The sequence below is a fragment of the Lissotriton vulgaris genome, chromosome 3_1 (assembly GCF_964263255.1).
Source record: "Lissotriton vulgaris chromosome 3_1, aLisVul1.2, whole genome shotgun sequence".
Classification (NCBI taxonomy): domain Eukaryota; kingdom Metazoa; phylum Chordata; class Amphibia; order Caudata; family Salamandridae; genus Lissotriton; species Lissotriton vulgaris.
In genome coordinates this window covers 1,566,444,292-1,566,587,054 of record NC_141689.1, presented here as the reverse complement: position 1 = coordinate 1,566,587,054, position 142,763 = coordinate 1,566,444,292, and the positions used below count along the sequence as shown (strand labels likewise).

At 47.7% G+C, this 142,763-nt stretch overlaps 1 long non-coding RNA gene across 1 annotated transcript; it reads right to left on the bottom strand.

The window, feature by feature from the left end:
- Positions 1-21,419: 21,419 nt before the first annotated feature.
- LOC147728193 (uncharacterized) lies at positions 21,420-117,964 on the bottom strand. The gene is made up of 4 exons (XR_015309536.1): positions 117,910-117,964; positions 66,290-66,343; positions 22,018-22,098; positions 21,420-21,659 (listed from the first exon to the last, which is right to left on the bottom strand). It is a non-coding gene; the product is annotated as an uncharacterized LOC147728193 (long non-coding RNA).
- Between the last annotated feature and the right edge of the window lie 24,799 nt (positions 117,965-142,763).

The following is a 142,763-nucleotide window of genomic DNA, read 5'->3' as shown; positions in this document are numbered from 1 at the left end:
TGAATACAGAAAAGAAGGGCGAGATAATTTCATCACATATAAATACATTGCAGTAAAATGTGCTAGAGGCTGGTGTAAAGTTATTAAGTCTCTAGATGTATCTAAAAATAGAAGTATAAGCTTCTGTTCTCTATGAATAGTTCTACTTTTAAGCAAAGAATTTTTCGTGCCAGAAAAAGGTGAATATTAAAAAGTGTTCAATTCAAAAGAATTCTTGTAGAACGGGGAAATAGAGTTCCAAGCTTTTAGCAGTTTTTGTTGTTCAAAACTGAAGGCCGAATTCAGAGTTCATGGGAACGCTGTGTGTCGGAATGCTTCTCTAAAGTTATTGTTTCTGTTCGGGTGAGAACATCATATCAGACAGGCTCTCAAAGAATTGGTCTACAAAATCAGGTGACAGTTCGACCAAATTCGATAGTGCTGTAACTTGGCAGGTGTGAGAATGATTGCTGTCATCAAAGGCTGGATCAGCAATGTTCACAGAAGGTCGTACCTGGGTGATGTTGCTTTTGTCACTCGCTCCACTGTTACCACCTAGTCGTAGTACAGGAGTCTCAACGAATGCCGTCATCAGGATTGGTAGCCGCTGGGGACAACACAATGCGTGAGCCGTTATCGGACTTAGCAAAGTATCGATATTCATTGGTACTGCTGATGGAAGTGCAAGACAGGTGTCTAACACACACTCATCTCCGCATAGCATACATCGAAGTACAGGTAAGATGCAGTTTTGCCATATCGGTCTGAATGAAAGGAACCAGGTCATGTTTAGATCTCTCAGCCTGGCCAATCCAAGGACTCTAGTTATTCTGTCCCGGTAGCGCACTGCTAGGATTGTTTCTTCCATTCCCATAGGAGTCATGTCTGAGCTGTGGCTTGCCATATCGGAGCAGGAGGGTCAAAAATAAAATCCCTGCTACAAGTCCCAAAAATAGGGGTATGCCGCCAAAAACAGAGTGGACAAAATTTGGAACGATTCCCAGAATTGCTTGAAATGGTGTAAGCAGTCCCGTAAAAATCGTCTTAAATATGCCTGGGATGCCTGTGGCACTAGACATGTTAAGGAGTTGGCTCAACATTTCTACGAAATGCACGGGGAAATTTGTTGATAAAAGGTCATGAACCTCCGTAGCTGTCCTTGCAACTAGGAGATTATACGTCTCTTTTGATGACGTGATGGGCACTGTTGTCTGCAAAAGCACAGACTTCATTTTACTTAAAGTATCAATTCGTATAGAAGAGAAATGCAGACGAGGCCAGATGGGAGTTTCTATGTCTCCAGGGCCGCTCGGGAACAATGCTTGCATACAGCATTTGACCATGGAAGTTACGCTTACGAGATACGCTTTCCCTGGCAAAAGGCCACAACATCTGTGATCCGTTCTTAGAATGTAACTCTCATTCGCGAGTTGCATAAAGAAGGGCTCTATCTGCGTGCAGGTGTGCCAAGCTGGTGGCATGAAAGGTTGTTAGAGTTACCTTCACAGGCTCCGTGTAAATTAATACCCTGGCACAAAAGTATACCGCTTAGTGAACGTTTACAGTTTTCACCACTAAGAAATACATTTTTGTCGCTGTCACTATAGCATGAATGTGTGTATGGTAATTTCCATGCTGACTTAACATATCCTTTACCTAATCGTTCATACTGGCCAGTAGGTATGTATTCAAGGCACTTTTTAAATCGGAAAGTTGTTATCGGGATTGTGATAATTCCGTGTATTATCCTTTCAATGACAGGACTTTCTGACATTGTCAATGGTAATCTCTCAAGTTTTTCGATGCTCAGGCTTGTATAGTCTGCTCCTTTCTGTGCCAAGCTGATTTGTTTATCAGTAAGGTTAAAGATGAAAAACAATGACGTTGTGTTGATTAAACGCCAAGGCACATAGCCTGAACGAAGATTTTGCAGCGTCCAGCCTAATTATACAATAGAACGTAATTGTGACTGGCCATGCTGTAACATTAGCAAGTCTCTGTCTATTATATCAAAGGCAGAGGATTCAATATTGTCCAACGAATATATTCTGGAGGACAGAGTCATTAACCCATTGTCCACTACAGAAAGTGATTTCTCCAAATTAATACGACCAATTTCTCGTATTTTTTCAGCTGTTTCAATTTGTGTGACTTTCCAAGCCTCGTTGTATGCAGCATAGATGCTGGCCGCTATGAAACGCTTTTGACGCTGTTTGCGTGGTCCCATAATAAAATCGCGCAAATCAGCACCATCTTTAAGTAAAGACAAGTGTTGCTTAATTTCAGCCAGTGTGGATGATCCTAGCCATTCAAGGCAGAGTTTCCCTACACTGTATGTTGTTACTATCCCTGGATGTTGTCTCTGGGAGTATCTAGGGTCTTGTCTGGTCATTTTTAACCCCTGTGTTTTGTTCAGGAATCTATCTTGACAGTTGTTTGTGTCAGTAGGCCAGATTAACCACTTTTTCCAATCAGGATGTGTTCTGTTTAAATGTAAAATTTTAGTTACGTCTATCTCAATATCTGTTGTTGCATTCTCAGGTATTGGCTTTGGAATAGACGGTTTGTTAAGGTCTTTGATCTTAGCTAGGCCAAGACAGGATGTTTGGTGAATTGTGTCATTTAAAAACATCATTTGTTCTGGTATCATGCAGGTTCTGAATAATGCTTCTAGGCCTTGTACCTGCCAATCTTTCGTACCCCAAATGGTTTTTGTTTCAATGTTATTTTTCCAATAATCAAAACCAAATGTCATCATTTTTTCATAAAATGCTTCTGAATATATCAATTTAGTGTTTGTCAGCATTGTTTTCATTCCAGTTTGTAATAAAACGTTTCTGCATCACTGGTGTTAAACCCTGAGAAGTACTTGAATTTCTCAAAGAATGTTTTAGAACTGCTTTTAGGTGGTGTAGCACAATGTTCCCATTGATTAAACTTAAAAACATTTCTAGGCTGTGCAGATTTATGCAAATAATGATCGCCATAATGTGTAAAACAGAACAACTGTTCATAACTAGACGAACCTTGTAAATAATCATGTTCTGTGAATCTAGCTGACATTACTAAATCAGACATCATGTCATTAATACTGTTAAAGTCCCAATCATCAGAGAATGTACTAGGTTTTACAAAGTCACTTAAGGAAACCTTCAGTTGATGAGGATACTTCAGGATCTCGACCGGACCATAGATCTCATAGTCAGTTTTCTCCCATACGACCCCACCGGGTATTGGAATGGCTGTGACATTTACTGTTGACAGTTCTCTTTTCTTCACGTGGGATGATCTGTGTGGTTTTGAGGACTAAGTTGATGTTCTGACTTGCTGTGTCCATTGTACTATATTTTCCCTCAATGAATTTTCCCAAACAAAGTACCATGATGAGCCAAAGCAGGAGGAAAAATATACCTAGACCGAACCAGAACTCTAACCATGGAGAAATAAGGTAGATTTCCTTCAGTTGATGAAAGAGTTCCGTTGCTTTTTCTTTAAAAGTCTTATTTGTTTCCGGCATCACTTCGGGGTTACTTTGATCCTCGGAAAAGTTGTCGAAGTCGATGAAATAACCAGAGGCAGTTCTGTCAATTGTTGGGATTGTTCTTTCAATCTGTCTTTCGGTAGCACATTCAGATGCCACATCATTGTAGACTGGTGTTTCTTGTCGAACTGTTTCAATCTGTGTCTCAAGAGGCACGAGTTCCATGGCATTATTGCATAGTCCTTCTCTGTGCACTGCAGGCTGATCGAATGTAATTAGTCTTTCAGTTTGAACCTCTTGGATTGTTGCAAGTTTGGGTATTCTGTTGTTTCTTGGGAGTCCACTGGGCCTACTGTTGATTATAGGCCACATGCTTGTGGTTTTACCAGGTCGATTGATACAACTCTGTTCTCCTTTTTACCAGCAAGGGGCGGTAGTACTACTGATCTTGTTCCGGTGACTGCCAAGACAGGTACTGCTTTTCTGTAAGAAGGCCCAAATTCCTTCTTCACCGCTATTTTTTCTCTGACTAGATCCCCAATCTTTGGAATCCAGACAGGCCTTGCTGGGGCTGTTGCTTGTGGTGCCTCGTCAGTGGTAGCTGGCTGTTGCTTTAACTTTATGTTGCTTAAGGATTTCTTGTTTCATTCAAGTCCTGTAAAACAGCCAAACCATCTTTGATGTCAAAGTCTGTTTTCTTATCTTGTACCACTGATACTTGACTATCTAGGTCCTGAACTCTCATTCTAGTTCCGAACAATAGTTTGTATGGGCTGAAACCTTTAAGAGAATTTCTTGGCAAATTATTAAGACTGATCTGGACACTTATTAGATGTTTGACCCACCCAGCACCCAAACCTAATACCTTCGCTGTTATAGATTGCTTTATGTCCCGGTTTGTTCTTTCTACCACACTGTTCCCTTCGGGGTGTGACGGACAAGAATACCGCAACCCAACTCCCATGGTGGCCATGGCCTCCTTATAAGCTCGAGAGCTGAAAGCAGGACCCTGGTCAGAATGGAACATGGCAATTGCGTATGTGCCGATAAAGACTCGCAGATCTTTTATAACCGTTCTGGCGTCAGCCGAGCGCTGGGGCCACATTTTTTAAGTGGGTTTAGCCTTAATGATGTACAATGGGACGCGTTTTCTTTTTTGATAGAGCGGATAGATCGCCTTATGCTTTCTATTAGGGCTTCTGACACTACACTGGCCGGTTCTCCACTGCGATCTCTGTTTCAGTCTTCACAATTTTTTGCAAATTCATGAATACCTTCACTCATTTCCGGCCACCAGTACTCTGATTCTAATTCTCTCAGAGAGTCCCTGATTGTTTGGTGTCTCAGACCCAACCCCATATGTGCTTCCTGTGTGAGGAAGCCCCTCCGGTCCCTGTTTGGAATTACCCTATCCCCCACTCCAGGGATTCGAGCAAAAGGAACAGAGTTTGCATCGATTACGTATGCATAATTGAGTGGATAGTTCACGGGTAGTGCTGCACAGTCGCCTTTCACGGTCGTTTTGACTGCCAGCATGGTTTCCCCATCTATGTATTTTTCTGCACGCTTTTTTGTGGCTATGGAAGCCGGTTCAGTTGCTTCCGCTGTGGCTGTATTAGCCAATGAATTCCCTGCAACGTGAACGCCATCACGTTGAAGACTCTGTGCGTGTATCACGTGAGTCTTTTGTAGTTCTTTCTGTAAAAGAGCTACCTGTTTCCAGAGCAATTTATGCTTTATTGTGGCACCTGTGTCATCTTTGTAATCATTTTCAATCCAGCTCTGCAGTTTGTTATTGTAAGAGTTGACGCATAAATGAGAATCGCACACGATTAGTGTCGGGAATTCACGTTCTGCATTTTCAAGCGCCATCTTTAAAGATCTGATTTCAGCTCTCTGAGCCGAACAGTTTCTTACTGATTCAGTTTTTGTTATTTTCGGTCTGAATTTACCGCACAGCCAACGACCTTTAACAACCGCACAGGCTGCATCGTAGGATTTGCTCTCTACGTTGAAATGCTGCACAAATCTATCTGTATAGATTATACAGGCGTACTGTGGGAGAGGCAGAAGTTCGATTGGCAGAGGATATTCTTCTTCATATTCTAAATCATTCAGTTCTTCGAATTGAGGGGCGAAATAGTATTTCACATCTTCCGCTCCTAGAGAATCTACATACTGTATCCATTTCGGATTCAGTGACACTGTAGGCAGGTTTAATGGGCTGAATAGCGCCTCGAAGGCGGATTCCGCTGTGAGGATATTAATCCTTTTACCATGTGCTAATTCTCGTTCATTTGCTAATGCAATTTGCACTGCTTTCACAGTATTTTCTGTGGGACTGAATGTGCTTTCTGCTTGTGTGTACAAGTGAGATTTAATTGAAATTGGTACCTTTTCTCCCTCATTAGAGGTCAGGTACGTGAATTCGCATCTTCCTAGGATGACTCGGATTACAAGATCGCGTGTGTTGTCACATGTATCTAATTTTGTATTTGCTAACATGTCTGTTTGCAGTGATCTCAAAATTTCTGTGTGTTTTTGAGTCCAGGTGATTTGTTTAAAATTAGGTTTAATTAGTTCGTAGAGAGGTTTAACCCTCTCCGCGTAATTTAGAATGTAAGTTCTACCGAAATTCAGAAAGCCTAGAATCGATTGTAAGTTCTTCAGCGTTTTTGGAGCTTGGAGTACAGCGCACTTCTCTAAGAAGTTGTCCGCTAGGCTTTTTCCTTCACTTGATAATTCGTATCCTAAAAATAATACTGTCAGATGGGCAATTCAAGACTTTTTAAAGTTGAATTTGTAACCCTCTGCTGCGAACCCAAGTATAATGGTGTTCACTCTTTTCAAGTGAGTATCCAAGTCGTCGTCTGTGAGATAGATATCATCTACGTAAGATAATGCCTCATCATCATATATTTGTAGTAACTCTATTACTCTTGCTGAGAATAGTCCTGGGCTGTTCTTGAACCCCTGTGGGAGCCTACAGAAATTTTTCTGAGACCCCATTACGGAGAAAGCGGTCAAGTACCTGCTTTCTGGTGCAATGTTTTGACAAAAGAAACCATTAGATATGTCTAATGTCGTTTTATATTTTTTCCTAACTATGTTGTTCATTAGTGCAGCACTATGCGAATTTTGTACTGCAAATGTTTTGCAACATGCATTAAGGTGTCTGTAGTCCAAAACTAGACGATATGAATTGTCTGGCTTGGAGACAGGAAACAAAGGATTGTTCATTTGAGAGGTGCATGTTTCAATCACCCCCTGGTATTCAAGTTGATCTAAAATCTCCCTGACTTGTTTTTTAGCTTCTTGCTTAATGGGATACTGCCTTTGTGCAGTTGGTTGACTTTTTAATTGGATTTTGTGAGGAGGAGAGTCCTCATCCCATCCTACATGATTTTTATATAATGCAGGTGCCTGGGCCACTGCCCATTTCCTTGCATAAGTATATTTTTTGTGAATCGGAATGTGATTCGAGAAGGCAGGCATAATCATTTCTTCGCCACGAGGGCACTCCCTGACAAACTCTGGGGGCCAATCTTTTTCAGCTAACAGAATATCATAGCCTTTTGAGAGTTTATCCCAAAATAGACCCTTTATTTTCCTTGTCTTATCACCCTCTATACGCAATGTTATTTCGTATATCTTATGGGGCTCGCTAAGTCTGGTTTTGGCAGTTTCAACCTGAATGTATTCATTCGTGTCCACTGTCTCCAGATGACTCATCAAGATCTTACGGGCTATACTGATTTCTGCTGCACTGTCTAACATTGTCTGTGCCCACTCCCCGTTTTTCAACTGTGTCCTCAGTATTCTCGGCATGGTTGATTACTCTAATACTGGCTACCTTCTTTTTTGGAAATTGAGATTTTTTACTCTGAGCAGGTTCCTTATCTTTGGACTTGGTGTGCTCTCCTGGGTCTGACCGTCCTCTTCTTTCCAATTTCTGTGAAAAAGATCGAGAGGGACGTTTATCAATACTTTGATATCTATCAGGTTTTTTCAAATTATCCCTATTTCTAAAGTTATATCTTTTCTCAGAGGGCTCCCTCTGGGGAGACTGGTGTTCTCGAGTCGGAGTTCTTTCCCTCCGTCGAGGAGACCTTCCTCTGGACTGGAAAACTTTTTCTTTGGGAGTGGATTGTTTATTTCCATCCCAGCTCTTCTTAGGAGTGTTTGAATTATTTTTAATAAATAATTTTTCAGGATTTTCGAGCAGTTGGGGCTTAACTGGTTTTCCACCCAAGCTGTCTCTACCTAATTCTTCATAGCATTTCTCTATGATTCTGGCAAGCTCAATTGGTTGATCTGTTATATCTGTTTCCTTCAACTTCTGGCGGATCGCCACAGATGCTGCTTCTCCTTTTATGTTGGCTAATAATATAGCCGAGACCTGCTTGAAGTCTTTCAGTAATTTCATACCCAGAGTTAAAGCAGGTTCTGGACCGTATTCATTTTGAATTTGTCTTAGTACATCTGGTATTACCACCATTGACAGAACACCATGTGTTTTTGTGTAAATGGAAGTAAAGACTGTACCCCAAGTGTCACAGTCCTCCACGTGTGGTGCGATTCCCATAGGAAGGCAGATGGTCAAGATTCTGTGTTTCTCGATAGGGGTAGTATCCGGAAATACTGCCTCTATTTGAGTGATTTTTTGCGCTAACCAGTAAGGAATTTGTTCCCGTTTTATGGGTGTTTTACCAAGACATGACTGTATGTTCTGTGGTGTAATTTTATTAGTGTTCCCCTGATGAGGGGTCAGCTGTGGTACATTAACAGCTGGTTGGACTGTTGCAGTCCGCATTACATATTGGACTAATTGCCTATGTATTTTTATAAGGGTTTTTAGCTGTACTAACAGCTCTTCTTTTGACATTTTTTCAATGTCCGAATGTGGTGTGTAGCTGGCTAGAACCGGCCACGTTGCTCCTGGTCTACCTAGTGGACCGAGCCTGGTAATATGATCATTGTGTTTTAGGGCGCCTTTAAACCAAAGTAAATGTTCTTGGTATTTTAGTGGGATTTCAGTCTCCTCGAAAGGAGCGTACTCATCCGGTGGTTTCTCTATTTTGTAATAGTGAAACTCTTTTGTTCTAGCGTTTGCCAATGGAAAGTTTATCCATGAATAGAATACCTCTGTCTGCCGATATTCGTGTGCCTCTATCACGAAAATCACGGTACCACCTTGTGGTGTCAGTCCGTTTTCTATAAGTTTTAACGTTATAGACTTTCTTAAATTGATCGGGATGATTATTGCATCCGGTTCAGTCTGTAGGAGACTCGTGTCTTCCTCTATTAGTAGGGTTGCCAGTCTAGCTGCTTCCCTTTCTTCTTCACTGTCTGACATTTTATTGTCAGAAAGGTTTTTGCAGAGCAGGTCTCCAAGGAAACAAAGATTCGGTGCACAATATTTTGGAACACTGTATCCTTCAACGTTGAATAAACCAGAGCTTTACATAGGAATCTCTTCCTACTGAGTTTGGGCGGATTTTAACCTTTCACCCACTCCAGACGTCTATTGGAGTATTTACGGGAGAAAGGGGTCTGTGTGAAAAATGCACGACTGAGTTACTCTAACGTCTTGCGTTAGTTTATCGCCTTACCAAACGTTTGGGCGCCATGTAGTGTAGTTCCTATTTTCCCAATAGGCCCTGCGCATTGGAATAACATAAACAGTTGTATCGACGTAGAAGTGCGGATCTTCCAGGCCTCTACTGACTATGCTAAACTTAATTGGGTTTGTTACCAACTAGCTCAGAGGTCACTGGAAATTTTCTTGACTGAATAGGAAGTGATCAGCTTCCCTTGCACAGCCAGGAAGGGATTCAGTTTTCCAACAACCGTGCAACATGACAACTTTGCTCCTCAGATAAGAGTCAATCTCTAGAGTCGTGTGAACAATAGACAGTTATTTTACTCAGTCAGTTGTTGTGCAGATTACTTTCACAATATGTAGAGAATAGAGAGACGGGCGTTTTCAATAAAGGGTAACATTTATTGAACAGTCTTTCTTCTCGTACAAGATAAATGAATTGCCACAATTGCAAGACTTGTTATTATAAAAAGTACGTACAGTAAGATGAGTATTGCGAAATAATACTGTAAAAGCATTGATATGGTTTCTTAGCCATACAATGGTTTAAAATGAATAAAACATATATACATTCATATATACATTAGGCTAAAATACTTAACTGGTGCTTCTAACTACGCCTACCCCAGTGTACCTGACCTAAGCCTAATACTTGGGAGGGGAGTAAGTAAGTAGCTTTAAGTTAAGTTGGTTTTGCCAAGGTTTGCTTCAAGAATTCTCTCTAAGGGTTTAGTCAACACCATACCTCTGGAATAGAATGATGGAGGTCTGGTATCTCCTTCAGGGACTCGATATCCCAGTCACCCGCAAGGGTAGGCTGAAAACGCCGGGGCTGGATTTCTCTGCAGGAGAAAAGACAGCGTCTCTCTCAGCGCGTCGAGGAAGAGGAGGGGCAGCGTCCGCGGGCAGCTTGCATCTGCTGGGCTCTTGAAGGGGGACGGCTGTTCAGCTCCTAAGTTCACCACCCCATCGTTCGCTCGTTAGCAGCGATAGCAGCTATGGTATCATCAGCATAACAGTAGCAGCAGCTTCAGCATTTGCTTAAGGCAACGTTGGTAATATTTATACCTGAAAGGTGCCTGGTTTGACGTAAGTTTTTGGACATAAGACGTCAATAAAGATGTCACTAGGAAGTGATCGTCTATCAGTGCTCATTAGAGTTCTATTACTAATCAAAACATAGCAAGCGGGGCTTTCCCAGGTTGCTGAGTTTTTATCTTGTTGAAGAACTCGGAGTGTCAATCTAGGAATCTTAGATAGTAACTTCTGCTATGTCATTGCACTAATTAGTTGCAAAGGAAGTGGCAGAGGAAGCGATTCTGAAATGTGGCTCTGTTCGTGTGAGGCCAGAGACGAGTTTCTGAATATTGCATTTGATCGGTTATGCCAATATAGGGGTACAAGGGGATTATAGCCGTTTAGGGGCATAAGGTCACAGTATCGATCAGGGTCCTAGAGTAGCACGCAACAAACATTGTTAATGTTTAAATTCTTAAATAAAAACAATATCCTCCACCAGTTTCTGGTACGAATTGTGTATGTGTGGGTGTTGGTATAGTCCTATCTAGGGCTGACTATATTGGTCGCGCCGAGTTGAATACATAGTGAACCCCCTTTTTTCTTAATAGTATTTACAAATGAAGTGTTTGTTTAGGACAGTGGGGCATTAGAGACAATAAATACCTACTCAGAGAATTACGAAGAGGTATATCCAGAATTTTACCATAGAAAATTCTAGTGGAGACTGTTCTCATGCCCGCAAGATAATTGCTAACTCGAGTCCTGGGTACAGGGAATTTTTGGGATTGCCTTTCATTGAGTGGAGGGCTTTCCCTTTGTTTTCCCCCTAAGCTCCTCTTGTTATTATATCCGGTCCAGGGAAGACATGGCTTGGCAGTTCGGGCTGGACTGTTCCCATGAGGCACAGGGTCAGACTGATTTGCATATAGCCATGTCTGAACTGGGGTGGCAGATTGGGCTAAAGAACGGCGATGGATTAAACCCAGATCTTTTGACTGGGTGTGAGTGTTTGATTGATTCAGATGCTCAGTCCATCACCACCCCCTTTTGTACTGCTTTTGGCCGCCATAAGTGTGGCAGGGTATGCTCAGACGTGAGTCTCTTGCTCACTTTGCCACTGGATTCAAGCAAGCCGGGCTGAAGACGGCTGGAATGCCATGAAATAGGTCCTCGGAAGCTTGTTTCCGGTCCAGGGAAGACATGGCTTGGCAGTTCGGGCTGGACTGTTCCCATGAGGCACAGGGTCAGACTGATTTGCATATAGCCATGTCTGAACTGGGGTGGCAGATAGGGCTAAAGAACGGCGATGGATTAAACCCAGATCTTTTGACTGGGTGTGAGTGTTTGATTGATTCAGATGCTCAGTCCATCACCACCCCCTTTTGTACTGCTTTTGGCCGCCATAAGTGTGGCAGGGTATGCTCAGACGTGAGTCTCTTGCTCACTTTGCCACTGGATTCAAGCAAGCCGGGCTGAAGACGGCTGGAATGCCATGAAACAGGTCCTCGGAAGCTTGTTTCCGGTCCAGGGAAGACATGGCTTGGCAGTTCGGGCTGGACTGTTCCCATGAGGCACAGGGTCAGACTGATTTGCATATAGCCATGTCTGAACTGGGGTGGCAGATTGGGCTAAAGAACGGCGATGGATTAAACCCAGATCTTTTGACTGGGTGTGAGTGTTTGATTGATTCAGATGCTCAGTCCATCACCACCCCCTTTTGTACTGCTTTTGGCCGCCATAAGTGTGGCAGGGTATGCTCAGACGTGAGTCTCTTGCTCACTTTGCCACTGGATTCAAGCAAGCCGGGCTGAAGACGGCTGGAATGCCATGAAACAGGTCCTCGGAAGCTTGTTTCCGGTCCAGGGAAGACATGGCTTGGCAGTTCGGGCTGGACTGTTCCCATGAGGCACAGGGTCAGACTGATTTGCATATAGCCATGTCTGAACTGGGGTGGCAGAGTGGGCTAAAGAATGGTGATGGATTAAACCCAGATCTTTTGACTGGGTGTGAGTGTTTGATTGATTCAGATGCTCAGTCCATCACCACCCCCTTTTGTACTGCTTTTGGCTGCCATAAGTGTGGCAGGGTATGCTCAGACGTGAGTCCCTTGCTCACTTTGCCACTGGATTCAAGCAAGCCGGGCTGAAGACGGCTGGAATATCAGAAACCGGTCCTCGGAAGCTTGTTTCCGGTCCAGGAAAGACATGGCTTGGCAGTTCGGGCTGGACTGTTCCCATGAGGCACAGGGTCAGACTGATTTGCATATAGCCATGTCTGAACTGGGGTGGCAGAGTGGGCTAAAGAACGGTGATGGATTAAACCCAGATCTTTTGACTGGGTGTGAGTGTTTGATTGATTCAGATGCTCAGTCCATCACCACCCCCTTTTGTACTACATCTGCTAGTCTCCCGATCCCCGTAAACTGAATACTGGATTATATAATTTTATGCAGACACACGCCAACATTGACGCACCTGAAGCTCTGCACCAGGGGAGAGTACACCTCTCAGATCTGCCCACGAATGAACAATGGGTATTTTGCTGCTCCTAACTGAGACACCTTTCCCCTAACTACAAATGAAGACATACATTTTCAATGTCTACATCGGATATATTGCACTCCATTGCAACTACATAAATTAGGCCTACGTCAAGATGCTAGGTGTTGGAAATGCAAACAGGAGATTGCAGCTTTTTTGCATGTTGCATGGAGCTGCCAAAGTATAACTAGCTACTGGAGGGGAGTCTTTGATACCATACAGGAAATCACTGGGGTATATTGGAACATACACCGCTAGTGGCCCTACTGGGCTACATTGAGGGAACTCAGCCTGTGAAACGCCGATTAATAGCTATGATGCTATTATTGGCGAAACGTAGATTAGCTGTTCAGTGGGGTGCATCGGGGAGTCCCCAGATGAGCATTTGGTTGCGGGATGTGGCTTACTGTCAGGAACAGCTGACAGCATTCTGGGATCTTATGCCCACGGCGACACACCCCAGCGATATATGGGAACCCTTCACATTATGGCTTAGGGAGAGGCATGTGTTGACTGAGGCTACCATAGCGCAGGCCACAGATACTTAACAACTAATGTAATATTAGACACTGACCCGGCTCACACCACTCGTAGCTTACTGGGCGCTCACTCAAATACCAGTGGACACATTATACCCTACATCTTATAGATCACAGTCATAAAGGTAGCTCTTTACAAGTGATCCTACGGTCGCCTATCCATACTACATGAGCTGTATGCCACTCTGTTCGCACTGCAATATGTGGGTTCTTTTATGCTTATGGTGTGTACAAATCTTTATGCTGTCTACAATCAACTAGTGGCAACATATGTCAGATCTATACTTTGATTTAATGGGCACGATATATATGTTAATTGGTTTATCAATGGTGCAAATCGCTGCTGATTGTATGTCTGTCATACATGACTGATTGTATATTTTGTTTTTCATCAATAAAATTACCACCCAAAAAAAATGTCAAAGATTTTCCTTGTCTGGTTCGAAGCCTCAATTATGTGCTTAGTAAAGTGGGCCTTTTGTGCAATAGTCGTAGGGCTTGTGGACCACTAAGTAGAAAGTATTTTTTGGTGGCTGGATTGCAATTTCCTGTGTTCTCAAATAATTACGAACAGCACAGTATTTGCTATCAATTAGTGATTGCAGACAAAAATAATGGTGATGGAGATGCACTGATGCAATCTGGAACACCGGGACATCTCCTAGATGTGGAAGTGCTAGGAGAGGAGGTCAAAGAAAAGCTGTTAGTGGATGAGGTTTATTAAAGGTGACTCTCACCTTCGGTTGGTGTGAAGGCCTTTTATTCAATGCAACACTAGTGACGTGGGTGGGATATCTTCACACATTGATTGAGTATAAAGGACGATATGCAGAAGGGAAGGTCTATTTGGGGATCAAATTTGACAACATTCTGGGCTGGCCACACCACAGAGATCTGGGGGTGTTTCTTGATCCTAACACAGACAACTAAGTATGATATGACAAGTTGTTATGGATGTCAGCACCTCACAGTCCCCCACATTTCATTTTCTTTGTGGCACCACTCAGTAAGCCTACAAGAGAGCCACCTCAAGGGTTCAGCTACTGATTTGTGCCCCAGACTCATTCTAAGGTGGGAGCTGTGCTGACTAACCAGTGGGGTGTGTCTGCATTTAAAGAGCAGTGTTGTCCAAGAAGGCACTGTGGTCTTAAACATTTTGTGGCTCCATGTTCAGGGGCCAAGTTCTGCCCTTCTATGCTCCAGAGGAAGAAACTTCAGCAAGGAAGACATCTTAGGTGTGGCCAAGAGGGGCTCTCTGCCTTGCACTAGAGAAAGTGACTTCAACAAGGCAGGCTTGGCCTGGCTATAAAAGCAGACTGTAGTTATTAGGAGTCCGAGCCAGCGGTAGGTCTCTTACTTGTTCACCTGAGCCTGCTCTTGCATTCCTTTAGAAGAGTGAAAAGATAGGAGATCAGAAGCTTTATTTACAAGGAAAAGTGCTCTGGTAAAAGTGGTAAGTAGAATTTCATAGACTTTGTTTTATGGCATTTTCTAAAGGTTTGGCGGATCCTCCACACCCTCATCCCATGATAACTTTGGCTTCACCCATGGTTGTTAACTTTTGGGGACAGTTTCCTGAGGCAAATAAGTTGTTTTGAGCTAAAGGATTTAGCTTGTTCATGTTTCTTTATTTTGGAGAGAATTTTAAATTGCATTTTTGACTTTGATAGCCAGTGAAGGAAATGGCTGTTAGAATAGAAACCAAAGAGACTTTTGATGATCATATGCTTAATGCCCTGAACGTTTTGGGAAGTTGTTTAAAAGAGGTCACAGGTAAACACTGATGTCATTGTCATAAAGTAACACGTTTGAAGATTGCAAGTGTAATGATAAGAGTGTGTATTAACATTATTGTTGAATTATAGGGTCTCCACCCTGAACCCAACAACGTACCTCTCCTCTTCTCAGCATCCCTACTCAATGGCTCAGCTCTCCTCTCCCTCTCATCCAGTAGGCTAAAGATCTCAGCCGACCAAGGTAGGAGAGTTTACTTACCTTATTAGAGTTATTAAGTGTATACTGACTGCAATCTCGAATATCTAGGTTTACCCTCTCTCCAACAATTACAGGTTAAATTCCCAATAGTCACCTTCCTAACCCCATCCCCCTTCGTCTTGTGGTTTGCCTTCAAGTTCATCTATGTATACCACACCAAGGGAACTGCAGTGCGGTGTACCAATCTGTTCCCGCGTAAGTATAGCAGGGTCTTGACAACAGACTGAAGATTTTCCTAAACAGTATCCCAAAGTGTTTTGTCCTAAACTAGGATGTGTGAAGCACTATGTGCATACAATTAAAAATGTAAAAACATTGCCTTGGGCTCACTTATCCAGCCTGGTGATGAGGTTCCTGACTCTACCCCATTAGAAGATAGGCTCCTCACGGAGCACATGCCCAAAAAAGCGACCTCATTCGTTTATCGCAAACTCATTAATAACCTACCTGACCCAACTATGAAACTAAAGGACAATTGGACTAAGGAGGTGGGAGAGTTTGATGAGTCAGATTGGCAGACTGCACTTGCCTCCCCCCGGGAGGTTGCTATACCATCCAGACTTAGCATTGTGCAATTAAAAATATCACACATGCCCAAAAAAGCGACCCCATTCGTTTATCGTAAACTCATTAATAACCTACCAGACCCAACTTTGAAACTAAAGGACAATTGGACTAAGGAGGTGGGAGAGTTTGATGAGTCAGATTGGCAGACTGCACTTTCCTCACCCCGGGAGGTTGCTATACCATCCAGACTTAGCATTGTGCAATTAAAAATATTACACCGGGCTTCTACGAGGGCTTATACGCTAAAAATGAATTGGTGGCTGGGGACAAAATTCAGGAATATCTACAGGAGTGTGTTCTGCCAAAGCTAAAGCCTGAAGAACAACTCAGTCTTAATGAGCCGGTCTCGGCCGATGAAGTGGAAAAAGCGATCAGGGGGTTGAAATGTGGGAAAGCTCCAGGCCCGGATGGCTTTACAGCCAAATTCTATAAAAGTTTTACGTCAGATTTGGTTAAACCTCTTCTGAACCTCTTCCACGAATTCACGGAGTCAGGGGAGGTAAAGGGCACACTAGCAGAAGCGACCATTGCAGTTCTGCCTAAGGACGGCAAAGACCCATCGTTACCAAAGAATTATAGGCCGATTTCCCTGATCAATCTAGATTGTAAGATACTAGCCATGATTTTATCAGCCCGTTTACAGAAAGTCCTTCCTACCCTCGTACACCCATCCCAAGCGGGTTTCTTAAAACATAGATTGTCTAGTGATAACACCAGAGTACTAGCCCATGCCCTAGAAAAAGCAAAACTTCTGAATACTCCCACGGTAGCTGTCACACTGGATGCGGAAAAAGCCTTCGACAAGGTAGATTGGTCCTTCCTTGAGGCAGTTTTACACAACTTTAACCTAGGTGAAACGTTTACTAAACTTGTAATGGCTTTGTATGCCGGCCCTACTGCTAAGGTCAGAGCGGGTGGCTCCTTCTCGTCTTCTTTTTGCTTGAAACAGGGGACGAGACAAGGATGCCCATTATCACCATCTCTGTTCTTACTAGCAATAGAACCCTTTTTGTGGCATATTAGACATAATGAAGCCATTGCTGGTATCCCATTTGGTGACTGCACTGTAAAATTGACAGCATATGCCGACGATGTGCTGATCCTAACAGAAAAAGCCGATGAGGCTATCCCGGCCTTAATGGACACAATTGAGGGGTTCTCCAGAGTTTCAGGATATAAACTGAATAAGGACAAAACAGAAGTTAAGTTGCTAAATAACATCAGGGGTAAAGAAATTCTGGGCTCATCTGGCCTCACTTGGCAACCAAAAGCTTTTAAATATTTGGGCTTAGATTTTGAGAAGGACTTGATTACGACCCTGAAATTAAATGAAGACCTAACGTTAAAAAAGATATCCACGCTGCTAGATAGCTGGTCACCTAAATTTTTGTCCTGGTGGGGTAGGGTTGAGACCCTTAAAATGATGTGCACGCCTCTAGTTAACTACCTAGCTTGCATGCTCCCCATGACTTTCTCAGACGAATTCATCAAGAAGGTAGACAGGTTGTTTGGAGAGTTCCTGTGGCGAGGGAAAAAAGCCAGGATATCACTGAAAAAGCTGCAGCTAGCAAAAGAAAAGGGCGGCCTGGGCCTGCCCTCGTTCAGGAACTACCAAACAGCCTTCCTCTGTAAGCAAGGGGCCCTTTGGCTGGTCGATGCTACATCCTATACTCCAGTGTGGCTAACTATCGAAAAATCGTTAATGGCACAGGCACCCCTCTCGGCTCTCCTCACCATGGACTTGGCCCATGTACCTCACTCTAAATACATTCTATTAAATACCAGAAGAGCACTCCTCCGACTTGACCAGTCCCATAAAACGGCTTCGGTGATTAAGAGATCTACCCTACTCTCTTTATGGCATAACCCTATGTTCCGGATAGAGGGAAAGACCCTTTACTGGGAGGTGTGGGCTGCAAAGGGTATACATATAGTGAATGACCTTTATGAACATGGCAGGCCCCTACCCTTCTCGACACTACAAGAGAAATTTAATTTACCACCCATAGAATTCTACCAATTCCTGAAACTGAAAGCCGCTATCTCCAAATGTCCCCTCACTACAGACTTGCCTTGGCTGGTGACCCGTCTCCGGATACTATACCATGCTGACCATTTTGTATCCAGAATATATAAACTGCTCCTTCCCCTGCCCAAGAAGCCACACAGGTTGACCGAAAATAAGTGGGAATCAGAGCCTAACTCCACAGGTATAACGATAGATTGGGAGGTGATACACAATACCGCATTAACAAACAAGGTTTCCCCGATTCTATGTCAAACGAAGTATATGTTGTTGAACAGAGTGTTCTGGACCCCCCAGAAATTGTTTAAATGTAAACTGAGGGATACGCCTGACTGTTGGAACTGCCAAAAGGCACTTGGTGACTTGGCACACATGCTTTTTAATTGTCCCCTATTAAAACCATTCTGGAGTAAAATATTCACATATATTCAACAAGTATTTGGTATCACGCCTGTCCAGGAATTTATATATGTCATTTTGGGTCCTCTAGAACCACAATTGCCGGACATTCATGACAGACAACTGCTTGATATCATGTTGACATTGGCGTGCAAGGTCATACTTTATAAATGGAAAAACTTTGCTGAAGTCCACTTTAAAATGTGGCTAGAATGGCTTTCCTTCTTAAGAGGGGCGGACAATCCTGCGCTACAGTCAGCCACGTGGAAGCCTTCAAACAACAAACTCTGGTTATCCCTGGATGCGTCATCCTCCCATTTTGACTCTCCATGATGCACATCTCAATGGCCAGCTTGCTTACGTGGACTCTGTATAGAATTTGGTGTGTTTGCTGTGTTTGCATACTGTATATTTCCTGCTACGTGTACAAAGTACCAGGTCTGGGTAAACTGACTACTATTGCTCTACGGATACACCTGTCCTCTCTCTTCTCTTCTCTCGCTCTTCTTCTCTTGTTTCCTCTCTTTCTCTCCTCCCCTTTTTCTTCTCTTTTTTCTCTCTCTGACTTGACTTGATTATTGTAAGTGTCATTATGCCAACATTTTATCCATTTGTACCTTGGAAGATTTATTGTATTGTCTTTATTTTCATCTCTATTCCTCAATAAAAAAGATTTGAATTAAAAAAAAAAAATATTACACCGGGTATATTACACTAGGGTCACCCTGCACACGATTGGGAGAGCCGCACATAAATACTGTTTGCGAGGGTGCGGAGAGGAAAGGACGTTCTTTCACACTATCTGGGACTGCCCTCAAATTGCCGACTATTGGGCTAAGGTTATGGGGACTTTGTCACAGGTAGTTAAGGACTCAATAGTTCCGAACCCACGGTGTTGCCTATTAAACATTTGGGAACCCAATGATCTCACTCACTCCACACAGGACTGGATGACGTTAGGCATAACGTATGCAAAAAGAAACATAGCTAGATTTTGGGGATCCCCAGTGGTACCAGCAGTCAAAGATTGGTGCTCTGACCTTGACTTTGCAATGCTGGCTGAACGAACAGTGTAGTTGAATCGAAAATGTCCACAGAAATGGGTTAGGCTTTGGGGTGCATGGAATGAATATAGGGGATATTTGTGTGACCCTCCGACGCTAGGCAGTGAAAGTGATTCTGATTAAGATGGAATGGGGGGAAGGATTGCTGAGGGGCACAGGGTGTATCTGATTGCCATGACTGTAATGCTTCTTATCATGTGTTTTTGTATCTGGATCCTATATTTACTGCTCTCTATTTATGCACATTGTGATTTTTTTGTATGCCCTATGATTGTTTTGAATAACAATAACATTGTTTAAAAAAAATGTAAAAACAGTGAAAAACTTGGTAGTCAAAGTTAAAAGGATGGTCTTGAATGTGCAGAAAGATACTAAATAGGAATTGACAAGGCTGTGCGAGGAAGGAATAATAGCACCAGTAGAGGCAACACAGTGGTTAGCTCCTGTTGCAGTAGCTTATAAGGCAAGTGGGAATATAAGATTGTGTGAAATCTCAGTAGGCCAACTAGAGAGGTGGTAGTAGACAAGTTTTCCCTTCCAAATTTGTTAGAAAAGTTTATCTATGGTTTTGGAAGGTAGATGTTATATCAGTCTTGACCTAGCATCTGCATACCATGAGATTAGTTGACCGAAACCCATTGGCCCAATGGTTTTCTGTGACTCCTATGGAAAATGGCTTCATAATGAGCCTTCACTTCCATCATGAGGGTGGATGAGTTTCAAGCTGTGAACTATCAAATAGTATTATATCTTTCACAATGACAAGATTCTATGTTCTGTTTCTGATTTTGAAGTAGCACACTAACCTGATCCTCAGTCTAGTGATCTTACATCTTACCCTGAAAGATCTCAGGAGCATATTATCAAGCCCATTATCACCGCTTTAGCGGCCGTTTTCAGCTGAAAAGCGGCAATGATGACATTGCACTATTAGCAAGGACACGCTAGCGCGTGTTTCCTTGTCTTAGCACCGGTTTTCCTTACGCCTTGCATTGCATCTCTAATGAGATCCAAAGTAGGCGTTCCCTAACTAAACTACATTAAAAATATCGCTATCTGTCCTTCGCAGTATTTACAAGTCCACCCAGGACACCCATTGCGATATTGAAAGCTGCGCTAACCGCGGTTATAGCCAGTTATTTACGTCTGTATAAATCCTGATTAACCTATATTTTACATGGGAGGTGGATTGAACGGCTAAATCCACTTTTCCTGATCCCTAAGGATTCCTCTATCGCTGCAGTATTATCGCTGGATTCCTAGCAATAATCATGCATTTTGCGGCTATCGCCGGATTTTACATCGCTGTGGAGATAAGCGTTGTAAATAACGCGGTATCTCGGCTATCTAATCCAGCGAGAGCTGGCGTTAAACAAAACCGCGCTAAACGCTCTCTGCGATATTTATTGCAGTTCATTGCTGATGTGCCCCAAAATCTGTCAGAAACTGAGCCCATGTGTTTTAAACAATTTTTTTTTTCATTTGGCAGAACAAAGCAATATCTATTGGTCACTGAGCCTCAGAGAGATAAGTACACCCTCAAGTATTTTATGTTTTTTTCGTTTTGTTCTTTTTTTCTGCTACCTAATCCTCCTGTACTTCTCCCTTCTTAAGGCACTTGATAATGTTCATTAATGTTTTGAAGACTTATACAAAAGAAACAGAAAAATATTACTTGCGCAAACCCCAACTGGATCCAGCACGAGCCGGAACTCACAACGCTGCTATTTGCTCAAACCCCAACTGCATTCAGCAGCGGGCCGGAACTCACACCGCTGTTATTCTATTAGAAACAAATCAGCACTGCACCCCTATAATTGATAGCTGTCACATCTAATTAACAACGAACCAAATAGAGGTGTAGCTATCATCAGAGCAGCAGGTACAGTGGCACCAGGACCTAAAGATGTTGGAATCCCACCGTACCAGAATCCTATATGCCTTTTTCAAAGCAAAACAAAGGTCACATCAGCCTATTTTATCAGTTTTTCTGTTTAGGGCATCTTGACAACCTTGTTTCCCTCTGACAGTAAAATAACAGTGGCTCTTAGTACCAGACTTCACATGCCCCCATGTTGTGGCTTCAGCGGTTGGCAGCATAATCTATAGTACTAAAGGGTGGCTGTTTATTTTTATTAATATTTTATATGAAAATATTACAAGCACTTGTACATACTTTTCAAGGAATTGCACACGATCTCCTTCAAGAAAGTTCAAACGTCTTAAAATATTATAAATAGATACATAGGTTAACAAGAGTTGGTCTAAAGTGCACTACACAGTTGATATTGCGTTTATTTACATGCTGTGCAGTTCGGATTATGACAAAAACAGAATGAAGGGCAATGTTGTTTTCTAGAAATGGCCGTCGATGTTGAAGCACTTGGTAGCACAATTTCTGAAGCGTTGTACGCAGCACATCTCTGCGACTCCCCTTTTAATTACACCTGCACAATAAAGACAAAAAACACAGGTTTAACCTTACTCAACCGGATTCTGCTTGTGTCATCACAGAACAGAAGTGCCCAAATGTAGTAAACAATATTAAAACATGCCATGTTGCATGTAGCCAATTAAGTGTAACACCAGGCCTGTTAGAGATTTTTGCAGGCCTGAGTCAAAAACTTGATGCATGGTCTCAGTAGATGTTTCTTCCATTTTTGTTAGGTGACATGAGCATCTGACTCCAAATATAGAAAAACACAAGCCCTCCATGGAAAGACAAAACCAGGCAGCTCCAGAATTTGACACACTCTAGTAAAACAGGCAATTAAGCAGTGAAAGTAGAATATTTGCAGTTCTTACTTCCTCGATGAGAGCCAGTCTTAGTGATATGGATTTTCGTACATCCCTCCAATTCAGGAAAACATACTTTGCTTACACATTCTGTGAAAAGAAATCAGACTGATGCAATTATCTTTTAGATTTGTTGTATTTCGGGCTGTTCTCTTGAAAGGAATGGCAACCAGGTAACGATCTTGAGATTAAAAAAATCCTCATAGCCAAAACCAACCAAATACACCAAAATTATAAACCGGTCATGTGACATGCAACATTGAGCATTCAAAGTTAAGATAACTCTTTTAGAGGCATATTTACCAGGAATTAACGCCACCATAGCGTCCATTTTTTTAATGTTACAGCAGCATTTTTTACATCGATTTACAAGTGTCCGCAAAGTCCAGTTAGCAGCATTTTTTCAGCATTAATGGGAATTTTTCACAGCGCCACTTTTGTTAGCGTGACTTACCGAAAATTAGATGCAAGGTAGGGGTTCCCATGTAAAAACTCATGCAAAACTCACAACGCTATATTTACAAGGTTTTCCTGTATGTTGTTAAAAAAAACCACTGCTGCTAAATCCATAAGCAGTTTTTCAACGTCAGAAATTACTGGTCTTAAAAATGATTCAAACACCCTTGGGGCCTCATTTAAGAGGTTTTGGTGCAGGACAGCGCTGCTGCCCTGCGACAAAACAAAAGGGCAGGAACGCGCCCTATCAATAAGATAAGGCGCATTCTGTCTTTTTCCCCAACGTTGGGGCACAATGGTTGCCAGGCACCAACGCAGGCACCCGTGGCTATGGTGCAAGCGTACCCCGTTGCAGGTCTTATTGATTTTATGCAGGAAGGGACACCTTCCAGCACAAAATGAATCTAGAAAGGGTAATTGCCTCATTCAAGTGTGCTGCAGCACGGAAGTGCCCCAGGAGACATACATCCCAGGTACATGCCACTATCTGCCCAGTGCCGCCAGCTAAGTGTGCTGTGATGCTAAGCCAGTTATCAACGGCAGCCCCAGAGCATATGAATGAGATCTGTGTCAATCAGCTTACATTGGGGACAACAAGCATTTGTATCCCGGAAGTACCTATTGATCTTAGCTGGGGTCAAATAGGTTCTGTGCAATACATAGTACTGAATGAGATGGAATCTGGCATTTCTAGGAATATGGGTAGGTCCCTCAAGTATAGCCACCCATTTGCGGTCTGTGCACGGGTGAGTTAGGTTCGAGTCCCAGCGATGTCAAAGAGACGTCAACGGGTGTGCTGTGTGTGTGCGCAGTGAGCTGGCAAACCAGTTTGTGAGATGTCTCCCTGTGCCCATCACGTGTATGTATTGAATTGTGAGATGCGTGTCAGGCTACCGGGATACGTCGCCCCATAGGGTCCCCAGTGCTGTAACTAACGAGGTACGAAGTAAAAGCTGACCTTGCAGCAGTCCAGCATCCTCCTCTAAGGCGTTGAAGGGTGCCAGCAACCCATTTTGGTATAGGTCACCCAGGACCATATTACAGAAGGTGCCCCGGGGGCGCAACGGGCGTCTGCGCTCGCTTTGCGCGCCCCCCAGGGCACTTTGGGAATATAGAAGGGGGCGCAGACGCTTGTCTGTCCCCTTCTATAGGACCAATAGCAGTAGCGCACTTGAAGCACCAGCGCTACCTTCAGAGCGTGTTTCCTCATTTACATAGGGGCGTGCCCTATGCAAATCAGGAAAATCCTTTGACTCTGCACCAGCACCATATTATAGACGCGGGCGCAGAGTCAAAGAAGCCCTTAAGAGACGCAATGACAGTGCGCCATTTAAAAAGTGGCGCACTGTCAGTGCGCCCCCTGAGAGAAGCCCTCTGCAGGGGGTAAAGGGGGTCCCATGGACTCTCCAGACATCCCGTTGCAGGCGGGTGCAGTCATCTCTAATCCTCTTTGAAAGTGCAGGCGGCTGCCGCCTGCACTTTGAAAACACGGAGCAGCTGCTCCGTGCTTTCACATAAATGCGCTCCCCCAGGGTATCGTGAGGTTGCAGCTGCTCTGAATGCAGCGCATACACCATAATGGGGCACATTAGTATTGTTTGCGCCTGACGCAAACAAGGATAATGTGTAATAATGCCCCCAGTGTCTGTAGGTCAACCGCCTGCCAGGAAGAAAGTTCCACCCTAGTTGTGGCATGGCCACCCCTCGGCATGCCTTGCAGATGTAATGCCTGTACATACGGGATGGCAGAGCACGTGAAAATTAAGCAACAGTGAAAGCATTTATACACCACCTTCAGCATTATCTAGATGGGCACCCCACCTCTTCTTCCAGGATGAAAGAGCGCCAGAACTGACGAGTGCATCAACGCTGGTGAAAGCACAGCCGTGCTCTCAAAATTTAGTCCGCTGCCCCATCTGGACACCCACTGCAATTGCGCTGCCAGGTAATAGTGCTCCATATTATGTACTGTGATGCCTCCCTGACCAACTGGTAAATATAGCTTGGACAATGCAACCCCGCACTGCGATCCATTCCATATGAACTTGTGCATGACGCATTAGAAGGAGTGGAAAACAGGAGGTTGAATATACACTTGCAAGTTAGTGAAGAAATACACTAACCGTGGCAGCACCACCATTTTAAGTTGTGCTGTGCAGCCCATGATAGTCAGGGGCAGATTTCGCCAGAAGTGCATTTGCGACTTGACGGCTGCTATCACCCACAAGATGTTCCTCCTCTAATAGGTCCACTGACTGATAATATACACATACTCCAAAGTTCCGAAAGATAGTGGGCTGCCACTTCACAGGTATATTGTTAATGACCAGTGTGGGGCTGGGGCAAGCCTGGTTGAATGGGTACAAGCAAGATTTCGCCCAATTCACTCTGAGACCAGAGATGGATGCAAAATCATTGAGGATCTGGGCCAAGTCAACAGGCATTGCCCTTAGGTCCTGGATGAACAGGAGCAGGTCGTCCGTGTTCTGGGAGATCACATGCGTCCCATCACCCAAGGGGATACCCCATTCCATCCCATTCCACAAATGGCTTCCATGAGCAGCTCTATAGCCAGGGAGAAGATCAGAGATGACAGCAGGAACCCTTGCCTGGTACCATGACTGATGGGTACAGGGTCTGACACGATGGCACCCGTTTTGACTCTAGTAGAAGGAGAGGTGTATAACAGCTGTAGAAGGTAGAGAAAATTAGCCCAAGTCCGTAGCGGGACAAGTCGGCAAAATGAAACTCCCATTCCTTGATATCAAATGCCTTCTCCAAGAGCACCGGACATCCAGAGTAAGGCCAACATGAGACTGAATAGCTGGCCACCCGGAAAAATTGACTCCGGTTAAGGGACGTGTTCTCAGAAGACACAAATCGTTCTGGTCAGCATGCACCAGATTGGGCACCAGGGGGAGCAACAGATCCACTTGTATTTTGGCCAGGACTATATAGTCAGTGTTTAAAAGTGCCAGTGGCCGGTAGGAGACCAAGAGCGTTGGGTCTCTATCTGGCTTAGGCAAAGAAACAAGCAGAGCTTCACAGAGAGACACCAGGAGGATGGAGGCTTCAAACGAATCCACATACAGGGAGAGCAGGAGAGGGACCAACATAGGAGCGTATGTGTTATAATATTCTGCTTGCAGCCCATCCAGAAAGGGTGTCTAGCCGTGGCCAGAGCTCTGACAGCCTCCCCTACTTCAAATAGTGTGATCAACTCCTCCAGTTCTGCCCGCTGTTCCGGTGTAATGGTGTGCAAGTGAGTGGATGCAAATAAGGCCGCTAGATCAGCCAGACGAACACTGTAGCAGACGCATAAAGAGCAGTGTAGTGTCTGGTGAGCTCTCATGGCTCTTACGCTAAGTGTACAGCTGTCCCAAAACACACTGAAAAGATAGGGTACTGTGCCTGCTTCTGATGGACCAGCCTTGCGAGCAACTGTCCCACTCGGTCCGCAGCTGCATGAGTGTGGACGGAATGTACAGAATAATTCAGGCATTGAAATCGCTCCAGTAGGTCGGTATGCTCATGTTGCGCATCCACCAAACAACTAGTACCGCTTGAGTATGTTATTGAGGCAGACTCCAGCTTTAGGAGGAAGGGCTCAATATGTATGAGAGCACCATCAATTAGTTTGTGTGCACCCCAGCAGAGTCCCATGCAGTGCCCCCTGATTGCGACTTTGAACGCTTCCCATTCCATGCCTCTGGTGGCAGCAGAGCTGTCGTTTGTTTCCAAGAAGTCTGCCGTGGCCGTGCCTAGCGATGCCTGAAAAGGAGGATCCTCCGTCATTGCAGGTTGAAGGCGCAATGTATGCACCGCCTGTTTGGTGTCTTCCCATTCCAACTGGGGAAGCTGGTGGTTGTGATCTGAATGTGTGCGCCCCAGTTAGTCTACACGCCGACCAACCGTGAGCAGCTCTGACGAGCTCACAATGTGATCAGTGTGGAAAAGGAGGTCATGCGGTGAAGAATAAAATAATAGACACATGCATCCAAATTCAACACTCTCCCAACGCCAGCTAAGCGCCAGTGCTGCAGCTAATCTCCTAGTGCCCGGGCGTTTGAAATAGCGACTATACAGGAAAGCTGTGGAAAAGACCTGTCTAATGCCAGATCAGCATTGAAATTTCCCCCTATGAGCCAGGGGATGGTGCTCCAGCAGGCTAGTGTACGGTTTGTGTGTAAGAAGGCCGTCTGGTCCATGTTAGGTGTGTACACATTCCAGAGTAATAAACACCTCCCATGCAACCTGCCCATCCATCTCCGTCTCGTCCACTCTAAAGAAGACGCCCGGCAGTACCCAGATAAGCACCCCCCCTCGCATACGAGGAGTAATTCATTGCAAATACCAAACCACGCCATTGGCGCTGGAGCTTGTGGGTTTCAGGCAGTGTGATATGTGTTTTCCTGCAATAACGCAATGTAGGTTGACCAGCGCTTAAGGTAGGAATACATAGCATAGCTGCACGATGACATGCGCATGCCATACACATTCCAGGTGATTATGTTAGTAAGGACAACATTGCCTGTAATATGCACATGTTATACAATAAGGTGAGGGGCAAAATGGGAGTATTGTAACACTGAACACTGAACAGCATAAGAGCGGAGGGACAACATGTATCCGTCCAAACTGGCAATAACTCCCAGTGGTTGTCCAGCTATGAGGGCAGGCACTGAGCTTCTCAGACTACCTTCCATCTCTCAGTCAATGGCACCCAGCCAGTGCACCAAAGGCCCATGCTGAATGCATCAGATATCATTGCACTAGGCATTCCATTTGGTAGTCAATACCTTAAATTAGGTCTTCTGCTGTCTGAGAATTCACAACCGCGGGCCACTTGGACTTTGCACCGGATGGCCACGTCGCAGTGGAGCCATCGTCACTGGAACAAACCCCTCTGCTTCTGCACCCCAGGCTTAAGTCAGGGAAGAAAAGTACTGTGGCGTTATCCACTTTCACCTTCCCCAGCTTACGTACCTCCCTCAGGACAGCATCACGATCCCTGTAGGAGGCGGAAGAGAAAGGGTCTGGACCTGTCCTCGGCGGTGGATGGCTCACCGGCACTCGCTGGGCCCGCTCCATAACAAAGAATGGGGGAGAGTGCACCTGCTGGCAGTAGGTCACACAACCATGTCTCAGCATGTCTCAGCATATGCCATTGCATTAGCTCCTTCTGCTCCCTTGGGAAGCCCCACCACCGGCATGTTGTTTCGCCAGGAGTAGCCCTCCACATCCTCCGCTCTTCTTTCTAGTGACTTCACACGTGCCATTAGCTCCTGTACTTCCAACTCTGCGGTCCGGGTAATAGGGTGGACTTCAGCCAGATCTTGCTCAATGTTGCGTACCTTGTCAGTCAGCTTGCGATGATCTGCGCGCTCCAGGGTGAAGTTGACTGTGATTTTGTTGTTGCGGCTCTCAATGGAAGTGCGCTTTTGTTCGAGGGAGGTACCTATTTTTTCCACAGCCATGAGTAGAGAGTCTAGTTTGGAGTTAAGTTTGTCAGCTGTCACCTGCCTCCATGACCAGCGACCCCCAGCTGCTCGGTCAACCAACACGGAGGAGCAGGCAGGTGTTGACGCTGCGCTGTGCGCAGGCCGGACATTGTTGCACTGGACTCTCAGGCACTATGTATGACATGCGGTGCAGTTCAGTGTGGCCAGCTGGCCCCTTTCCTCTAGTTAGGTGTATGCTAGCCAGAAATCGTCGCTCTGGTGGCACCAATGGATATTCCCCTTATACCCAAGAGTGCACTAACAGGGGGCAAGGAAAGGAACCACCACCTCGTCGCCTCCTTTGATCTAACAGTAGCGACCTGATCCTGTGTTCTCCAGTGCCCCAGAGAGTAACGGCAGATCAAGCTGCGTGCCCAAGGGCCTGGACCTGAACCTGAACTGACTTACCTGTGCCCCTGGTACCTGCTGCCACCAATGGCCATTTCAGCAATCGAGCCAGTTAGTGGAGTCCCCCAGCAGTCTTGTGTGGTGCCCTTAGCAATGTGGGCCCGCTGCAGTGCAGGGATTGCTCAGGGTACGGTGTGAGCCACCTACAGGCGCTAAGCCTGAGCCCTGTACAACCCCCAGGCCTCCTCACTCCCCGGCTTCTCCTCACCTGGGCATCAGCACATCGGTGCGCAGGAGGGCCTCTACTGTTCACAGCTCCAAGTTGCACCTGGCGGTCTTCTCACACAGGTCAGCAACATGTCTTCATGCGACCTACCAGACTTCGCCACCAGGTAAGGGGGATTGCAGACGCCTCAATTTCTACCGTTGTGGCCCACAAGCTCAGGCCCAATGCAGCCTGCCTCCAGCGGCGCCGCCCACTCTCGGTCTCAGACGCAGACACAGCGAGGCCTTCAGGGCCTGGGGACTGTCCGCACTTCTAGACATCAGCCGCCATGGTGTCGAAAGGATGGTGCAATGAAAAGTGCTGCATCACTGGTTTTCCCCAGCGATGCTCCATTTTTCATAAATGAGGCCCTGATTTGGCATTTCCTCTTCCCCTGGGACTCTGGCTGGTCATCCTGGCTGTTGAGGGGCTTGGTGGGGTAGTTGATCTGTGCTGTTCCATTTTGCATTCCGTGGTTTTGTTTATTTTTTCCTTACAGGTGTATTTGTAAGCTCTTTTAGCCTCTAGTGCTGAAAAGTGATGTTGGACTAACTAACGTAAATTTCTTTGCCGCTAATTGACCGCCCATCACTTTTTTAACACTAACGTGTATTTTTCTATCACCTTAATGCTAGTGTTAGCAACAGTTTTCCCGGCCGCTAGCTGATCCTAACGCCATATTGCGATGTCTTGTAAATATCTAGCAAACGTAGCATTAGGATTTGGCTATCAACAGCAGTAAAAAAAAAAGCTGCTAAACAACGTCAAAACTGCCTAGCGGGAAGTCTTGTAAATATACCCCTTAGCCTCTGCTTATATCTCTGTGGCCACATATTTGTCATGGATAGCCCTTTCCCTGGATAAAGTAAAATAACAGCAGTTCAAAATGTAAAGGCTACTTTATTGATGTGTTGTAGATGTTGATGATGAAGATGTTTGCATGTACACATTATATATTTCCATGAATAATCTTGTTTTATAAGATTTGTGATGTGAAGTTTTATACAGAGTTTAGTAGAGGTGTGTGTGGTGTCACAGGCCCTAGTCCACAATGCTGATAAATGATTGACACAGACACCATTAGTAGGGTACGAAAACTGGCCATGAGCACATACACTAGGGCTCTTTTTATTGGCAAGGTCACCTGACCGGTGACGGCTGTGTTGGATGGGTGTGGGAGAGACTGCTAAAACACTAGACTGTGTCCAGCAGGACACAACATTCCTCCAAAACTTTATTAAAAGCAAGAACTAAGTCCAACCTGTGGGAAGGAAGGATAAACAACTAAAAAACAACTTAGGTCTCCCATCTTCAAGAGGCAATCCACAGGATAGAAGTGGGCAGGTGCATCTGGGAGCTCCCAGCATCTCAACAAGCATCCATGATTTAACCAGGTGCCTCTGGACACGAACACAGTGCTGATGAAGTCCGGATCCCACTGCATCACTTCAGTTGAGTGACAGTTCACCTATGTGATGTTGATCACTCCAGCGGGCTCTAGCTGCAATGCAGTTGGTGATTTACAGTTCAAACCTGGTGCATCAGGAGCGCCGGTGGAGTCTATTGTGAACGCTTGACAATAGTGTTACTTGATGCATTGAAGAAAGTCTTGGCATGCTGGAACCTGTTGAAGTCTCAGTTACATGGCCTGGCTACCTCTTGAAATCCACTGGTGGGGCAAAGTCAAGTCCCTCCCTCTCGCTGGGGCAGGCCCCTTGGTTGAGTTGCCACGGGACTGCCTGTGGGCTGCACTGGGGCTGCATACGTGTCTGCATCTGGACATCAGGGTCACTGCCTAGGCACTCGTGCAACGTGAGGGGCTGGATGTGTCTTGAATAAACAACAAAAAAATCCACAGGTCTAGTAGGCAGTGAAACTACAAACGAGCTAACAACTAGACTTATCTGACTTTTACAGAACAATAAAAGAAAACATCCTTTAAAAGGACGGATTCCCATCACTCACCAGTGGTGACATGCTTCATCATCTGGGTCTCCTCCTAATGCCACTCTAGTGGCACTAAGGGCCACAACCCTTGCTTAAGGAAAGGGGAGCTCACAGATGTTTTAACCTATTGCGATAAAACACGCTGTGTTTGGACCCCTTGATGTGGATCAAAAAATAAAAACAGTGCAAAACGACAGTTTTGAACAAATAACTGTCTAGGTGTAAAGGGTCAACATGTTTCGGCAATTGATGGATATATTATCCTATGCCTTCTTCAGGATATTTAAATATTGCTACTGCAAGTGAGTGTTATATATACAAAGTGTAACAGGTGTAAACAGTTGGAACTAATACAACCTCTTCACCTGTAAACAGGGTAACAATTCCTCTGTAAATGACGGTTGATAATTTTCCATCTTTTATGAGGCTAAGACCTCGCCTCACCTGGCCACGGCTCAGGACAAAGGTGGCACCGCTCTATGCGTCGGTACCTCTGGCGGTTCCAAGAGCAGTCACCTCCCCAGACGGCTCTTGGAACCGCCAGAGTGGCATTAGGAGGAGACGCAGATGATGAAGCATGTCACCACTGGTGAGTGATGGGAATCTGTCCTTTTAAAAGATTTTTTCTTTCATTGTTCTGTAAAAGTCAGATTAATCTAATTGTTAGCTCCTTTGTAGTTTCACTGCCTAATAGACCCGTGGATATTTTTGTTGTTTATTCATATATATTTTGGGAACATATCCATGCTAGGTCTATAAATTTCTCCCTCAGACCTTCCTTTATTTAGTAGTTGTTCTTGTTCTCGTGGATGTGTCCTGGTCAGAAGATACGCTGCCTACAGGTATCAGGATGTAAATAAGGTGAGCAGGTGGTCACTGTTTCTTCAGATCATCACTGGTGCTTCTTGTCAATGCGTATGGCAAAGGTGCAGGACTCCAGTCTTGTTACTTGACTCTCCAGGGGTGGTGGTGATGCACATGGCAAATGATGGAATGGTTTATTTATAAAGTTTTATATAGCGCGAACCTGACCCATTGGGGTATCAGAGCGCTTTACAATAAAAGAACATAAATGGTTGAGGTGGTATACAAACAATCAAATTTGTCAAATTGTGCAATAGCAATATAAAATATATACATAACAAACATAGAGGACCCAGATTCTGCAGGACGTTGTACAATAGACAGTTAATGAACGTTAGGAGATTGTGCTAGCAAACATACATATTATAACTTCTAATGATTCAAAGTTGATGTATACAATGTATAGATGACCAGGCGGACCCACAGCCAACTAAGCATTAGACAACATACAGTTAGAGAGCAAAAAGGGCTGTGATATAAGTCTTACATACGGTAGACTATACCAAACCATTTTAGATAGGTAGTGGTGATAGGATCTTAAAGATGACTCAGTGACCTCCTATAATTAAAATTTAGGAGATGAATTTGTTCATTAGTAGTCTTTTTACTTCCTTTTTTTATGCAGTAAAGGAAGTGATTCTATGTACTAGTGGAGGTAAAGTGTTCCAAATCTTTGGTGCAATCCCCGAGTAAGCTCTACAGCCTGTTCTCTTCTTTTGGAAGGATTGAGGTTTCAGAAGGAAAGTGCTCGCACTTCGTAGTTGTCTGCATCCTCCAGACTTTTCAAGCTTTAGCGCCAAGTTACTGGGTGTATTGTTGTGAATTGCTTTGTGCGTCATGCACGCCACTTTAAGGTGTATTCTTGCCTCAAAAGGCAACCAATTCAAGTGCTTTCAATGTTGGTGAGATGTGACTGTTTCTTTTGGTTCCAGATACCATTCTAGCAGCCGCATTCAGTGCTGCTCTCAGCGGGGCCAACTTGTATTTAGTGCGACCACAGAGAGTGGGGCTTCCATAGTCTAATCTTGGCAGTACTAGGGTTTGTACTGCAGTTTTTATATCTGCCTGAGGGAGGAAGGGTTTGAGTTTCCTTAAAATACTCATCTTGTGATTAGCTCCCTTGGTGGCCATAGAGATGTGCAACTGCATATTCAAATGTTTGTCAATAGAGATACCTAGGGATTTTGCTGAGTCAATGATGAAGGGGACACAGTCAAAGGAAGTTAGATGTTTTAACGAGAGGTCTAGCTTTGGAGTGTGGCTCAGGGGTGAGATGACAATGAATTCTGTTTTTTTTGGTATTCAACATCAGATGGTGGTTAGTGAGCCAACTTTGAGTGTTCAGTAGAATAGTATTGAGGGCAATGAAGTCATCAGGCGAGGAGATTTTTAGATACAACTGGGTGTCATCTGCGTACAGGTGATATAGAATGTTCGCTGATTTCAGTGCATTCGCCAAAGGCTCCATTAGGAGGTTGAAAAGAATGGGTAAAAGGGCAGAACCCTGAGGCTCACCAAGTGTGACCATGGAGGGTTGCGAGAGTGAATTCTTCATCTTAATTCTTTGTGATCTGTTATTCAAGAAGGAGGAGAACCATTGCAACACTGTGCCCGAGAGGCCCATCCTTCTTTCCTATAGGAACAAAAGGTCATCATGCTTGACCGTATCGAAGGCAGAGGACAGATCAAGAAGTATCAATAGGCATGATTCATTGCTGTCAAGCATTTTTAGTATATTATCCATAATGTGTGTGAGTGCATATTCTGTGCTGTGTCCTCAGCAGAAGCACGATTGGTGACAGTCTAAGAGGTTGTAGTTCTCAATGTGGTTGCATAATTGAATTTGTATACATTTCTCCAATAGTTTTGCCAAGGAGGGGATGTTGGTTATAGGACGGTAGTTGTTAAGATCAGATGGAAAGGTGTCAGCTTTCTTTAGTATAGGAGTGACCTGCCCTATTTTTAGACAGTCCGAAATGACACCTTGACTCAGAGAGGCGTTTACAATTTTTGCCCATAATGGTAGGATAGATGTTTTTAAAATCTTGAACAGGGCAGGAGGCATGGGGTCCGCGAAATGATTGGAGGGGTTGATTGTTTGGAGAGGGTTGTCAATAGTTTGATGGGAGATTGTCGAGAAGGAGTGCCAAGAGGCGTTGTTTTTTTAGACTTCCCTTGTTATAATAGAATGTACTCGAATAAAGCACCCAATTTAGGATCTTGGAGCATAGGTTGCGGGAGGGCCATCCTAGCTTGAATGTCTAGCTTAATGGTCCTAGTCTTTTCCTGGAAGAAATTGGCAAGCACTTCACATGCAGGAGTGGCCAGGTTATTTAACTCACTAGAGTTAGTTGTGTTACATGATTGTTGCTTGACGATTTCAAAGCGTTTTTTTGGCCGGTTGATAGCTTGGTTCAACTGAGTTTTGAAAAAGTCTGCCTTTGCCTTAAGAATCTTCCTATTGTAAGAATTCCTTAACCTTCTATTTTGCTCAAGGTTAACAGTGTTAGGAGCCGATTTCCAAAGACGTTCTGCAGCTCTTAGATGTCTACGCTCCAAATTCAGCAAAACAAACAAGATGATGGACGGAATGTTGCACAATGGCAAAACATTCACCCCCAGTCACAGATCTGGGTTGAATCCATTGTTATTTTGCTCACCAAGCCACCCCAGTTCAGACATGGTCATATGCAAATCAGTCTTGGCCCTGTGCCTCATGGCAACAGTCCAGCCCGAACTGCCAAGCCATGTCTTTCCTGGACCGAAATCAAGCATCCTAGGACCGGTTTCTGGCTATCACCCGTCTTCAGCCAGAATAGCTTGACTTCAGTGGCGTAGTGAGCAAGGGTCAAGACTGATTTCCATATGGCCATGTCTGACCTGGGGTGGCTTGGTGAGCAAAATAATGATGGATTAAATCCAGATCTGTGACTGGGGGTGAATGTATTGCCATTGTGCAACATTCTTTCCATCATCTTGTGTGTTTTGCTGTTCACCCTATGTGGGAAGGGTATGCCCAGACGTGGGTCCCGTGCTCACTAAGCCACTGAAGTAAAGCTATCCTGGCTGAAGACGGCTGATAGCCAGAAACCGGTCCTAGGATGCATGATTCCGGTATAGGGAAGACATGGCTTGGCAGTTCGGGCTGGACTGTTCCCACGCTGCAACTCTGGGCAATAGCTGCTTAATCTCCACTACGGCGGCCCACCCGCTGCGGGATGCCTGGCTTTCACCTTGGGGATGCCCAGTAGGGGTTATCTCACAGGGAAAAGCCAGGACGGGTTCCCAAGGCAAGCGCCTTGATGCCTTCGGGTGATACGTGCGCTATATATGTCGCAATACATACATACATGAGGCACAGGGTCAAGACTGATTTGCATATGGCCATGTCTGAACTGGGGTGGCTTGGTGAGCAAAATAACGATGGATTAAACCCAGATCTGTGACTGGGTGTGAATGTATTGCCATTGTGCAATATTCCATCCATCATCTTGTGTGTTTTGCTGTTCACCCTATGTGGGAAGGGTATGCCCAGACTTGGATCCCGTGCTCACTAAGCCACTGGAGTAAAGCTATCCTGGCTGAAGACGACTGATAGCCAGAAACTGATCCTAGGATGCTTGATTCCGGTCCAGGGAAGACATGGCTTGTCAGTTTGGGCTGGACTGTTCCCATGTGGCACAGGGTCTAGACTGATTTGCATACGGTCATGTCTGAACTGGGGTGGCTTGGTGAGCAAAATAACGATGGATTAAACCCAGATCTGAGACTGGGGGTGAATGTATTGCCATTGTGCAACATTCTGTCCATCATCTTGTGTGTTTTGCTGCGCTCCAAATTCAGGCCATCATTGAACTAAGGCTTGGAAATCTTAGAGGAGACATTTTTTTCCCGTAGGGGCGCTGTAGAGTCCAGGATTTGGAGTAACGTGTCATTGTAGAAAGTTGTAAGATCAGGTACGTCAGTTATATCCGTCAGAGCGGAATCGCAATGGTTTACCAAGGAGATGGGATTGATATTTTGTAAGTTCCGTTTCCACTGCCTTGATTTTGAGGGTTGACCCCTTTTATGAAAAGCTTCGATATTGATGGAGAAGAGGATGCAGTAATGATCAGACCAACCGCATGGGGTGATGGATTCTAGTAGAATGATGTTTGATTTTGCAAAGATGAGGTCCAATGTCTCTCCCTTTGTAATGCGCTGGGCTGTCACAGAATTGGGATAACTCATGTTCAGACAGAAACTCTTTAAGACAACATACAATATGATCATTTGTGTTGTTCCAATGGAGGTTGAAGTCACCTAAGAAAATATGAGGCACTAGAGAGTTGGCATTGGATGCCATGAACTCCATAATCTCGTCTATAGAAGTCATGTTATCACCTGGAGGTGGTAAAATATGTGTAACTTGCTGGTGATGCGCTTAGCATCTGAGATATTAATGCACAGATAATCACAAGAGGATAGCTCAATGGAGTCTGCTTTCTTGACTGATATTGAATTATGATCAATGCAGGCTACACCGCCCCCTAGTTTCCCAATTCTATTGAGTCATATTAAGTCATGGGAAGGAGGAACCAGTAAGTTGAGAATGGGAGAGGAGGAGCTATTTAGCCAATTTTCTGTGAGTACCATAATGTCTAAATCATCCTCTAGAATGAGATTGAATATATCAGTAGCATGTTTGCTAGCAGATCTGCAATTTATGAGCCCACACTTCAACTTGTTAATCGAGGGGTTTAAGGGAAACTGTTCTAAATTGATATTTGTGAGGTTATCTTTATTTACAGATCGGTTATTAAGTGTAGGTTCTCTGAGGGGATTTGATTCAATGGTTTGAATAGCGTCGCAATGGACTTACTATTGTCAGAATCCAGGGAATAAGATGTAAGGAGGTCATCTATGTCACTGACTGATAGTTCGTCACTTGACCTCCTGGTCCACAAGGGGGAGGGTAAACTATCCAGATTAGTGTTTATAGGGAGTGTGATTTTGAATATGGGTCTACTAGACGTGTGGTTGTGCTGAGTAATGTTGTCAGTGTGAGTGAGCATTCATGTGGCTGCAGTTTCTCATTTCGAGACTGATTTGATTCACGGTGTTGTTGGTGGGTCTACGTAAACTATGAAGATGTTTCGTGATAATACAAAGGTTATGCATTTCAACCTTAAAATGGGATAGGCCAGTAGCAAACTCATTGTTTTGATTGATCAATACAGAGATGGGAAAGTAGGAAGTAGATGTGGGCTTATGTTCAGTTAGGGAGGGCGATCTGCCCGTAGCGTCATTATGCATGGTCTCCAATTGCTTGCGGATATCTAAAATAGGTATGTGTGTGTGATCCATTATGGAGGGAGATCCGCAAGTAGGTTCTGTAGGCAAGATCACAGTCTCCAATTGCTTGGGGATAGCTTCCATAGTAGTCCATGCGGGAAGCTGAGATGGGAGGATTAATGTGGGATCCACGTCCATTGGAGGAGTGGTATAGCAGCTGGCGTCTTCCCGGTGAAGTTGGGGATGGGTCACAGAGATCTGTGATTGGATATGCGGGATGAATGTAGCAGGTGTAAGGGTTCCCTCAGATAGCGAGGCAGATAGTGGGTGAGGGGGGTCAAAGCGATCCACTGTGTGTGAGGGAGAGGAGGGCAATGTTGGTGGCATCCAGTTTGCTGCCATCCCGCGAGGAGGGCCAGGGTAACGTTGGTGCGTCAACCATGATGAGATCGGGAGAAAAGACTAACCTTGTCTCTTCTGGTCTGGGGGATCCAAGAATGGGTTCATCCAAACGTATTAGGCGGTAGGGGTTAATGGTGGTTTCAGCACTGCTGATGATAGGGGCTGAGGACAAGCCTATCACGTCAGGGGACCCAAGTGTATCTGTAACAGACGAGTCAGGGGAGCTAGACACAATGAGAGGTGCAACATTTGTCAGATAGGGAGAGTCTGATATGGTATTTCGAAAAGGAGGATTAGGGAAACCTCTAAATCCTGGTGCTGCAAAGGTGCAGTGAATGTGCTATTACTATTGTTTACAGCATTCTTGAGAGTAGGGAAGAGCCTGTCAAAGAAATTGAGATTCTTGTTAGAAGATTATATAAGGATATTACCATTATTGTAAATAGTAATGGTGGCATTCAATGGGTAAAGGTCCGAGGCAGTAACCGTCAATTTGAGGGCATGCAGGGATTTCTTTGTTGTCGAAATTCAGAGCAAAGCGAAGAAGGTATTTCTCCATTGAGCACGTTTATACGTGTGGAAGATAAGGTCGTTGGCAATAATGCCCTTGTTAATGCAGTAGTAAGTGCCATTAGACGATTTATACGACAGGTGGCGATGACTTGCATGGGCGAAGGGTGACGGGAGGGGACTTGCAGCCATGTAGCTCATTGTGTACTTAGTGTAGCTCTTTTTTGGCATGTGCGTTTGCAAGCAGGGATGCCATCTGCACTAAGCAGCCAGTGACAGGTGGCAAGACAGTCATACTGTGAATCATCGGGCAGATACACAGGTTGCACATGCAGCTAGCTTATGTTCAGTACTCCCACTGAGCTAACTCCTGTGACGTCCCTGCACCCCTGTGGCTGGCCTGTGTTAGTAGGTGCACTCAGATAGTGGTACGAGTCCTCATTCTTGTCCCCTTGTTAATTTCTCCTGCGCACCTGTGGCCATCCGTTCTTTGGGTGACAGGACCGCCAGACTCCTTTCTCTCAACTCCTTTTCTTCTTCACAATGTGGCAACGTGCCACGCTCTCTTCTTCCTATTTGCTTGCTGTCACGGACCACCCTGAGGTCCAGTCCTTTCTGTGGGACTGGGCATCTTCTCAGGTGCGTCAACCATTTCATGGATGGCCGTGGAGGTTGGTGTGCTTTAATGGATCCGGTCTGCAGCCTCCTCCATATATTCCTTCTCCTCTACAAGGTATTTTGTGTGGAACTCAGGATCACTGTGGGAGACGAGTCTCCTTGCCATTTGTGTCAGTGGCAGCTTGCCACGCAGGGACATGCGACTCTCCTTAGGCCCGTAATGGGCCGATGTGCGAAGCAATCGTAAGGCCGTTTTGGGGGTACTCCCTGAATAGTCTCTGGCCCACTGCAGGGCAGTGCTAGTGCAGTTAGGGTGAACATGATCTCCTTCCGATGGGGCCCCTTCTCTGAGATTTGCTTTGCTTTATTGATAGCAGGTAAACTCCTTTCCACCTCCTCTTTGCTCAAGGACGCGGTGTTTGCACCTCGAGGCTGCACGGTTGCAGCGCTGGATCCTGCCCAGATTCATACATGTTTGATAGGGTGGGTCTTTTCATGTGACACTCTCCTTGATAGGCCAACAGTAGCCGTTCGGTGCAGCGGGCGGCCGCTGGTGAAGCCTCTTCCAATTCAGCATTGCTTCTTCCTTTCGGAGAGGTTTCTCTCGACCAGGCTCCTGCCCATACTGTCAAGTTTTGGGGGGCAGGCTTCGGGGCATCTCTGAATATGCACTCTTGGTCCTTCATGCGCTCCCTCCTCTGGAACTTGGCATGCCCATTTTCGTGGCTTGTGGTGGTGGCCGTTCACCACTGGGGGCATGCATTGCACTCTTCTTGCTTGCCGAGGGGTCAGACAGCCACTGGGGGTTGCATGTTCTGCACACATTCTTCTCGTGCTTCATGTGGGGCTTGCTGCCTTCTTAGGCTTTGTTGCCCTTGGCCACTTGATGCTTTTCTGGGCTGGGGCAGCTTTGGGCTTCTTGGCACTGATTCAGCAGGGCTTCACAGTCTCTCCCCTTGAGTCCCCTAGGCAGTCCAAATGAGGCGTGCTGCACTCTCTTCTACCAGTCTTTTGGCTATGGCTGGTTCGAATGCAGTGTACTGTGGGGCCTCTCTTCCTTCTACTGGCTGCTATTCGGGCACATGGCAGGCACTTCCGTAAGGACGTTTTAATATTCCCTCGGGATGTGTCTCGAGGCCTACCTTTCCTCAGTGCTAGGGCAGCGATTTCATCAGCGCTGCAATGTCTCTACCTGCAGCCAGGGGAAGAACCACATCAGGTTTTTCTTCCCCCACATTGATAGCCATCAGGGCCTTGCAGTCTCTTGGCAGTACTGTACTCTTGTCAGCTATCTTGGCTAGGGGAGCTTCCCTCTACTTGGGGCTTCCTGTGGGGTCAACAGTCTCTCTCCCCTCGTCCTATAACTGGGCAATTCAAACAGGGGTACTGCAGCCAATGTCTTTTTTACTTTGTCCAGTACCGCAGAGGCTCTCATGCCGTGCACACTTTTCCCCGGGAACGCGTTTTCGGGGGGACAGTTTCTTTATCACTTGCTATGCTTCAGATACCTGTCCTGAGATACAGGGAAAATGCTACCAGGTGGCGCTTCAGCCACCATTCATTCAGGCTGAGGCAGCTCTTCTAAGGTTACAGACCTTTTCAGTTAATAAATGGTGTCCAGGGAGCACACATGGGGGCATATCATCAAGGGACGGCGATAAATAACGCAAAGCGCGCTTAGCGCTTTTTTATTTTTCACCGTCTATCTCTAGAATTTATCGCCCTGGTAGAGCGTTATTAACAACGCATTACTCCAGGGCGATAAAAATTCCAGCGATAGCTGGGAAATCACTGTTTTGCATGGAACATTGCTGGTTTCCCCGCGATGTTCCCTGCAAAACGGCAATAACCTTGCTGTTACGACCCTATGGTCATATCATCATAATCCACCCCTAATGTTAGGGATAGGTAAGTCTGCATTTTACCAGACGTAGGTTTTTGGCAAAAACCATCTGCTTAAATGCTGGGGCAGCCTTGTAAATATCGCGATGTGCAAGGTTGTACTGCCCAGTGACGCCCACTTTGCATCTCATTAGAGATGCAAAGGGAGGTATCGCGTAAAAGGGTGCTAACATGGGGCGTGGCTTAGCGGGCGATCATGGCGGACGTGGCTTGCTAAAGCTCCCGCCGGCCCGACGATTATCCTTTAATTTCTCCTGGCCCCCGGACCCGAAAAGCACATCACGTCTGGGGTGAAGGTAGCGGACAACTCTGGGAGACATCCGGTGCCGGGACCGGCGCGCCGTAACCTTTCCAGGCGGTGTGGCGAGCTGTAGCAGCGGGCGGCCTAGTGCCGGTCAGACAAGCCGGGGCCTCAATTTTGGCGCACCCGGACCGGAGAGCTCGTCCTGGGGTCTGCGGCGCCATTTTCTGACCACGATCCGGAGCTGCCTGCTGCGGGCGAGCCACCACGGGCTCCCCTGCCTTTCCTCGTCGAGCAGGCGAGGGGGGCTTGTGCCTGGAGAGCGCATCGGAGAACCTGCGGCCTACCTGGCCTTGGCGGAGCCGGGGCCTCGAGTTTGGCGGCCCCCACCCGGAGTCACCAACGCAGATCCTTGGCCCGGAGGTGCAGGCGCATAGGAGCCCCGGGAGCTGAGGGGCCAGTCGTGCGCCCTGCCTGGTCTGCTGCCTTCCCCATTCCTGGGGTCGCCGGAGCGGTGGCCGGAGGGCCTGTGGACTGGACTGGAGTGGCCCGTGCCGCATTGGGGGTACCGGGAGACCCGGCGTGGACCTGGCGCCGACCCGCGGTGGGGTCCGACGAACAGTGAGTGTTGGCCCCCCCCCCCTCAAATCGTGCTGAGAGACGCTGTGCCCGGGGGGGTCATTGGGGCCCTGCCCAGACTGCCGGGCCAGAGGAATCCCCTGGCTGTTGGGGCTCGCGGGGTGCACCGAAGCAGGCTGATATATAGGGAGAGGTGCCCTGGGCGGAGTTTACACGCGCTGGGACTTGGCCTGCGAGGGTCAGCAGAGACGAGCTTGGGGACCCCCCCCTCCTTATCCTCTGGGGTGAACGGCGGCGGGGTGTGTGAGGAGGCCATCGCTTGTGAGGGTACTAGGTCAGTGCCCTGCCCTTGGTAGCCGTTGGAGTGAGGGTTGCCCTGCCGTAAGGAGCCGCCGGCGCTTTGAAGACAGCTTCGCCGGACTCAGCCTTGGCCATGACCAGAGGGGGGGGTGGCCCCGCTAAGCAGGGGCCCATCGACAAATTCACGGAGCCACATGGCGGCCCCGGAGCGCAGGGCGGCCAAGGACCGGGGCCGGACAACGCGGCGCTGATGGCAGCTATCACCCAATCGAGAGATATGCTGGATGCCAAGATTGGGGCTGTTGGGGCTGATGTGACACTCCTGAGACAGGACCTGCGCAACGCAGTGGCGCGCATAACAGAGGCAGAGTCCAGGATCTCTGTAGTGGAGGATGATGTCGGGACCCTGAAAAAGAAAATGGCGGCGATGGAGAGTGTCCAGAGGGGTCTAGCACTTCGGGTGGAGGATGCCGAAGGCCGGGCGCGCAGGAACAACCTTCGCTTTGTGGGTTTTCTGGAGGACTGTGAGAAGGGGGACATGGGACGCTTCCTTTCTCAATGGCTGGAGAGCTGGCTCCCTCCGGATACCCTGTCCCGATGCTTCGTGATTGAACGCGCGCACCGGGCCCTGACGCAGAAACCGCCGGCAGGTGAACGACCCAGGCCGGTGATCGCCAGAATTCTAAATTTTCATGATCGAGACATTATCCTGCGGGAGGCGAGGGCCAAAGACTCCCTTACATTCGAAAACCACAAGATCATGATCTTCCCCGATTACACCAAGATGGTGCAACAACAGAGACACTCCTTCCAAGCCGCCAAGGCTAAACTTCGGGGCCTAAAGATACAGTACTCCTTACTCTATCCGGCCCGCCTACGAGTGGTCTTTCAGTCCAGAACTCACTTTTTCGAGACGCCGGAAGACGTTTTCAGATGGACTGATGAGACAGTGAGGGTCAGGCCGCATCCCCAGCCGGGCCTCGATCCAGGTCACACGAGTGACTCGTCGCAAACCCAGAGTGACCAACACGCCCGAAGCCAAAGGAGTAGGAAGTCCAGGTCCCGGCGCCGCAATGCCTCCAACACTGAGCGTAAGACTGCTGAGCCAGCTGATCCGGACATCTCGGGTGGAAGTGGCTGAGGTGCAATGGGTGGTCCTGCCCGCCTACGGATACCGGCCGCTCCAGCGGTGGAGGTGGATCCACCGGTGCCTTGCATAGCAGACGACCGCACACTGTGTTAACTGTTACGTTTGTTGACTGTCCCACTACAGGTTCAGACTGTGGGACGGGTTCGGGGTGCTCCGATACAGGGGCTACCAGCCTCCTACATGGTTGGGAGTGGTTAGGGGGAGGGGGGAAGCTTTAGCGTAAGTGGGTGTTCGGGATCCATTGGTATGGTAGGCTTTGGGCGCTCTGTTTTGGGCCCGAGGCCGCCCATATCGTGACAGATACTTCAATGTTCTCTGAGGTATAGGTGGGGGGAGGGGGGCAGTTGGGGGGCTTGGTTGGGGGACAGGTTGGGGCAGGAGTTGGGGTTAGCGGGGCGGTTGGAATGGCTGGGTGGGATTGGGGACCGGGGTTGGGGGGAGAGACGGTGGGGAGGGCGGGGGAGGGTGGCACAGTGTCTGCGTTACTTAGGCAACTTTCTTGTGTGTGTGTGTGGCTCCAGGAGCCCAGGACTTTTCATCTCCTCCCCATTGACTATGGTTGATCCCCAACGGTCAGGCCTACCAAGGGCAAAGATACGAGTGGTGAGCTGGAATGTCCGGGGGATGCTGGATAAAATTAAGCGAGGGGCGGTGCTACAGCTGGGGAAGAGGGAAGGGGCGGATGTTCTCCTCCTCCAGGAGACGCACCTTCAAGGCACCAAGACCCTCAGTTTGCAAAGATATGGCTATCAACAAGTGTTCCATGCCGGTTTTGCGAGGGGGTCCCGGGGGGTGGCGGTCCTGATACACCGTAGGCTCTCCTATATACATGAGACACACTGGGTCGATGCTCATGGTAGATACGTGTTTGTTAAAGGTATGGTTGGAGATGAGCCTATGGTCATTGGTAGTGTGTATGCTCCGCCCCCGTTGCAAGATGCCCTTATCGAGAAGCTGTTCGAAGTGTGGACTGATATCCCGGATGTACTGGCGATTGTGGGGGGGGACTGGAATGATGTGATGGATGGGCGGCTAGATCGCTACAGACCCGGTGGGGAACCCCAGACCGCGGCGCCGACGAGGCTTCATGGCCTGGCGCAGGCCATGGGTTGGATCGATACATGGCACTACCAGCATGCCTTGAGCCGAGAATACTCTTATGTGTCGGCTGTGCACAAGTCCTTCTCTAGGCTGGATTACCTGTTCGTACCGTCTCCCTGGCTGGCGAGGGTCGCTTCCACGGCCGTATCCCCCGTGGCATCTCAGACCATTCCCCCGTGTCCCTTGATCTGCTGTTGGACAAGAGGCGACAGCCCTTTCGATGGCGCCAGTCCGCGTGGCACCTACAGCAGGATGGCTATCGTTCACGTCTGCGCGAGTCTATTTCCAATTATTGGACTGAGAACGACGGGCCGGAGGTTGACGCCGTCACCCAGTGGGAGGTGATGAAGTCGGTGCTCAGGGGGGTGGACATTGCCTGGTGTGCGGAGGCCCGCAGGACCCGTCTGCGCGAGGTGGATGAGGCGGCGGGGCGGGTTCGGGACCTGGAGAGGGACTGTGCCGTGGGTGACACGGACGAGGCGGTGGGACCGCTCCTGCAGGCACAGCAGTCATATTCCTCCCTACTACACAATGAGGCGTGCCAGCTTTGGCTGGCCACCCAGAGCAGAATCTATCAGTGGGGGGATAAATCCAGCACCATGCTATATAGACTCTGCCAGCACACTTTCCGGCCTCAGGCTCTACCGGGCATTCGGGATGGCCAAGGTGACCAGCTGGCGGCCCCTGAAGACATAGCAGCCAGTTTTGCACGGTATTATGCGGATCTCTATGCCCCCCGGGAGGTCCTCCCTGCGGAGGAAGTAGAAAAAATTTTGGCGGACATCCCGCCGCGCGCGCTCCCGGATGAGGCCAGGGATCAGCTGGACCTTCCCCTTTCATTGGAGGAACTAGGCACGGCACTTGGGGAATTGAACACTGGCAAAGCCCCGGGACCAAACGGGTTTCCGTGTGAATTTATGAAGACCTTTCACCTCCAGCTGGAGGGGCGCTATCGGTTGGCACTGGAGGCAGCCAGAGAGGGTGGTCGCCTACCAGCGGACTGGCGGCACGCAGAAATTGTTGTTTTCTGTAAGCCCGGGAGGCCCCCGGAACAGCATTCCTCGTACAGACCGATTTCCCTTTTAAATTTTGAGGCGAAGATATTGGCCAAGGCCTTGGCCAACCGCCTTCTCCCGTATATAACTGATTTAGTACACCCTGATCAGGCGGGGTTCATGCCCCATAGAGCAACTCGACACAACATTCGCCGGGCACAGGTGGTGGTGGAGACGGCCCGGGCCGCCGGGATCCCAACGGCGCTCCTTCTGGCCGATATCGACCGGGCATTTGACTCTCTCAGTTGGGTATACCTTAGGGCACTACTGTCCCGCCTCAATCTCGGGCCAGTCTTCCTCTCGTACTTGAGCCTGCTCTATACGGACCTGACCGCGTCGGTGCGGGTGGCGGGAGCGGCGTCCGAGCCCTTCCCCATCGGACGGGGCACCAGGCAGGGATGCCCTCTCTCCCCCTATCTATTCGCCCTGGCCATGGAGCCTCTGGCGGCGTGGGTGAGGATGGATGCGCAACTCTGGGGGCTGGAATGGGAAATGGGCCCCTCCGACCGTATTGCGCTCTACGCCGACGATGTCCTGTTCTTCCTCACGGCCCTCAATAGGTCCGGACCCAGGGTCCTGGAGATCATGAGAATTTTCGGGGAGGTTACAGGATTGCATCTTAATGTGCGGAAATCCAAGCTGTGGGTCCTAGGCGGCGGCGAGGAGCTGGGCGTTTGGGCCTCGACGTTACAGAGCGCGGCGGGTGGCCTCAAGTACCTGGGCGTCTTTATTACGGATTCTCCGGACTTGGCATGGGAGCGCAATGTGGTGCCCGTGTGGGACAGGGTGCGTTCGGACATAAAAACCTGGTCCAGAATGCCACTGAATATATATGGCAGCTCGGCGATCTTTAAAATGGTGGCCCTGCCGCGCCTTCTTTACCAGTTGCAGAACCACCCGTACCCTATAGCACCGCAGTGGTTTCGTCAGGTGAACGCCGCACTAAGTCAGTTCCTTTGGGCCGGGGGAGTGGCGAGAGTAGCTCTCCGCACTTGCTTCCTCTCTACGTACTGCGGGGGCCTGGCCACCTCAGACATTTTATCTTACTATCAGGCGGCGCACCTGCTGGTGCTTAACGACTGGTGGTATGGGGATCGGGGTGACCCGACCTATGCCCTGGAACGGTACTTGATGGACCCGGACACAATCCACACCATTCTCTATTCGGCGGCTATCATGAAACGGCTCCCCATGGTCACTCAGGTGGTCTTCCGGGTGTGGCGCGCTGCCTTGCGCCGCATGGGATGGTGGAACAAACTGACGAGGGAGACCCCGCTGTGGCAGAACGGCCGTCTCAAGGCGCTGGCGTCCCTACAGGGATTCAAGGGCTGGGATGATATTGGCATCTCCACGCTCGGCCACGTCATGAGGGGCACCACCCTTAAGTCTTTCCAGATGTTGAGGGAGGAATATGCCATGCCCAAAACCCAATTCTTTAAATATTTGCAGTTGCGTCATGCACTATCTCCCTCTCTGGTGGGCTTGGAATCTCTGCCCGAGTTTAGCCCCCTGGAGGCCAAGGTGTTTATGGGGGAACTGGAGGAAAAGAAGATCTCCAATATTTACCAGACCCTGGTCACACACTGCTCCTCCTCCCTGGATGGATTGCGTGCTGCATGGGAGAGAGATATTGGTGCTCTCGAAGAGGAGGACTGGAGGGAGGCCCTGGAGGCCCCTAGGGGGGCGGCCATTGCGATGCGCCTCCGCTTTATTCAGTTTAAGTACTTACATAGGGCCTACTTTACCAGAGAGCGGCTGTGGAAAGCAGGTTTGATTGCCTCCCCCGAGTGCTTGAGGTGTGGCCGGGAGGTTGGGACGTTTGTCCATACTGTGTGGTCGTGTGCGAACCTGGCCAGGTACTGGGTGGGTGTCTGGGACTGCTTGGCGGAGGTTCTGGGCTGGGACCTTCCCCGATCACCGCAACTCGGCTTGCTCCATGTGATGGAACAGGTGGGAGGTAACATATACAAGCGCCATCTACTGGTCCTAGGCCTTACTGTAGCCAAGCGGGATATAGCCAGGGCCTGGAAGGACCCCAGGGCCCCTTTGTTGGAAGTTTGGAGACGGGGGCTGGACTTTTGCATGGGACTTGAGCGCCCGATCTTTGAGGCCAGGGGATGCCCCCGGAAACATTTCAAGATATGGAAAAGGTGGGCGGATTACAGGGGACTGTGGCTGGAACCACCGATGGCCCAGGACACTGGAGAGGATCTTTAACAGCTGTATACTGGGCGACAGGGAGTGCACACACTTGGTATTATCATACTGTATGCCTTGAGATTAACAGACACTGTGTGGGGGCCGGGGTGGGGCCGGGGGGGGGTAGGGAGTTGGGGGTTGGGGGTCGGGTAATTAATACAATACTGCTGGTACTGAATGCATGCCCTTTTCATGCTTAAGCTCATTGGTCCTGCGTTGTGATGCGGGACAATGTCCCTCCATTCTGTGTTATGTCAGTAATTGAATAAAATTTTGTTCTGAAAAAAAGGGTGCTAACATGCTCTCATGCATGTTAGCACCCACTTGTAAATAGGGCGAAAAGAATATCTCTACTTTTAGATAATGCCCTTGTTAATATGTCCCATAGTGCTTTACAGGCAGGCTTTCTATACTGCTTGGTTGTAAATGCAATTGAAGGGCTGTGCACCGGGCTGACACCAGCTGGCGCTGCAGCCACCATCCTCACTCGTGGTTGACTCCGGCTGTGTTAGAGCCTTGTGGTGAGGTTGTTGCATGCTCGCATGGGCTGGTGCACTCCACCCCTCAGGGCCCCAGATACTGTCTCCCGCTCTGACAGGGGGTCATCAAACTCAGCAGCATGATTAGATGAGAGCCGCCTCACACGCAGGACAATGCGGTGCTGGGTGATAGCCGAAGGATGCTGCATTTTTATTTTCTTTCTTTACCTCCTTTTCACTGGTAAGTCTGTGAGTAATGCAGGGCAGGGGAAGGCCGGAGCAGGCTTCCCAGAATGGCGATACAGCCTCTGGACGGTTGGCATACTTCCTGCACTTCGCAGGCAAGTAAGGCGTCGCCCCTGCTCAGAGGTTGTCAGAGTCAGGCGGGCAGCTAGAGCTAAATTTCGGGGGGGCTGAAAAAGATTTCGGGGGGGGGGGGCTAATTCTTCCAGCCATAGGTAGAATGGCTCTAAGAAGAGGTGAAAACACAACAAAAGCCTCATTAACAAGTAAATGGTCTTTGAAAGACCTGTGAAGTACCCGGGTGCGGCTGCAATTAGAGGGTCGGCAGCCCGCGAAGCTGTCTAAGCCGGGATGACAAACACGACGGGGGGCCCAATGGGTGTTGGGCGCCTGGTCAGAGTCATGGTTGCGGAGATGCTACACGCCTTTTACTTTTAACGATTTATTATGCTTTGGACTGCTTTACATTGTCTACTTGCACCGGCTGTACAGGGCGATGCGGACACCTCTTGTCTCAGGGCGCGGGAGTCTCTCCTTAGACCGCGGACCTTGCCACTCAATAGGGTTACGGGTGCGGGTCTAGCGTGATTGTCAGTTACAGCTGCTTTGCGAGGAGCCATGTATGCGGGACTCGCTTGAGTTGTATTTATGTGCAGCTCACTTCAGTGGAAGGGCGCTGCTCTCCTCACTGGCACAGACAGAGGGAGGCAGAGGCAACTAGCGGGCGTCTCAGGTGGTAGGGGGACATATACAGTCATGGGCCTCGCTGTAGTGTCGTGCATGCAATAATGACAGACACTACTTGATGTTCAAGGAGCTTTATTCACACACTCCTTCCTCGTCCCTGTCCCTACTCTAACTGTCCCTTTCCTGCTCGTGCCCCGCCTCTTCCTCCACCCCATGACTCCGCCCACGCCCAGCTACTAGAATGCTCAAAAACATAACATCCGCTGTACCTTGAGGGGAGGTCTGGGGCATGTTTTCTTGTCGGCGCTGACCCCTGCTTAACTTTTCACACTGCCCATCGATTCATTCAGCCACGCAAACAGGCGGGGGGCTGCAGGAGCATCACCTGTCAATGCCTCCGGACTCACTCTTTTGGTGGCCGATATCTCGCCTCATTCTGTCACAGACATTGCCATGCAGGCAGTAGGTGCAAGTCGCCTTGGGTTAGACTTCCCCACAAAAGACAGAGCACAGAAGCAACCAGCATACACGTGGGTCAGGCTCGCTCATTGTCAATGTGGTGTTGTGGACCCTGGGCCCACGTGCTGATAAATGATTGACACAGACGCCGTTAGTAGGGTACTGAAACCGGCCACGAGCACATGCTCTTGGGTTCTTTTTATTGGCAGGGTCACTTGACCGGTGACGTCTGTGTTGTATGGGTGTGGGGAGGGGTATGAGCAAGCCCTCATGGAAGAAGCTGGTAAAACACTTAGGGGCAGATTTACTACTTCTGGCGCATCTCTGCTAATCAGCAAGGATGAGCCAGAAGAGTTGCGACGCATCTGCCCACCTGTGCGCCACCACTGATGCGCCGCATTTACAATGCGGTGCACCGTGGTGCACGGATGGACAGATGCGTGTCGCATCCCCCGTCGGAAAGGCGGCGCTTTGCTGGAGTTGCATAGCAAGCGAGACGCAGCTCCAGCAAGGCTCGGAGGTGCCCTATCCCTAACATGCTGCGTCAATCCTTACGCCTGCTTCAAGCAGGCACAGGGTTTTGACGCAGCATGGCCCTAAATGTGCCTCCTTTAGAGGCGTTCCTGCGCCGTAACACCCCCCTCCCCCTGCGCAGGAACGAATACATGTGGTGCAGGGCTTTACAACGTGACGCATTTCCCAGATGCGTCACGTTGTAAATACTCCGCAGCATGGGCTGGCTTTGCACAGCCGCTGCGTCACAAAAGTGATGCAACGGGGGCGTAAAAGAGGCGCAAGGGGCTTGTAAATCTGCCCCTTAACTGTGTCCAGCAGGACGCAACAGTTTGAAGGAAACCATTCCAGGCTCCGATATTTTGAGACCTTGCTCAGGGAAAGCAATTGCAACCTGATTCACGTATCAAAACAAGTTGGAATTTGCTGCCAAAGGATAACTCCTGCATTCAAAGCAAATATCTGACCTCATAAGAATTAAAAAAATATTCCAGGGGTATAATAGCTGTAGCACTACTGAGAGCTCCTATGACTAAAATGTGCACATGCGGAATTTCCGGCCCATATACATTTTCACATACAGACGTTTGATACAAATATAAATTAGACCATTTTAGGCCCTGATTGCTTGTTGTGCGCGGAGAGCAATTCCGCTGTGCAGTAGAGAGCTGTACAATTGGGTCATGTTCGAGCAATGGAATTTTCTAGCTCTTAAAATCCATTGCATTGCATCGGAGACCCAGGCACGAGCACCTGCAGCCCCTGTGGTGCAGAGGGCCCCCAAATCATTTAGTAGGGGGAGGGCCCTCCCGCCTCAGGGTCAGTGAAATATGGGAGGCTCAGAGGCCCCTGCTCACTTTCTACAGGAGGGCCCATAATTTTATGTTACGCCACTGCTGGGACCCATGGGGGGCTTCGGGGGGCTGCCGACCACAGGGAGTTTGGGAGGGTCGGGGTGGGGGTGGGGTTTTATTCTAGACCACGGTGCGCATTTTTTGTATTTGGGCTTCTTTTTGGTAGCGCCCAATTCCCTCGATATATGGCTCCGGACTCCTCCCTTGGGCACCATTTTAGATTTCGGTGACCTGGTGGCCGGGGTTTATAGTGTTTTTCATTTTGAAGTGTTTGTGGCGTAGTTAATTGTTATCTGAGATTATGGCAGCTGAAGACTATCGAGTTCTGGAGGCCATTCGTCTGCTTAGCGAAGCGGGCCGTCTTGACCTTGTGTTGGGGGACGTGGTGGGACCGTCGCGGCCTACTCGGCAGGCTTCTGCTGGTGTGGCAGCGGTGGTCGCTGCGTGTTTGACCCCGAAACGTCAGAAGCTGGATGGGGTGAGTGATAGGGGCCGCCCGTGTTTCCGCAAAGCGGCTCCAGGTGCGAAGGCGCGTTCATTTGTGGTGCAGGACGCGGGCGCTGTTCTTACACCTGGTGCTGGGGTTGTGGAGAGTCAGGTGGGGCAGGATGGGGCCTTTCTGGCTCCGCCGATTTCCCATGTGGCTCCGGCTTCAAGGCCGCGAGCCGCGCCCGCCCCTGCGCAGCGTGGTCGGCGCAGGGTGGTTTGAAGAAGCGTTCCGCTTCTGTGTCGTTCCTACCGGTGTCTGGAACGGAGCTGGTTGAGGCAGGTGGGAGCCTTCAGCCGGTTCGTGTGCATTCGCCAGCCTTGGCTTTGGATTTGGAGTCTGGTCAGGGTTTTCAGCGGTTGGTTAGCACCCCCCCTCTATTAGCGCTTCCAGAGCAGGTGTGCACCGGTGGGACGACTGGGGAGGGGCAGAGTTTTATGGTTTCTACCCCCGCTCCTGTTTTGGTTCCCCCCCCCCCCCAGTTCCAGGGTTATGTGTACTGATTTTGGTTCTTCGGGGCAGTTGGAGGTTTGGGCCCCCCCTTCAGTCCCCTCCTTTTTTCTCCTCAGGATTCTCCGAAGGGAGATGCGTCTATGGTTCACAGTGTTTCTGTGGGTGAAGGGGAGTGGGCGCAGATGGAAGGGTGGGAGGTTTTTCCTCAGCAGAATTTGGAGGTTGAACCTGGTCTTATGCCCCCCCTTCTCGCTCTTGGGCTCCTGGTGAGCAGGTTTTTGCGGATTCTCTGTGTAGCAGGCCAGTTTTGGTTGGATCTTCTGAGGATAGAGGTCCGGATAGAGATGCTAGATCTTGAGGAGGTCTGGATACTTTTCCGTCTTGGTCGGAGGGGCTGCAGGGTGCAGCACTTGAGGAGGCTGGTGTGGTTGTGCTGGGGCAACATCCTGCACAGAGGATTCGGGGTTCACAGGGTCGTCCTTCGCTTGTTCGGAGTCAGTCTGTTGAAGTCAGGGTGTCTTTGTCTGTTGGTGACGCAGCTCGAGGTGCTCGGGTTTTGGGCCCTGCAGCGTCTATTGTACAATCCATGTTGGACTGGAGCAGTGTTGAAGAGGTGCCTGATTCCCCTCCTACTGCGCCGGTGTCGCGTAGGGCTGATGCTACACAGGGTAGATTGTTTGATTCTGCGCAGCCGTTGGGGACTGGTAGGGTAGGGTGCATTCTAGTGGTCAGGGCCGGACTGGGAACCGAAACCGGCCCTGGCAAAGTGCTCGGCCGGCCTCCCCCTCCCCCCCCCCCAGGGGGTGGATTGGGGTGCGACCGTGCTCTTTGCCAGGGCCGGTTTTCGCCGATTTTGTTACAGGGCCGATTTTGCAGCTATGCTGCAAAAAACGGCCCTGTAACAAAAACGGCCCCCTGGGGCCCAAAACTGGCCCCCACCCATGCGGCCGACCGGGGGATTGCCCGGTGCCCGCAACGGCCAGTCCGGGCCTGCTAGTGGTGCTCAGGGTGTATGTATTTTGCAGGGTCCCGGCACATCAGTCCGATCTTTTTCTCCGCAGGTTAGGGATTTTCCAGGACCCGCAGACTCAGTAGGGCGTAGCGCGGCCCTGCGGCGCCGAGGAGAAGGGAGGGTGGAGCCTGGCGCGGCACATTCCGTACCGTCGGGGGATACCGGTGCGGTCAGTACACGCAGGTCCGGCGCGACCTCACTGGCCCCAACTTCTAGGCCTTCACGACGGATTGAGCGGATGACAGAAGATGCGCTACTGGATCGTCAAAGGGTTGGGGAGTACCGACGTGGACAGTCGGCTCCTCCTGCTGGTGTGTGGAAAGAGTCTGGTCAGGCTCGTTTTGGTTCTGACGGGTCCGGTAAGGCCCTGGTTGGTTCTACAGGGCCCGGTAAGGCCCATGCTACAGTGTTTACTGCAGGCCCTTCACAGGTGGAGGAGCCATTGGTGTTAGACTACGATGAAGAAAGTCCTGAGGAAGGGGAAGTTCGTGATCTGGAGGTTCAGGGGGGCTCTCTCATCCTTCTCGTAGTTTCTTTCAGGCACCGCCAGTGATACCTCCTAGAGTGGCTACGGCATCTGGACCTGGAGGAGAGCGCGGCCCCTTGGTGAGGGTTCCTCGTCTGGTGGACAGCGTTGACCCTGCGTCATGGCGGTCGGTGCCTGGTCAGGCCCCCTTGTTACAGCCAGGTGAGCTTTTTGAACCACGGGCCAGACCAAAAATGGTGTCTGTGGGGACAGGGGGTGAAGAGGCAGGGGGAACACGTGAGAGTAAACTTTACAAAGGTCGTTATGTTAAAGATCAAGGTGTTGGTGGATGGGGGAGCTTTAAGTTCCAAGGTGGAGAGTGGTGTGAACACGGACGAAGTCACCATTGGTAAGGAAACTCTGCATAGTAAAGAATTGAAAATTAAGAAACTGCCTTACATGGGAGTTACAAAACCGTTGGGGGCACATTTGATGCTGGCCACTAAGGAAAGGATTTGGAAGGGCGAGTATGTTGAGATTTTGAAACTTTTACATAGGGAAGTTCGATCTAAAGAAGGCTCTAAAGAGGAGGAATATGAGCTGGCTAAGCGCCCTAAAGTTCATTTGAATATTGAGAATTGGACTGCAGCATTTTTGATTTATGCTAGCGTTTACTGTGAGAAATTTCCAGAGCGCTGCGTTGCTATTTTTAAATATATGGATGTGATACGTAAAGCCCAAATTACTGGTAGTGGCTTTGCTTGGGCTCGGTACGATGAGGAGTTTCGAGCCCGCATGGCTTGGGATCCGGAAGCAAAGTGGGGGGAGCTGGATACGGATTTATGGCAACACACGATGGGTGCATCAGCTGGAGGTAAAAGGATTTTTACGGCTAGCGGATTACCTTTAGTTTATCGGCCCTTTCAGGGGAAGCCCACCCGGGGTGGGGTGGGGGAGTACTTCATCAGCACAGGTTGGAACCGGTACTTGCTGGGATTTCAATAAAGGCACGTGCAACAGAGAATATTGTCGCTTCAGGCATGAGTGTTCCCAGTGTGGTAGAAAACATCCCTTGTTCAAGTGTTGGGTTGCGGGGAACTCCAGCAGCCAGCAGTGGGTGCGCCCGGCAGTCAATGTTGCAAGTACCTCACAATAGCCCCAGCCTTCCAGAAGGGGAAAGGCTCCTCAAGGGTCTGGGCCCAAAGGCTCATACTCCGGTTAAGTTAGGTCCGTTGTCAGAAGCATTGCAGGGATATGAGGATGTGCGAGTTTCCAGGATGTTATGGGAAGGTTTTGCTGTAGGTTTTCGCCTTGGTTACAACGGGCCGCGTCAGAGACGCTTTGCAAAAAATTGGAAATCGGCCTACGAACACCCAGAGGTAGTGCAGGACAAACTGGACAGAGAGGTGCGAGAGGGTAGGATAGCAGGCCCCTTTGATTCATGGCCTTTGCAGGACTTGATTGTGTCTCCGATTGGGGTAGTTTCCAAGAAGGAGGCCGGTCAATTTAGGTTAATCCAACATCTTTCATGGCCAGAGGGGTATTCAGTCAATGATTTTATTGATGGGGAGGCTGCCTCTGTGTCATACTCCTCGGTTGATGTTGCCATGTCCCTGGTTGTGTCTGCGGGTCCATCTGCAGAAATGGCAAAATGCAATATTAAATCTGCATTTCGTTTGCTACCTGTCCATCCAGACGATTGGAGTCTTCTGGGCATCCATTTCAACGGTAAATGGTACGTGGACAAAGCATTGCCAATGGGTTGCTCTGTGTCTTGTTCCCTGTTTGAATCCTTTAGTACCTTCTTGCAATGGTTTTTCACTCAGTGCAGTGGTCATGTCTTAGTGACGCACTACTTGGACGATTTCTTTTTTGTGGGTGCCCCTGGTTCTATGGAGTGCCAAACAGCTCTGGACACGTTTGAGATGCTTATGGAGTTCCTTGGTGTGCCATTAGCGTCAGAAAAGACCATGGGTCCTTGCGCGACCATGTCTTTTTTGGGGATTGAACTTGATTCAGTGGCCATGCAAGCTCGCTTACCTGTGGAAAAGAAGGTGAAAATGTTGGAGCTCTTGGCATCAATGCTGCAATGTCACAAAGTAACTGTGAAGGAAGTACAAGTTTTGTTGGGCCATTTGATTTTTGCATGCCAGGTGGTCAGGGTGGGGAGGACATTTTGTAGATGCCTGGGTCGTGCTCTGTCTGGCCATCATTTGCCTCATCACCATGTCAGGCTGTCTGCCGGAGTTAAGGAAGATCTTCGGATGTGGTCTGTCTTTTTGCAGTCTTTTAATGGAGTTCCTTTGGCTCGGGAGGAAGACTGGTTGTGGGATGTGCAAATATTTTCGGATGCGGCAGGCAGTGAAGGTTTTGGTTTGTATTGGCAAGGCAAATGGTGCGCGGAACAATGGCCGGAGGACTGGCAGGGTGGGGGAAGTCCATTACCTTTTTGGAACTTTTCCCGGTGCTGGTTGCTCTGACGCTGTGGGGATCGGATCTGGCCCATAAGAAGGTCCTTTTTCAAATTGACAATATGGCTGTGGTAGATATCATTAACAGACAGTCAGCCAGGGATGAACAAGTTCTGAAATTGCTTCGAGTTTTTGTGTTGGGTTGTCTGAAGTTTGATATCAGCTTTAGAGCTTTGCACATCCCCGGAGTGAACAATGACATTGTGGATGCTTTGTCTCGTTCATAGTGGGAGAGATTCCATGGGCTTGCCAAGGACGCGGACAGGACTCCGACCCCCATGCCGGAACATCTGTGGTATGTAGGCAACGTAGGGTCATACAGCTGGTGGTAAACTTGTTGGCGGTTTCTACTAGAGAAGCGTATTCCTTGGCCTGGTCTGAATTTTTAGCGTCAGGTGCTTGTAGAAGGGATTTTGGTTGGCAAAGGGCAGAAGATGTAGTACAGTTTATTCTTGACCTGATGGACAAAGGCTTGTCTAAAGTAACCATAGCTGGCAAATTAGCGGGCATAGCATTTATGGGTAGGCTCCTTTGGGGTTATTCTCCTTCGGCAGGGGAAGTGGGGAAGAGAATGTTAGAAGGCTGGTCCAGGGAGCAGGGATCTGAGAGTCCTGTCCGCTCTCCTTTGTCTTGGCAGACTTTAGCGAGGGTGGTTGAGGCATTGCCCTCGATGTGCAGGGATTCCTTTGAGTCTTGCCTTTTTTCCACTCTTATGGTGTGGATGTTTTTTGGGGCTTTCCGAGTTTTGGAATTGTTGGGTTCTAAGTTTATTCCTGGTTTGTTATGGCAGGAGGTTCATTTGTCTGACAGAGGGGTTCACATTTGACTACGCAGGTCAAAAACCGATCAGAAGAGTACAGGGAAGGGCATTTGGTTACTTGCGTCCTCTCCCCCGGGGACTTGCCCTTTACAGTGGGCTCGGCGTTGGTTGGTTTTGTCTGGTGGGGATGTTTCAGCTGGTGTTTTTCGTCATCTTGATGGGTCTCGAGTCACTGAATATCAACTTCGTATGGTCCTTAGGAAGGCTTTGAGGAGCCTCGGTTTGGACGAGTCCCGTTATGGTACTCATTCATTTCGAATTGGGGCTGCCACTGAAGCTTTTCAACGGGGTTGGTCTAGGCGGGATATCATGTGCTTAGGGGGTTGGTCATCTAATTGCTTTCAGCGTTATGTGCGGCCAGCGGGGGGGGGGGCGCTTGCGTCATCTGCTTTGTCATAAGTTTGATGCTGTTTTTCTCTTTTCAGGTTCTGTGGCTGGCCCCAGAGCGGCAGAAATGACCATATGGGTTGTGGGCCATTCGTTTGTCAAATGGGCTCATGTTCAAGCTTGCCTTAGTTCTTTTGGTCCATTCCTTGATTTCAATGAGCGTTTGTTTTCTGTGGTTTGGAAGGGTAAAGGTGGGATGTTTTGGAGGGATTTGATTCCTGCTTTAAATTCCTGGTTGGTTGGGGGGCGATGCCCGGATGTGTTACTCATTTATTTGGGGGAGAACGACTTGTGTGGGGTCAAGGGTGTTGTGCTGTTACGGGCCATGAAAAGAGATCTTATGCTGGTGAAGGAGCAGTGGTCAGGTTGCCACGTTCTGTGGACGGAATTAGTTCCTCGTAGAGTCTGGAGGGGTGCCCTCAAGCCTAAAGCAGTAGATAGAGCACGCAGGAAGATTAATTTGGAAGTTTCCAGGTTTTGTAGGGGGTTAGGTTTTGGCAGGGTTGTGCATAGTGATATTCGTTTTGATACGATTGAGTTCTTTAGGAGTGATGGTGTTCATCTTTCGCGGTTAGGGATGGATTTATATCTGTTGGAACTCCGGTAAGTTTTGTCCCGCTGTTTGAAGGTTCAGGAGTTTACTGGTTGAGGTGTTCAGGACTATTCATTCTTTTGTGTGAAGAAGTGTGGCTCAATGGTTAGAGCAGGCAGACCTCGATGCAGAGCTCTGGCCAGGGACCAGGGTTCGATTCCCACGTTGGCGGGTCTCGGGCTCATTAATTCCCCTGACCGGATATTCTCGCCTCAGTGCCTATTCTGATCATGGGTCCCACGCTGCAACTCTGGGCAATAGCTTGCTTAGTCTCCACAACGGCCCCCACAACGCGAGGGATGCCTGGTCTGCACCATGGGGGTGCCCAGGAGTGGACACTTCACAGGGAAAGCCAGGAAGGGTTCCCTTGCGGTATTCGTACAAGCGCCGGGAAACCCACTGCGGGTAGCTGTGCGCTGTACAAAAACATTTACATTTACATTTGTCTGCTTTGGGGGGCAGAAAGTGGGAGGTCAGTATTCTTCCCTCCCGCTTCCTGGGTGACGGGGGTCAATGGTGTTTTTTGCCAGGATTGGCAGGATTCTGATGCTTCATTGTTTTGGTTGGGTCGTTGTAGGGGTGATTTGGGCAGGCTGATTTGTTGGGGTGTTTCATGTGGTTGGGGGAATGACGTTGTTTGAGGGGCAGGCCGGGGATTTTGGTTATCAGTATGGGGGATGTGTTATGTTTAATTGATTATGATGGAATTTGCATTGTTGGTATTGTATATGTTGTAATTTATGGGTTGGGGCGGGGTCAATGACGTGTTAGGGATGGGGGAGGGGTCTGGGGTTTTGAGGTAAAAGTTTATTTAGTGCGGTTTAGTTTTGTAAGGTGTTTGCCGAGGTTTATATTTTGTTAATGTGCACCTGTTTCAATAAAGCGGCCTTTTTCACACAGTTCTGTTTCGTGGTCTGCTTCTCCCCCCCCCCCCCTCCCTCCCAAGAGGGGCTTGGGGGGGGGCCGCCGACCACAGGGAGGTACCTCCCGGGCAGTTTGGGAGGGTCGTGGTGGGGGGGGGGTTTATTCTAGACCACGGTGCGCATTTTTTGTATTTGGGCTTCTTTTTGGTAGCGCTCAATTCCCTCTATATATGGCTCCGACTCCTCCCTTGGGCACCATTTTAGATTTCGGTGACCTGGTGGCCGGGGTTTACAGTGTTTTTCGTTTTCCCTCCCTCCCTCCCTATTATATTTTCTTATCTTCTTGGGTTTTAATTCTTTTTAGGTGGTTTTTGTTGGAACTGGTATACATAGGGTTTCGTTTTGTATTGTCGCTTGGAACAGGTGCCGTGCGGGGCTCAATGGTGTTTTTTGCCAGGATTGGCAGGATTCTGATGCTTCGTTGTTTTGGTTGGGTCGTTGTAGGGGTGATTTGGGCAGGCTGATTTGTTGAGGTGTTTCATATGGTAGGGGGAATGACGTTGTTTGAGGGGCAGGCCGGGGATTTTGGTTATCAGTATGGGGGATGTGTTATGTTTAATTATGATGGAATTTGCATTGTTGGTATTGTATATGTTGTAATGTATGGGTGGGGGCGGGGTCAATGACGTGTTAGGGGTGGGGGTGGGGTCTGGGGTTTTGAGGTAAAAGTTTATTTAGTGAGGTTTAGTTTTGTAAGGCGTTTACCGAGGTTTATATTTTGTTAATGTGCACCTGTTTCAATAAAGCGGCCTTTTTCACACAGTTCTGTTTTGTGGTCTGCTTCCCCCTCCACCCCCCCACCCCTCCCTCCCAATTTCAGCCCCTGTCTGAACCTCAGCCAAGGCATGTGTGGGACGTGTGATGCTCCCACCCGTCAGGTGCACCTCCGTTATTATTTCCTGACTTCACCTTTGAAACTCTTAGAAGTTTGTAGGCAGGGAGTTTCAGAGTAGAATTCCCTGCGTAGCCAGTGTAGGCAATGCCTCGCACTTTTCCTCAAAGTAGATAGAGCAAGTGAACGGTAGAGCTCAATCTCCATGGGGCATATTTACAAGCCCCTATTGCCACAGGAATGTCACTTTTAAAGATGTTCCTATGGCGATACGGCTTCGCCTTACTTACTCAACGTGGCTTAACGCTGCCTTGTAAATAAGGCACCCTTTCACACTATACTTAGCAACAAAGGGGTGGTCAATGGGTGTTGAGGTTGGCGTTCCGCAGCGACACTCACTGAATTTGACGCTGCGACCTATCTACAAGGGTGGAGTAAATAAGAGGCAGCGCCAAAATTAAGACCAAAAAAAGCTGGTCTTAACATGGTGCAACGAGGAGAACTGCACCATTTCTCCTCGTTTTTGCTGTTTCTATGCATGCTGTATTGTACAGCACACATAGAAACAGCAAAACGCCATGCATGATTGTTTATATGTAGGATAGTGTCCCTTCCAGCACATAAACAATCATTTTAAAAATGACGAGTTGCAACTTCTATGTGTGCTGCACAAAGCAGCACACAAAGAAGTTACAAATCGCTATTTAAGTTTGTTTATGGACAGGAAGGTATACCTTCCTGCCCATAAACAATCATTTCCCCCAACGCAGGTATCCTTGCACTATGGTGCAAGGGTACTTGCAATGGCGCTAGGCAGCTGAAATCAGTGCAAGCGCATGGGGATACGCATTTCTGCACCGTATTGTTGTAAATACGGTGCAGCCCTGCTTTTCAGAAGTGATGGAGCGCGGTGTTAAGTCAAGAAGGATAACACCATCCTCTGTCACTTCTTTGTAAATATGCCCGCAGGGGGCATATTTAGATGCCCTTATCGCCACAGGAAGGTCACTTTTAAAGACGTTCCTGTGGCGATATGGGCTTCACCTTATTTACACGGCAGTTTTAAGCTACTTATAATGGCTTAACGCTGCCTTGTAAATAAAGCACCCTTTACGCTATACTTAGTGTGAAAGAGGTGGGCAATGGGTGTTAACACGCAACACCCATTGATATTGACGCTGCCCCTTATTTACAAAGGTGGTTTAAATAGGAGGCAGCACCAAAATTAAGACCAGAAAAAACCTGGTCTTAACTTGGTTAAACGAGGAGAAATGCTTTATTTCTTCTTATTTTTGCCGTTTCTATGTGTGTTTCATTGTGCACCACACATAGAAACAGCAAAACGCCATGCATGATTGTTTATGTGCGGGAAGGTGTCCCTGCCTGCACATAAACAATCATTTAAAAAATTACGAGTTCCAACTTCTATGTGTGCTGCACATAGCAGCACACATAGGACTTACAATTCGCCATTTAAGATTGTTTATGTGCAGGAGGGGTCACCTTAACGCTGCCTTGTAAATAAGGCTAAGCCCCTATCCCCACCACAACATCAGTAAAAGTGACGTTGTGACGCGATAGGGACTTGTACATATGCCCTGGGTCTTTTCTCTGTAGCTTCTGTTGAGTATGGTGTTCTAGCTTTATCCGGGTCCACTTGACTCATCCAAGTTGTTGATCCCAAGGAACCCCTTCTTGATCCGTGGGACGGTATCGAGCCAAGCCTAAGCCGCTTGTGGAGTTTGAAAGAACTGGGTCCCAACTGGTGTAACAACTCTCATTTGGGTTGGAAACAACATTGCATATGAAATCAGTAGTTGGCGTAGGTGCTTCTTTACCATCGAAAAGGTGGTCCGCTGTCTCTGCACTTCAATTGTGAAATCCAGGAACACCATGACCTTGTTGTTAACAATTTATAGATTATTGTTCTGGCTGGCTTGTGATATAATATGGTCTCGATCCTTGAAGTAGAGCGGATTGAATATGTGATGTAACAACGCAATCAACATGATTGCGGTATGTTACATCGCAGTTTTTACAGCGCAAGTCGTTACAACGACTTGCGCTGAAGGGCGCTGGACTTAGGAATAGTAAGATTTACTATTCCAACACCAGTCTAAGTACAGTAGGGAAGGTGTTGGAATAGTAAATCTTACTATTCCTTACGTTATAGTGCCATCCAGCGCAAGTCGATATAACGACTTGCGTTGTAACGGCTGCGTTGCAACTGCTTTGCGGTGTCTGTTTCCCGAGCAGACGAGCCACATCGTTCATTGTGGAGCATTCAGTTTAGGGGCCTGGCTCGGACTCTGTGTGCTCTTTCCAGTGTGTAAAATGGGGATAGACTAGGGGTGGGTGGACACCCCGTTCCGCCCACGGAATGTGCAGAGATTTGCCCTTACGCCCTTGTGCAAAGAGGGCTGAAATTTGTGGCAAATCTCTGCACATTCAGGGGCGGAACGGAAGTTGGCCGCCCGCCAGCCGCCCTTGGAAACTGTGCATGCATGGGAGACTGCGTATGTGCAGTCCTGGCGAGGAATGTGCATGCGCAGGCTCCCGCGCATGCACAGTTTCCAGATGAAGGCGCGATGGGGAAGGTTGTGGCAGCGATAAGCTACTTTTTATTCAAGTTTCAGTTCAGGCTTTTAAATATTTATTAAGGCGGGCGGGAGGCGGGTGGGCGTCGTGTAACGGAAATATGCGGAGAGGCACGGAGATTGGTTCAATCTCATCAGGACTTGGGCAAAAGGAAACCTCTATTAATTCCGACTGTCACAAAGATGTGGATAACGCAGTGCCTGAAGTACAATTGTCCAATATGGGTATTATTTATTCCGCTGAAATCTCTAGCGTGGTTGCACTACTCGTGAGGAAACTCGCTTGTAGGGGAGGTACCAGCAACTCCCTGAGTCGGAGTTCCAAGGTCAGAATGATTTCCAGATCAAACGAAACACTTAACAAGCATTGGAAATGCAATAGGTCTCGCATTAGGAAAGTTTGAGCTATTGGTATTGTAAAGGACACTTTTTTTATTTATGTGTTGGTTTTGAAAATAGCTAAATTAATAGCTTTGTCATTTACAATGCCAATAGTTTTAACTTTCGTAAATGTGACACCTAGAGTGATGGCGATAGATAGATGTGTTGTTTATGTAATCTGTAAGCCCTTTGTATAAAAAAGCTACATGTGGTTGTGCTATTTTGGTGCAATAATTTGCAGGCACCTTTTGCACTGTGTGCTAATTGAGTATTTTTGTTTGCAGTTTGAGGCTCAGTGACCGCAATAGGTGCGAACTCCATGCACAGTGCTGACTTCAGCATATACTGTAAAGGTGAATAGTATGCCTTTTGTACAGACTTGACATGCAACAATTCGCACAAAAGTGCTAGCTAAGGCCTTTGCTAATACTGCTAGATGTGTTTTTTGCGCAATGTGTAAGCCCTTTGTAAAAAAAGCAACATATGGTTGTGCTATTTCTATGCAACATGTTGCAGGTAACTTTTGTGCAAGGTGCTGATTGAGCATTTTGTTTTGCAGTTAATGCTCACTCGAGGTGGTTTGTAGGCATTGCTTATTAGCAGGTAGGTAATGTATGACGCATTGGAGATGCTGCTTTTGATGTATGTACAACAAGTAGCAGTGTGGCATTCCTCTGCAAACGCCCCGCACAGATCCTAACAAGACTGTAAAGGACTGAGTTTAGGTGTAGTTAGTCAATGGAGGGGTGGTGCTAGGTTAGACTACCTTAGGTGTAGTTAGTCAATGGAGGGGTGGTGCTAGGTTAGACTACCTTAGGTGTAGTTAGTCAATGGAGGGGTGGTGCTAGGTTAGACTACCTTTGCTATGCTAGCGTAGGAAGTTAGTAATAGGTATGGCCCTATTGGATGGGTTGCTTGTGTGCGGTTCAGATTTCTAGATGGCAAAAACAGAGTATTTGCTGTCTGTGAGGACATGGTTTGTTGGGAGTAGAATACAGTTTACAAAGGAATATGACGGTGAGAGGGGGGGAGGAGACTAAGACAGTTGTTGGGTTGCTGCAGATCTAAAGGAATGGAGGAGCCCTGGCTTAGTGATTGGCAAATGAAAGAGTATGCTGTTAAAAAGTGAGAACTTACAGCAGTGGCACTAACACTATGAAAGTTTAAGCTCCAACCCTGTACTCCTAGTGCTGTAACTAAAGTCCACCCCTCCCTATGTTATGTGCTTGTACAGGCACCCGTTTAAAGTTTATACTGCAGCAGAATGAAATTGTGCTGGGCAACGCTTTACAAGTTTGTTCTTTCCCTAAAAAATAAGGTGGTTTCTAACATGGCTATTAACTGTTTATTATTGTTTCGGGTAAGAGTATTTTTTGCTTGCGTCTAGCATGTATAAGTTTTAATAGGAGCATTATACTTTTGTGACTGGCTGGGGATTGGCTCTGTTTTGAACCTGGCTGTGTGCTGGATCGTTTTTCAGCCTAAGATTGTGCTGATGATTTCTTAAACTATCAGTAACTGGTCGCGCAATAGGTGTGCTTTAGATTAAGTCTTAGTATTGTTCTTGTATAATGCATAACTCCCAAAAAAACAGAACAACAGCAAAAGCTATTGTATATAATGACATATATATGAAATGTAAATAAAACTAAACAGTACGCTATAAAGAAAAGTAGCCGTATTACAACAGCATACTGTTAAAATACGGTCAAATTTCTTATCTGCTTGTTACTGAAGCGCACATGGCGCTAGTGACATAGCCACCGATTCTATTATTAACAGTTCTTGTACTACAAAGCATAAGGCTTAAATGTTTAACAACAAACACGAAGCTCATAAACGTAGCGCCAGGCGCCATTTAGAAACATGCACATATCCCCCATGGAGGTCAACTAACAACTCACAGCAGATTCTAAAAAGCAATATATAACTTGCTTTTTAGCACCTAATCCGGCGTAATTAAACTAACCACGTGCCAGGCGCCAGCTGTACATGTAGAGATTCTCCCATGGAGATAAAGTAACCCTTCACAGTAGATGCTAAAAAGCAGAAAAATAACAGGCTTTTACCAGCTAATTAAATACAACTACGCAAATAGTAGGCAACATTTTGCTGGTTTGTTTTTATTCGCCCTTACATACTACACCATGAAAAAGTAATATTTCACGTCCTACGTGGACGCTAGCTCACTGACTGACCGGTACGATTGCTGCTTGTAAGCGCTACAGCTCACTTTCAGCAGAGTTCAGGTTTCCGAAGTTTATTCTTCATGTCTCACCGACATAGATCAGATCCAATTAAAAAGCCTTGCAGCTAATCAGCTTTAAAGAGATCTTGGGCACGCCACCTTCAGACAATGTTTTCATTCGGCGGCTTACTGGGAGTTCCAACAAAATGTATGCTCAGCAAAATCTTTCCGGAGAGCGTGTTTTGTTTGTTTTACAAATAAACAGACGCCCCTGTATGTGAATTAAAGCGCGTTTTAACGTAGCTTCCTTCTCTTGGAAAAATCCTCAGTCAGACCGTTACAGACATGTCTCATGACAAAGTAAACATGTTTGTTCGGGTTCACTATACCAGTTCATTGCAGTGCACCTAGCAAGCTAAAAAACACTCTGGTCGTCAAAATCATGTAAAAATGTATTTAGCGTCATGACCCAGAAATATGGCCATATGGGGAAATTTAATTCGCGCCGTAGCTCGGTTTTTATATAAAGTGTGTCACAGAGATTCGCCGGAAAAGGGCTTAGTGGGCTGTTGAATAGCACAGCTGTGAGGTGTTGTTTCGATTGCATGTAACGAGGGAAGGGGAGTTTTTTACTTGTAAAAACGTAGGCTTGGCTGTCCTCGAATTTTTTTTTAAAAAATCCCAATGCTTAAGCCAGTATCCGACTTTCGTCTCCAGTCGTAGACCGTATTACACAACTCGACTTTGGAAAAACAATTATGTCATGGTTTGTAATCCTATTCAATCAGCTCACATTTGCTGGTTTTGTGCACTTTTGTCGCAAGCGCAGAGAGAATATTCACACGCATTAGAACAAAATTTCATATAGGAAATACCAACCCCAAAAAAATGACGTACTCACACGTTACCCGAGCCTCTGAGAGGATGACGACCAAAGGGAAACAGGAGAGAAAGCCAAGGCAGCGGACGCCGAGGAACCTCATCCTCGGAGCTAGGAAGCGAACTTGGCGGGTCACGGTCGGCACCTCAGACGTTGCTCTCCCGCGTTTTCCTACTTTGCGAAGATTGTCGCAGTTGTCCCTGTCTCCTTCCTGCTCGCCCGTGGGAAATAGATTCTGTCTGAAAGTGTTTTTCAGCTGCCAGAGGGAGTGCTGTGGTGTAACACGAGGGGAGGAAAGGGGCAATGTGATGAGCGGCTCAACAAAAGACCTTTCCCGGAAACATTTGTTTTGTGCTAAACTGTCGAGGTTTGCCAATTTAGTAGCAGATTATTTCTTACATGAATATGGAGTGAGTATTTATCCCTAAGATTTTTGGGGGCTGGATCCAGTCCTGTGCAATCCGTGAAGATTAGATGAGATAGGTAGATTTTTATTGATTCAAGTTATGTAAGCCGACAAATGCAAAACAAGAGACAGCCTGGCGCCGTCAAAGTGAAAGTACGGCTGGCAAAAACAAGACGGAGGGAGAGAAGGGGAGGGGGGAGGAGAAATGCGACACGGCGGGCAGGGGAGGGGGCGGAGCGGGAGAGGGTGTGAAAGCAGCAGGGGCCTGGAGTGCGGCTGAGGGAACTGATGTGCACGCGCTTTTAAGCTCAATGCGCATGCGCATTGAGCTTGAATTTCACGGGCACTGCAAGGAATCGCCACGATTCCTTGCAAGTTAGTTAAAGACTGTTTAAGCCCCCATAGTCTCGCAAGCTCGATGCGCATGCGCATCGAATAGCGCGACCTAAAAACAACGTGGGAAAGAAGAATCATCTGCGCAGGTGCGGCTCAATCCTGTGGGTCACGTGTGAGAGGGCCAAAAATGTCCACTCCATTGTGCTTTTCACAAGGGCTATCTTCTTTCATTGTATACGGATTGTGAGTGATAATGATTGTTTCTGGAATGTTTTTGCATGCGTAATAGCAAACAGGGTAACAAGGATTGATGTTGTCGTACAGATATATGTGTTGATGCTTTGTATATAGAATTTGTGTATATCTATTTGTGTGTATTGTCCCTTTAAAAAGAAAAAAAAAATATATATATATATATAGACTACTTTGGACCACGTTCTGGTGTTGGTTTTCAAATAAGTAGAAGTTTTTGGATATTAATTTCCATGTGAGGGATTAATTTCATTTTCCTTCAAAAAATAATGTTTTTCCTGATCCATTCCGCCGCATTATTTTTTGTATTGCCAGTGTCTCTGCCCAGATGCGGTCGGAGTACTAGGGCAAACCCCTCTCATATTAAATATATATATAAAGAGAAGAAGCTTTGAAACCTTCACAGGGCTTGTTCTAGAGGTTTGGAGCACTATCCAAGAAGCATCTGAGGAGCTTAGGCAGGCTTCTTTAGAGGGCAATGGAAGAACCCTTTTTCGTCTGTCATGCATTAACAGAGACCAGTTGGCCTCAGTAAATGCATAAACGGATAACTCTATCAAGACTGGGCAAATTAGAGTGTAGTCCTGTTCTTGGCCCAGTAAGCTTTAGGTGGTAAATGGAGAAAATGTTAGTGCTTTGTAATTTTGTGATGAGGGTGCTACATTTGAGGGCTAGATTACAGCATCTGTCTGGAGGTAAAAATAAATATCATAAGAGGAATATCAATATTTAGCCCATGAAGACCGGCTGTTTCTGCTGATACCAGAAAATGCCCAAAAAATTAAATCAACAAGAAATTGAAAATTAAATATTAATAGCATTCAGAGCCATCAAATGTAAAAATAACTTACTATGCCTCAACTCCTCTCCACTGTTCAGCAGTATGGATTTCTTGGTAAAGAAGGCTGCATATAAAAGAGCAAAGGATTGTTGAGAAAATATCAAAGGCATATTTTCTTTGGATAGGCAATTTAGTATAACATGTGAGCGTTTTTTAGACGATTTATAATTCCGACGTATGGCAATGCACCAGGAGAGTCAAGTAGAAAGAATTGTTCAGTGCACATCCTAACACCATAACCCTTGGACACAGTTTGGAGAACCACAAACAATACAATCAATGCAAGCAAAACCACCCTTCCTAGGTTTTAGCAGCCGTCTGCCTCCAAAAAGTCTTTGTTAGTTGTTCACTAAATATTTGGCAGATTTAGGGTTTCCAACACAAAGTTGTAAAGATGTTGCAGCTGAAGATTCGGTTCATAAACATATACTTCATTCATTATGAGCTGGCATTTTGCAACCTTAGCTCACGCTTATATATTTCCCTCGTGTTACCTTGAGCCAGGTTAAATACAGTGCGCTGGTGTCAAATTAGTTAAAACTTTTTGGGTTTACATAAATGGCTTTAGGCTGGTGCGATGATGCGCTTAGCGGTGGTCCATGCAGGTAAGCGTGGTGGGGCAGTGCGGGGGGTTGGAAGACGACAGAGGGTGGACTCAGGAAAATTGAATCAATAAATCCTATTCTGTTGTCTGTTAACATCCCCTTCGCCTGCAACCCCCCCACAATTACCTGCGCGGACCTCTGCTGGATGTGCCAACATTTGGACCAACAGGTGCAAAGTCTACATTTTACATGTATCCGAAAGTGCAGCTGGTTCTGCAAATTTACACTTGCATCATTGTGATCTATTTGTTCCAGTCCATTCTGTGATGTACCTAATCTATTAAAAGGCATCTCCATTCAAGATACATTTTGCCAAAACTTATTTGAATTTTTTAATAGATTTTGCAATGTAAAATAAGCAAGGGCATTCCCTACAATATTTAAAACTTCCATTCTTGATTTCTTTTTTTAAAGTATTGCCACAATATTCAATTTATCCCTGGTGCCTTGTGGCATGACTCAGGAATGGATCATCCAGGGAAGAGTTGGTATCCCAGAGGCTGGCCCAGAGAACCTACCTTTTAGCCTCACCCCCACATAGATGGACCGGCATTGTATGGGGTAAGGAATGGTTGGTCAGCAAGTGCTCTGGTCTGCATCCCATCCCAGCAGAAGGTGTATTAGAGAAATAACTAAATCCGATGAAGACCGCAAATCTGTCAGATAGGGGAAATCCTTAGAACTATGAGTGATCCCAGCATCTTCAACAAGGTCACCTAGCAATCTCAGTTTGACAACAAAAGCTTGTGGCCATCTGGAGTTGGTCATTTTTTTATCTCTATCTTAATTCTGTCTGCAAGAGGCTACGGGCTCATGGTCAGAGCATTCCACCTGGATTGACACAGAATAGGTACACAGTCACATTGACGGATACGCACTGATGCACAAGACAAACCGCATGCAGCGCTCTAGATATCTGGCTCCACCCAAGCAACCTATAAAACAACAAATATCCTCATGCTCCTAGCTACTGTCTACAATGCACAGTCTCCGATTCGTGATGGAGTCCTCAGAACCTGGGTGAGAAATTAACAAACCAATGATGGTTGGAGGCAGGCCACATAATATCTATAATATAACATAACTGTAGGAATGGACTTAAACAGGGGTGTATTCTGGCACCACTAAAGTTTCCTTGTAGTTTTGAAAGAGGTTACTATGGTTCCACCTAAACTACATTACATTACAGTACAGGTACTTGGCATTCTAAATAGAGATCAAACATAACTAGGATTACATTGTGCAGTAAAGATTAGCCATGTACTATGGGATTAATTATTTGATAATGAATGTGGGAAAAGATTAAGTTATGGCAAAAAGAAGAATGTACACAAACTGTATTTATAAAGTTAAACATTCTCCCTTAGGATGCTCAATTACACATACAAGGCCTTATGCACTCATTCACACACCTCCTTTTCGTATCATAATTGTTACCACCACCCCAAATCCCATTCAAGTTCAGTGCCACGATTGTGTGAAATTGGTAAGATCTTTAATATCATTTAACAGCACATGTAACAACTTAATTGGGTCAGTGTATAATCACCCCTAATACATTTTGTAGAAAACATATAATGTTGGCACACAATATACAGTACTTTAACCCCTTCGCTGCGGTGTTAATTTTGCTGCGGTGCAAGGGGGGGGTGGGGGTGTGGGTGCTGTGCCGTGGTGCTCATGACTGCTCCCGGCCGTCATGAGTCACGGTAGTCATGTGCTCATGACAGCCGGGAGCCGTCCGAACTCCGCCCACTGATTAATTCGCCAGCACCAGGGCCGGCTCTAGGCTCATGGTGGCCCTGTGCAGGGAGCGTAGGTGGGGGCCCCGGAAGAGGGGGTCCGGACGGGGCGGAGCTCAGGAAGGTGTTTTAATAATACGTCCAGAAAAGTCGTTAGATGACCAGTACCTGCGGCTGCTCCTACCCTTCTGAATTCGTCTCAGAACGATACAATTTAGGAGGAGGAGGGCATTGTGACACACAACATGAGGGACTGGGGGTGCTTGATGTCCGGACTGAGGTGCCTTAGCAGAGCTCTGTGGGCACCAGCACTGTTAGAAGTGGGGGTGCTCAATGTCTGGACTGAGGTGCACTGATAGAGCTGCGTAGTGGTTTTAATGTGTATAGCCGGAGAGCTGCAGGTCAGCATTTAGATGACCTGGCAGGGTTTTGAGTCAGTGTGTCCTATTTGGCTACCGCCAGCCAGGACTGAGGGTCACTGGCAGAACTACATAGGGGGTTCAGTACTGTTGCTTGTCAAACTGAGGTCCGCTGGCAGACACCTGCAACTAGGAAGGTCCGAGCAGTGCAACAGCCAGTAGGGCTGTGAGTCAGGCCTGAGGTGCATTGGCGGGGTGGGGCTCCCAGTAGTGGAAGAGCTTTGGAAGCAGCCTCAGTCTCTGTACTTGAAGGAGGGGGCAGAGGCATTCTGTTTCCTAAGAGTCTCAATCTGAGTGGCATCAGATATCTTTTCTGTAGGAAGTAGTAATTGAAGGCTCTTGAGAGGACAGGTTAAAATTAAGTCCCCAGTGGTGTGTTTGTATGTTGATAAGAAGTGTGGCTGACTTCTGGTGGCGTTTGGTACAGAGAGGCACAGACAAGCTTGCTTTAGGTGTTAAATTTGGTGCACTTGCTAATTTTTTTACGACCAAAATTAGACAGATTCAGGAATCCTTTCTTCCAAGACCGACAGTTGCTCCTTGCTTATTGTCTAATGAGATAGTCCACCAGCCCATCTCTGGTCCGGTTCTGTTGAACTTTCCGCCTCTCACGATTTCCTCATCTTTAGCATTGATGAGGAATCTCAAATCTGGTTCGCCCTGTGATCCCTGCCCGGCGAAATTCTTAGCTAGAATGGCAGATGTTGTGAACCCCCTAGCTAACCCTATTCTCAATCTCTCCTTGAGTCAGGGGGTGCTGCCTCCATCCTGGAAACAGGCCATGGTGATCCCTCTCCTTAAAAAGCCCAACCTTGCCCCGGAAGCCCCGTCCAACTATCGACCAATTTCGCTCCTTCCAGCACTTACTAAAATCCTCGAGAAGCACGTTCATAGCGTGCTCTCCAACTTCCTGGAGTCGAATGAGCTTCTTCATGCGTCTCAATCGGGCTTTCGATCCAACCTAAGCACCGAGACGGCACTTTTAGAAGTCTCAGAAATTGTGAAGGAGGTGCTGGATGATGGAGGCAGGGTGATGTTAGTCATGTTAGATTTGTCGGCGGCTTTCGACACCGTTCCCCATGAGGATCTCCTCTTAAGACTACATGACATCGGTCTAGGGGGGACGGTGCTCAACTGGTTTCGTTCCTTCTTAGCCAACCGCCGACAAATGGTCTGGGCCTCGCCTGGATCCGCCGAAATGCCGCCATTGGGAGTCGGAGTTCCTCAGGGCTCAGTTTTGAGCCCTACTTTATTTAACATCCTCATGACCCCTCTGGCGGATTTGGTGGAGTCCTACGGGGCCCGGATCGTCTCATATGCTGACGACACCCAGCTTCTTTTCACCTGCCGCAAGAGCAAAGAATTCGATGGCGAAAGTATCCGTGAGTGCCTTGGGGCTGTTTTTAACTGGTTTCATCTGAACAGCCTCAAGTGTAACTCGGATAAATCCGAGATACTTTTCTTTGGATGCCCTGTGGAACCGGATTGGCATGGTTGGTGGCCTGCTGACAAGTTCCCTCCCGCCCAGTCTTCTAAATGGGCTAAGAACCTGGGAATTAAAATTGACAACGGGCTTTCGCTCAAATCCCAGGTGGCAACCTTGACTGGGACTTGCTTCGGGATTCTCAGGATGCTCCGAAAGTTTTTCCCTCTGCTGTCCGAGGAGCATCGGAGAATAACTGTTCAGGCTCTCATCGGATCCAGATTGGACTATGCCAACATTCTATATCTGGGTCTCCCAGAATACCTTTTACAGCGTATGCAGGTGACCCAGAATGCTGCTGCGCGAGCTATTTTCGGCCTGCACCGTCGAGCCAGTGCCTCAAACCTGCTGCAATCCCTCCATTGGCTCCCCATACGGAAGAGGATAATGTTCAAGGCCTTGACATTAGCCCACAAAGCACTGCATGCCACGGGTGCAAAATACCTACAGAAGAGGCTGGAATTCTATCGGCCGACTCGATCCTTAAGATCGGAGTCTCTAGCACTTGCTGCAGTTCCCCGTATAAAGAGGGCACGTCTGGGAGGGGGATCTTTCAGATTTTTGGCCCCTCAGTTATGGAACTCCTTACCATTGTCCTTACGTTCCACATCCAATCTGTTAGCCTTTAGGAAGGGTCTGAAGACTTGGTTATTCGCTAGGTAGAGTTATTGGAACTCCCTACCATTGTCTTTACGTTCTACAGCCAATCTGTTGGCCTTTAGGAAGGGTCTGAAGACTTTGGTTTTTCGCTAGGTAGAGTTCTGTTCCCCTTTTCCTTTGTTTCTTGTTTGTTGTTATGTTCTTCCTTAGTATCTTTTCTGGGTCTGGAGTACAAAGCGCCGGGACACTCCTTTGGAGTAGCCGTTGCGCTATATAAGACCCATTAATAACATAACATAACATTAACATAACATTAACTTTTAGCACTCCCGCTGCATAGGCATGCTGCATCCTCCCCTAAACAGTGGTCCATCGGAAAGCATATGACTGGTACCAGAAGCTCTAAGGCTCATGCAATAAAAAGTGAAAAGGTTGCTTGAAGAAGGTATACGATTGCTCAAAATGGTGATAAAGGTCAAAATGTGTGACCCAAGTACAGTTACATTTTATTCATGTTGATGGACACAATCACAAAGCAAGATAGATGAACAGCGTATACACCAAAATGTTAAATCGTTGGTTCTAAGGCAGAGAAACATTGATGCTCAGAGGGAATTTTGAGCCTACCGATTGATGCTACTTGCAGAACTAAACATCTCAGAGCTCTAGGTGCAATGACAATAATTCCAACCTACAGAGAAATTTGACTAATGTCAGGAGCCAGTAGTGACATACTGAATCGGTCCACACCTTGTCTGGTGGAAAAAAACGCTTGCTTGAGAACCTCAGGTTTGCACATCAGCTGTCATGGGCCATTGATGTGCCACCCTTAAAAATTGTCAGAAATGTGGTGTGTCTTTTTGCGGATTTCACTCACCTCTCTTGGACATGCCCTAAAATACATCAATACTGGTCCCTGATTCACTCCACTCTTGGCGACATCCTTTCCATGCAGCTGATCCCCACCCCTGAAATAGCACTGCTGGGTTACGTGGCCAATTACCCCCGGGCGGTTAGGAAACTGGCGGCTTTCTTTTGGCCAAAAGGGAGATTGCGCTATTGTGGGGCAGTAAGAGATCCCCTAAGTTGATGGCATGGCTTGGTAGTTTGGCATTCTGTAACGTTAACTGTGAAGAGTACTCCAGTCTGCTCCCTAGTTCGTCTCAACCATTGGACATTTGGGGCCCGTAGAGAGCATACATCGCTAAGACCTGGGCTGATCAATATTCTCAGACCGCAAGTGGTATTGTTCCTCCAGGGGTAGGCTAGGTGGAACTATCGGGCACATATGCCTGTCTCACTGATACATTTTTCACTAGTGCCACTGCTGTGGTCATGTTGCATAGGACGGCTCCGCTTCTTTGGGACTGTAGTCTAATAATACGACACACCTCCGCTTTGTACACATTCGACTTGTCATTGATACATATTTGCAATTCCTAATTCAACTATGTCTAATAGCTGCTAATGTTTATGCTTGACTGCTGTACATGTTCTTCCGATTGCTGCTGCCATTATACTCTGCAATGTATTGATCATTTTTATTCCTTTATGCAAACTTTGGGAAAATAGGGCCCGATTCACAGAATGCACTTACTACTTTTGGAATTCACAGAATGAACTTACTCATTTCGGTATTCACAGAAGTTAGGACTACTAACTTTAGGACGCCTAAATGCCTTCTGTGAATACCGAAAGTCTTAAAATTAGGATTTTTCTCAATTTAGTAGTAGTAAAGTTAGGATAATTAACTTTACTACTACTAAATTGAGAAAAATCCTAATTTTAAGACTTTCGGTATTCACAGAAGGCATTTAGGCGTCCCAAAGTTAGTAGTCCTAACTTTACTACTGCTAAATTTAGAAAAATCCTAATTTTAAGACTTTCGGTATTCACAGAAGGCATTTAAGAGTCCTAAAGTTAGTAGTCCTAACTTCTGTGAATACCGAAATGAGTAAGTTCATTCTGTGAATACCAAAAGTAGTAAGTGCATTCTGTGAATGCCAAAAGTAGTAAGTTCATTCTGTGAATCGGGCCCATATAGTTTAAAAAAAAAAAAAAAAAAATTCAACCTTAAAAGAATGCTGGTATGGGTAGGATATAGCACACGTCCACCCAGATCTGTGGTAGACCCCTTATTTACTAAGCAGAATGCAGTGTGTTTAGAAATTAGGTTATAAGTACGATTGTGAACGATGCTTACTATCTCTGTATTAGCAACAATCTAAAACCAGCATTTTAGCATGTTAAAAAATGGAAGATTTCACGGGTGGGGCATTTCTTGTAGCTCTCCAAAACAGAATGTGGGCCATGGAAAAACTGAATAACTTTCTAAACATCTGTAAACCTATCCATTCTCATGGTTAGTGTAGTTCTTACTAGACCTCATTTCAGAGGTTGGAACCGCCCGAGCTGCCCAGAATGGTCATTTCTAGGTTCATGTGCCTTTTTTTTTTCTTTTAATGTAGGAGGTAACCAGTTCACGAAATTTAGTTAGAAATCATTTCTGTTACTGTAAAATAGAAAAAAAAATCATCGAGCAGTACTCTTAATCCCACCTCCAATCCCCATCACTTTCTGTAATTCCCTAGACAGCAGCAACTGCAAGAGAAGCGCAAGTCACGGAGAGAGATAAGCGGAACCAGTAACTTGCCTTAAGAGTAATGAAGGTTACCAGTAAGTAATCTGATTATTACCTTCTCATCCATCTTTGTTCCAGTCCCTATGCATTGAGGACACATCAAACTGAGCACAAACCTTTACATGAAACCACACCCAGCACTGAATAAAAAAGAAAACACAGATACTAAGTACATCTACACAAATGGTTACAGTCAGAACTGCAAAATAGAAGACTACAATGCAGAAAAACACTCCCAGAGACCCGCTCTCATAAGGCCTGGCACGCCTCAACTATGGAGACCCTGTTCCACTGCACTCAGGTGAGACCCTGGAGCACAGGAGAGAAGGAAGAACTTCCAAAACCTAATATGCCTTATTCCCTAATCATATCCCTAAAGCTAATAGCCACAAGGAAAGCCAAATTCACTAATAGCAGGGAAAAGGGAACCTGGTCAAGAGGCTTAATGTGTAGCTTGTGGGAAAAGGTCAAGACCGAAAGGATATCGTAGCGCAGATCAGTGGAACCTAACACAAAGGTCTCTGAAGCCAGAAACTACACAGTAGCTGAGCAACACGCAATTCTAGAGACAATGGAGCATTGCAAGGGCTACTACAGGCACCTGGCAATCCGGAGACTCGGAGTCGGACACGGGACAGGTGTTCTCTGATGATCGTCGGTGGACTGGCCAAATCCTGCCAGGGGGCCGCCACTGCCACGATTATCAGATCCTTCCGATCCGATCCTCGTCGTGGCGGCCCTGTGCAGGTGCACACTTTGCACATGCCTGGCAGTACCACAGATGGGAGGAGGGCAGTCATTAACCTATATGGATTTTGTGGTCTGGCTTGACAGTACAACTGCCACAACCTACACCAAAATGATTCTACATTTCTTTTATTCCACACAAATACATATCCATTCCAATACTATTTACCTGTAACGCTTCACATTACCATACAACATTAATTTAAAGTCAGTTCTATTGGCATGCCAAAGCTTGTTATGTTATATTAACCCCCTTTCTTTCAGTACTAACTAAAAGCAGCTTTTCATGTCAGCCACAAAGCCGTTCTGCTACAGTCAGCTGTATCAACCCCTTGCCTCACTGAAGTAGAAAGAACACACTATCATCTATTGAATTGTATTTCTCTATTCTCTGGTTGATAGGGCCTGCTTGCCCCTCAGTGAGGTGAGGGGTGGAGCCTGTGTACCAGCTTAGCTTTTATCAGCGGTGGGCGGCACAGGTAGGCGCGTTAGGGCAGGGCAGGGCGTGGCAGGGGGGAAGTCGACAAACGCCGGAATAGGTAATAATGAATTAATTATACCTATTCCGTCATCTGTCAACTTCCCCCTCCCACCCTGCCCGCCCCATGCCCCGCCCCACCACATTTACCTGTGCCGGTCGCTGCTGGCTTTCATAGTGGCATAGGGTAAAAGCAGGGGCTGTTTGAAAGAAAAGCTGCTATCCATTTAAATTAGCTTTTTGGTGGTAATACTGCTTAGTAGCTAGTGGTGAGATGGACCGCTGACAGAGTGCTAATAGCGTCAGCTGCAGGGCAATAACGGTTGTTAATTATCCCTCTTGTTACGCGCCCTGGCCTGCAGCTCGTGCTCATCACTACAGGGTGATTCGGATTAAACATCCATTTTAGATAGAGAACCACAAGTGAGCATATGTCATATTGTTTTAATATATGCCAGAAGCTTTCAAGCTATCTTTGTTGAGTTTAGCCATTCAGCAATATATCCTGCCAGTTATACGATTGTGAATGTGTTCTTAAAACACAAAAAGAAAGTTGAAATTATTGCTTTTGACAACACTTTTTCAAAATATTTTTCTTTAACAAACTTCATTCATTTTTCCTTATTGTGCATTTTTCTTTCACTCAAGTGAATGACCAAGACCAAAACTCAACTTCACGTGTCGCTGTTCACACTTCTGTTCAGGACATGATTACACACAGAAGTGTAACTTAACATTACAGCACACACATTCTGTGAATTCTGGACACATGATGCTGTATTATTATACAATATGAGCTCACATAAGGGTTTTGTAGTGGGGAACCATTTAACTCCATGGTGGGCATTACTTGATACTTGAATTGCAGCGTTTATCTCCCTATACTCGATGTAACTAATGAGGGGGTCACTTATCTCTGATGCTTACCAACTCTATACTACTTAAGTTGAGACCACAAACCCTTGTACCCTCAATCAGAGTCCAGGGATCTTCCTCCATTTCTCTCTTACATTACTAAGCCATTTTAATAGGTTTTAATAATGTTCACGATCGCCCTATGTTATGATCGATCATCCGTTGTATGTCAGAATATCGTTGACAAAAATATAGTCTTACATTAATATAGTTTTCTAAAGATCATTTGCTAAAATATTATCCTATTAGAGGCAGATACTTTAATATTGATTCCAATAGGGTGATGTTTTTGTGAACAATATGTGGGACTCAATGTTTTGGTCAGACAGTACTCTGGTACCATGCCCAATCAGCATTAGTTTCAAACAACCCAATGTCAAACCATGTAGTCCAAAACTTGGTCACTGCTGCTCAAGGAGGCTTACCATCCGAATGTTTACGGATGTCCAATTGGAATGTTTTTCGGAGTCCTCACTGGGCCTGGGTCATAAAAAGTCTATCTCTGCCACAGCCAAACTATAGACCCTTCTTCAATAAGAAATTTTCGGGTCATGTGCTGTTTCCCAACACATCGACACCCTACGTTTGGTCAGCACCTCTCCTAATTTGTTGATTACAGCATTCTGAAAGGCCCAGTAGGGAAGTCTGTTGCCAATTTGCACTGTCTGGCAGTGATTCCATAACGACAATGGCCAGATCTCATTTTCCAAAAAGTGTGACCCATGAGATTTTACCAATGTGTCCAACATCGCCACTTTCTTTAGTTAAGCAGCTAGGTAGTATAATCAAAATCGTACTGACCGTTAGCTGAAGTCAGAATTTCCCCATACCTACACTGTCTTGTCATCTGTCCACGTCACTCCAGATATCAGGGAGTTAAACTCCTAGAAGAACATTTGCATCAAGGTAATCAATATATTTAGAAGAAAGAGAGTGGTTGGAAGAGAAACAACATCTTGGTAAGGATCACACTTCCATCACTGGTAATAGTAGACTGCTCCAGAACTGCTCGATGGGGTAGATTTAGCTCAGACCACCAGGTAACTCACATAGAAGCCTTGTTTCTCCTTTACTTAAGCATCTCTCCAGCATGTGACCTGATAATTCACTATGGAGGTTTCTGATGTGTTAGTTAAATGGAAACAATCTCGAGGCACAAACCAGGTGGGACCTAAAATGGCTATTACCTAACAACCAAACATTAGAGTTACGCAACAGCCTGTGAGATATGACTGTAAAGAACAAAAAGAACAAGCATTTACAATGCAATGGTCTCGTCTTTGTTAAAGTTAGAGCTATTGGCATTGCTCATGACATTATTTTTGTTTTTAAAACATATAAATAAATGGCATTGTCATTTACAATGCCAATAGCTTAATCTCTCTCAAATGCGAGACCTATTGCATTTGCACCCACACATAGAGTCACACACACAGCCGCACACACACAGCCACACACACACACACAGCCATACACACACACACAGCCACACACACAGCCACACAAACACACACACACAGCCACACACACACAGCCACACACACACAGCCACACACACACACACACAGCCACACACACACACACACAGCCACACACACACAGCCATACACACACACACAACCACACACACACAGCAACACAAACACACACACACAGCCACACACACACACACACACACAGCATGCCACACACACAGCATGCCACACACACACACACAGAGCACCACACACACAGCGCACCACACGCACACAGCACGCCACACACACACACAGCGTGCCACACACACAGAGTGCCACACACACAGCATGCCACATACACACAGAGCACCACACACACACACAGCACCACACACACACACACACACAGAGCCCCACATACACACACACAGAACGCCATACACACACACACACAGAGCGGCACACACACAGAGCGACACACACACACACACAGAACGTCACACACACACACAGAGCACCACACACACACAGAGCACCACACACACACAGAGACACACACACCGAGCGCCACACACACACACAGAGCACCACAAACACACACACAGCACCACACACACAGAGCACCACACACACACACATAGTGCCACACACACAGAGCACCCCACACACACAGAGCCCCACACACACCCACACAGAGCACCACACACCCACACAGAGCGCCCCACACACACACCTATAGAGTGCCACACACACCTACAGAGCGCCACACAGAGCACCACACACACACACACACAAAGCGCCACACACACACAAACACACAGAGCGCCACACACACACACAGAGTGCCACACACACAGAGTGCCACACACACACACACAGAGCGCCACACCCACACACACACAGAGCGCCACACACACATACACACAGAGCGCCACACACACATACACACAGAGCGCCACACACACACAGCGAGCCACTTACACACAGAGACCCACACACACACACCGAGCACCACACACACAGAGCACCACACACACCCACACAGAGCACCACACACCCACACAGAGCACCACACACACACCTATAGAGTGCCACACACACCTACAGAGTGCCACACACACACACACACACACACACAGAGCACCACACACACACACACAAAGCGCCACACACACACACACACAGAGCGCCACACACACACAGAGCGCCACACACACACACACACACACACAGAGCGCCCCACACACATACACACAAAGCACCACACACACAGAGCGCCACACACACACAGAGTGCCACACACACACAGCGCCACACACACAGCACCACACACACACAGAGCGCTACACTCACAAAGAGCCCCACACACACACAGAGCGCCACACACATACGCAGAGCGCCACACACACACACACAGAGCGCCACACACACACACAGCTGTTGCGTTTGAGCATTACTAGCATGCACAGACCTGAAGCATGCTTGTCAACATTTGGGAACATCCAATGGCAAGAATTTTCTGCAGAAAAGGAGGGCGGCTGCCACCTTGCAATGAGTGAGCCATGGTTAAGCAGGAAGTTTTAAACGAGAAAAACTATCAAAATCATGGAACAGAGGCAAGAAAAACGAGCACAACCAGGGAACAGAGGCAAGAAAAACGAGCACAACCAGGGGGCAGAGGCAAGAAAAAAACTAGCTCAACCAGGGGGCAGAGGCAAGAAAAGCACGAGCACAACAAGGGAACAGAGGCAAGAAAAGAGAGCACAACCAGGGAACAGAGGCAAGAAAAAACGATCACAACCAGGGAACAGAGGCAAGTAAAAACGATCACAACCAGGGAACAGAGGCAAGAAAAGCGAGCACAACCAGGGGGCACAGGCAAGAAAAATGAGCACAACCAGGGAACAGAAGCAAGAAAAAAACGATCACAACCAGGGAACAGAGGCAAGTAAAAACGATCACAACCAGGGAACAGAGGCAAGAAAAACGAGCACAACCATGGGGCAGAGGCAAGAAAAGCGAGCACAACGAGGGAGCAGAGGCAAGAAAAGAGAGCACAACCAGGGAACAGAGGCAAGAAAAACGAGCAAAACCAGGGAACAGAGGCAAGAAAAAAACGATCACAACCAGGGAACAGAGGCAAGAAAAACGAGCACAGCCAGGGAACAGAGGGAAGAAAAATGAGCACAACCAGGGGGCAGAGGCAAGAAAAAAATGAGCACAACCAGGGGGCAGAGGCAAGAAAAGCAAGCACAACGAGGGAAAAGAGGCAAGAAAAACGAGCACAACCAGGGTACAGAGGCAAGAAAAACAAGCACAATCAGAGAACAGAGGCAAGAAAAACAAGCACAACCAGGGAACAGAGGCAAGAAAAACAACCACAACCAGAGAACAGAGGCAAGAAAAACGAGCACGAACAGAGGCAAGAAAAACGAGCACAACCAGGCAACAGAGGCAAGAAAAACAACCACAACCAGAGAACAGAGGCAAGAAAAACGAGCAGAAACAGAGGCAAGAAAAACAAGCGCAACCAGGGAACAGAGGCAAGAAAAACAAGCACAACCAGGGAACAGAGGCAAGAAAAACTAGCACAATCAGGGAACAGAGGCAAGAAAAACGACCACAACCATAGAACAGAGGCAGGAAAGGCAAGAAAAACGAGAACAGAGGCAAAAAAAATGAGCAAAGAAAAACAAGCACAACCAGAGAACAGAGGCAAGAAAAACGAGCACAACCAGAGAACTGAGGCAAGAAAAACGAGCACAACCAGGGAACAGAGGCAAGAAAAATGAGCATAACCAGGGGGCACAGGCAGTGTGGTGCACTGGCCAATTCTCTGAAAACACTACATGAACCGGAGGGGGGTGTGGCTTGGACGCCGATGCAGGCGGTGGTGTGAGCGCTGAGCTCCGCTCGCGAACCCCGCAGTGCTCCTGACAACGGGTTCTTCTAAACCCCCCAGGCAGCGCCTGGGAGCGATATGGCAGAGGGGAGCTGGCCCTGAGCAGTTTGCCTTGTCAGCAAGGCGAAATCCGGTATTACAGAAGGGTTTATCGGGCGGCACTGAACGCGATCGGCATTCACAAAATGGCGGCTTCGCTGCGTTAAGAAACAACTACGCAGCACAAAGAGCGCCGTGGACGGCAGACTTAGACTGTCCTGGGGGGGTGCGCTGCCCTGGGTGTTGGAGCGGCGCTGGAGGCCGAGAGTAGAGACTGGGCTCGGCGCGGGAGTGATTTCGCACCAGCGGGGGCCCCTGAGGCTACGTCGTAGAAGAGTACCCGGGCTGGGCTGCCAGACTAATGCTTGGACCGGCAGCCGGCGCCCTGAAAAAGAGGAGCGGATTGGCCTTGGTGTGGAGCGCTGTTGGTGGCGGCTCCTGATCGGTGGCGCTGGTGCAGAGGAGACGGCCCACGCCGGATGAGGCTCTGGGGCTGGCCCGCCTGTACTAGCGCAACATAGAACAAGAGGGTCCAGATTACCAACGAGTAGGCCCTGACCTACTCTTGATCCAGGCCGGGGAGCTGGAGGCCATTGCGGTGGGGGCTGGAACCCAGAGCACCCTGCAGCCTATATAATACTCGGACCTGTGCCGGGGGCCGCAGAGTGGCGACTGCTGGAGCTGTGGACGGCGGAGGTGGACGAGTGGCCCTGGGGTGCAGCTAATGGTGTACCGAGGTGAGAATAGAGGCTGCTGACTCGATTCTCTAGCTGGTCATAACGGAGCGACTGAAGCGGCCTGATCTGGAGACTCTGGGGGCGAGACCTGCAGAGGAGGGCCCGCAAAGTGAGTAGAGGGGAGGTCCACAGCCTGGAGTTACTGGCCTCCACCCCATAGCGCGGACTTATGATAGACAAGGGCCTAAAGAACAGGTGGCCTCACGGAAAGCTGTGGAGGTGTGCTTAGACAGTTTGCAGCGTGGGGGCTGCGACTGAGGTGGAGCACGGGACCTGGCGGGGCCCAGGGACTGCCATGCTTTGAGCCGTGGAGTGACCACCGGGCTTGGAGAATGCCTTGGACTGGATACTCCTGGCATGGGCTCCTGCCTGCCAGGACCGGAAGCGACTGGTTGGTGGTGTCGGTGGGGGCGGAACCGACGGACGACGGGCTGAGTACCTGAGAGAAGCCCTGGAGGACCTCTGGTCCAGGAATTGGACCCCCTGCACACCCAACAGGGACTGCGCCATTAGGCTCTGCTGGCCTTTTATCTGAATTCGACCTACCGGCGCCATGGGTAAGCCCCGAGGGAAGAAGGAAGAGGAACACCAGCCCTCTGACTCTGAGTCACCGTCTCAAGCTAAACAGGATACGCTAGACTTAGCACAAGAGCCTGGATTGCAACAACAGCTGGATAGGATCCTTTCTGCCATTGCGGACTCACGTACTGCCCTACAGCAGGACATTGCACAGGTGGCGACACGGCTTGGACTCCTGCGGGCAGACCACTCGAAACTATCGGACCGGGTGAAACAGGTGGAGGACATACTCCAAGAGATAGCGCCTGCACAGACCACACTGGCCGCAACGATGTCAAGTGCTTTAGACCGGATCGCAGTGCTAGAAAAACGTGCAGAGGATGCGGAAGGAAGAAATAGGCGGAACAACATTTGGGTGCCAGAGAAAACGGAAGGATCAGACATGGTACGACCTTTGGAGGACTGGCTGAAAACGGAGGTGGCCCCTGCTTTCTACACTCTTGAGCGTGCACACCGCATCCTTGCTAGACCCCCGCAGCAGGGGCGCCCTCCCCGACCAGTGGTGGCGCGCCTATTATATTTTAGAGATTGGGACTTGCTTCTTCAGAGGGCTCGCACGGATGGCCCCTTCCAGGTCGGCAATAGTAAAGTCACTCTGTTCCCGGATTATTCTTTTGAGACTCAGCGGGGTCGAACGACCTTTCAAGCAATTAAGAAGGAACTGCGGGCAGAAGGGATTCAATACTCCTTGCTATTCCCGGCCAAACTTCGCACAATCCTGGATGGGAAAACCTGTTTTCATGATATGCCGGAGGATGCGTGGACATGGCTGGAATCTTATTGTGCTGGAAGGGATGGCCCAGAACGGGAGGAGCGGGCTCTGGCTGAGGACTTGCTGCCCCGAAGATCACAGCGTATAAGGTGCCGGCGGCGGGGACTGCGGAAACCATCGACCTCACAAACAGAGTTGGAGCGCAGAGGAGCGCTAACGGCGGTTACGGCGATCTCTGGGGACTTGCTGCTGACCTCGCCGAAGGGCTCGGACCTAGAGAATGGCAGGGACACTTCGGAGACGGATACTTCAGTATCAGATAGTGTGCATTTGCCGCTTGTCACACCGGGAACGGCGGATGGCCTAATGGATGAGTAGACTCTGTGGTTTATGAGAGGGAGGGGGGCCTGCTCTGGTTAAATGTGGACTGAGTGCATCGGGGACACGCAGATGCTGTGGGCTCCCTAGAGGACCAGTTTGCACTAAGATGAGGGGGGCTCCGGGCTGGGCTTATCGTGGACATTATGGACTAATGCTTAGGCCATTGTGATACGTGGAATTGTGCTTGGGGGATACTAGGAGGGAAGGATTACTGGGGTTCCTGGGGCGGAAGCTGGGTGTTGCACTGACTAACTACAGGTTATTTGCTGGGCTCTATCCAGCCCCCACCAGATGGTCCCAGTTAGTCTGCCTTAATACTGCTTAGGGCAATTGTTGGGCAAGTTTGGATGGGATTCACTATGTTAGTGCCTGTTCTTGGGGGGTTGGGTGATGTTGTTGGTGGGATGGGATCGTTGGGGGAAGGGGATGGTTTGAGTGGGAAATGGTACTTGCTGGCGCGGCTAGGAGGGAACAAGAGGTTCCTGTGTCTTTTGCATCAATACCATGGGTCACTTACGTGATGTTTAATGTGTGACTTGGAATGTGTGGGGGTTGCACTCCATGCAGCGTAGATATAAAGTCCACTCTTACTTAGTGCGTAGAGGAGCGCAGATAGCTTTCCTGCGGGAGACACATTTCAATAGAACAGAGGGGTTGGCACTGCAGCGCAGATGGCGAGGTCAACTCTATTATACCACTTATTCAGCTTTTGCGCGAGGGGTGTTGATTTGGATTAGGGCTGGGGTCCCCTTTCAAATGATTGACCACCTGGTAGATCCTGAGGGCCGAGATACAGTGGTTAGAGGACGCCTTTATGGGCGAGAGGTGACCCTCTGCAATATTTAAGCCCCTAATGTGGAACAGGCTCCCTTTCTGGAGAGTCTATCTGACACCCTGGCAGATTATTTTACGAACCCGGTCTTGATGGGGGGGGTATTTTAACTCTGTTGCGGACGTGGCCATGGATAGGTCTCACCCTTCACTACCTACGGCCCCGATTCATAAACTAGCGAAACTCAGGTCCCAATGGAAGGCCACTGGGGTTTTGTAGATGTTTGGCGAGCTCAGCACCCGGACGGTAGAGATTATTTGTACTTCTCGGCTTTGCATGACTTGCAAGTCCGCCTCGACGCGATCTTGTGTAGTCCCGGACAGGCGGCTATGGCAATAGGGAGCGAATATTTATCGCGCACAATCTCAGACCACAGTCTGCTACTGGTGTGTTTCTGTTGGGTTGCGGAGCGCCCTGCGGTTCTGATCTGGAAACTGCGCCCGAGTTACTGGAGGACCTGGCCTTTCGTGCCGATCTGGGAGTAGGGATTGAACAATTCTTTGCGGAGAATGAAGGTACGGCCTCGGCAACCCCCCTGGAATGGGACGCTTTTAAAGTAGTGGTCCGTGGGATCTGTATTACTAAGTGGGTGGGAGTGCGGAAGTTGTTGCTGCAGGAAATTGAAACTGGGGAGCAAGCCCTTTGGGATGCAGAGAAAGCCCACTCTACTGGCTCTGAGACACGAGACACGCTCCAGACCCGGAGGGAAGCGGTGGCAGTGGTTGTGGAGTGCTTAAGGTGCTTTGACCACAGAGCGTACTTGGCCCGGGCGCATGCGGAAAGGCACAAAGTTGGTGGGCACCCTCTTGGCGTGGCTGGCCAACCCCACCCCTAGATGCGTGCCCATACTGGCACTGACTTCCTCATCGGGACGGTTAGAGTACATGCAGCATCAAATAAACGACCGATTTTGGTCCTTCTATGCGGATTTGTATACGAGCCAATTGCAAACTGGGGAGAGGGACGTACAGGCATTTTTGGAAGACCTAGAGCTGCCTATCGTTGAGGCGGAACAGGCAGAGGCCCTGGGCCAGGACATCACGATTTCTGAAATTTGTTGCGCCATTAAACAGTTGGCGCGTAACAAAACTCCTGATAGTGATGGGCTACCCATCGAATTCTATTTGGCTTATATTGACACCCTAGTTCCCAGATTGCTGGCGATGTATAGAGAAGCCAAACAGCGGGGCATACTGCCGACCTCCGCAAGGCCATCATTATCCCCATCCTTAAGCCAGGGAAAACTCCAACCGACCCGTCCGCATATCGGCCTCTATCTGTGCTCACCACTGATTATAAGATACTGAGTTGTGTGCTGGCTACTCGACTCCTTCCGTTTATGACGCGGCTGGTACACTCGAACCAGGCCAGCTTCATTCCGACTCGCAATACTGCGGGCAGCATACGCAGGTTGATACTAATATTGGATGGGGACTATGGAGCAGAAGATCAGGCAGTGGTCCTCTCGGTAGACATTGCCAAAGCGTTTGACAGCTTGGAATGGCCCTTTTTGTTCTCAGTCATGAAAGCCTTCGGGCTTGGGGAGGGGTATGTCCGCTGGACCGGAATATTATAATTATCGGCTAGCGCTAGGGTGAGGGTTGGTAGGACCATTTCTTCTTCATACCCCATAGGGCATGGCACTAGGCAGGGCTGTCCACTCTCCCCACTGCTATTTGCCCTAGCCATCGAACCATTGGCAATGCGGGCTAGGATGGGGATGGCGTTCCTAGGCTTGAGACTTAGTGGTCGGCCACATTATATCTCACTATATGCAGACGATCTGTTGCTGTTTTTGAGAGATGCGGGAGGAGCACTGGAGAGAGCGCACACCTTGTTAGGCCGATTCGGAGATGTCTCTGGCCTGCGGGTCAACTGGGCAAAGACTGTGTATTTCCAGTAGCCAGAGCATGCGACCCACCACCTAGGTTACCATGGCCTTCCCTACTTGTGAACGCAAGTGTATCACACTCAGGAAGACCTTCTTGAAGGTAACATAGGTAGGGCAATAAGGGGACTTAAGGGCAGCATGCAGTTCTGGGGGACCCTTGCATTGTCCGTGGCGGGTCGAGTAGCCCTGCTAAAAATGGTGGCGCCTCCTCGGCTTCTATATTTTTTCCGGACCGTACCTATACGAATACCCGTCGCATTCTTTCGGCAGCTCCGTTCTGCGATAGGGGGATTTATTTGGGGATCAGGGAGGCGTCGGGTAGCGCAAGATACTTTGATGCGGTCAAGAGCTGAAGGGGGCCTTGCCGTCCCCGATTTTGAATTATATTATTTGGCTGCACAATTCCAGCACCTTACCCAGGCTGTGGCACAGGAGTTTCGAGGGCCGGAGCGAGAGTCTGAACCAGACGTGCTGCGCCACGTCCTGTCGTTTGTGATCTTGCAGCAAAGATTGCGAGCTGTTGGGTTATCGACTGCAGAATTCGCCCTGAGACATTGCTGGAAATGTTATCACAACAGAATTGGAGTGCAACGACCCTATGCCCCAGAGATACCGTTGGTCATGTGCACGGCCCTGCCACATGGTGGGGATTGGTCTGCCCTTTCGAAGTGGGAAACGCTGGGCCTACAGATGGTGGGGGACTTGTTTGGAGACGTTGTACCATTGCCCTATTACACTTTGCAGGAGACTTTTGACCTCCCACGGGGCCACTTCTTATTAGATGCGGCCCTGGTTGCTGCTATCCAGAAATACTGGGGTACTGGCCTCTTAGAACCACCAACAAACTAGGCATGTCAATACGAAGTGATGGCAGCGGGCACTTATAAGGCGGTCACCTGTCTGTACAAACGCATGCTAGGAGAGGGGCTGGCACCATTGCAGAGGCTGCGCGAGCAGTGGGCGATGGATATAACTAAAGAGATACCCGACGCGGCCTGGTCGCAAATACTTAAAAGGGCATGGAAGGGCACCAGAAATGCCAGATTTCAATTGATCCAGTTTTTCATCCTGCATAGGGCGTATCTTACACCGGCAAAAATCAACCAATATTTCCATGTCAATACAGCACTGTGTCTCCGATGCAGATTAGGGGACGCGGATCTACTGCACATGCTGTGGGACTGCCCGCAGTTGGGTACATATTGGGAGGAGATAATCGCTTTACTCTGTACTGTAACGGGTCGACAGATTACTCTGGATAGGGGGACTTGCTTGCTACATTGGTTTCCACATACTAGTAAAACAAAATTTACTAGCAAATTTGTGGACTTAAGTTTGATACTTACTAAGAGGGAAATTACATCCCATTGGAAAGCCGCGGCGGGGCCTACCTACCCTAGATGGAAGACTGCTTTACTTATGTGGGCAAACAGTGAGAGCTCAGTACGTCTGCAACAGGCCCACAGGTCCCGTAATGACAGGGCATTGGAGGTGGCGCAGGCATGGGAGGCCCTTGTGATAGCGCTGAAGGCGACAGATTTGGAAACTGACTCAGAGACGAGGGCGCTAACTGTAGATGAGGACCAATAGTGTGGATATCTTGATACTGAAGAGCAAGGGTGCGAGGCGATCCCCGGCCTCCATAATAGTCAGAATGTTTGATAATATTGCGGGAACAATGTCACCTGTGGAACCCATATGATACGATTCACCACTTGATTGCACTCAGCCTTAAGAGCATAAAGCCGGCGGGGAGGGGGTGGTTTCGGAATGGGGGGACCTGAGGATGGGGCCCAGAATGGACTTGGCACGCAAGACACTGAGACATAGTAGCCTGATATTATGCGGATAACTTGCCACTGTATTGCTTGTTATGATAGGGGGACTCCTCGCCAATGGGTCGGCTCTGGCTAGTGGATTTAACTTGATTGTAGAAACAATGTCAAATGTCTCCTTTATTTCTATTTGTTGTGCCTTATGTAGAGGGGGTCACCCATCCTCCTGTCTGTTGTTTGTGTTGGAAAATAATAAAAAGATAAAAAAAATGTTTTTTTAAATGAACCAGACGGGGTGCACTAGGAAAGGGTGGAACAGCTTAACATTGTTTCCAGGGGCTCCCTCTAGGCCGCCCAGACTCCTAAACTTTCCCATCCTGCTGCCAACTCAGCCCGGGGTTGCACCTCGGTTTCACGAACCAGGGAGGCTTCCAGGCGCCCCTTTTTCTCCCTCATACCCCAGAGCAGCAGCAGAGAGCGTGTCCCGGGGCTCCAAGGTCCTCTCCCGGCCCCACTCCCCGGGCAGCGCCATGTTGTGGTCCCCTCAGCTCCCCCTGACTCACCTTGGCGATGGCCTTCCGGTAGCGGGTCACCGCCTGCTCGATGAGGCTGGAGACCTGTAGGGCACCACCACCTGGGTCCTCCCGAAGGGGCGCTCCTCCACACCGGGGAGCTTCAGTCGCGTCGCGGGGCTCGGGGACTGCCTCTGACACTCGCCCCAGCGCGGGGTAGGCTCCCGTCTGGGTCCAGAGGGTGTGGCTTCTTTCCCGGTCCGGCCCAGCGCGGGGTAGGCTCCCGCCTGGGATCTTCTCTCCGGAACACACCACCAGCAGGGAGCCTGCAGGGCGCACAACGTCTTTTCTCTGTCTACAGGAGCGTGGTGGGCTTCCGTCGGCTTCCTGTTTTCTTATAAGTACTTCCGGGTCAAGATGACAACCAGGGAACAGAGGCAAGAAAAACGAGCACAACCAGGGGGCAGAGGCAAGAAAAAAACTAGCACAACCATGGGGCATAGGCAAGAAAAGCACGAGCACAACTAGGGAACAGAGGCAAGAAAAGAAGATCACAACCAGGCAACAGAGGCAAGAAAAAACTATCACAACCAGGGAACAGAGGCAAGGAAAACAAGCACAACCAGGGGGCAGAGGCAAGAAAAGCGAGCACAACCAGGGAACAGAGGCAAGAAAAACTAGCACAACCAGGGAACAGAGGCAAGAAAAAAGCAAGCACAACCAGGGGGCAGAGGAAGAAAAAACAAGCACAACGAGGGGGCAGAGGCAAGAAAAGCGAGCACAACGAGGGAGCAGAGGCAAGGAAAGAGAGCACAACCAGGGAACAGAGGCAAGAAAAACGAGCACAACCAGGGAACAGAGGCAAGAAAAAACTATCACAACCAGGGAACAGAGGCAAGAAAAAACGATCACAACCAGGGAACAGAGGCAAGAAAAGCAAGCACAACCAGGGAACAGAGGCAAGAAAAACGAGCACAACCAGGGAACTGAGGCAAGAAAAACGAGCACAACCAGGGAACAGAGGCAAGAAAAAAACAAGCACAACCAGGGGGCAGAGGCAAGAAAAAAACTAGCACAACGAGGGGGCAGAGGCAAGAAAAGAGAGCACAACGAGGGAGCAGAGGCAAGAAAAGAGAGCACAAACAGGGAACAGAGGCAAGAAAAACGAGCACAACCAGGGAACAGAGGCAAGAAAAAAACGATCACAACCAGGGAACACAGGCAAGAAAAACGAGCACAGCCAGGGAACAGATGCAAGAAAAACGATCACAACCAGGGAACAGAGACAAGAAAAACGAGCACAACCAGGGGGCAGAGGCAAGAAAAGCGAGCACAACGAGGGAACAGAGGCAAGAAAAGCGAGCACAACTAGGGAACAGAGGCAAGAAAAACTAGCACAACCAGGGAACAGAGGCAAGAAAAAAACGAGCACAACCAGGGTGCAGAGGCAGGAAAAGCAATCACAGCCAGGGAACAGAGGCAAGAAAGGCGATCACAACCAGGGAACAGAGGCAAGACAAATGAGCACAATCAGAGAACAGAGGCAAGAAAAACAAGCACAACCAGAGAACAGAGGCAAGAAAAACGAGAACAACCAGAGTACAGAGGCAAGAAAAACAACCACAACCAGAGAACAGCGGCAAGAAAAACGAGCACGAACAGAGGCAAGAAAAACAAGCACAACCAGGGAACAGAGGCAAGAAAAACGATCACAATCAGGGAACAGAGGCAAGAAAAATGAGCACAACCCGAGAACAGAGGCAAGAAAAACAAGCACAACCAGGGGGTAGAGGCAACTGGTAGTGTGGCGCACTGGCCCATTCTCTGAAAACACTACATGAACTGGAGGTGGTGCACTAGGAAAAGGTGGAATAGCTTAACATTGTTTCCGGGGGCTCCCTCTAGAAAAGCGCTAGGCCGCCCAGACTCCTAAACTTTCCCATCCAGCTGCCAACTCAGCCCAGGGTTGCACCTCGGTTTCACGCACCATGGAGGCTTCCAGACGCCCCTTTTTCTCCCCTCATACCCGCTCCCCGGGCAGTGCCATGTTGTGGTCCCCTCAGCTCCCCCTGACTCACCTTGTCGATGGCCTTCCTGTAGAGGGTCACCGCCTGCTCAATGAGGCTGGAGACCTGTAGGGCACCACCCCCCGGGTCCTCCCGAAGGGGAGCTCCTCCACATCGGGGAGCTCCAGTCGTGTCGCGGGGCTCGGGGACTGCCTCTGACACTCGTCCCAGCGCATCCCAGCGCGGGGTAGGCTCCCGCCTGGGTCCAGAGGGTGTGGCTTCTTTCCCGGTCCGGCCCAGCGCGGGGTAGGTTCCCGCCTGGGATCTTCTCTCCGGAACACACCACCAGCAAGGAGCCTGCAGGGCTCCAGAAGTCTTCCCTCTGTCTACAGGAGGGCGGGGTGGGCTCCCGTCTGCTTCCTGTTTTCTTATAAGTACTACCGGGTCAAGATGGGCAGCGCGGCGGTGATCTCCTCGTGGCACAACCCGGGGTAGGCACCCGTTTCGTATTAATAATTAAAAAGTCGGCAATTGCAGCAGGCAATGCGGGGTAGGCTCCCGCACCGAAATCGGCGGCTGCAAAGGGTCAAGTCGCAGGGTGGGCACCTGAGCAACAAAATTCAACAAGCGCTCGCCATGTCTGTAAGCCCCGTCATTTTCAGACTGGGGGGCGTGTTTCTTTAGACTTTCTTTCTGTTGATTGACTGAAGATGTCACAGAGAGAAAGAACATGAAAAAACATGCCCCTCAATCCGAAACAGACGGGGCTTAAAGTGACAGACAAAGCTCTTCCCCAATGCTGGCCGCCGTTTAGGAAGCCAGCCAATGGAGAAGAGCTGGCTTCTTTAAGCCCCATACTAGAAAACATAAAATCTCGCCAGCGAGACTGCGCAAGCCCAGCCTACGCTAGCCGAGACCTAAAAAAAGAAAACTGTTTGTTACATTTGCAGCGGCGGCCGGCACAGGTAAGCGCGGTCGGGTTGGCTGGCGGGCGCAGTGGGGGAAGTCGACAGACGACGGAATAGGTATTATTTATTTATTTCATTATTCCTATTCTATAGTCTGTCGACTTCCTCCCCACCCCTGCTCCGCCGCACCGCGCTTCCCTGTGCCGCCCGCCGCTGTACATTTGAAAGCGGAATAACCAATTGTTAGATCTGGGGTCTCTAGTTGGCAATGGTTATCACCTTTGTCCAAATAGGGATCCTTACTTCTAAGTCAGGATAAGGGGATTACACTCCTTAATAACCCCTGCTCACCCCCTTGGTAGCTTGGCACGAGCAGACAGGCTTATCTCAGAGGCAGTGTGTTAAGCATTTGTGAATATACACAGTAATACAGTGATAACACTACAGATGGACACAACACCGGTTTTATAAAAATAAGTATTCTTTATATAGACTTAACGCAAGACCACAAACGACAAAAATCCTCAATACTACACTTAAGATTACTTAAAATATGAATAAAGTCTCTTAGTTCAAGTTGATGGTAAATGCGACAAAGTTCTCAACAAAGTACTTGGATGCGTAACGCAAAGTGAACAAAAGGCTCGAAAGAGGGGAGATGCGTCGGATCCTTGACCCGCGGGAACGGTTACGTCCTTCCTCACTGCTTGCGCAGAGTAGAGGACTTGTCCTGAGCCTTACCGGTGCGGACGTGATGCATTGATTCTTGGCCCGCGGGCCCGTTGCGGTGCGCAAGATGGCGCCTTGATGCGATGCGATGATCCGGTTGCGATGCGAGAAGATGGCGCCCTTGATGCGGTGATGCGATGACGCCCTGGCAGCCTTGCGACGACTCTGTACTTTGGAGCCGCGACAGGCCCTGTGACGTGCTTCTCCAGTGATGCGATGGCGACTCTCTCGATGGCGTCACGCTTCTCCGGTGATGCGACAGAAGGCAGCTTTGATGGACACACGCTTCCAGGGAGATGCGGCGAAGGCTCGTTTCTCCGGCGTTTCGACGATTTCAGCTACGGCGGCGACAAGCTTCTTCTCGATGCGTCGCGCTTCCAGCTCCCAGCGGCACACAAGTGACTGGAGTCAGAATTACCAGCAAGGAAATTCAGGAGGGAGCTGGAGGTGAAGTCATTTGACCCTGAGACTTCAGCAGGAGGCAAACACAGTTTAAGCCCTTGGAGACTATTCTGCAGATAAAAGTCCTTACAAAGTTCCTTCTCCTTTCCCTTGGCAATGAAGCAACCACTGCAGGTCAACCCAGCAAACAGCACACTGGCAGAGGGGTAGTCCAAACTCCTGCAGCTTCCTTGGTTCTTCTCCTTGGCAGAAAGGTTTCTTGTTCCAGAAGTGATCTCATTTTTAGGGATCAGGGTCCCAATATTTATACCCCAAAATCCTTTGTTCTCTGAGGCCTCTGCCTAGTCCAAACCAGTTCCTGAGCACTTTGTTTACATGACTCTCCTCTTCCGCTCACTGTGCAGGGCAGAGACATCAGCCGCCCCACAGGAGGTGGAGCCAGCACAGGGGAGGGAAGATACAGCTCTGGATCACGCTGTTGACATGATTCCTTCTCTTCTTTCCCAGTGCAGGGCAGAGACATCAGACAAGCCACAAGGGGTGGACTATTCAGGTCCCAGGTACACTCCTCCCTCCCATCTGGATGTAAATCTCTCTATTCACCACTGGGCTGTCCCAGCCTGTCTCCTGGAATTTCCCAGCCCTGTCACTCACAAACCCAGACAAGGAATACACAACCCGGCAGAGGCAGGTTCAAATGGTTAGGCAAGCAAATACCTGCTTTCTAAAAGTGGTATTTGCAAACACAGATTATTAAAATAACCTTTACTAAAAGATGTATGTTATTATTCTGAGATCAGGCATACTAAATTCGCATTTCTACCATGTTCCCTGAGTCAGTTAGGATTATAAGAATGTAATAATCTAACTGCCCATTCTGGCCTATGAGAACAGTAGTGAAAAACGAAAATGCCTGTAATTCACTATTAGAACATGCTACAAACATCAGAGCATTGTCCTACCTTATACTTACAATGCACACTACCCTTGGACCTACCATAGGGGTGTCTAATATGAAGCAAAGGGAAGGTTTAGGGACTGGCAAGTGGGTGCACTTGGCCAAGTCGACATAGCAGTGCTAGACTGCACATAGGCCTTGCAATGGCAGGCCTGAGACACATTTTACAAGCTGCTTCTGTGGGTGGCACAACCAGCGCTGCAAGCCCACCATTAGCATTTGACATACAAGCCCTGGGCACAAATGGTGCACTGTACTAGGGGCTGACAGATAAATCACATAACCCAATCATGGAATCCAATCAGCATATCAATTTAACATGGGGAGCACTTGCACTGTGGCACTGATTAGCAGTGGCACAGTGCCCAAAGCATAAATCCAGCAAAAACATATAAAAATAGAGGAGGCAATTCGTCAAAAATGGAAGGGAGACTCACGCCAATGATGCCAGGTCTAGCACCAATCGTTATGGGTACATAGTGAACCACATAGGCCTAATTGAAACCAGTGGCAGAGACATAGTTGGAATCTCGCCTTTGTGTTATATCAATAATTATTTTTTCAGACATAACTCCTCCGTTTACAGAACAGCTGACAATGTAACAATAGGGTAGAACAAAATCTTTACCTCGCCTTAACTTGGGTTTTCTTTCATTTGTTAATGCATTCCCAGGATCTGGACACAAGATGGAAAGATGTTATTTAGTAAGACGACCTTGAAACATATTATTTAGTAATACGACCTTGAAATTTAAGGTTACAAACACATGCGGTATTGTGAGATATCTGCTGTTTGTGTCATATTAAAATAGTTCAGAGATAAGAAAAACTGCTTTGGATTAGGGCCAGTGGAAGAATATTTGCTGCCCCAAACTAGGTGATATTTTGCCTATTGGTAACACCATAGTGCTCGCCTAGGACTGCCTTGTTGTAGAACGTAGGAGTGGCTGTGATTAAAACAAGCATTGGCATAGTCAATAGGTCTCGTCTTTGGGACCTTATAAGTGTTTGGCTAAGCAGAAAATACATACAGAGCTTGCCCTGGTTGCTGTTCAGTTTCGAAAATGTATGTTATCAGTAGAAAGAGATCCAAAAAAGCATTTTTGTTACTAATTTTGTATACCTTCGAATCAATAAATGTTAATGCCAGCATAACACACACTGTCTTTAAAATGCACTAAATACCACTACCTTGGCTAATAATGACGTCTGTTATTTACATGACTAAAACACTTGCAGAAATAAGCAGAGCAGTAGGTTTTAAAAAACATAAAATATTTTTGACACTAAAATGTCCGACTTGACTCAAAGCATAGCATTATCCTGTAATATTCCATGTCATTACAATGCTCTCACCCACACACAGCACCATACATACATCTCAAAACTACACACTATGGGATGTGTCAGGGTTTGGTTCCCCAAACAGAGCTCTGCTCTACACACATTAAGCTGTCCTGCATCAATACCCACAGAAGCCTGTCACTGTCCATACATACCCCTGCATCTATCACGCTGCACAGAGAAACAAAGCAGTTCCAGACAAGACAAACAAATGTGCAGATGCATTTGAAGTAACTGCCGCAAATGTGATGCTGAAGACACAGCAGCCTGTCCTGCGGTATGGCTTAGGAGCAAGCCATGGGCTAAGTCAAGCTGAGGGCCGACCCGGGAGCGACTGGCAAGAAGGGGTCGCCTTATATGCCTCAAGCAACAGCACTCAAATGAGTGGAGTTGGAGAGCTGTGTGGAAGGCCAACCCATCCACCTGAAGGCCTGGGCCACCGCTGGAAGCTAGGTTGAGTCAGGGTGGGGCTGCAGATGACGACAACCAGACATTGTGAACTCCCCAACAGTTTTGCCAGATTTTTTCACAAGTTTGAAGCCCAAAGCAACTAAATAGTGATGCAAAGTAGCCCACTGCTACAACTCCATTAACTTGTGTAGCCTGACCACAATATTCATAAGTGTGTTCTCTGTGTTTTCACATTTTTAGCCTGGCGATGCTGGGGAAGCAACAGGGGAGGAGTTGCACTGCGCCATGCAGAGCGCTAAGCTCCGCTTTTTAAATGTAAAGTTAAAGCAGCGCAGTTTATAAATAAATGAAGGCACCCGCAAAATCTTTTTTATAATTAAGAATAGAATTTTCGAAGCTGCCAGCAGGAGGTTTTGTTGAAAAGGCATGGGGAGATTAAAGAAACTACCTCTGGATGCAGCGCCATGCATCCAGAGGAGGCGACGGAAAGAAAATGTAGTACACTAAAAGAAAACATATGGTCACTAGTGAAAGGATCCATGTAGCAGGGGCAGTCCCCAGGGCAGTAACAAAACAGATGCAAAGCTGGATAAATAAACACTGTTCACCAAAAAAGCAGACCAAGCAACCAATCAAAAAGTGGGGGCGTGTTTAAAGCCCACAGAGGGATTACAGCATGCCTCGCAGCGTATGCGCGCTGGCTCTAGGATCAACCTAAAAAGAATAGACATTTTTAGGTCTCGCCTACAAACAGCTTTACCTGTCATCGTCAAAGACCTATTGTGGCTAATATCTTAAAATAATTACATCTAATAGGCTTTCCGTTAGCCCCTTGAGCTTGATTAAGTGGCTTTCTTGTTTCTTTTACCTGCTTTTTATTCAACAGCTTTCCTCCATATTCTTTGTTTGTCTCACCTCAAAAGCTTTTCTTCTTTACTATTTTCTGATTCGATTACTTATGTCCTTCCACTACTTGCATTTCCAGAATTTTATTTTCTAGCACTCCATCAGAGTGGTGATGTTTTCTTGCTCTAACCTTGTGCACTGCTTCACACTCAAACATGTTCGTTCTCTTTTTTTGGAGGACCCAGCAGCTGCAATTTGCTGCTCCAATGCTCCTTTCCAAACGTGTGCTTTCTCACACATTTTTTTGTAAATGTATTGCCCCAAGATAGAAAACCACAAAAACAGATTAACCCTAGACCCCAAACTGAAGCGATGCACCACTCTTTCTTAGTCTGCAATTCCATAACATACCATTACAAACAATAACATAACATACCATTACAAACCATAACATAACATAACACAACATAACATAACATAACATAACATACATTTGTAAAGTGCACATTCATCCATTGGGGCAACTTGGCACTAATTAACAGATATGTATTAGTACCCAACTCCATAGATTTCATTTTATCAACCTCTGACGGAAAAAAGGCTAGATGGCCTCACCAGGATTCAAATCAGTGACCATAAGGTCAGAAACAGATTCCTGGCATGGATGCATTAACCCATTGACCCATCAGTCCCTTGAAAAATGAATCAACTTTGTCCATACCCATTTCACTCCAGTGAAATTATGGTCATGCACCTCAAATAGAGAAAAGCAAGATGGTTCAAGGACCACTTCTTCATATTCATATCGCCGCAATTCCACGCATCCATAAATCCACCATGGGGGGAAGATCCTTCTCCTACTTAGCGGCCAAATCCTGGAATTCTCTCCCCACCCACCTCCGCCTCACACAGAACCACCACTCCTTCAGAAAACAACTAAAAACTTGGATATTCGACAAATAAAATACCCCCTTCCCTCAAGCGCCTTGAGACCCTCTGGGTGAGTAGTGCGCTATATAAATGTTAAACTTGAACTTGAACTATTCAGGATTTCATTATAAGACCGGAGGCTACATTATGCATATTTCTTTTAATGCAGTCCAAGCAGCTGCATACATCATAAAGCACAAAAGTTCTAGAATAGACTGTTAACATAAGATAAAAGGCATGATCCTATAACAATCTGCCTCTTTTAAATGCGGCTCCAAGCAGATAAGTTAATTTACATTACTCCTACTGTCATTTTGTAATACTGTTTATTTATTGCCTAATATTGTATTCTACCGTTTTTTACTCTGCTTTACTGATATTGTATTCTACTGTTTTTTGCTTAACCCTACTCTAATTCACTTGGGGCCTTTAACCCCCCCCCCCCCATCCTCTCTCCTATCGGTCAACCCGATCTCCAATTATGGAGATTGGCCCTCTCCCATGTTGTTAATTCACCCTAAACGGCTTTCGCCTTGGTACTAAACTCGGGGGTAGAGCCCTGCCTCCGATCGGCAGTTCATACCCCCCCCCCCCCCCATTTCCGTCTCCGCGATCATTCACTCCCGCCGCCCGCCCTCACCTGTGCGGGATATTTCCTCATTGCGTCTTCGTCATTTGATACGTATGGCTTGAGCGATGCCTTTCTGACGCTTTAGAGAAGTGCACCTTGGCAACGAGCTCATCGCGTCCCCGCGTTCTTTCCTCTCCTTCTCCTACGGTGAGTTCTGGCTGATTGGATGATCGAGCACTTTGACAGTTGCTCGACCGCCGATCCGCTGATATCGCCTGTTCTCTGCATTTGAAGCACGCGTGTTATTTATACTTATTTATACTATTATACTATTCACTAAATAGATAATATTCCTTGCCTTTGCATCCTAAGCTTATTGACTCACCCCGTTTTGGGCTTTATTTACTGGCTGTGGCATTATTTTACCGGCTGTTTAAACATAAAGCCCCTTGACCCATTAACCCTTTATTTACACATCCAAAATAAAAATAAAAATAAAAACATTTTAAAAAAGGGAACATGACCTATCTAGTTTTAATATAATCTGAAATATATAAAAATAAAAAAAGAGAGATCAGGCAGACATTTCTATTTTACCTATAATCCTCTTACACCTACCACTATGTGTGATATTGACTCTGATGACGCTAGCGCCCCTATCCCTAGTAGGGATAACGAAGCATTCAAAAGTTTGATCCATAAAGAAATGAGATCCTGTATGTTGGAGACGTTATCCAAAGTTGTTGTATCTAAAAGATCACTTCCCTTTGAAGAGGATGATGTCATTGAAAACCAACATAACCTACCCAATGACGATCTCATTGAAGTAAGGGGGAGAAGACTTAGAAAAAATAAGAATATTGTTCAAACAACCCCCAAGAGCACTATGGGAGGTCCCAGCATCTCAACTTTTAGGGGAGGTCACCGCACCTCGAATACACTGGGTGTCCTTGGCGGCACAACTCTTAATGGTGTCCTCAGCGGCACAAACTACTAGGGTGTCCCTAGCGGCGCAAAATATTGAAGTGCTCATGACATTGATCTCCAGTTGGGAGACAACGATTTTCAAGATGATGATGCCTCTGACCTTCCAGATGAATATATGGATATATATCCTGGATCTGGAGGAAGATGGCCATGGGTTTTATTCTCAACCTTTAGAAGGCGAGCTACCTTCTTCTTCTTCTTCTAAAGGTAATATCGTAGACCCCCTAGGTGAGGAAATGTTTTCACCCCTCAATATAAAACATCCTAGGAGTTCAGAGTGGTTTCCCCATGAACATGTGAGCAAATTCATTAAAAATGGATAAGGTACCCTCTGCAGAGAGACACTCGAAACCTACTTTGAGCTGAATGCTCCAGGCCTTCTATAGACGACAAGGTCTGCCAAACTCCAAACCTCAACCCTGAACTAATTAAATATCTCTTTAAACTCAGGAGAGACCAGAGAAAAGGGATGGAGAAATCCCTTAAGATCTGCCAAGACCGAGTCCTTGATATCCTGGGCCCCCTGGCCAGGATCATCGATACAGCCGAACATAGCCACATAAGGGGAACACCCCTGAACACTGAAGTTATTAGGGGTCTCAGCCAGAGAGCCTTGATTCTATTGGGCAATGCCAATGCCAGCCTCAATTCGGAAAGGAGAAGGGTAGTTTTTACTAAAATCTCTCCGAAATTGAGTGATTTGGCTGACAAAGAGCCCTCTCTTAACCCCAAAGGTCTTCTCTTTGGCGAGGATCTTATCAAGACACTTGATAACTATGTGTCTACCTTTACAGCATTGGACGAAGCCCATCAAAACATGAAGAGGGTTTTCAACACCAATAACCTTTTTAGAAGGGCCGGGAGAAGGGGCCTCTCTTTCGGCTGCTTCAACCGCAGGCCCTACTCCAGATCCAGAGGATACGGCAGAAAGGGTTACCAATCCTCTAATACCCCTCAGTTCTACCCACAAAGAGGAAGAGGATTTTGCTTAAGAAGCTTCAGATCACGTGAAGCATTCAACAACAACAACCCTCAAAGTGAGTACTGTTTCCCCTTCTCCTCCCCTTTTTTTTCTCCCAAAAGTAGGAGACAGACTCAAATTATTTTTTCACAATTGGAAATTAATCACTCAAGACCCTTGGGTTTTGAACATGGTGAGGGGATTTATGATAGACTTTATAGAGACTCCCTCTCAAACTTCTTTCCCCAGAGATATTCGTCTCACCTTAGATCAAGAAAAAATAATAGAGGAGGAGATATCCTCCATGCTTCAGAAGGGCGCTATTATAGAAGTTCCCATGGAGATGTTAAGGTTTATAAGCACACTCTTCCCTGTCGAGAAAAAAGACAAGGGTTGAAGACCTGTCATAAACTTAAGGGAACTCAACAAATACCTGGTGTACAGACACTTCAAGGTGGAGGGCATTCATCTTCTGAGAGATTTACTACTAGAAGGAGACTGACTAGTCAAACTAGACCTAAAAGACGCCTATTTTACCATCCCTATGGCCAAGGCTCACCAACCCTTTCTTCAATTTATGTGGAAAAATCACCTTTTCCAATTCCAAGCTTTCTCCTCAGCACCATGGTGTTTCACCAAAGTGATGAGATCAATCGCCTCTTCCCTGAGGGAAAAAGGTATTCATATGATCATATATCTAGACAACATCCTTATTCTATCACAAGACCATTCTCAAATCATCCAAGACCTGGAGACTGTAATAAACTTCTTAGAGAAACGAGGCTTCATCATAAACAGAGAGAAGTCCAGAACCCTGGGATTTTGGGATTTACCATGGATACCACGAAATGTCTTCTTCTACTCCTTCCAAAGAAAATATCCAAAATCAGGAAAGAGATAAGACACGTTTTGAAACAACAGATTTATCCTTGAGGGTACTAGCCAGGTTACTCGGTCTCCTATCATCTTCTATCCAAGCTATCTTTCCGGGTCCCCTAAATTATCGTGCTCTTCAGAGAGTAAAAGCAAGAGCCCTTCGATCGGGCCTTTGGTATGGGATCGCATTTCCCTGGACCCGGAAGCAAGACTAGGACTGATCTAGTGGTTAGAGAATTTAGATGCTTGGAACGGAAAAGCAATTTTTGGTTCAGCACTAGAGTTTGGCTTAGAATCCGATGCGAGCCTTTATGGCTGGGGAGCCTGTCTCCTAGATCAGAACACAGGCGGTGTTTGGTCTCAAGAAGAATCCTCACACCATATAAACTACTTAGAACTGACCACCAGTCTGTGTGCTCTGATGAGCTTCAAACACTCCCTTCAGGGCAGATCTGTCATTCTAAAAATGGACAATATGTCCGCAGTTGCCTATATAAATCGGCTAGGTAGAACAAAATCTGCAGACCTGTTGAATCTAGCCAGAAAACATTGGATGTTCTGTCTTGCACACAAGATATCCCTAAGAGCCGAATATCTTCCAGGGAAAACAAACATATCGGCGGATTGGAACTCGAGGTTCCTCTTGGACCACAGCAATTGGAAGCTCAACATCTTTGTCTTCAATTCTCTCAACAATTTTTGGGGTCCTATGGAAATAGATCTCCTTGCCAGCAGATTGAATTTCCAGCTGGAAAATTATTACAGCTGGATGCCAGACCCGGGTGCTCTAGCAGTAAACCCCTTTCTTCAGTGCTGGAAGGGGAGCAAGGCTTATGCCTTCCTGCCTTTGCAATGATTCAGAGAGTTCTTCAGAAAGTGAGACATCAACGTTGTTCAATTGTCCTAGTCACTCCCTTCTGGCCATCTCAGGCTTGGTTTCCCACCCCTCTAGAGATGGCTTACGACCTTCCCTTCCCGATTCCTTACCTAGTGGATCTTCGTACAGACGTAGACGGACAAACTCACCCCTCGTTCAAACAGGGAATTGGAACCTTCTTGCTTGGAGAGTGTCAGGAGATCCAATTATCTCGCAGGCCTTTCGTCAACAGCTTGAACTCTCCAAGGAGAATCTTGGGCCCCTGGTACACACTACCGGTATAACAACATATGGAAACTATGGGTACGTTGGTGCTTGGAAAGGAACCTGGATTCCGCGAAGGCACCTATCGTTGACATAGTTAATTTCCTCGTAGAACAATTCGAAAGAGGTCTTAGCTATAGATCGATCAATTGTTATGGATCGGCTATCTCAGCGGGACATTCTCTCGTTAATGGTAAGTCAATAGGTAAAAACGCCATTATTTGTAGGGTCCTCAAAAGTATTAGACTCAGGAGACCTCCTAAACCTAGATAGCAGTCTCTATGGGATGTTAAGTTGATTCTTGATCTTTTCTCTAACTGGTCTGATAATACTCATTTGAATAGAAAAAATCTATCAAACTTACTACTTTGCTTTGTCTTGTATCTTGACGAAGGGTCTCTGACCTTAAAGCTCTTGAAATCTCAAATAGATCCTACAACATGTTTGGAGTCAAATTTGATTTATTTAGAAGAACCAAGACTATATCTGATTCTATATTTTATCCACGCTTTGATTTTTGTAAAAAAACTTTGTGTTGTGGATTGTATGAAAAAATACGACTGCAGAGTAAATGCTCTTCGTCCTTTAGGTGTAAATCAGTTACTTATCTCCTTTGTTAAACCTCACAAAGCTATTACTTCAGCTTCTAATGCTAGTTGGGTTAAAATTGCTATGAATTTAGGTGCACTGGCCAATAAGTCCTTCTGGTCTGGAGGTAAGTTGGTTGATATCCTTAAAGCTGCCGATAGGTCTAATGCTAGGACTTTCGCTCAGCATTATTGTAAACCAATTTCTCATATGTCTGACGTGGTCTTACAAAGCTACCAACATACATAATGTAGCCTCCGGTATTGTAATGAAATTGCGATTCTCCTATCACCATGACTAGAGAATCTGGATTTCATTACAGACACGGAGGCTAAATTTATCCCTCCCTCCCTTTCCCTTGGATATTTAAAGCTTCCAATATTTATATTTAGTCTAACATATTTGATGTACTTTAGATTGACGTCTTTTCAAGTTAGAAATGCTATACCTTGTTTAATTACATCGTTTGCCTCCTCATTTTAGCATTTTTTATTCTGGAGTTACCTATATCTTTCTCTTCTTTTTCAGATAATCTTTCTTAACTTCAAGATTTTTGACCTTTGGCTCATCCATCGTCCTTCCTTCCTTCGTTTGGTGATGGCTTTAAGAAATTGTTTGCTGTTTGGACTCTAATTCTTTGGATCTTATCCTGTTCTACACTGCATTTAAAAGAGGCAGATTGTTATGGGCTCATGCCTTTGATCTTATGTTAACATTCTATTCTGGAACTTTTGTGCTTTATGATGTATGCAGCTGCTTGGACTGCATTAAAAGAAATATGCATAATGTTAACCTCTGTGTCTTTAATGAAATCCAGATTCTCTAGTCATGGTTATGGGAGAATCGCAATTACCACCAATCTCCAGAGTATAAATGGTGAGCCTGTTATACCCAGTTCAACAAGTCGGCATACATAAATCACTAAAAAGCAATTATATACAATGTTAAAAAAACACCACTACACCCAAAAATTACTACATAACAATTCAATTTATTCTTTTAGCCATACAATAATAAATAAATGCAAAAAATAACCATATTAACATGCCATGAACAAGAAGGGTAAAACTCCAAGGTGAGCTAAAAATACACACAAATGTACAAACAAAACAACACCTTGATAAGCAAGGGTCAAATATCTGCCTGAGTATTTTACCTGCACCGTTGAATCTCCACTGACTCCCGAGAAGGCGAAAGATCAGGTTTAAGAAAACATGGGGCATGTTTCCAAGGAGGTGGCAGAATGCGCCTTTAGACTCATTGGCTTAAAGCTGAGCTCCACCACTACTGAAACGCAGTGCTGCACCGTATTTACAAGAATACAGGGGAGACTTGCATTGCCACCTGCGCTGGCGCTAATTTAGCTGCCTAGCACTAACAGACGTCCGGCGCTACTAAACGGGCTACGACGTATGCTGATGTTGGGGAAGAACTAAGTGATTAAAAATAGAGTGACCTCACCGGCACAAATTTGAAATAACCCCCAAAAGTCGGGATGATACACTGGATCCCTACTCCATGAAAGGAAACTCTCCTCAATACAATTTATTAACCGGCAGAGTGAATTCACCACCATTCAGAGTGGATTAACTTCTTATGGTGCAACAAAATTCTGGGACATGGATACATAGATCCTGGGTCGATTACTGACGACGACTACCTGAATCACCGTCAGGGTACTTTTATATGTCAGGTACGGAGGGTGCTCCCTTGTCCTGAAGAAGACCCGCAAGCAGAGGCTATCAACCACCCCATATGCATTAAGTCGGGTCGAAACGTCGACACCCCTATTAAACCTCCTGGACCACTTAGAATTCTAGTGTGACAACGTGTTAAATAAATGAATCAGATTCTGATACACTAGACTCTGAATTTTGAATGTGGACAGGCTTATACTGTTTGAAATTACCGAACCAGTATATACACTTGTAAATATTGTCACCAATTTCCTTCTTATCCTCTTCTTTCAATCACACGCGTCAATACTTGAGCACTATTTCTATGCACGTCCCTATGAGCACCCTGAATTTCGTACCTAAAAACATTGTAAATATTGTAAAAATTGTATCTTGAACCTTTGAATTATAAAAGGACAAATACATTGTTTGGTATAAATAAAATGTACTACTTTTTCTAGAAATACATTTTTTTGTTGGGCTCTGTATTTACATAAATAATTCTGGATTTCATTCGAGGAGCAAATTAATGTGGGCTCAAACTTAGCAAACTAATGAATACTAATGTGATAAAATCACTGAATTGAATTGGGTCAAGGACCATTGTTTTTGTTAACGCACTGTACCCAGGTCCTGGACCGGTTTTGGGTTACCCCATTTATGATAATGGCTAGCACTAATTCAGGCACCCTTGCACCATAGTGCAAGAGTGCCTGCATTGAGGGGAATTATTGTTTATGTGCAGAAAGGTGTCCCTTCCAGCACATATACAATCTTAAACGGCATTTTGAAACTTCTGTGTGTGCTGCTTAATGCAGCAAACACAGAAGTTGCAAAACGTAATTTTAAAAAAATGATGGTTTATGTGTAGGAAGGAACACCTTCCTGAACATAAACAATCAATGACGGTTTGCTGTTTCTATGTGTGCTGCACAATGCAGCACACATAGAGACAGCAAAAATGAGGATACATTAAACATTGCTCCGTGTTGTGTCAGGTTAAGACCAGGTTTTCCCTGTTTTTAGTTTTGGCGCTGCCCCATATTTACACCACCCTTGTAAATATGGGGCAGAGTCCAAATCAACGGGTGTTGCGTTGAAACGTCCACAACAACACCCATTGCCGGCCCCTTTCACGTTAAGTACAGCGCGTAAGGGTGCCTTATTCACAAGGCGGCGTTAAGCCACGTTAAGTGGCTTAACGCTGCCTTGGGAGTAAGATAAAGCCCATATCGTCATCACAACGTCGAGAAAATTGAATTTGTGGTGGCGATAGTGGCTTGTAAATATGCCCCCATGTGCTCTACACAAACCTGGCCCGCTTACTTGAGACCAATAGCTTCTTCATCCTAGCCACATGGGGTCTGAGACCAGCAAGGGCATCCCAACTCATTCAATATAAGCTAAAAATACTGAAATTTGGAAGCAAGTCACTAAAAGTACTGGGACCATATATTTGGAATATTGTACAACCAGAGATGAGGAATCAGAGGACTAGCACCTGTTTCGGGAAAACTTGTACCTGTTTTGTTCAAAATGCATACTTTTCACCCCAAAACTGCAAAGTCACCTGTTAAAAACTATTCACCTACTCCTTGATTCGATCTGTTGAGCTACTCTAATGAAGTGCTACTCCATTTTCTTAATTTGGTCAATATATTTTCAAATATGGATCCACTTCTTCTTACCTTCTCCTTTCTTCTTTTTTGTTTCCTTTTTATAATTATCATAGTGCTATGAAGTGGCCGTTTGGTGGCGTGTAAGCGCTTAGTAAAACTCTTTAAATAAATAACAAATAAGATATCCATCATTCACATCAGCATTTGTAACATCAGCCAAATGGGCAACAAATATTTAACAACCACACACACGGGACATATAGAAAATGACTTACCCTCAATACTTTCCTGCCTATGACGTTCATACATTTTCATAACTCTCTTCCCACTTGGAAGATTAACAGATTCCTTGAAGACCAGTGCTCACTATCTTTCTAAAAGGAGCACATCGACGCTTTGGCTACTGTGACAATACACCACTTCTTCTTCAACTCCTCAATAAATAACCTGAAAGTTGTCACAAACATGCAAACAACATAAATAGGTTTTATATAGCGCTCCATAATGTCAATTTCTATGAGTTGTAATAAATATGTTCTGCTCTTAGAAGAGTGGATGGCTGAGTTGGCCTTGCCAGGATTTGAACTCATGACCTGAAAATCAATACATCAACAGTAAGTGCTTAGCTCGCTCAGCCACTTAGGCAACTTAGCAGCATTCATATTCTAAAGGTGGACCAAGAAACTTCAAGATCTTAACAACTACATGAAGGGGTGACCCACGGTAATCTTGGAATTTCTCAAATCACATGGACATCTGGCCACAGATGACAATATACATGCATATATGTCAATCTTCTCTTCACATGTAATGACCTAAAACATGCAGGCGGGCACATATGAAAGTGCATCACTTGTCCTTCTGGGCCCATCAGAGGATTCTGACACCATAAACCACTCCACGTTAATACCCGAGAAACTGAAACCAACCCCATCCTCTCTCTGTGACAGAATCAGATCTCCTTAACTGCATTTTGCTCTCTAACTCACCCTCTCACCTCCAGGGTACAACAGAATCTTACCTCTTTAACGTGTACTTCAGCCTACCAGCACCCCTCACCTGCTCCACAGAGCTCACGTGTACAGTATCCTTTGCAGATGTCTTCTATAGCCTTAGAGCCTGACATAATGGGCTTTACCGGCCATTAAAGGCCCGCTCCAGCTTTTAAGGCATGAGCCAAAGGCGAGGGCCTTTAGCAAGATAGAGGGCCTTTAATGGCTGGTAAAGGCTATTAGTGCATTCCATCCCTAGAGGGCAGAATGCTCTAATTTGTTAAACAAGGGGTTCACAGAGCCAGAGAGTGGTTGAAATCCCCTCTGGCTCCGTGAGGTCTTTGTTCACTGCAACCGCTGTGAACAAACATTGGAATGGTGATCCTCCGGGTTTCTACCAGCCATTAGAAGCCTGGAGCACTCCTCTGTCTTAAATGGAGCGCTCAACATTCCAATGTTCTAATCAATGTTGAGCTCTGAATGTCCCACAACTAGCTTAAACGTAACCATGACCAGAAAAAAATGCTCCTAAGTACTAACGTATCACTAACTACCATGTCTTTTCCCTGGCCACCTTTTCTTGGGCCCAGCTAAACACTCTTTAAATCTGTAGAAGACCTAGGCATACATAAGGATTCAGGGCTCGGACTCAAACATCAGGTAACTGTCATTAAAATATTATTCTTCCACCTGAAAACACTAAGGCAAGCTTTCTCGTCTCCTCGTGTTCCCACAAAGAATCATCATTATTAAAACTGTTCTATTGTAGAGGATTGCCTCAGGTCTACGTCTGCATTCAAAATTTTGACCATCCTGAGCTTCTGATTAGTTTCCCAAGGAAAGCCTCAAAAAGAAAATGCTACTCGTTACTAGAGTAATTGAAGTTATCCGCTGAGATTAATAAACCCTCTGTTTTGAAGAATCAATTGATCTCGACCAGCTACGATATGCAACTGTATCAAGTCAGGGCCGGCCTTAGGCATGTGCAAGCTGTGCACCTGCACAGGGCCACCAAACCCCAGGGGCCACCACACCAATATATATCCTTAATATAATAATCCTCTGACGATAGATACATATTTGCGTGGCGGCCCCTAGCAGGGATTTGGCGGCCTCCGGCTCTGTTCCACTTCCATACACCCTGGCCCCCCCTCTTCACTGGCCTCCGTGCTCCGACCTGCCCGAACCCCCTCTTCCGGGGCCCCCTACCTACGCTCCCTGCCCAGGGCCGCCATGAGCCTAGATCAAGTTAATGTATATGACACGGGTTCGGCTGGACATTTTTCATCATTTAACCTGTTTCCCTACCTCCAACAACTGGCTGCATGAACCAGTGATATGCCCATGTGATAACGCATCTATGCAGAGTACCATGCATATTTTCTTTTTCTGCAAATATTACTCCGATTTGAGGAATAGTTTCATTAAGCCCCTGTTAAAACCGCTTGGTTTTGTTCAATGCTGACCAGCTTTTATTTCCCTGCAATCCCTTCCAGATTGTTTATATGTGAAGTATTGTCACGGTTTTTACTGGCTGTTATTAGATGTAGGAATCTGTTGTAAATATTTTACTGATAATAGAAGGATGTTTCTCTTCGTTTTTTATCCATGTGTTCCTATGTATTTTTTTAACTGTTTTTAAACTTAGACAATGTTATAATTCTGTAACTTTTATGACTCACTATGGGCCAAATGTATCAAGATACCCTTTTGCGAATCTCAAATAGCGAATTTTAAGGAATCGCTATTTGAGAATTGAAAAATGGTATGTATGTTGAAATTTGCTATTTTTTAGCGATTTCTTAAAATTCCTTAATTGCGATTAGCAAATTGCTAATCACAATTAAGGAATAATTTCCCATTCATTTCAATGGGCCAGGAGGCCCATAGGAAGGAATGGGAAATTATTCTCAATTTGCGATTCGCAATTTGCTAATCGCAAATTGAGAATAATTTCAAGGGTGTCTTAAGGACACCCTGCTGCACCCCTGAAATTGACATGTGTGCGCATATGGCGTACATACATGCCCTAAGGGCATGTATGAACGTCACATGCCACCTTTACAAATTGCAAAAAGTGCATTTGTAAATGAATTCGCAAATTACCACCAACTACAAGTTGGTGTTAATTTACGATTTCTTAGTGTGAATTCGCAAAACGTTCTTGTTTCTTACATACCATTTAAGGAATCGCTTTTTGCGATTCCTTAAATGGTAGCGCAAAAGTAAGGAATCGCAAATTTTGCGATTCCCTATTTTTGCGATGCAATTTTTTTCATACATCGCATTTCCCGTTTTTTTGGTCGCAAACGCTGCTATTTTGCGATTCGCAGCGTTTGCGACAAATAAAATGCTTGATACATCTGCCCCCAAGTGATTTTGAATAAAGCTTATTTGACACTGACACTGAATCATAATTATAAGTGAGCTTGTTCTGTCATGTCTAGACTAAGCAAATAGACTATATCTTGATCTTTTCGTCTACATACTTTAGACTGCACTGTGTCCAAAATGTAGTAGCTATGTTATCTTTTTGTTTCATCTTGAATTAAATGAACACAACTAAGCACCACTGCGCCTGCCGTACAATTTGCTTGCCACATAATTTTCACTGCATTTTGTATCACTCAAAGAGTAGTATGTAGTATTGGTCATCATAAGTTCTTCCAAATAAGATGTGCAAATGCCATGATAACTGGACACTTTAGTTAGCAACCACCATACCTCACTGTACATCAGTAATGGAAAAACGTCTCGTAGTACTCTTCACAAGCCACAAAGGTATGGAACACTGTGAGAAGGTGGATTATTCATTGGGGTGAATGGTAGTCCACCACAAGAACTAATGTTACTGTTCTTATTCAATCCAGTAAAAGTTTTAGTAATTTAAACATGAGCTCAACCTCTACTAGTTATGGCACAGAAGAGTTAGGCTTAACTTAAAAAATGTGTAAAGCATTAAAAGTACCAAAACCATTAAAAAGTCTAAAACACACCACAATAAAAATCCCACTCCAATTTATAACAATAGAGAATATTTTAATGATAAAAGGGACATCATGATGACAAAAATACAATAAGTGGAACAGGTGTTATAAATGTTTTAAGTTTTAAAAGAAAAGAGCTCCAATAAGCACCTAACGCCAACCGCAGTTATTGATCGTGGTAGACCAGGGAAAAGTCAGAAGTTGAAGCCGACCATGGTTGATCACTGGTTGGATACAGGGACTGGGTTATCCCGGTCAAAGAGTTACTTTCGTTTCTTAGAAACTGTTCTGGACATTGACAGGTTATCAATTGGTTCGTTGGCCACGAAAGCAGCAGACTGAACCTGAAGCAGGGCTCAACTGTGTGCAGTAGAACAGTGTCCAAATGCAGTCGTCAACAAAAGGGGTTAAGGCTCCAGGTTGTAGAAATTCATGATTCATACCAAAATGAACCTTGACATCGATCGGATGTCGATTGTTGGCAGTTGGTCATCAACGCCTCTCTAGAGCTCGGAATTTCTCAGTGGAGCAAGGCTGAAGGCTGGAGCCTGCAAGGTATTCAAAGTCATCAATGCAACTTTGACGCCAGTTCACTTGAAGAAAATTTGTCAAGAAGTTCTCACTTTTAAAGTTAGGCATGAGGAGTAACACTCTGACGCCAGCCAAAGAAACCAGGACTTCAGGAACAGCACTTGGGGGGGGTCAGGACTCACGCCAGGGGAATCCTGCAGCAATGTCCACGGCTGGTGCAATTTAAACTGGTAAGCTGGGCTCCTCCAGGAAAAGGCTTCTTGCAGATTTTGTGTCCCTGTAGCTTAACAGAAGGTCAGCCAAATGGCCCTTGGAGTCCCCCTTTTTGTCCTGGTACAAGTGGGAGCAGGGCCAACCATTAGGGTTCTGCTCGCGGGTCTCAACAGTAGGTGCAGGAATTTCTCTGTCTTGCAAAGGTTCAACAGTGTTATGAAAAAGGTGCCCAGTGTTGCCATATTAATGACTGGCACTAGCATATGGGTGGGGGATGACTCCAGCCCCTCCCTATTCCCAGGGGCAACCCTATCCACTTATGCAGCAGTTGCTGTTTGCCTAACTGCAAAAAATCCCACACTGCACTTCTCCACCGAAAACCAATGTGGTCGAACCTTTCATCCTCTGTGCAGAGCTCTCTGTGTCCACCCGTAGGTGTGGCTATGGAAATGAGGTATTACCCCCTCAGGTCACTCTAAACCATTTTTGGCCAGCCCCCCACCCACTGGGTTTGGGGCCAGCCTGACTAGAAAAACAAAAGGGGGCAGGCCAAAGTGTAGGCTACATCTGCCAGTAACAGGGTAGACCTCCTTTGAAACTCAGGAAGGAGATGGTCTCATGCCCCAGGCCATCCTACTCAAGGAAAAAAGACACCGCCCCACACCCAAATCTCTTTGTCCACTGTCTGGGAGCGATCCACTTCTCATTCCAGGGGAGCTATCAGGGGTCATGTTACAACTGGACACCGGCAGGAAAGTCTTTTGCTTTTGAGCAGGAAACAGAAAACTTTTTAAAAGTTTCTGTTCCTTATAGTAATATAAAATCTGACTTTACCATTAAATTGGATTTTAAATTAGTATGAACATGAGTCATTGAACCATTTTGTATCTACTCCCAAACTGAAACACAGTCCAGGGCACACGTAATGAGTGTCAAAATTGGTTCTGTACGATATAGTTAACTCTACAGGATGTTAGATCCTCACCAGATGAGTAGTTTCACATGTTTTTAATCAATTAGAAATGTGCGAGAAACCAGCCGACACGTGTTTCGTCCCATGTGGGTTTTTATCCCGTGACTTCTTCAGGGCTGAAATGGCGTAGTTGGGATGATGGTCATATAGCCGGTGATAATTCCAACCCGGCTAGGTCATGTGCTCCGGATGAGGAGTAATGAGGAGGGTTGGGCGCGTGTCGCGCCAACCCGGTAGCCGGTGAACATTCATGAACCGGCTTGCTGAGCTGCTCCAGGGGAGCTGGAAGGATGAGTGGGCCTCGAGGTGCAGACTTAGAGGTGAGTTGGTCCATCTATAGGCGGTCTTGAAGGGTTCAGCAGAATGAAAGTGGAGAGGGGCAGTCCAGTGTTCAGGCGTGGCCGGCGGGTACACCGAAGCCCCTGCGGATCGCCTATACGAAGAGATGAGCTGTGGGAACACTGGTGCCTTCTCGCTTGCCGAAATCGGCCACACCTGAACACTGGGCTGCCCCCCTTCAATTTCATTCCGCAGAACCCTTCAGGACCGCATATAGACTGACCTACATACCTCTAGGTCTGCACCTCGAGGCCCACTCATCCTTCCACCTCCCCTGGAGCGCCTCAGCAAGCCGGTTCGTGAATGTTTACTGGCTACCAGGTTGGCTCGACACGTGCCCGACCCTCCTCATTACTCCTCATCCGGAGCACATGACCTAGCTGGGTTGGAATTATCACCGGCTATAAGACCATCATCTCAACTACGCCATTTCAGCCCTGAAGAAGCCACAGGATCACTCTCACATGTGACGAAACACGTGTTGGCTGGTTTCTCGCACATTTCTGATTGATTAAACAAACGTGAAACTACTCATCCAGTGTGGATCTAACATCCTGTATAGTTAACTATATCGTACGGAACTCATTTTGACACTCATTACGTGTGCCCTGGACTGTGTTTTGCTTTGAAATTGTGGGTTTCTGGACTCACATACATACGAGGGGTTTCAAGATGTGTTCCCTTGACCGGTTGGCACCGTACATACACGCAATTTATCACACAGACGCATAACTTAGCCTGAGCGCCATTCTTCCTGTACAACACAAAAATCTACTCCCAAACTGAATTTAGCAATTATTAAATGTAATAGAGTGAACCAGTGTTAGCCTGTGGATGAGACAGTCTTGCTGCAGGGAAACACGACTTTAGAGGTTTTTCATTGCTAGAGCATGTAAAATATTAAACATACATGTTCTACTTTAAAGTACCGTGCACCCTACCTAATGAACATTTAAGGCCTATCTTAGGGGTGACCTAAAGGTATAAAAAGGAAGGTTTGGGCCTGTCAAAAATGCTTTATTATGAATAATAGACATGGCAGTTTAAAACTGCACATCCAGTTTGCATCAGCAGGTCTGGAGCCACATGTTAAATGTTTACTGTAATGGTGATACAATACATGGTACAGTAAATATTGTTACAAATAAGTTCTGTAGTCCACTAGTGACATTTAAGTTACTAGCCCAAGGAACACTTGGTACCATATAGTAGGGACTTATAGGTAAGTTAAATATGCCAATCAGGGATTATAGCCAATGTGGCATGTTTCTAAGGATCAGAACACCTGTACTTGGTCCTGGTTAGCAGGTTACCCCTGTACTGAGTCTTAACGCCTTGACCACGGCGCGAATTCCACTGCGGTGCTGCTGATTTATTGAGTGGGCGGGGTTCAGATGGGCCCCGGTCGTCCTGCGCACACGCCCACTGTGACTTCAGACGTCCGGGGGCCGTCCGACGCATGGAAATGGTTAACATCAGCAATATCAGGCCAAAAAAATTGAGTTGGACATGCAAAAAGAGCCATTTGCTTACAATCCCCAGGCTATTCCACTCATTAAATGGGCAGAATGTCCTCTATACCTTGTTTCTTCCTGAAACCCCTCAAACACTCTCTATCTGCAATCATGAAGGAGAAGCTTTACTAAGAATTGCGCAACACTGCGCTGCACAAAGACCAGCTGCAATGAGAGAACTGGAAATTTGAATATAGCGCCATATTTTCCACATGTAACGTGACAATGACGCTGTTGATAGAAACAGAAGTAACACTATCCCCTTGTGATCTAGCATTGCTCTACTGTCCAGGGGCTATTAAGCTGTATTTTACAGTACGTTTCTACTCGATGATTTGGCTGTCTCTCCTGGGAGAGTAGCGAACATCACTTGTAGCCATTAATTGACAAGTGGGTATTCAAAATCGCTCTGTGACAGACATGATGCCCCTCAAGGTCATCTGAGGACCAGAGTCATTAGGATTCACAATCAGTGAACATAGCATAACCCTTTAACTAAAGACATGTTGGCTTTACACAGTATAATCATCCAAACACTAGAATTACATTAAGGTTCAGAGTGCCTGCAGGTCGAGCTAGAATCTTCTGGCTTACTGTGGTGTACTTTATTTTAACTGCTGCACATTTCCTACATCTAAATAAATGTCTATTTTTTCTAAGCAATATTTCCAGCCAGACTCAGGTCCAATTTTCCTAAATGTTTGTGAAAGTGCTTCCAAGATTATGGCAGCATTTCACCCCACAACATAGAGGCGATCAACTTTTGGGTGCAAAAGTATGTTGAACCAAAAATGTATGCGAATGCTGCACAAAAATCGCTTTGCAGTTCGGAGTCAGTTGTTTGAATTTGAATTTGAATACGGATTTATAAAGCGCGTAGCTACCCTAGGGCGTCTCAGCGCTGACAGACGACCTATTATTCCGGAGGGGGGGAATAGGAGGTGAATAATTATGGGAAGAGCCATGTTTTTAGTTGCGTACGGAAGGCAAGTAGATTGTGTTCTCTTCGGATGGACAGTGGAAGGGAGTTCCACAGTTTTTGAGCATTGTAAGAGAACAATCGCCCCCCAGAGCGGGCCTTTTTTATTCTGGGGATGCTGGCCAGGGAGAGAGAGTCTGATCTGAGTTGTCTGTTCGACTGATGGGGTTTGACGAGGGATCTCAGGATTAGCGGGCCTCTGCCTTGCATTATTTTGTGTGAAATGCAAAGGGTCTTAACCTCTTAGGTGCTGCGCCTATTCCAACGGCCGACGGCACCACTACCTCAGGAGTGCTGCCGTCGGCCGTTGGACGTTCGAACCTCACCTGCGCAATGGAACGTTCAGCACTGGAGCTGGACGTTCCATAGCTGCTAAGAGGTTAAAGGTGAGTGCATTAAAAAGGGTACTGTGATCCTGAGTGCAATGGGGATAGATTCAGTGAGCGTCAGGGCGGGATCAAAGATGTGGCTAAAACAGACCAAACTATTCCTTAACTATACCTTCAGTTAACTGCTTATAAAATGAAACACACCCTAAATGAACAATAAGTGCAAGTTAAAATAATCAGCGATAAATACATTATTGTATATTGTGAAACCTCTATTGGCTATTGTGATCACTACAGATATCTGTGTCTGTAACTAGAGAGCCACAGTCCACACTTGCTATTTGCTAAAGAGTTGTTACTTACGGCCACACCAGGAATTAGCGGTTTTACTTATTTATTATGCAAGAATTGTGTAGAAAAACACATGGATTTGGGGGTAACCCACAGAAGACTTTCCTATCTTACTGAGGATGTGCTCTTCTACACTTTTCAGATTTTTCCGCTCATTTTGAAAATATATTGATGTATGATTTTTGACTATTCTGTATAGCTCTGCATTTTGAGCCTTTATGGCATGTATTTTGTATTGCTTGTTTTTGAAATTTTTGCAATAAATCCTTTGTTTTCCTTGATGTAAAACTCAATTATTGAGTGATCGGAGTTGCTTGCTTTTGCTACCCTGCTAAATTGATATCGAGAAGGGTGCCTTTTAGAGCAATTTCTTATAATGGGAGAACGGGCACAGGTGAAATCTTGGGGTGATTTTTGGAAAAACGAACAGTAGTGAGCTTAATAATTAAGCCAAAAAACCCAAGAGAACCAATGAACTAATTAGATGAATATTGTGACATGAAAACAAGCGGTGGATGGAGTCTCCATCCACCGCTTTGCTTACTCCACTAGCCCGATCTATCACCATTGGCCTAGTCCTAGTATTCAGTTGCTGCCTGTGCTTGCAGTGTGGGCCATGAAAACAAGCGGTGGATGGAGTCTCCATCCACCGCTTTGCTTACTCCACTAGCCCGATCTATCACCATAGTCATTTGTACTGTTTTTTGTTCTCCCCTTCTTTTTCGTGTTTTTGAGTATATGTAGATACCTTTCTGGAATCACAAAATGTATGTCATTGACTTTTTAATGGTTTATATGTCTTTTTATAAATGAAAATTTCAACAAAAATGAAGAAAATATTTAAATAAATCACAAAAACTATTTTGAATATAAACAGTACATGTTGTTTCTATTAATTTTGTTTTCATGTCACAATATTCATCTAATTAGTTCATTGGTTCTCTTGGGTTTTTTGGCTTAATTATTAAGCTCACTACTGTTCGTTTTTCCAAAAAATAGTTTAATTTATTCCCTACTAGTAGTGACGGCATTAGAAGTAGGGGTCCCCTTCTTTTCCAAATTGAAATCTTAGGGTGTTTACATTTTGTGATTTCCGGAATATTGGGGTACAGTTTTGCTTCCACCCTTGCATTACACACCGTATAAGATACGCTGCAACACAGTGTGCAAAAAGATTTAAATTTCAGATAAAAATGTTACTTCCAAAATATAGATCTCCTTACTTTGTAGAATGTGCCTACTTCAAATATATGTTATAACTGTACATTAAAACCACACACCCACAGCTCAGTTGATCACCTTCCAATACCTCACAAAAAGAATCATCACCAAGCTTCAAGTGACTCCATCAAATAAATGATTTCTGGCTTCCAAGCAGCCTTTATATTTTCAAATTAACCAAATGTGCACATTTTCATTTCTTTCAGGAAGCAGGCACCCTGGCAAAAAGCTTGTTTCTTGTTTAGCTGTCTGTATTTCCCTTCCTCTACAACAGATGTATCACAAATGTCTGGATTAACCGTCCCGGGATGGTTGTTTTTTAACAGAAATTAGGGGCATTGTTTTAAAGATGTGCGGGCATGTCGTACCCCTCAGATCCCGCTCACTTCAACCTCCGCTCGGAGCACCAACTTCTTATTGCCTATGCAAATGGGAGAACAGAGGAGCAGATTTACAAGCCCCTTGCACCACTTTTGCGTCATTTTTAACATGGGGAAAATGACGCAAAAGTGTTGCAAGGGGCTTGTAAATCTGCCCTAGAGTGTGAAAAGGGCAAACGCCCATTGGCCAGGTGAGATCTAATAATAGTGTGACCTGACCTTTAATTAAAACATAAATCCAACTAAAACCGGGTGCAATTGAGGGGCAAGCGAATATTACGTGTTATTCCCATGTGTAATGTGTGTTCTTTTCGCAGAATTATACATTATATATGACGTATGCTTGTTCAGTTGTCTTCAAGTTGACATGCGTACCTCAAGTACAAATCTCAAAAAGCCACCACGGTGTCACCTTTGTCCATTTGCTCAACTTTTAGTGTTGCAATAAAATAGATTTGTTAGCGCAATAGTGGTCAATCACATCTTCGGAACACGCCTCTTGATAAATCCTGTGCGGCAGGGCTTTAAGTGGGATGAAAAAACTGGGGGGTCTCTCAAAAGGGTGTGGCCAGTGTAATTAGCGGCGTGGCTTTAACAAACTTACACTAAAAATCTGTGTTTAGCATAGTGTGCCGCCCGACTTGTATTTTGCTGTTTCTATCATGGCATCCAGATATGTGAGACAACAAGTTACATCATACCTACAAGTAAACACTATTGGCTTTGTCAATGGTTATTAGTTGCATATGGTAAATAAGCTACTACTATGGCTTTATAATATTGAAAAAGCTTCCACTTAAAGCCCAGGTGACACTAGGGCAATGTTGCTGCTCTTGCGTTTCAGAAAGAGAAGGGAAATCCAGAGAGAAAATGACTCTTTAAATGATTCCCCTCCCCCCACAACGCTCACCTGGCATGATGTCATGCCATAACTTCTCCACTAGTGAGAAGTGAGCAGTGTTGAGCAGCGCACATCAATGTGCCTGCTGTCTCGAAAGGGGTGTCTATCAGGCTGTTTTGCACTTTTTTTCAGACTGCAGTGAAAGCAAACTGCTGTCACTGCAGTCCAGAAAAAAACACAGACCGCCTGTGCCAGGGCTCAAAACAGAGCCCGATAGAGACCCGCTTCGAGGCCCCCTTTAAAAAACTGCCAGTGCTCAGACCCCTTGAGACCCAGCCCACTTAACTCCATGGCTGCTAGGCGTTTTCCCCTCCTGTGCTGGGAATTGCTGTTTTACTTTATTTCATGACGAGCTGGGCTCGTCATCAGTGTACGAGGAGGCTACACCATGACGAGCCCAGCTCGTCATGAGTGTCGAAGGGGTTAAAGCCCTGCGGTGCGGCACATTTCCCCCCCCCCCCGTTGGTTTTCACGCCGTGCTATGAGACTGTTTAAGCTGTATTCACGTTTATTTTATGAGACCAAGGGGCATATTAACAAGCGGCAACGATAATTATCGCTGACCGCTGTTAGCGTGAGAAAAGCTATCACTGGCGATAATCTCCATGTTAGCTTTGTATTAACAATGCTTAACGCCATGGAGATAACAATCCCAGCGATAGCGGGGATTATAGCCGTTTTCAATGGAATATCGCTGGTTTTCCAGCGATATTCCATTGAAAATGGCGATAACGTTGTTGATAGGGCAGGGTAATCATCGCCATGTAATCCTCCTTTTATTGGATTACATGGCTAAATCAGGCATTAGGAAAGTAGCGTTAACTGTGGTTAGCGCTACTTTTCCTAACGCTCTGCTTGTTAGCGTGCAGCTTGATATAGGAGAAATGTCGCTTAGCGACATTTCTCCTATTATTTTGCTCTGGAACGCCCACTTTGCATCCCCTTAGAGATGCAAAGCTAGGTGTTGTTGAAAGGCTCGCTAAATCAGCAAAACACACGATAGCGTGTCTTTGCTCATAAGGCGATGAAAGTATTGCCGCTTTTCGGCTGAAAACGGCCGCAAAAGCTGCGACAATTTCATATCGCCTCCTTGGTAATATGCCCCCAAGTTCCCATTTTGTATTTGAGCTCTAAACCTATTATCACCATCCAGAGTAAGCATTGACAGAGACAATCTGGTCAAATCACGTGGACAGAATGGGAACCATGTATGTTCAGCCTCATTGACACATCTGTACAGTCAAAGGTCAGACAGAACAGCAACAGATATTGGATGAACAAGTTCTTTAGTACAGTTTTTTTTTTTTAGGGAAGAATACACCCCCCTCTCCCCCACACACACATCCGACAAATGGGGCATAGTTGAAAATCTGTCACCGTATCACACGAGTTCGTCAAATAAAGTATCACCTTGGCATATTGTGCTTTAAGCTAAATTTACTTTTTTCCTCTAGCTAACCAGCTACTCCTACCCTTTCATTTATAACTGTTATAGATTTAGACAAAAATGAAGGACTTACCCGCGAAGCAGGAAAAGCACACAAGGGCAGCTGTAAACAGTACCAAGGTTTTCATCTTTTCCACTGTGTTTTACTGCTTTTCCCCGCCCGAGCGCTCTGCTCTGCGCTTCAACCGAGGCAGCCGGCGTCTCCCGCCCATTTATACTGCACTCTAAGGGGGAAGGACCACTCGAATGGCAGGGCTCGCATTTAACTCTTTGTAGGTAACCAGCGGCAATTACTGTCAATAAGCACATGTATAGCGCCCAATCTGCCGTTGCTATGGCATAGCAGCGCCTTTGGGTAATCTGGGTTGGACTGTAAATGTCCACAGGTTGAGGGAGTCTGATGACGTTTGTTTAGGTGTATCATCAGTGGAGAAGCATGTCAGTTATACTATATTGTGGCATTTCCGGTGGGTTAATCCATGGGTGTACCAAGGTATTATTTACATATTTTATCACTTGGTACCTGCGCTCACTGCCTGGTAAACATACATATGTGGTAGGCAGCTGATGGTAGCAAGTGCTTCCGGTTGTCATGATGGCGTAAGCGTACATTCAGGCCGTGTTGGTGTACACCACAACGTCAAGTTGAAATTGCTGGCCTGTGCAGCTAAGAAAACAGTGACACCCTAATATGGCGTCCTTTACGAGTAGCCCATTAATTATAATGGCCCCAGTAACAGGAGTTACCGGCCTCATTGAAATGGTGAGTTCTGTGGTAATACCACTACTCAGTAGGGTGACCAACTGGAATTGGTGCAAATTCAGGACGGTGAGTGTAAAAATTCAGGACAAAGGGTCAAAATTCAGGACACAAATTCAGGACAGGAGGTCAAAATTCAGGACAAAACTTCAGGACAATAGGTACGTTTTACAGACACATCAGAGGTCGCGCAATAGTATATAAGTAAGCCCAGCCATTTCCAAACATATTCAACCGTTTGCAAACCTATCCATCATGTATCCTTCCATCTATCATTTCACTCATCCATCCCTTCATCCATCCCCTCATCCATCCTTTCACTCATCTCCATTATCCATCCATCTATCCATCCACCATTTCACCCTATCCATCTGTACACTTATCCATCCACTCTTTATCCCATCCATCCATTCACTCATCCATTCAGCCATTTACCTTTTCACCAATCCAGCCATCCTTTCACTTACTAATCCTTCCACCCATCCACTATTTTAGCCATCCATCCATCCTTCCTTTCTCTCTCCATCGACCCTTTCACTTAGCCATCCTTCCTTCCATCCATCCATCCACCCACCCATCCATCCATCCATCCATCCATCCATCTACTCATCCACTCATGAATCCATCCATTGATCCTATCACTCATCCATCTATCATTTCACTCCTTCACACATCTATTCATCCTTTTGTCCATCTACCCTCCCTTTCACTCACTCATCCATCCTTACATCCACCCTTTCACTCATACGTCCATTCATTCACCCTTGCTCTTATCAATCCATCAATCCATCCCTCATTTCACTCATCCACCTAGCCACCCATCATCCACCCAACCATCCACCCACCCACCATTCACCAACCCACTCATCCATCCTTTCACCCACCCACCATCCAATCCACTGATCCATCCTTTCACCCACTATCCACCCACCCACTCATCCATCCATCCTTTCACTCACCCACTCATCATCCATCCATCCTTTCACCCACCCACTCATCATCATCCATCCATCCTTTCACCCACCGACTCTCCATCCATCCTTTCACCCACCCATCATCCATCCATCCATCCATCCGTCCTTCCCCTCATCATCCATCCATCCTTTTCCCTCATCATCCATCCATCCTTTTCCCTCATCATCCATCCATCCTTTTCCCTCATCATCCATCCATCCATCCTTCTACCCACCCACTCATCATCCATCCATCCTTCCCCTCATCATCCATCTATCCTTCCCCTCATCATCCATCCATCCTTTTACCCACCCCCTCATCATCCATCCATTCCCTAATCATCCATGCATCCATCCTTTCACGCACCCCCTCATCATCCATCCATCCACCCTTCCCCTCATCATCCATCCATCCACCCTTCCCCTCATCATCCAGCCATCCACCCTTCCCCTCATCATCCATCCTTTCACCCACCCCCTCATCCATCCATCCATCCCCTCATCATCCATCCATCCATCCTTCCCCTCATCATCCATCCTTCCCCTCATCATCCATCCATCCTTTCACCCACCCATCCATCCTTCCCCTCTATCCATCCCCTCATCCATCCATCCATCCCCTCATCCATCCATCCATCCCCTCACCCATCCCCTCATCCATCCATCCATCCATCCCCTCATCCATCCATCCATCCATCCCCTCACCCATCCATCCTTCCCCTCATCCATCCACTCATCCATCCATCCCCTCATCCATCCATCCTTCCCCTCATCCATCCATCCTTCCCCTCATCATCCATCCTTCCCCTCATCCATCCTTCCTTTCATCCATCATCCATCCTTCCCCTCACCCATCCATCCCATTTATCCTTCCCTTCATCCATCCATCCATCTCCTGATCCATCCATCCTTCCCCTCCATCCATCCACTCATCCATCCTTCCCCTCATCCATCCATCCTTTCCCTCCATCCATCCATCCTTCCCCTCATCCATCCATCTCCTGATCCATCCATCCTTCCCCTCCATCCATCCACTCCACCCATCCATCCACTCCATCCATCCATCCATCCATCCATCCTTCCCCTCCATCCTTCCATCCTTCTCCTCATCCATCCATCCTTTCCATCCATCCTTCCCCTCATCCATCCATCCTTCCCCCATCCATCCATCCATCCTTCCCCTCCATCCATCCATCCTTCTCCTCATCCATCTTTCCCCTCATCCATCATCCAGCTACCCTTCCACCCATACATCCAGCTATTTACATTTTCTCTCCATCCTTCCCCTCACTCATCAATCCAACCATCCTCTCTCATTAGCCATTTATTCAATCTTTCATTCATCCATTCACCCTTTCACTAATTCATCCAGCCATTCACCCATCCCTTCACTTACTGACTCGCCGACCTTTCCATATTAATTTTGAGCTGAGCCCTTTTGAGAAGAGGCCCATCAAGAACTTCACCCTCGCTGCAGGGGCCGTTCCAGGACTGGGACGGAAGCCACCCAGGGCGGAGACAGGATCCACCACAGGGGGGGACAAGAGCCATCACAGGCGGGGGTGGACTGGAACCACAACATGGGGGGACAGGAGCCATCCCAGGCGTGGGGTGGACTGGAGCCATCACTGAGGGGAGGGCAGGAGCCATCCCAGGCGGGGGGTGGACTGGAGCCACCACATGGGGGGACAGGTGCCATCACTGAGGGGAGGGCAGGAGCCATCACAGGAGAGGGAACACAGGGGTGGGCATACAGTATTCTAGTATCATCTTGGGCTCCTCTCCTGTACAAGACAACGAGAAGACAGGCTCTCTGTCCAAAATGCCATCCCCCACTGTGATGTTCAGTACTTACAGGAGATACTCTAAGAGAACTGATTGAACTGATTGTCCTCCATACTTTGTTAATCCGTGTGGGTGCGATTGTGCCATTTCTTTATTTTATTACATTATAGACTGCATGTTTGAAGAACCGAGGTTTGCTTACAATTTAGTGACAGTAATTAAGCTCGGTGAAGAGAAGCAGGTGCTGCCTCGGTGTAATCAGGGGTGTAATCGGCCGAGTCTCAGATGTTTGGGGCCCTTGGTAGAAATGGAAAGTGTGAGCCCCCCTCTAAATAGCAGAGACATGACACATTCAGGGCTGTTTGCATGTGAATAGATGTTGCTGCTCCTGAAGCTGCAGCCCCTCCCTCTCAGCCACCTTCAAGCACCTCTTAACAGGTCATCAAGGGCTGGAGGTGTGAGGGTTGCCACCCCGCTGTGACGCTTCAATGCTGCTGAGTATCTGAGGAGCTTTGGTGCAGCATCGGAGTGAAGAAAAGAGGTGGGTGCAAGCTGTGCGGGCTTTAGGGTGGAGCAACCGGTGCCCTGTTAAAATGACGGACAAATGGCGTCCGTTAAAGATTCCTTCACGGACAACGGACAGACGGCCGAAATTACGGACTGTCCGTGAAATTTACGGACGGTTGGTCACCCTACTACTCAGTGTCATTCTGGGGTAAGATTTCACGTGCTTGTAGTAAACTCGCTGGATGCAGTAGAGTTGTCAACAGGTTATTTTATCCGTCAGAAGAAACACCCTTCGCATATTGTGACCAGAATTTGAAAATCAAAAACCGGGACAGGCCAGACATAAAAGTAGGACTAACTCCTTTAGTCTTCTATATCTGGGCTGTTCCGTTTTTTGCATAGCCTTAAAAAAAAAAAAAATATATATATATATATATATATATATGAACGACAAACTTAGCATGGAAACTCAAGTTGCGAAAACAGTGTCCACCTGCTCGGCCCTCCTGCGCTCCCTACGCAAGATCATGCTACTTCTCCCCTTACAAGCCCGGGCGCTAATAGTCAGGTGTACTATTCTTAGTCGCCTTGACTATTGCAACGCGATGCTGTTAGAGGCTCCAGTTGTATTGCTTGACCGACTCCAAAGAGCTCAATCTGCCGCTGCCAAACTAGCCCTTGGCTGGTCAAGGAGATCCTCGGCCACTGCGGCTTTGGCCGAGCTGCACTGGCTTCCTATGAGGCAGCGAGTGGCTTTTAAATCACTCTGTCTTGTCTTTAAGGCATTACACGGAGTTGGGCCCAAACCCCTGCGATCCATGTTCACGTGGTACATCCCAACCAGAGCCCTCCGCTCCTCCACAGCCTGTCTTGTCTCAATACCAAGATTCTACAAGGTCAGGACGGGGGGAAGATCCTTCAGAGTTGCTGCCGCTAAACTTTGGAACAGCCTACCCCTCGACATTCGCCAAATCACTGAACTCTTCCCTTTCAGAAAGCGGATTAAAACCTGGCTCTTTCCCTAAACGTTAAACTTTGGCTTTACTTATCTGTTGTCCCCACTGCTCTCCATCTCAGGAGCTATACTGTTACAGCGCCAGGATACCTGCAAGGTGACAGCTGCGCTATATAAGTGTTATAAATAAATAAATAAAATAAATAAAATAAATAAATATATATATATCCAAACAAAACAAAGGTTGCCCCTTGGTTGTCCCCTTGGAAGAAGGCCACACAGCAGGTAAGTATAGTCTTTGCTTTTAATGTGAAATCTGCAGCACCACATCTGATGGGCGGCATTCAAATTACATCAAGTCCAATCGCCGACGCGTTTCGTGCGCATAGCGCACTTCTCCATGGGCGGACACTGAAATGGCCCCAAGCAGTCCACGGCACCTGAAATACTTCTGACACTCATGAGAATGGGTAGGAACATCCGCACTGCCTTCTGGTCATCCGAGTGACGTGGTATCAAATTCGAGTTAATTGCTGATGCGCCCTCAGGATAAAACAATAGATTGTCCACAATGGGTTGATGCGCGCTTCTCACATGGGGGGCTGCACCGTATGACTTTCACTCTTCTCGTACCTGCCCCAAACAGCTGGCATCATTTGGCGCCCTCCAGGACTGTGCAAACACCGAGGGGAATTCTATGTCAGGACAGGGGGCTCCGATTATGCTTTCTCATTTCTTTAATGAAATGCTCAGCAGCCAATAAAAACAATCAAAAACTACATTTCCCATGAACACTAGGGAATGACCATAGAGACTATCCTATAAAAGGTCCAAACATTAGTCCTTCTTCCTCTTTCTTTGCTGCTCCGCAGCCAGTTAAGTCTCTTTATCTCTATTCTTATGCATTTGCTGATATTGCTGTTTTGCTAAGTTGTTAATTTACACTTGCCTTGTATTCCGCTGCTTTGTTTGTTCATGCGCGGTGCTTGTGTATGCTTGGAGCACTCCGGCTCCTCTTTTGGTGTTTGCCGGTTATTTTGTTCCGTCCGTTGGCGGTGTGCTTCTTGGGAGCGTGTGTTCGCCTCCCTGCGCCTGGCCGCTTGTGCCCGGTTGCTTTGGTGGAGCGGGAGCAGGGGTTGACGGCTCGTACGGAGAGCGCGAGCGCTCTCGAGCCGATGTTTCAAAGGCAGCAGCGTCGCGCATGCGCGCTGCATTATTTCCGGCTTGAGGCTTTGTTTACCTCACGCCGGTTCAGTGAAGGAACGTTTCTCACAGCGCTCACGCCCACAGCCTTGAACTCTCGACCCCGTTCGACGCCTGAGCACAGGAAAGTGCTTTGGTTGATAATTTATGTGCATAGGCTCTGTCTAGAGTGATTATTTGGTCGGCAGGCTTATCTCCCTCAACGCTTTATTTATTTTATTGAGTTTGGTTCATTCAACCTCAATTTAGCCTGCTCTGGGGTGGTCAGTCCCCCTTCATTGTATCTTTGATACTCTATATCTGTGCCAGTCATCTTGTGGGCTTTGAATATCTGCACTCCAGTGCAATGGCGGATTATTATGACGCAGATGATTACTGTTTCTATGGGGATGAAGAGGATGATTCTCTTGAGTATAATCTGGTGGAGGAACTGGATAAAGGTGTGCAGTTATCGGTTAATAAGGCGCTTGTTCGTGCTATAAATCCACTGAAGCGCCATTTAAACCAGTATGCGATGCAGCAGGGTTGGTTGCCTCCCTCCCAGAAGTCCACCAAGTCGCCCCATAATCCTCATAAATCTGACTTCCAGAGGCTGGCAAAGACTTTGGCAACTGAGGGTTCCAAATCTTCAGCGTCACACTTTACGTAGGAGTCAGATCATGCTCACGCCTCTTCTGGTCAGGATTCTCCCCCTCCCAAGAAGCGTCTCCGCAAGGAGCATTTTGTTGACGCCCCTGAGCGTCCTTCCCAGCTAAATTTTGAGCCGGAGGACATTGTCCATCCGAACTCGTCCTCATGGTTGCCCTCTCCGGCAGTGGCCGCTTATATTGAAGCGCACATTCGCCAGCCATTTGAGGCGTCAGTTCGGGCCAGGCTCCGTTCAGAATGCCCGAGACCAGACCTTGCTGATCACCTAGCCGAGACTCCGGAGGTGGATCCGATGATGGTCACCTACCTAAAAAAATATTCGAAAGATCCTAAGAAGGGCCTGGACCGTTCCTGGAGGTCGTGCCAGGATAAGTTGCTGGACATGCTTGGTCCCCTTTCCAAGATTCTTGATCTAGGCTTTCGAGCTAAAGAAGCTTCGGCTCGCGTGGACCCAGACGAGCTCATTGAGTGGGCGCAGAGGGCTGTCTGCCAGCTGGAAATTGTTAATTGCGCCGTTTCTGCGGAAAGGCGTAGATCCATTTTGCTCAAGTTAGATCCCAAATTGGCAGAATTGGCGACTTCGGAATCGGGTCCAGAGGCGCAGGGCCTCTTGTTTGGTCAACCATTTTTAAAAGAACTGACAAAATTTGTATCCACCTTTAGTGGAATTGACAAGGCACAGGCGTCCTTGCGCCGGGCCATGCGTCCGGTTTTTGCCAAGGCCGGACGACAACGGGGACGCTCGTTCGGCCGTGGGTCGCAGCAGCAGTCCCATAGAGGAGCCTCACAGCAGCGTGGTGGACACTATGACTCTGGATACTCCACTCGTGCAAATTTCTACCCATCCCGCAAAGGAAAGGGGCAGTACGCCAAAGGTCGATCAGGTGGACAGCAAGGCCATTACCAAGATTCCGGCGCTGCAGGTGAGCCGAATTCATGCTTGCGATGTGATGTTGGGGGGCAGAGTGCAATTTTTCCTAAACAATTGGCGTATGATCTCCAACGATGCATGGGTGCTCGAAACCGTTCAGGGTTTCAAAATAGAGTTCTATCACCCTCTGCATCAGACCCGTCTTCCCCCTCCTTTGCTTTTTTCCCGTCACGCACAAGCTTGTCTTTCAGAGGAAATCGAAGTTCTCCTACAGAAAGAAGCGATTGTTCCTACCGTCCGTCATCCGAAGGGCTTTGTCAGCTCAGTCTTTCTGGTCGAGAAGAAAGGAGGCGGGTCTCGCCTAGTTCTCAACCTGAAAGACTTCAACAGCGGGGTAGTGTACAGACACTTCAAGATGGAGGACATCCATCTTTTGCGGGATCTCCTTCGGGAAGGAGATTGGGTGGTCCGTCTGGACCTGAAGGACGTGTATCTGTCGATCCCGATTTACAAGCCCCATCGCCGGTTTCTCCAATTCCAGTGGCAGGGGCGTTGGTTTGAGTATCAAGTCCTCCCGTTCGGCCTTTCGTCGGCACCATGGTGCTTCACGAAACTACTGAGACCAGTTGTAGAACATCTACGGTCGCGGGGGGTCAGATTGATCATATATCTGGACGACATTCTCCTTATGGCGGATTGTCCTCTCAGGCTTCTGCAACATCTGGAGTGGTCCATCGAACTCTTGCAGTCTCTAGGTTTTCTGGTCAACATTCCGAAATCGGTTTTGGTCCCCACTCAATCTATAGATTTTCTGGGCTTTCTGATAGACTCGGTGACTTGCCAGCTTCTCTTGCCCGGCCAGAAGCTGCGCTACATCAAGAGGGAATTGACGTCTGTTATTTCCAGACAGACTGTGTCATTGAGGTCATTAGCACGTTTGGTAGGTCCGCTAGCGTCATCCTTTCAGGCGATCTTTCCGGGCCCTCTACATTACAGGGCGATGCAGCGCCTGAAAATTCAGCATCTCCGGAAAGGCCTCCGCTATTCGGATCAAATTCCTCTTTCAGAGGAAGTGCGGTGGGAGATGCAGTGGTGGCTGGACCACATGGAGGCCTGGAACAGTCGAGCCCTGTTCGGTTCGTCTCCGGAACTGGTGGTCGAATCCGATGCCAGTCAGTGGGGTTGGGGAGCCCGTTGCGGGTCTGTCTCGACGGGGGGCCGTTGGTCACCCCAGGAGTTGTCTCTCCACATAAATTGTCTGGAACTCCTAGCGGGTTCCTTTGCGATAAAGTGTTTCTCTCCCCTTCAGACGATTTGTTGCATTCTTCTCCGGATGGACAATGTGTCCGCAGTCCGCTATGTCAACAAGCTGGGCGGGACTCGGTCCAAGGTGTTGGCGGAGATTGCCAAGGATTTTTGGCATTTTTGTCTGCAACGGAAGATCACGGTTATTGCAGAATATCTTCCGGGTCGCAACAATCAGGTTGCGGATTGGCACTCCAGACATCTTCGGGATTTCAGCGACTGGAGGCTTCATCCTCGAGTCTTCTGTGCCATTCTTCGGCAGTGGGGCCAGTGTCACCTGGATCTGTTTGCCTCCCGCCTCAACGCACAACTTCCCCGGTTTTACAGTTGGAGACCGGATCCCTTGGCTCTGGCCACGGATGCTTTTCTTCAACAGTGGCCATCGACTCTCTGCTATGCGTTTCCCCCATTCATGATGCTTCCCAGGGTGCTGGCTTACACCAAGCGGTTTCGAGCGGAGCTGATTCTGATTGCTCCTCTGTGGAGGGCTCAGGCGTGGTTCCCGGTTCTCCTAGAGATGTGTTGCGAACCTCCGCTCCTTCTTCCCCTGAAGTGGAATCTGTTGCTGGATCCTCTCGGAAATCCGCATCCCCTCATTCTGTCCGGCTCTCTCCAGTTGCTGACATGGCGAATCTCGGGGATCATTGGACGATCCCGGGCATTTCTAGCGACGCTGCCAAATTCATTAGTGACGCCTGGTCTCCCAATACTCACAAGCGATATAAAGGGGCTTGGAAGCGCTGGTGTGATTGGTGTGTTCAACGGGAAGTTGATCCCGTGTCAGCGGACGTCAGTCTGATCATTAATTTTTTGACATCCCTGGCCACCTCAGGTCTGGCCTATCGGACAGTTAATAGTTTCCGTTCCGCTATTTCAGCTGGCCACGTCCAGATTGATGGCAAGCCTGCTGGGGAACACCCCTTCATTTCCAAATTGCTTAAAGGGATTCGTCTTGCGAAACCTCCCACTCCTAAATATGTCTCTTTATGGGATGTTTCTATTGTTCTGCGGTTTTTGGAGGCTTGGCCCTCTAATCTTTTGTTATCTCGTAAGCAGTTGTCTGCAAAATTGACCATGTTATTGTGTCTAGTATCTTGCAAACGCGTTTCTGATATCCGCGCTTTGGATCTTGCGGGCCGCAGTTTCACCCCTGAGGGTGTTACGTTTGCTCTCTCTAGGAGGAGTAAGTCTAATACTTCCTCCATTACGTATCCTTCTTTTCCTGATCATCCCAATCTTTGTGTTGTCCAGTGTCTGAAGGATTATGAGGTGAGTACCGCTTCTTTGCGTACAGACATGCAAGGTCAGTTGTTGATTGCCTTACAGAAGCCTTTTCGCCCTGTTACCCCAGCTACTCTGGCTCGCTGGGTGCGTTGGCTAATGTCCGAGGCGGGCATTGATGTATCTGTTTTTGGTGCACATTCCGCAAGAGGGGCAATGGCCTCTAAGGCTTTTTCCATGGGTGTCACTCTATTCGATATTATGAAAGCTGCAGATTGGTCTTCAGACTCTATTTTCAAGACGTTTTATTATAAACCTATTGTTAGTGTTGCTTCTGTTGTGGTGGATCAGCTTTAAAAAAGCATAATCGGAGCCTCCTGTCCTGACATAGAATTCAAAATTTGCAAACATTCGTGACAAGAATTTTCAATTCTATTAAGGACTAGGAGGCGAGGATTATCCCACCCTTTTATAATTCATTTGCATTGTTATGTACTGTATACTGCTTGCCTACTGATGCAGGTCTATTTCTCCTTGTTCTTTCCCCCCCCCTGGATTGCTTTGACTTTACTCCATTATTTGGATGTTACGGCTATGTATCTTTTTCAGGTTCAGACCCGAAATGAAGTTGATCATCTTCTTCAAGAGTCTCCTGTGTTTCCTGGTTCACGGACCCAGTGTTCCTCGATCTTCTGTTTCAAGATCCTTTGGATTTCTGCAGCGTGTTTGGAACTGTTTTTGTTGATTTACTTGGGATTGTTTTTCGATATGGAACTGTTTCCACAAAGAAAGAGGAAGAAGGACTAATGTTTGGACCTTTTATAGGATAGTCTCTATGGTCATTCCCTAGTGTTCATGGGAAATGTAGTTTTTGATTGTTTTTATTGGCTGTTGAGCATTTCATTAAAGAAATGAGAAAGCATAATCCTCGCCTCCTTGTCCTTAATAGAATTGAAAATTCTTGTCACGAATGTTTGCAAATTTTGAATTCTTCTGCGGCAGGACTGGCCGCTAAACATCCAAACGAAACAAAGGTTGCCCCTTGGTTGTCCCCTTGGAAGAAGGCCACACAGCAGGTAAGTATAGTCTTTGTTTTTAATGTGAAAGCTGCAGCACCACATCTGATGAATGGCATTCAAATTACATCAAGTCCAATCGCCGACGGTATCAAATTCGAGTGAATTGCTATTGAGCGCCCTCAGGAAAAATTCAATGGGTCTTTGCGGGGGGTGGCCGACCGGAGGGAGGCTCGCCCCCCCCCCCCGGGAGGTTTGGGCCCCGGGAGGAAAGGGAGGGGGACGGATTGGACGGGGACAGGAAGGCGATTTTGGGCTGGTTGGGCTTCTTGGGCGGCCTTGGGCTGGTTTGGGCTCCCTTTGGGCTGGGGGAAATAAATACGGCCATTGTGGGTCACTGTGCACCATTTTTGGGACAGTGACCCAGCAGCCGAGTTAGGCAGGGAAGTTGTTGTCAAATTTATTGTGGTTTGAATTGTGGAGGTAGCGTAGGAAGTAGGAGGGCGGTAGCGGTTGGCGGGTAATTTCGTCGGCGGTGAGTTGTGGTGCAGCTGGGAGGCTTTGAAAGCAGCAGGGCGGCGGGTGCTGTGAAACGACGCGGACAGCCGGAGCTGTTTGTACCTGGTGTGCGGCATGGCGGCGGAGGCGCTGGCGGATCCCCGAGTGCGCGAGGCTCTGCGCCTCTTGGGGGAAGCTGGCAGGATGGACCTGCTGCGTGGGGAAGTGCGGGTAAGGCCACCGCGGCACGCTGCTGATGGCGCCGCGGCGGCCGTTGTGGCCTGTGAGCCACCGAGGTCGAGGGTGAGGAGGGAGGAGGGAGGAGGGAGCGGGAAAGGAAGGCGGAGCGTCGCGCGGCGGCGGCCGGCGGGTGGCCGGGGCGCCGCACGGAAAGAGAGGGTCGGCGAAGAGGCGCGGAGGAGCAAAGAAGGCGCCGCTACAGTTCGTGGGGGGGCGGGGGGCAAGGGGTGGACGGGTCGGGGGTGGGAGGCGCAGGGGGAGCTAAGGAGGTGGGCAGTGGGGAGAGGGTTAAGGGGGGGCACGGAAGCCGAGGAGGAGTGCCAGTTTGGAGGGGTCGGCGGGGGGGGGCAGGGGAGCATGAGCCCGTGTTACAAGATGGGGTGTGCCCGGTAGGGGAGGGGGTTCCGGGGGGTTGCCAGGAAGCCAAGTGGTGGGGAATGGGGGGGGGTGGGGGGAGGGGGGTTGGGCCAGGGTGCCGATGGGGGAGTGGGAGCGGGGGGGCAGGTGGAGGGGGGTGTCGCCATTGCTGATTGACGATTCAGAGGGGGAAGGGGAGGGGGGGAGGGGAGGGGGAGAGGGGAGAGAGAGCGACCTGGATTGGGGGTCATTGTTGGAAGGGGAGGGGCGCAGGGGGGCCCAGCAGGCTGGTGACGCCACGGGGGGGAGGATAGATGGAGGACAGAGGGGGGTTGAGGCAAGAGTGGGTGGGGGGAGGGGCGAGGGGCTGCCGAGGGGGAGGGGGCGGGCGGGTGGTGGGGTGCGGTGAGTGGAGTCATGAGGGTGGGGGGGTAGCGGGTGTGGGGCAAGGGGATGTGGGGCGCGTGGGAGTTTGGGGGTGGCCGAGGGGGGGGTCGGGGGGGAACGGGGTGGGGAGGGGGAAGGGGGGTGGTGGGGACGACCGGCGCGACGGAATGGGCATTTGGCGGCGTGGGGGAGCGGCGCACCAAGAGTTTGGGGGGACGAAGGGGGTGAGTTTCCCATGGCATGCTGGACTTCCCGCTTTTTTCTTGGCAGGAGCAATTGGCAGGGGGCTCGGGTGAGCAGCATGCGGCTCCAACCCGCCGAGAGGATGGGCCAGCTCTGCTTTGTACGGACGGCCGCGCTCCACCGAGGCACCATGCACGTGAGGACAGCGGATGGCACGGCTATAGTTCTCCGCCGCCCCCCTCCCGATGGGTCGAGACGGCCGCCAGGGGACGGGGATGGAGCGCGAATGTGGCAGGATACACAGATTACCATGCAGAGAGTGGGAGGAGGGAGAGCGTGGACCTGGGGGCATTGATGAAGGCATGCAGGGACAAGGCAGGATTGAGCAGGGTGAGCACAGGAGGTGGTCAGACGAAGCAGTGGGGGGATGGAGAAGGATGCGGGGAAATGGAGTCGGAGGAAGAGGGGGAGCTCAGGGAGGGGGAGGGGGAAACGAGTAATGCTGTTGGCAGTATTTAGCAGGAACGCCCCCTGCAGACGGTGCCGCGAGTGACGGCCCCCCCAGCGGAACTGGTTAGGCGGCGGGATCCGGTGCGGATGCCAGCCTTGACACCAGGTAAGGCCGGTGCACGGTTGGGGAGTGGCTTGGGCGGGCCTCATGGAGGCCAGATGTCTGGAGGAGGCCAGGTGTATGTGGGTACGGATGCTGGGGGAGGGGATGTGGTGCGATTGGTGAAAGGCAAGTATGTGATGGATGCGGGGTGGGTACGGAGATGAAGAAGGCGGCGGGCAACACGGATTCGGGGAGCGCTGTGAGCGGAGATGCGGCGAAGTCAGGGGGGTCGGCGGCGGCTGGCATCGGGGCGAAGGAGAGTTGTGATGTGTCGATCAGGAAGCTGCCCTATATGGGGGTAGCGAAGCCACTGGGGGCGCACTTGTCATTGGCGACGAAGGAGAAAATCTAGAAAGGGGAATACGTGGAGATTTTGAAGTTACTTCACAGGGAATTGATGGCCAAGGATGGTTCGAAGGAGGAGGAGCAGGAGTTAGCCAGGCGCCCCAAGGTCCCGGTGACCATTGAGAATTGGTCAGCTGCCTTCCTGATCTACGCTAGTGTATACTGCGAAAAGTATCCGGACAGGTCGGTTGCTTTGTTCAAATATATGGATGTGGTGCGGCGGGCTCAAGTGACGTATGGAGGTTACGCTTGGTCGCATTACGACGAGGAGTTCCGGGCTCGCATGGCGTCGGATCCGGAGGTGCAGTGGGGCGAGTTGGATGTGGATTTGTATCAGCAGACGATGAGTGGGGTGAAGTTTGGCCGCACCATCTACACGGCCAGTGGGCTTCCGCTGGCGTCGCCCCCCTTTACAGCCCGCCCCACCTGTGGGGGGGGGGGTCGGGAGAGACCGGGAGTACTAACAGCATCGGGGCCTGCTGGGACTTCAATAGGGGGTCCTGTCTCAGGCAGGTGTGCCGTTTTCGGCACACATGTTCCAAGTGCGGGAGGAGACACCCAGTGGTGCGCTGCTGGGGGCTTGGGGGAGGACCCGCCCAAGGGCAACAGCCGACGTCAGCTCCCGTTGGGGGGAGAGGAGGCGGCAGGGGAGGGGCGGTGCCTTGGGAAAGGCTTGTACACCGGTTAGGTTGGACAGGCTCGAACCTCTCCTGGCGGCCTATCTGCGGGCGGACGATGCAGCCGTGCTGCGTCGGGGCTTCAGGGAGGGGTTTTGTTTGGGGTACGAGGGTCCACGGATCGCCCGGTGGGCTGAGAATCTAGGTCCGTGAAGCACACAGAGGCATCGTCCGGGAGAAGCTTTTCAAGGAGGTGAAGGAAGGGCGGATGGTGGGTCCTTTTCAGGAGCCGCCCCTGCCGGACTTGATCATTTCACTGATTGGAGTGGTTCCAAAGAAGGAGCCGCGTAAGTTCCGTCTGATTCAGCATCTATCGTGGCTAGAGGGCACGTCGGTGAATGATTATATCACGGCGGAGTTGTCGTCGGTGTCGTACTCGCCCGTAGACGTGGCGAGGAGGCTGGTGACGGCAGCGGGGCGGGGTGCACTCATGGCAAAATGTGATGTGAAATCTGCGTTCAGGTTGTTGCCGGTGCATCCAGCGGATCATCAATTGCTGGGGATCCAGTTTGACGGCCTCATTTTCGTGGATAGAGCACTTCCTATGGGGTGCTCTGTGTCGTGTGCATTGTTTGAGAGGTTCAGCTCCTTCTTGCAGTGGGCATTTTCCTGGCGCACAGGCTCTGAGGCGGTGACGCACTACCTGGACGACTTCTTCCTGGTGGGTCGGCCCGGTTCGACGGACTGCCATCGGCAGCTGGACGGTTTTACGGACTTGATGGGTTACCTGGGGGTTCCCTTGGCGCCGGAGAAGACTCAGGGTCCTAGCACGGTGCTGTCCTTCCTCGGGATAGAGCTCAACTCAGCGGCCATGGAAGCACGCCTACCGGAGGATAAGCGGGTGGTGATGACGGATTTGGTGAGGGGCATGTTGGCCAGGCCGAAGGTGAAGGTTCGGGAAGTGCAGGTGTTGCTCGGGCATTTGAACTCTGCGTGCTGCGTTGTGCGGGCGAGGAGGACGTTTTGCCGTCGGCTGGGGCTGGCATTGTCCGGTCTGACGTTGCCTTACCATCACGTGCGCCTGTCGGCGGGTTCGAGAGAGGACTTGAGCATGTGGCTGGCTTTTCTGGGGCGTTTTAATGGAGTGCCCATAGCGCCCCCGGAGGACTGGCAGTGGGACGTCACGATGTCGTCGGACGCGGCGGGAGTCGGCGGCTTCGGTTTGTACTGGGCAGGGAGATGGTGTGCGGAGCAGTGGCCGGCTCATTGGCAGGCGGGGGAAGGAGTATTGCATTCCTGGAGCTTTTCCCATTGGTGGTGGCGGTGACGGTGTGGGCGCAGGAGCTGGCACACAAGCGAGTCTTGTTCAGGGTGGACAATATGTCGGTGGTGCAGGTGGTGAATCGGTAGTCCGCGAGGGAGCCACAGGTGCTGAAGCTGATGCGCGTTTTTGTCTTGAAGTGTCTGGAACATGAAATTCTGTTTCAAGCTCAGCATGTGCCGGGGGTGGACAATGACATTGTGGATGCTTTGTCTCGTTCACAGTGGCAGAGGTTCCATGGGCTAGCCACGGAGGCGGCCGCAGTCAAGACGCCGGTGCCGGAGGCGCTTTGGTTGGTGGGAGAGTGCGGTCGTTCAGTTGGTGAAGGCGTCTTTGGCGGCGTCCACGTGGAAGACCTATGAACAGGCTTGGCTGGAGTTTCTACGTTTTGGAGCGGTAAGGCAGCGTGGCAAGTGGCGTCGGGAGGAGCAGGTGGTGCGGTTCATTCTCAGTTTGATGGACAAAAGGCTGGCGAGGGTGACGATTGCGGGGAAGTTAGCAGGGGTGGCGTTCATGGGGAAGCTCTGGTGGGGTTATGCGCCTTCGGCGGGAGAGTTGGGGGGCGTCTCTGGGAGGGTTGGGAGAGGGAAAAGGGGGCGCGGGTGCGGCAGCGACGTCCTATTACAGAGGTGATGCTGGAAGGCTTGGTGCGCCGTCTACCGGGAGTGTGCAGGGATCAAGCGGAGACTGTTTTGTTTTCCACGCTTATGTCGTGGATGTTTTTTGGAGTGTTCCGGGTGTCGGAGTTGGTGGGGTTGCAAGGACGGCCGGGAGTGAAGTGGGGGGAAGTATAGTTGCGAGGCCGGGAGGTGGCGGTGCGCCTGCGACGGTCGAGGACGGATCAGCGCGGAGAGGGTACCTGGGTGGTGCTGGGCCCTGGGGGGTCAGAGGCTGTGTGTCCGGCAGAGTGGGGGAGGCGACTGGCGAGGAGGCATGCGCAGGACGGTGCAGAGGTTTTTTGCTGGGGAGAGGCCGGTCGGGTGATGGCGGCTCAGTTGCTGTGGGTCCTGCGGCACGCCCTACGGTCTATGGGTGAGGACCCGAATGAATTCGGACCGCATTCCTTCCGCATTCGTGCAGCGACGGAGGCGGCATGAAAGGGTTGGGGTAAGGAGGAGATAAAAAGTCTGGGACGCTGGAAATCGGACTGTTATAGGACGTACGTCAGGATGCGGGAGGAAGGAGTGGATTGAGGTTGACATGCTTGGCCCATTGCTTATATATGTTACTTTGCAGGTGCGGTGGCGGGGCCTACTGCGGCAACGATGAGCATTTACGTGGTGGGCCATTCCTTTGTAAAGAGAGTGGAGAGGGCCGAAGGGGAGAAGCACAGGAGCCTCAATTTGGAGTTAGATGAACAGTTTTTTAGGTGTCATTGGAGGGGCAAAGGGGGCATGCGTTGGCACAAGTTGGTGCCGGCTTTGAACAATGTTGTGCGGGGGAGGGGTCTGTCGGATGTGGTAGTCATACACCTGGGTGAAAATGATTTGGTGCAGTGTAAGGGACTGGCACTGGTAAAACAAATGAAGAGGGATTTGCTGGAAATTCGGAGACAGGGGCGGGGTGTTATGTCATTTGGTCGGAATTCATTCCTAGACGATGCTGGAAAGGGGCAGTGAGGCCTGCGGCTATTGACAGGACACGGAGAAAAATTAATAGGGAAATGCAGGCTTTCTGTGAGAAGGAAGGTTTGGGTAGGATGGAACACCCGAGCTGAGGTATGGGGCAGTGTATTTCTTCAGGGAGTATGGCGTGCATTTGTCACGATATGGGATAGATCTCTATATTGTGCAGCTGAAGGAGGCAGTGGATCGGGTGGTGGGGGTGCGCAGGTATCCAAAGGTGCAGGGGCCCTAGGGGGGGGTCGAAAGCCGTATGGGGCTTTCGAGTGGCGCTTTTTCCTAGTTAAGGAGGGGGGTAGGATAGGAGGAATGAGGTTTCCTGGACAGAGGGGGAGGGAGTGTACAGATGGCAAGAGTTTAAACAGTTGAGGCAGGTGTTTGGATAGTTGGTACTTATGTTTATGTTGCTTGCGGGGGGAACTTTTTAGTGGTGGGGGTGGGGGGTTTGGTCAGGTATGTGCATATTTAGTTAGGTCTAGTTTTGTACGGCAAAGGCCAAGGATGTGGTATTGTGTTAAGATGCACCTGTTCCCAATAAAGCGGCCTTTATCACACCTTATATTGTCTCCGGTCGGTCTTTCCCCTCCCCGTCTCCCGATTGGCCCCAATGGTGCCATTTCAGTGTCCGCCCATGAAGAAGTGCGCTCTGCGCACGAAACGCGTCGGCGATTGGACTTGATGTAATTTATACTTATAAATTCTGCTTTGAAGTAAGACTTTACCTTTGTCCTAAATCCCGGGACATTTATTTACAATTACCAAAAGTGTTGGGACACCGGGCAGTTCTCTGAAATCCGGGACTGTCCGGGGAAATCCGGGACTTCTGGTCACCCTACCTTGCACCATCCCCAGCGAGGCACCTACAACAACTGCCTTATCATGATTCAAACGACTCAGAACCCATGATGTCATAGGAGCTGCACCTGGCCAACATTCCATCAGCCAGAGCTTCGCTTCACAGAGGTCAGAAGATTACACAAGTACACATTGTAAGTTTATAACACATCCCCCTCTATTCGCAGAACGACCCATAAAACACATAGCCCATATCCCCCTTTTCACAACAGTATGCTTTGGCACCCTGCTCAACACTTCACACAATACATACAACAATGATACAACGGATACTAAACCTAACACTACACAAACGGAAGACATAAGAATACAGTATTAACACAACAACCTTTCTATCAGTGAGGATCACCCACAGAGATAATCTCCCAAACTACCAGGCGGTCTCCGTAACTTTACCATCCTCTTAGCCGACAATTCTACATCACCAATACCTGCGCTCACTCAAACTTGGTCACTGTCAACCTCACTAACCAGAAAATGACCATCATTCATGAGCAACCACCTAGAGCATTTGTGTCCTCCTCCAGGGGATGCATTTGAAGGCACCATCACCTTCTGACACAACGCAACCCTTTTTAGGTTCCAGGTTTGACCATTCTCCCGCCTGACCCAATTACTTTCCACCTCCATCACCTTGAACGGGCCATGAAAACGGGACAGACCAATACCAACACCTCCAGGTTTAACTTTCACCCAATCACCCTTATTAATGAGCCTATGGGATTCACCTTGGACACTCCCACACCCCCTTGTTACCATCAACCACCCACATCCAAGAGGGAACCAACTTAAATCCAGGCTGTCTCCCCACTTCATTTCAAAAGGTGTTTTACCCGTATTAGTACTTACTGTGGTGCAATGAGCATATCTTTAATGGCATCCTGAATTGGCAAGCCCATACTATACGCCATTCCCATGATTCCCTTAACCAACCTATTGACCATTTCCACCAAACCATTAATCTGGGGATTGTACAATGATGTACACACATGCTTAGCCCACAAATTGTCCAAGAATGCCCTCATTGCCAGGAAGGTGAACTGGGTGCCATTGTCAGTAAAAAACATTGAATGGATCCGTTCCCTTTGGAAAACCTCACCTAGGACAGCTATTGTAGATCTGGACCTCATAAAAACGACTTCAACCAATCTGGTTTTGGCATCTACTACAAAGGTGCAAACTTTTCCTGATCAGGTAGGAAAACAAACGGACCAATGAAATCCAAACATATCTATTCCCAAACTTCCTTTACTTCCACCACCTGCTGATCCTGGGCAGAGACCTCTAAGCCCGCTCTCCAACGCTTTTCTGATTCTTTACCTAAATCAAATTCCTGCACCTAAGTTTTCAGTTGACCAGCCATAAGCAGCCACCAGTATATTTCCTCAACCTATTCAGCGGGAATGTCTGATGTAGATGGCCCTCATGTGCCAAATGTACCAGCTTGGGTCGCACAGAACTGGAAGGTACAAATCTACAACCCCTCATACTAATTCCCTTGCCGAGTAAGGATATCTCCTCCACAAACTTATGAAAAGGCCTTAGTGCCTCCGGCAAAGAGCACACCTCCTCTGACCAATTCAACTATTAATTTCAATGTGCTGTGACTCCATCGTCCTCATCCACTACGCCCTGGAGACACAACCATCGAGCTCGTCAGTGGCATCTGTCACAGTAGCCACCACCTCTTCCGTGTTAAAATCACCATCATCTGCCGCTATATCGGGTAGCCTTCGACAAACAATCTGTTACTTTGTTTTCCCATCCTAGAACGTACTCCACCCCACAATTAAAGTCCTGCAATTTTACTGCCAGCCTGGTTGTTAACCCTGCCTTATCAACCCAAGAAAACACTTCACCCAACACCCTGTTATTCACTTCAGTACTTTCCCCAAACACCAAAATGTTGTCTTGGAAAAATACAACATTAGACACACCAGACAACAAGTTTGAGATCAGTTGTTGGAAAACACTTGCAGCAGAGCACAAGCCAAATGGCAGTCTCTTAAACTGAAAAGTGCCTTTCAACATTATAAAGGCTGTAAAGTGTCTGAAGTCTGGGTGAAGCTGCACCTGGTGATTCACACTTCTCAGGTCTAACTTTGAAAAATGCTTCCCACAGACAGCGTCAAAAGGAGTTCATTGATGTTTGGCAGTAGGAAGGAGCCCATCACCACATCCTCATTAGAACTACATAAGTCGACACAGAATCTCAAAGAATCATCTTCTTTGAATGTCAATTGGTGAAAGTAATTCAGTGACCTCTACAGCCTCTATCACGTCCTCCTCAATCATTTATTCCAGAATTTCCTTCACCATATGCCGTACTGCAATAGGTATACCTTCCTTACTACGTGTTTAGTTGGCACTGCATTCTTCTTTACCTTATCATGTTTGATGCGTCGGACGGCCCCCGGCCGTCCGACGTCACAGTGGGCGTGTGCAGAGGACAGCTGGGGGCCTTCCGAACCGCGCATGCGTAATTTTTTTCAGCACCACAGCGAAATGTCCGCCGCAGCGAAGAGGTTAATCTCATACAAGGATGTATGCATGTATGTATGCATGCATGTGGTGGCCCCTCAGCCACCACATACACCTTCCCTTTAGTCATCCTGCCCCCAAACTTGATAATCGCGTCATGTCTCTGACCACCCCAATGTTTGTTCCTTGATAGCCGTTTAAAACCATACTGATGGCTTGCAAGGATCCATTCAGCCATACCATCTCATACTGATGTTTGGGTATAATAGTGCACAATGACCCAGAATCCACCATCAAAAATACCTCTACATCACTGATGTTAAAGTCGTTTGACCTAATTGGCACTTGCCAGCTAATTTGCGTGACCTGGCCACAAAATCAGCAAACGTTTCTGCTGGACGCTGGGTTTGAGTATAAAACTTGTGGCGTCTCATTACATTGTTTTTAGTCTTGGCAAACCTCGTTTGGAGTCGTGTTTTGGCTTCCTTTATGTAAAATAAAACTTGAAGCATTTTGTTAACAGAGTGAACGGACGGGTATTACAGTGCTTAATTTGAGCTGGTAGGGTCCACTGGCAATCATATTTTAGAGACTGGCATTTATTTTTCCTTATCGGACATTTACCGATAGCAAGAGAGGGAAAAACACACAAAGCAGAAAGAAGGAGGAAGAGAAAGGCAGGAAAAAAGTCATAAAGGGAGAAAGCAGGAACCAGCGAGAGTGAGACAGAGGGGCAGGGTGTCTAGCAGTGGATTATAGAAGCCTGAGGCGGATTTAAGACAGTCTTGGTTTTCGGCCGCCGACATTAATTGCTCCTGCTGTGGGCTTCTAAAAAGAGGTTAAGGCACTGGCATCCATACATTTACAAATTAAGCACAGGAAAGAGACTAGTAAGCAACACAGGGATAAAGCAGCAGAGAAATGCATAGTTCTGCTGTGTATGATAAGTGAGGGTTAGTTCTGTCTGTACTGAGTGATAAATAATGGTTGTCTGTATATGGTGAAGTACAGCTTTGCTGTGGGTGACAAGTGAGGGGTAGCTGTCTGCTTTGAGCAATGAATACGTTTGTGCGTTTGCAGAAAATCTCAACTTTGTTTTGTGAGTCAAGTGAGGGGCAGCTTTGCTGTCTGTGTTGAGCGATTAATACCTTTGTGCTTTTACAGTGAAGTTCAGCTCTGCTATGTGTGGAAAATGAAGGGTAACTCTGCTGTCTGAAGTGCTTAATTTGTAAACTATTAAGTGCCAGGGCTCTGACATGGAGGCCACTGTAGCTTGCACCACACTTCGCCCTTGTCATCGCTGCCAAAACAGCTACTAACCAGCTCTCTCACCTACAAGTGCGACAGTTCAGATTATTCCAGGTCCCCAAAGCTAAAAGAATGGCTGGGGAGGTAGTTATTAGCATTTTTAATGGATATTGTATTCCTGAACAACCCTTGTTCTGCTCATCTCTAAATTAGATGAGCAGCGTCACCATGTGGTAGACAGTTCTAAGTTTGGGGTTGACAATCAGGTGCCGGTGCCGAGCACCGGAAACCAATTAAGTGCTGGTGCTGAGCACCGGAAAGCACCGGCTCAAATTAAGCAGCACTGTTGAGCGATTAATGAATGAAATGAAATGAAATTGGATTTATAAAGCGCATGGCTGCCCGTAAGCGTCCTAGCGCTACCATGCGAAAATAAGAAGCTCTGAAGGGGGGCAGGGGAATTTAAGAGGCTTTGGGAAAAAGAAGGAATTTAAGACATTTGCGGAATTTGCTAAGGGACGGTTCACACACACACACACACGTTTGTGCTTTTACAGCGAAGCACAGCTCTGCTGTGTGTGACAAGGTAGGGGTAGCAGTAGGGGTAGCCCTGCTGACTGTGTTGAGCGATGAATAAGTCTATGCTTTTATAGTGAAGCACAGCTCTGCTGTGTGTGACAAGTGAGGGGTGGCTCGGTTGTTTGCATTGAAAGGTAAATAATTGTGTGTCTATGGTGAAGCACAGCTCGGCTGTCTGACAAGTGAGCGGTAGCTCTGCTGTCTGCGTTGAGCGATGAAATATATTGTGGGGCAGATTTACAAGCCCCTTGCGCCTCTTTATGCCGCAGTTGCGTTACTTTTGTGATGCAGCGGCGGCGCAAAAGATGCGCCATGGTGCGGGGTATTTACAACGTGACGCATCTGGGAGATGCGTCACATTGTAAAGCCCTGCGTCATAAGGATGCGTTCCGGTGCAGGGGGGGGCGTTCCTGTGCAGGAACGCCTCCTAAAAGTGGCTGAGTGAAATCTACAAGATTTCACTCGGTCACTTTTAGGCCAATGCTGCGTCAAAACCCTGCGCCTGCTTGAAGCAGGTGTAAGGCTTGACGCAGCATTGGACAGATAGGGCCCCCCAAGCCTTGCTGGAGCTGCGTCGCCCTTACGACGCAACTCCAGCAATGCGCCGCCTTTAGGGTACAGATGCGTGACGCATCTGTGCCATTTTTGCCCCATGGTGCGCCGCATTGTAAATGCGGCGCACCATGGGTGGCGGAGCTGCAGCGTACAATAACTGGCGCATCCCTGGGATGCGGCAGTTATTGTAAATCTGCCCCTGCGTGTTTATGCTGAGATAAGCAAGACCAAAGACAGGCAGGGGTGGGTTAAAGAAGGGACTACCATATGTTTGATAGGTCAGGATAGGTCAGGATGTAATGGGAAGCAATGTATAGATTTAAAGCAAGGGTGGCAATAAATTGTGTTTATGCTGAGATAAGCAAGACCAAAGACAGGCAGGGGTGGGTTAAAGAAGGACTACCATATGTTTGATAGGTCAGGATAGGTCAGGATGTAATGGGAAGCAATGTATAGATTTAAAGCAAGGGTGGCAATAAATTGTGTTTATGCTGAGATAAGCAAGACCAAAGACAGGCAGGGGTGGGTTAAAGAAGGACTACCATATGTTTGATAGGTCAGGATGTAATGGGAAGCCATGTATGGATTTAGAGCAAGGGTGGCAATAAGAGCAATGAGTGATGGAGGAACGTTATATAATGTTATATCATGCAATGTATGTGATTTAATGAGATTTGATGTTATGGGATGGAATTTAAAAGCGTTTTTTGGATGGTCAGGTAAGTTGTGTTGTGGTAAGATTGTTATGCAATGCTATGTAATGTTTTATAATGCTGTTTACTAGAGATTTTGACTTATTTATTTATGGTATTTGTAGAATGTGCAGTTACCCAAAGGTACCCTGGAACAGAGAAGGACAATAACAAGAATATTATGGAGGCAGACACGTGGTAAATAGCCCATTCTTTAGTAGCTTTTTAAATTGCAAAAGGTTTCTTTGAAATCTCAGATGAAGCAGAAGAAAATTCCAGCCTAAAGACTGCTTGGTAAGCAAAGGATCTGCCCTTGGTGAGGTTTCTTCACCTTGGGAACCTGGAGCAGAAGCGCAGATGAAGATCAGAGGAAACTGGATGGCACATGCCAAGGAAAAAGATCTGTTATGAAATATGGGCCACAATCAGGTACGGATTTAAAGCAAATGCACAACTTTTGAGGATGGTGCCTTCTTCAAAAGGTACCGAAAAATCAGAGAGAAGGAGGGGGAGTTTCACTGATGGATTCGTACTCCCTAAACAAGTTACATAACCAGAGAGAATCCACCTAGTAATGTATGGAAGTGTTCCTCACAGTGGTGGGGAGCACTTAGTGTTTCTTAAAGTACCCCACACACACCAAAAGGACCCTTGGTGTCATGCTTCATCACTGGGGTCTTCGCACCCCTCTATGGGATGCGGCGTGCTACGACCTACGACTATGCGGGAGCACTGATTATCAGGACCCGTGGGAACCAGAAAAGACGCGGGACCCGAGGGAAACAGAGAAGATGCAGGACCTGAGAGAGACAGAGAAGACGCAGGACCCGATTTACCGGATGCCAGAACACCAGGGAACCCAGAGGAAGGAGAGGAAAGCTGGTACGAGGACTGGTGGTGTCTGAAGGATGCTGGGGAGCGGCCGTAACTCAGGAGAGTTACGGCAGAGCCGGTGAGTACAAACGGCTCGGGGTTACTGGGGGGGGGGGGGGGGGGGGAAGAAGCGGGAGGGGCATAGCGTGTGAATTGCTGCCAGAAGGGTATTACCGGTTATAAGTACGTTTTACTTGTAGACAGCACTTAATACATAAAGACCCCATTTTTACCTCT